At 41.9% G+C, this 144,179-nt stretch overlaps 1 protein-coding gene and 1 pseudogene across 2 annotated transcripts; both read left to right on the top strand.

Moving 5' to 3' along the window:
- The first annotated feature begins 7,219 nt into the window (after window positions 1–7,219).
- On the top strand, window positions 7,220–9,529 carry LOC149991747 (transcription factor SPT20 homolog pseudogene; annotated as a pseudogene).
- Window positions 9,530–83,715: 74,186 nt separating this feature from the next.
- PDK3 (pyruvate dehydrogenase kinase 3) lies at window positions 83,716–143,326 on the top strand. 2 transcript variants are annotated; one of them, XM_090265391.1, is made up of 12 exons: window positions 83,716–83,982; window positions 102,361–102,502; window positions 106,456–106,527; window positions 110,930–111,114; window positions 113,115–113,204; window positions 128,581–128,658; window positions 134,086–134,162; window positions 135,724–135,825; window positions 136,211–136,321; window positions 138,859–138,972; window positions 140,549–140,680; window positions 142,666–143,326. In XM_090265391.1, the coding sequence occupies exons 1-12, from the start codon at window positions 83,877–83,879 to the stop codon at window positions 142,681–142,683; spliced, it is 1,227 nt and encodes a 408-aa protein (XP_090121517.1). In that variant the 5' UTR covers window positions 83,716–83,876; the 3' UTR covers window positions 142,684–143,326. The 2 variants fall into 2 exon arrangements, with proteins under 2 accessions (XP_090121517.1, XP_090121516.1); XM_090265390.1 differs by having other exon boundaries at window positions 140,549–140,688.
- Window positions 143,327–144,179: the final 853 nt, after the last annotated feature.

Genomic DNA, 144,179 nt, shown 5'->3' with positions numbered 1-144,179 from the left:
ACTAACGGATTGGGTGTAGGGAGGAAAAGAGAAAGAGAAGAGTCAAGGATGATTCCAGGGTGTTTGACCTGAGCAACTAACTAGGATGGAATTGTCATTAACTGAGATGGGGAGGGCTGCTCTGGTGGCTTTATGCTGTGTCAACTTAGCTAGACTGGGCTGTGTTTCCTAGAATTCCCTTCCTTCCCTGTGTGGTTCTGAGTTAGGGCTAACCAAAAGAGAAATTTTCATGAGATTTGCAAGGAAGAAGTGAAGCAGCAGCCATTATACTCTGAAGGTCAGTGCGGCTCACATAATTGTCACTGATCTTCCGGCTCACATAAATTGTCACCGATCTTGCAGATGTGGGCAATGTAGGCAGAAGCTGGGCCCGCAGCTACTCCATCTCCCACTGGGTCTTTTCTTTCTGTTTCTCTTGAGTCCCGGATCAAATGCATGTGCAGTTCCATGGCAGAAGGTACCAGGTCACCCACATCATCAAAGTTAGAGGCAGTGAAAGACAGACATGGGTTCCAGTCGGTCCTTCTCCCTCTTGCTTCATACCCAGGTTTTTTCTTCCTGATGGGCTGCTCTAATGATCTCCAGTGCTCTCATGCGTATTCCCAGAGATGCAGAAGCAGCAGCCCTCCATAGATGTCTTTACCCGATATTTAATGAGTTTTCTCTGGTCCTCCAACAGTCCTCTTCTATACCTTTACTTCCCTAGCTTATCAAACAATTGTGTGAGATCTGATCCCTATAAATAAATGCATTATTCCATATCATTATAGTGGTTCCAATTCCCTGATTGAACTCCACACTGATACACTGCCAGAGGAACAAATTCAGGTAGAAGATCAGGAGCTGGGTCTAGACATGTTAAATTTAAAATTCCCATTAGGCATCCAGGTGGAAATTTTGAATCGGAAGTTTGACATTATGAGTCTCTAGTTCAAGGAAGAGGTCCGGGCTGGAGACATAAATTTGGAAACCATCAGTGTATTGATAGTACTTAAAGACATGAGACAAGCTGAAGTCATCTAAGGACTGGCTGTAAATAGAAAAAAGTGGTGGAAGGACCAAATCTACAGATGGTCTAAGATTAAGAAAACAAAGTAAAGTACAGAGAGCATACACTGAATAAGCAAATATTGAGTGAAGAACAAAGAAAAATTATTAAAATGACCAAAGTTTCTCAATTGTTGAATAAACCTAGAAAATTGAGAAGTGGTTAGTGACTGTTTTTAAAGCTGATGAATTAAAAAAAAAAAATCTCTGCCCTGGCTGCTGTGGCTCAGTGGATAGAGTGTCGGCCTGCGAACCGAGTGTTGCTGGTTCGATTCCCAGTCAGGGCACATGACTAGGTTGCATGTCAGGTCCCCAGTTGGGGGCGCATCAGAGGCAACCACACAGTGATGTTTCTCTCCCTCTCTTTCTCCTTTCCCCTCTCTCTGAAAACAAACAAACAAACAAACAAATAAATTTAAAAAAAATCTCTGCTAGTTTATTTTTTAAAATCTACCTTCTAAAGATTTTAGGATGTTTTTGTTTAGATTTCTCCCATTGGTCAGAAACTCAATCAAGTTCAATGGGAAATTCAGAGTATTAGCAACATAATTCAGGGCAAATCATAACAGTAATTGTGGCAAAAACAAAAATAAAGTAAAAAAAACACATCTAGCTCTGGCTAGTGTGTCTCAGTGGATTGAGTACTGGCCTTCAAACTGAAAGGTCATTGGTTCACTTCCCACTCAGAGCACATGCCTGAGTTGTGGGCCAGGTCCCCAGCTTGGGGGCATGTGAGAGACACCCTCTCGATGTATCTCTCTGACATCGATGTTTCTCTCAGTCTCTCTCCCCCTCCCTTCCCCTCTCTCTAAAAGTAAATAAATAAAATCTTTAAAAAGAAAATTGCATCTATCATTTAAATTGTCCTAGAAATTAAGGTTAAAGTGTTTCATGGTTTGGGAATGGCTGCTTCATTTCTGCAGATCCAGTTTTGTGATACCATGGGGTGCTGGTTCTTACCTAGGGCCAGTTTTGCCCCTGAGGGGACATAGAGCCATGTCTGGAGACATTTTTTGTTATCTTAACTGGGAGAGGGCTGCTATTGGCATCTAGTGGGTAGAAGCCAGGAATGCTACAAAAAATCTCACAATGCACAGGGCAGCCCCCCTCCTCCCACAATGTAAACAGTGCAGAGGTTGAGAAACCCTGGCTTAGCATATGGCTATTTATCTCAGGGAGCAGAACAAAAATCTTCACAGAGAAATAAAACCAGAACAAAATCCAATTTTATTTATGTGGTAGAAGGATACACAAGTGGAAGAACGGAAAGGGGGTAGAGTTTTGGGAAAGGAAAAGGGGGGATGAGGAGAAAAGGAAAATAAGTGCTGTGCAACCATTACAGGCCAAGGGAAGTTCTTAGATCCAATGAACAACTAGCAGATGCGGAAGCACTGAATGACGTAACAGGCTGTGGGAGTGATCTTCACTCATAGAATCTCACAGAGCTACAGCATTCCCTGGGGTTTGCTGTACTGTGTCTGCAGCCTGATCACAGGAGAAAGACATTAAGTCTCAGGGCCAGTGATGGAGGGTTAACCCGAGATAAGACCACCAAGCAATGAATGTATTGTCACCTTCCCCAGCTCCTGTAGTTCCAAGTTTTCTGGCTTGTCCCTCTGATTAGCTGCAGCAGGACAGGTGGCAAGACCCAGACTTCGATATATGGAACAAACCACTTTGCTAATTGTTAATTGGGTCAATTATCTTACAGTTAATTCAATTCTCTTTTTCCTCTAGTGTATTTTGGTCTGGCCATGAGTTTTCTCTGCATGTGCATCTATGTCAAGCTGCCGTAGGGAAAGGCAGGAGCTGGAATCCTTATAATCAACCAGCAGGCTCCTTAACGGGCTTGGAAGGCTCCAAGGATGGTGTGCACAGACATTTTTTAAAGCCCTCGTCCTGTGGCATTAGGGAGCTCAAGTGAGGGAATGGCTGAGCCGTGAAGAGCTCTGCCAGGCCACTGTGCACAGCCACGCTCAGAGCCTCACCCAGGCACCTGTAGCCCAGGTGACCTTGGACTCCTCCCAGTGGCAAGTAAGGAACAGGTCCCAGCCTCCATTGTGGGCCATGTTGGCTTTAATAGCTGACAAAGAAAATCACACCAAGTTGCCCATTTCACTTGGAGGAAGGACAGTTTCACTTCCGCACCTGCCCCGATAGGTTGCATGGCACATGTCTCAACATGGTTAAGAATGCATGGCCGACGTCCCTGCAGTCACAGGCGTAGCAGGTGCTGCGGGTGCCCTGCCCATCTCCCATGTACGTGCTGTTCTACACACACATGGAGAGTCTGAGTGCAGGCACTTGTGACTCTGTAGGGGGGCTTTCTCAGGCCACATCAGCATGGGGGGCTCTCGTATATGGCAACATAGAATGATAGGGAATGATGCCCCCAGGACTGTTCTCAGCCAATGAGAAAGGAGAGAATGAGCAAACACCTGACCTTCACCGCCTCTGGGCTGAACAACCTGAGGCTTGTTCTGCACTGTCTCCCAGAGGCCCCCAGCAGGGACCCGTGACCCACAGCAGCCTCCTGCGCACAAACAGGCCTTTTACTGTCCTCTTTCCCACCCCTGACTCAGCTCCCCTTTCCCTCAGCAGGGCTGCTCCAGAGGGCTCCCCACGACTCACACTCACATCTTCTTGCCCGGGTCGACCTCTGGGGAAGCCCAACCTCCTACACAGGCGACGCCATGACGGAAGGTCCAGTCCATCGCGGGGTACAGTGGGCAGATGCACCTCTCTACTAAGTGACATGTGCCCTGCGACAGCTGCTAAGAGCTGCATCTGGGACACACTCATGGTCTGCAGGGCAGGGTAGTTGAGTGGTTCTCAGCCCGGGCACAGTTGGCAATGTCAGGAGCCATTTTGCTGATCACGACTGGGGATGAGTGCTGCTGGCATTTGGGGGTAAGGCCAGGATCCTGCTAAACATCCTACAGGGCACAGGACAGCCTCCCCGCCCCCAGCAAATGTCAGCAGTGCCCTGGTTCAGAAAGCCCGGCACAGTTTAGCACCTGAGTCAGAAGACCAGACTCTGGGTACTCTTCTCATCTCCAAAAAGAGGATGAAATATTTCCTATGCAAGGCTTTTACGAGTCTCGAGTTGAGGTAAATAAAATGTGGAGTCAATTATTCCTTCATTCTGTAGTGCCAACCCTGTGCCACGTAATAAGCAAGCAGGTGACCAGACACACGTGGGAAAGGCATAGTCTCTGCCCTCAGAGGACCCAGAGGCTGGGCATGCAGAAACGGTGCAAAAACATGGTGCCTTTCCAACAGGAAGCCTGGCTGTGTAAGGTGTGCGGTAGGTGTGCTTTGGCAGAGGAGCAGAGGAGGCATGCCTCTTGGAAGTCAGGAAGGGGCATTTGAGGCGACAGGAGAGGATCGGCGGGTGACTAAGCAGAGAGGGGTCTCTCAGCAGAGGAAAAGGCCTTTTGCAAGAGCAGAGCCCTGGAAGAGTTGGCCTGTCTGCAGCATGGTGACCATATTCAGAGCTTGGACACACGAAAAAGTGAAGAGAGAGAGAGAGAGATGAGGCTGGGAAGGAGGCAGGGACCAGGTGGCGAGGGCCCCCTTGCAGGGCTGGGACAAGGAGCGGCAGGTGAGGCATCCTAGCCACTAGCCCTGATGGGACCTGCACAACCCGGAGAGTGGGCGTCTCCTTCATACTGGTGCCCTAGGTCCCCACGGGCCTCAGCCCAGGCCCGGCCTTCCTCCTATGCCATGCTGGGAAGCCAGAAAGTCTAGTCTGCATGTCGGTGGAAGTTGTGGACTTCTTTCACTTCTAGGAGCATAACTGGATGCAAACACAGGTCCACTGTCCCACTTCTTACTCAACAAAATGTCTAGTTCTGATCAATAGGAAACCAGAGCTTTGCTTTTCTAATTAGCTTCTCCACCTCATGGACTACTGTTACAGACGGACCCTTTTTCAGACCCAACACTCAGCAAACTCATGGGGACAGAAGGTGAACGGGATGGTGATGGGGAGAAGCCTGCAGGAGTCTGGTCGGCAGCTGAGGTCCCGTGTTCACGTTGGAAGAATAAGGCAGTGCTTCGAATGAGGGTCAGAGCTCATGTTGACCTCGTTAATTCAGGCTTTATTGAGGTCAGCTATTTAGATTATTGCATAGCAATGCTTCACGTACATTGGGGCATGTGGAGGGGAAGAGAGAGAGACAGGGAAGAAGGTTGAAAAGAGTTCAGAAAATAAACTGATTTCAAGTCCCCTTGGGGTACTCCACAAGCATACATTTGCTCAAAGACAATTTATAAGCCAGGAGAAAACTACGTTTGTCTATTCCTGAATGAGGGTCATCTTTTTTTTTTTTTGAAAAAACTATTTATTTATTTATTTGTTTTTAAAGAGGGGAAGGAAGGGAGAAAGAGAGGGAGAGAAACATTAATGTGTGGTTGCCTCTCACACACCCCCAACTGGGAACCTGGCCCACAACCCAGGCATGTGCCCTGACTGGGAATCTAACCGGCACCACTTTGGTTTGCGGGTCAACGCTCAATCCACTGAGCCACACCAGCCAGGGCATTAAGTAACTCTTAGGGAAACTTTAAACCTATTTCAATAAACTGTATCTACTATGTATATAAGTATCATGATTGCCTTTGGTTAAAACAGCACATTTATACTAGTCTGCAATTCAGGAGTTTCACCAAATTGTCTTGGATTCTCCTCATTTGTGAGACTTCACTACAAATATCGTTTTATCATTATGTGTGCATCTAAACATCAAGAGATTCTCTTGAAAACCTGTCCAGAAAGCCTGGCAGATTTCAAAGCAAGAGAGGTAGTGGAAAACAACGTCCCATTAGGTATCTAGACTCCATCCCGCTGCAAATCCATTATTCGGACTGTAGTTATGGACTACAGTAATAGCACTCAATTAAATTTGCTACCATCACCTGGAACTATAGTTCTCAACCCTATCAGATGCCAGTCACCTTCTAATTAAATAGTTTAATCCTGAACTGTAGTTCATAGACAATAAAACTTACCTAACACATACTGTTTAATAAATTAAAAAATGCCCTTATAAAAACCCTGGCTGGTGTGGCTCAGTGGATTGAGTGCTGGCCTGCGAACCAAGTGTCGCTGGTTCGATTCCCAGTCAGGGCACATCACTAGGTTGCACGTCAGGTCCCCAGTTGGGGGCGTGAGTGAGAGGCAACCACACAGTGATGTTTCTCTCCCTCTCTTTCTCCTTTCCCCTCTCTCTAAATAAATAAACAAATGAACAAACAAATAAAAAAAATGCCCTTATATAATACGTGGGGAGACAAACGGTCAGTACTTATGTACAAGAAGGCCATGCTACCTGCACACCTACGAGTATATGAAAACCAAGAGGCAGGGAATTGCTGGAAGAGTCAATGAGGAATTTAAAAAAAAAAAAAAAAGAATTCCGATGCCTTCCCCAAAGCCTCCACATACGCAAAAGCCACAAATGTGGATACTTCGGGGTGTGTTAAAATGGTGGACACTAGGAGCAGCCCCGCCACTGATGCCAAGAGATTCCGAGAACAGTGAACCGTCTGTGAGGAAGGGCTCCCTGAGAAAAGATATGAGCACCTTCTATGACTGTCCCAGCAATCGCATTCCCGCAGAAATTGGGCGCAGGAAAACCGTACGAAAAGTGTATGCATGATTTTGTTGGTTGCTTCTGCTTTGGTGTGCGTGCTGCACGGGTAAAAGCAAAGAAATAACCCTGCCCGGTCTGGCTTTCCTGCGAAAGCGTGGGAACCGGAATAGGAAGTACGGGGTTTGGGCCTCGCGCCCCCTAGACGTGACAACAGGCAACAGTGGGGTAAAGCTTGAAGCCAGCCGACCTGTTTTGTGCGCGCATGCGCCTCGGTGAGCGGGAGAATCCGGCGTAGTCGGCAAACCACGAGTCACTGTGAGGCGGCGACTTGTACAGGGCTCCTGCATGTATGGACTGTCCCCCAAACCGTAAGTATTTTATGTTCCGCTTTCTGGGTGGCGGGTTTCTTGGTGTGCGTTTTGCAGTAAGGCACGGTAGCTCCACTGTGGAGACGTGGCTTTTGCAAAATGATACACCGACTTCAAAGACAGAGTACTCACCTCGTGCCTCAGTGCACTTACATTTTCTCTCTTTTTCATTTTTTTTGTTTTTTAGGGCCCCCATCTGACACCACAATGCGAAAAGCTTTAGAACAAGCTTTGGATCGTGCGGAGCGTGTCATTGAAAGCGCGCGGCACAGACCTCCTAGAAGTCAGTACTCATCGAGTGGGGGAAAGTCTCTCCATGCAAAACTGTATGACCTATACGTTGAAGAATGTGGAAAGGAGCCCGAGGTTCCGGGGGAATTAGTAAGGAACGTGAACTTGTTAGAAAAGCTTGCGAAGAGGGAGTCCTTGCCCCGTTTGGTGGTCAGCCTGCACCCAGGAAATGAGGGCTATTCGCTGATGCTCAAGGGACCAAATGAAACACGTTCAGAGACCATTCAGCTGCCTTATGATGAAAGGAGACTTCTTGAATACCTGGATACACAAGAGCTGCCTCCTGCATTGGTGGAGGTCCTGGACCGGATGGAGCTTAACATTTTCCACCGTGGGTGTGTCGTTGCAGAAATACGGGACTACCGCCAGAGCAGTAACGCGGAGCCCCCCGGCTACCAGAGCAGGCATATTCTCTTACGCCCAACGATGCAGACCTTAGCCTGCGACGTGGAGAACATAGCCAACAGGAATCCGCAATGGACCCAGGATGACAAACTTGTACTTGAGAGCCAGCTGATCTTAGCTACAGCTGAACCTTTGTGTCTTGATCCTTCTGTATCAGTAGCCTGCACTGAAAACAGACTGCTCTATAACAAGCAAAAGATGAACACTCCCGCAATGAGAAGGGCCTTCAAGAGGTATTCCGCCACCTCCCAGAATCCTCAGCAGGAGGTGTCTTGTAGTCCGGCCCCACACAAAAAAAGTAAAAAACGTAAAGCAACTCAGCAATATGACCTCAAAATTTCCAAAGAAGGAAATAGTGCGGATATGTGGAAACAGAGACCCTGTGACTTGGCGGGCCCTTCTGGAGTGAATGTAGAGAACTATGCTAGAGAGGAGACATCTTTCGAATACGACGACTTACAACCAATGGACTGGCCAGGCCGTTATGCAAAAGATGATGATTCTCTATTTGGATATGAAGGTGGCAATCAGTCCCAGACAACAATGCTGTCCTTCATGCAGTCTCTTAATGATCCTCTTATCTCTGGAAGAGGAAATTCACCTAAGAGAGCCAGATGTGGGACACAGATGTCTCTTCCCCACTCCTCCAAAGATGACCATTCCTATAGTTTGATGCCTGAGTCAGACATTGACACTGGGGAAGCAGTCAGTCTGTTCGAGGAATTGGTGGAGGACAGCGCCGAATGTGCCTTTGAGGTGTCACCGGGCTCCAGTGGCTCAGCCAGCCTCAGCCTGCCTTCTGCAGGGAAAGAAGCAGAGCAACTTCCAGCCGTGTCTGTTGAGTATGCAGTACCCTGGCAGAGAGTCCAGTACACCCCTCCAGCCCTCAGGCTTCCCTCCAGCTCAGGAAACAGTTCCTCAGGTAATAACAGTTTGACTCCCCAGCAGGCAAGCAGCTTTCTTAAATCGCCATCTCCTGCCCCTGCTTGGAAGCCACCAAGTCTTCCACAGAAACCCTCTGTGGAAGTGAACCGCGTTAGCACACTTCCTGCAGCCACCCTGTGCACTGCCAGCTCGTCACACACCACCCCGGCCAGCCAGGTCAAGGCCAGGTCTGCCGACCCCACGGTCCTCCAAGTGGTAGGCCCTATTCATCTTGGCCTGACTGGGGTGGGAGGTTGCAGCCCCGTGCAGGGCTCTACTGCAAGGGCCAGGGCTCCTGAGGCAACCCAGCCTAGCCACCGGCGCTCAAGAGGTGGGCTACCAAATACGTGGCCCACTGTACCACAGGCTCTTTCTCAAGAAGGTATTCAGTATAATTTAGAAAACCTTTCAAACTTAAAGCCTGTAGGTCTACTCTGGGTTCCACAAGGTTTGGATATTGGGAAAATCCAGCAGCCACTGCCGGTGCTTTGCCAGGTGATTCCAGGGCCACACCTGCAGCTGCCCCTGACTTCTCAGCAGCCAGTGTGGCAGGGTTCAAGTGCACAAGGTTCAGCCATTCAAGATAACGCCTTCGCTGCTCAGCAAACTGCTGTCATTAACCACGATGGAGCAGGAAGTGTTCCGCAGCCCCAGATAGTGGCGGAGTCTCAGCCTGGCTCTGCCCAGGCAGGACCTGGGCAAAGCGGTCCCCAACAAAGGGTCCAGCTCCCCTCTGCCTTCCCGCAGCTCCAGCAGACAAGGTTCAGGATCTTGTCGCGCCCCGTGCGTGTGGCTACAGTAATAGCCCCAAGACCTCAGCCAAGTGGGGACCAGCAGAGAGCAAGCGAGGCCGAAGGCAAAGGGAATGGAGGCCCACCCGGCGCTCCCAAATCCTGAGTCGTGCACTGGGTCCTCTCTTTTGAACAACACAAGTGCATCGACCCAAAAGAATTCTGAGTTTTTACTTCATTCTGCATTATTTTAATGTGTCGGTGTTTTCTGTTGTTCGACTGCATACTTTATAAAGAAGCACAACCCTGTGATTTTTACATGGACACAGGAGCTGTTTAATAACCTGGGGTTGTTGGGCTTCCGTCATGGTTTTGGTTGCTGTTAATGACCTGGTGATTTCTATTTTAGTGTTTTAAAGTGGATCAGACGAGCACTGGGCTCAGTTCAGACTCCTGACGCCTATTGTTCCTCTGAAGCAATAAATTACAATATTGATAAAGTTAAAATTACATTCATTTAGCAAGAGGAATGGTCTTTTAAAATGTTGCTGCATTGAATAAGCACATCACACAAAATGTACCATCGCAACCACTTTCAAGTTGCATGGTGTGCAGCAGGTCTAGAGTTGTTTTCATCCTGCAGAAGTGAAGCTGGCCCCTCAGTGAGCACCAGCTGCCCGTTTCCCTCTTCCTGCCGAGCCTGGCAGGCAGCCAGCTACTTTCTGTTTCTCTGGGTCTCACTGCTGTAGACACTTGGTGTGAGTGCAGTGATATAGAGTGGCCATTTTGTGGCTGGCGTCTTTCACTTAGCATGAGGTCCTCAAGGTTCACCCATGTAGTAGCATGCGACCGGAGGGTCCCAGCCTTTTAAATGATTTCACAGTACATGATATATACTGGAGTGACCTCCAAGATATTAGAAACATCTTTCAGAAGAATGAACTTTGGTATTTGTTCATTTCGTTCAGTAGGTTTTTGTGCAGTGTATGAGTATCAATTTTTCCAAATTTGTTTGGAAAAACGTTAACACTACCAGAAATGATGCTTGTCATACCTATATTGAGGACACGGGAGACCTCCCAGCGTGTGGAATGGATCAGGGCAGACCTGCAAGCCAGGGCCTTGGTCCCACGTGGCAATCAAAGCCTGGAAAAGGCACTTCTGGGACATCTAGTTTTCTCTCGTTATAAAATCATTTCTTGTTTTAGAACTCTAGCTTGTTTCAGAAAAGTAAAGTTAAGCGTTTGAAAACAAGTTTCACTTGTTCTGCTTTTCAAGTGTTTGCAGCCCGGTTAGATTCTGGAGCGGAATCCACCCCCTTCTTCCTTTCCCTTCCCTGGCTTGGTGATCACCATGAGTCCCGCGGTCCTGCTCCCTCAGCTCTTTTCTCCTCCCGGGCTGTGCCAATGGGCCTCCAAAGCTCCCTGAACTTTTCTGTTTTCTTTCTACCCCTCCCGTTATTGAGGTGTCATTGACGTGAGAAACAACCCGTGTGAAGTGTACGATTCAGTGGCATTTACTAATTTCCGGTGCTGTGCCGCCACCGGCTCTATTTTGAAAACATTTCATCACCCCAAGGAAATCTCTGTAGCCCTTTAGCACCTGTTTCCATGCCCCCTCCCCTCGCCCAGTCCCAGGCACCACCCCTTTGCCTCCTGTCTGGTGGGCTTCCCTATTCCAGACACTTCCTGGGATTGGAATCATACAGCATGTGGCCTTTTGCGTCTGGCCTCTTTTCCTTGGCATAATGGTTTTGAGGTTTATCGACACTGCAAAATGTATCAAGCCTCCACTCCTGTTTATGTCTGATTACCAACCTGTTGTTTGATTATATCACGTTTGTTTATTAAGCCTCCATGGGTGTGCATTTCGGTTGCTTCCACCTATTAGCCATTGTGTAGAGTGTTGGTACGGACTTTTGTGTACAGATATTAGTTTTGTGTCTCTTATATTTTGCTGTATTACAACTTCAAATGGCAATCTGGCTACATAAGATTTGTTTTTCTGAGTACACATGTATATTTCTGTGCCTTTTGCCCTAACAACGACAAAAAGGAACTTTGGTCTGGCGGTTCAGAAAGAGACAAGTGAGGTTCAGAAAGAGACAAGTGAAGGGACAGGTGACCCGTGATTCGTACTCGATGAAGTCACCTGTACTAAGGCAAGATTTCTGATCGACTTCAAACAAACACCGCAAACACGCCATCTGAGGGACACTGCACGCGTTTGAGCCTCTGTACCCCATCCTGGACATGTTGGGGAATGTACCCATGCTTTTACCAAGGGGTGCAGTGCAGTGACCAGTTGCGAAGAAGCGTGTACGCTGGGCCTTGGGAACCAACCAGAGACCTGACCTCAGACTCTCGCCAGGTTTAATGTATGTACTTCCTGCTTTTTGCTGACCTTGTATTTGAATAATGCGACGCTTTCTTCCCCAGGAGGCAAATAAATTCAGCTTTGTTTCAGATAACCTTTTGTGGTATTTTTTTTTTTTTTTAGTATCTTTCTATTGATCCCCACCAAAGTTGGTACTTCATACAGAATCCCTTGTGAATCTAATGACTATGTTTTGTGAATAAACTTCTTATTCATTTTAGTATCATGAGAACCTGGAGGCCTTTCACTATCTCTGGTCAAATCCATATTCTTTGTCTTTAATTAGTTTTATGCAGCCTGCATCTTCATGACTTAGTGTTTCACCATTCATAGTGAGTTGGTTGTGGGAAAGTAGATGCCCCCAGAATGTTGCAACGGAGATCAGAAATGGTGTTCCAGGAAACGATCATCTGGGAAAATCCCAGTGGGCCCAGTACAGCAGGACATGTCTTGCAGTCTCTGCCACACGATAGGGCTTGGGGAACAGAATTATATTATTTCAGTACACGTGCAAGTGAAGGGAGGACCCTGATTTTCGTTAAGTGCTGTCTGATAGAAATATAATGTGAGCCCCATATGTTGTTTAAATTTTTCCTGTAGCCACGTTTTAATAAGTGAGAGAAGATAAATTACCTTCAATAATTTAGTTAAGCCAATATAGGCATACTTCAGAGATATTGCAGGTTTGGTTCTAGACCACTGAGAGAAAGCACATATTGTAACAAAGGAAGTCACACAAAAGTTTTTGGTTTCCCAATGTATATATAAGTTATATTTATACTATTCTGTAGCCTACTAAATGTGCAGCCCCTGGCTGGTTTGGCTCAGTGGATTGAGCTAAGTGTCGCTGGTTCGATCTTCCAGTCAGGGCACATCACAGAAGGAAAGCTCTGACTCCAGAAAACCTCCTCTGCCTTGCGGCATACCTCTTCAGGGGCAAGGCTAAGGGAGTAAACCCCGACAGAAAATCCGGAGCCGGAGTCCCTAAGGCGGTTTGACGTTGTAGTCAACACCGGCAACTCCTGCGGCGCACCTGAAGCCAAGCTGTATTGACTCCGTCTTTCCCTTGGATCCTTCAGCTGCGAAGAGAGGGGGGGTCTGCTGCATGGGCAACAGCAGACCCTCCATATCACCCTGCCCAGGCTCTGTAGCTTCATCGCAAGATGTCGATTCAACACGGGAGGAGACAGATACTGTGTCACTCCCGAGTCGGACTGCACAGCCATTCTCGGCGGTGCAGATAGACTCTTAAGAAGCTACACCATCGTCTCTCGAGACGGACGGCTGCCGACGGCCGACTAAGTGTGCAATAGAGTTGCGTCTGAAAAGGCAGTGTACATGTCTTTTAAAAAAGATGTTTTTTTTTTTTTACTTTTAGAGGGAGGGGGAGGGAGGGAGTAACAGAGGGAGAGAAACATTGATGTGTGGTACCTGTCACGTGCCCCCAGCTGGGGACCTGGCCTGCAACCCAGGCATGTGCTCTGACTGGGAATCAAACCAGTGACCCTTTGGTTTGCAGGCTGGCTGGCACTCAATCCATTGAGCCACACCAGCCAGGGCAGCAATATACATATCTTCATTAAAATTACTTTATTGCTAAAAAATGTTAATGATCACCTAAGCCTTCAGCAAGTCGTAATCTCTTTTCTGGTGCAGGGTCTTGCAATAAATCAAACCAGGTATGCCTATATATCCAAGATTACAATTTCCACTTGTAATTAAGATTTTAAATTTTAATGAGACATTTTACATTCTTTTATTTTTACTAAATCTTCAATATCCAGACGCCTACAGCCCACAGGTGCGAGATTTTCATCCGAAATACTCAGAGTTTAGATTTTTATAAAATCTACAGTTGAAAATGAAGATTCACATTACAAACATTCTTAGACATTGTCTAATAATTGAATCAACTCTCAGTTTGGAAATTTAAATTAGTTAAGTAAAAATTAGTTCTTCAGTCTCACTAGCCACGTTTCAGGTGCTCAGTAGCTGCATGTGGCTATGGTGTTGGACTGTGAATTTCTAGATGGATGAAGGAGCAAAGCAGATCTGAGAGAGCCTCTGGCATTAGCTGGGTGCCAGTTCTTGAGGTGAGGCAGGGGCTGATCCATCAGAGCACATTGTTGCAGTAGAAGTGATGACGTGTGATGAAGCGATTCCATGTGTTAAGCCGCATCTCCCAGAAATCCTCACGGCTTGTCACCTGGACCTGGACCTGCAGTGAGACGGCAAGTGGCACTAGCCATGGGGCCAGGACGGTGGTAGAGACTGGAAAACAAGGGCCTTCCCAATGCAAAACACCTAAGTAGAGGACACTCACCATTCTAGAAGTGAATTAAAATGCAGCCATCCCACCTGTACCCTAAGGAGTGTGAAACCTGAGGGAATACAGGACAGGAGATAAACCACCTGCCTCTTCATTCTTTGTTTTACTCCTCCCTGCCCATTTCCTGGGTCTCTAAATCCTCGGCCCAGAGAAACCAGACCAGCCATGAGCTGATAATGTGGGAGCTGGGTGATGAGTAACATGGAGGCTCATTATATTATTCTCTCTATTTTGGCATGTGTTTGTAGTTGGCTATACATCATCATCGTCATCATCGTCGTCATCGGCAGCCGTCCGTCTCGAGAGACGATGGTGTAGCTTCTTAAGAGTCTATCTGCACCGCCGAGAATGGCTGTGCAGTCCGACTCGGGAGTGACACGGTATCTGTCTCCTCCCGTGTTGAATCGACATCTTGTGATGACGCTGGAGTGTCCTCTCCAGTGAAGCTGAAGCTACAGAGCCTGGGCAGGGTGATATGGAGGGTCTGCTGTTGCCCATGCAGCAGACCCCCCCTCTCTTCGCAGCTGAAGGGTCCAAGGGAAAGACGGAGTCAATACAGCTTGGTTTCAGGTGCGCCGCAGGAGTTGCCGGTGTTGACTACAACGTCAAACCGCCTTAGGGACTCCGGCTCCGGATTTTCTGTCGGGGTTTACTCCCTTAGCCTTTCCCCTGAAGAGGTATGCCGCAAGGCAGTGGAGGTAGTTGGCTATACAAACATACACTTTATATAATCTACTTTGGCATCTATTTGTGTGTGTGTGTATACATATACATATATATACACACATATATATATATCTCCATTTGAACAGTCCAGTTCCTGATGTTCCTACAGCCCCATTAAACAGCTTGCTCCATCCCAACTTTCATCTTGTGCCTGAATGCCTGCCAGGTCCAGGCCCTAGGCTTGCCCTTCCTTCTTCCCTGCTTCACTCCCATCCAAACAGGCAGCAAAGGGTGTGCGAGTTAATTGTTAAATTCAGTTCAACAAGTTCCTCATTAGGGACAAATTACCTGAGTTTGAAATCTGCTAATTTTCCAATCAGAGTGAGTGTTTGCACTTGTGATTTGGAAATAATTACCATATGGTAAAAGCAAAACCTATGTGGGGATTAAAGTAAAGGTGAGGGAGGACAGGAGCTTATTTTGGCATCTTCCATGGAAACTCCTGTTAGCATATGCAGATTAGTTACAGTGTCTCTGGGGTTGGGGTGGGAAAGCTCACCTGTAGCACTATTTTGCAAAGGCTGTTTACTTCATGTACTGATGCCCCTGAAAGGTGACCTTGGCCTTCAGGGGAGACCAGTGTGGTCTTCATAGGCTTGAATTGGGTCTGGAAAGAGTCTTTTGAACTTACCTATTGTATCTAAAATACATCTATCCCCTTGCTGATATCTGTCCTTGGTCTAAAGCTTCCTTCTGCTTGAGTTACAAATAAAAAGATTTCCTTGGAGGCAGAAGTGATGATTCTAAATGTCCTCAGTGTGATCCCACAATGTGTTAGGGAAAGCTCATCTGAAAGAATTGGAAGAACTGAGGGGTAATAATTACTGCAGAATACCACTGTGATCCGAAGTATAGAAATCTATGTTATTCACCTTTAGTGATTTGTCCCAGTCCCAATTCCTGTATCACTAGTTCCAAAGGTTTGGCAATCCATGGTGAAAAGAGTCAAGGTTTTAGGTAAGTTATAAGCCAATGCAGAAAACTCCTGAGATCTTGCTTTAGAAATTTGGAGCCAAGAAAAACTGGTCTCCTCAGAGAAAGTGGTATCCATCCTCCTGATAGCTGGAGTTGTACAAGTTCTCAGGTTTCCCTTTGTGCCTCAGCTTCCAGGAAACTCAAAACCAAATTTGAAATTGTATTCACCAAGTTTGCATTTATGGGCAGCACTTCAGCATTTCTCGCTCCTTATTTTTAATTTTTAATTTAACTAGTTCTTTTTTATTTGTCTTTTGTCATAGACTATTTCACATTTTTTGTTAAAGAAAACTGGGAACAAATGCCTCCCTACATGTGTAAACATCTGCATAAATAAGTGGTAGCCTCTGTTCATTTATATACACTGCCTCTAATCTTTTAAAAATAATAGTTTTTTATTTTTATTTTTTAAAGGATTTTATTTATTTATTTCTAGAGAGAGGAGAAGGGAGGGAGAAAGAAAGGGAGAGAAACATCAATCGGTTGCTTCTCACATGCCCCCAACCAGGGACCTGGCCCGCAACCCAGGCACGTGCCTTGACTGGGAATTGAACCAAACTGGAAATGGGTCCCAGGCCAGCGCTCAATCCACTGGGCTCTAATCTTTTAATAACCTTGCCCATTAGATATTATCCTCTTACAAATGAAAAAATGAGGCTCAGATAGAAATTGCCTGAGGCAATAAAACTATTGAGTGGCACAGTTGATATTTTCTCTCTTGTTCCTAAGTCCATACCTGTGTCTGGGTACATGTAATATATGTGTTGACAGGTCTTAATTGAGTAGTGGGCTATATACACAAAACTCTTATTTTTTTCCAGTCACGGCTTTCAACCATGTGGTACCAAGCTCCTTTTCCCATTAACATTTTTTATTTATATTTATTTATTTTAAACCTCTCCTGAAGATATATTTATTGATTTGAGAGAGAGAGAAACACGGATGTTATAATCAGTAGCCTCCCGTACGTGCCAGACCAGGGATTGAACCCACAAACTTTTGGAGTATGGACGATGCTCCAAATAACAGCCACTCAGCAAGGGCTCCTTTTCCCATTTTTTTACAATACTTTGGCGGATATCATAACTTTTGGGACTCTTTTGATTGGTAAACTTGATCAGTTTCAATTAGAATTTCAATATTCTATCCTCCGGTCTTAGGGGCAGAGGCAGCAGGAAGACAAGAGAGATGCGGATATGGTTCTTTTCCGAGTATGATGCTGTGATCTGCGGAGGGGGCGGAGAGAGTTCGCACAGGGGGCCAATCTGTTTTTCACCTGGGCTCCTTCTCCGGCTTCTTGCTAGGAGAGCAACTCTGCCTACTGACTCCTACCCCCTTCTCCAGGTTGTCTCCCGTCTCCTGGAGGACCTCTTAGTCAGCTTGTGCTCCTACATTTGGAGCCCTGGGAATTGTTGAGGTCCTTTTTCCAACTCTGAAGGCTGTGGGGTCATGGATCAAGGTGAGAATGATATTCCCTATTTTCTTGCCAAGCATTTCAGTACTTTTGAGCCTGTCATACATTTCTCGACCACAAGGTGGCACCAGACTCCAGGTTCACACACCACAGAGAGTATCTGTTGCTCAGGCCAGAATTTCCTCGCCACCGACAGCTCCCAAGGCTGCAGGGTGGGTCTGCAGATCTGTGCAGCTCAGCGAGAGGCCGGGCAAGAAATTGAAAGCCCATCTTCCCTTCCTGCAGAGTTTCCCACCCTCCTCGAGCAGCTCTCGTAGGGTCCTCCCTTACACTTCTCTGGGCTTTGGGAAGCAGGAACACCAGCACTCCTCCTCTCCCCTCTTCTCCTCATTCTGCCCCAAAAGAAGCAACCCCTCACCAGGAACGCTCGGATCCCCTCCCACACCTCCCCGGTCCTCTCGTATTCACTTCGGGTGCTGGGTGATGGTTGGAGGGCACAGTCTGAGTCACAATAGGGCCAGCTGTGCCATTTCTTAGTACTCGCTCTGCGAGGACGTGTCTGCTAGCCGGTTGGAGTCTTCGTTCAGGATGTGCGAGCACCTGATGCTTTTTGTCCACAGCTGTGGACTTTCGTAACTCTGGGACAACAGGAAAAGTCCCGCTGTATGCGCGCGCGCGCACGCACGTGCGCCCGCGCGCGTGCACATACACAATGCTGTCCAGCCTTCTCCCATCCTTGTCAATTTTAAAGGCAGAGGCCCTACGGCTGGCAGAACAGTTTTTCAAAGGACTGTTTTGGGTGAGTTTTTAAAGAGTTTATTGTAAAACTTCAGTAAGAAATCAGTGGCGAGGGTGGGGGGCCAATTTCACCCCAATAATCCATGGGGGGCATTCTTTGATATGGAAAAGTGATGGTCTCTCAGAACTGTGTAATGTCATGCAAATATGTCTGGGGGGGGGGACCCTATCATGCCCCGCCCCACCCAGCAGGATTACTCTTGGGCTCTATGCAGCTCCCGTAACCAGCCGCTGGAGCATGTACCTGAAGAGGTGAGAACTGTGTAATGTCATGCAAATATGTCTGGGGGGGGGGACCCTATCATGCCCCGCCCCACCCAGCAGGATTACTCTTGGGCTCTATGCAGCTCCCGTAACCAGCCGCTGGAGCATGTACCTGAAGAGGTGAAGAGGGAAGGGGGTGATTTTAAGAAGTGTTATTTGGGGCTATGCATGTATTTCATACTCTTTGAGAAACCAGGGTTATTTTGAAATTATTTTTTTGGAATTGTTTGGAGAATGGGGCATTTGAAGTTAAGATTATGGGGGCCTCTGGTTATTGATGATGTAGTGTACCGTAAAACCAGAGTTGCTCCATGAGGTAGGTGATGAACACAATCATTGGAAGAGAGGAGGAGAACTCCAGGAGCTGAGGGGCCAGGCTATTGGAAAGATCATCCGTGTGGATACTGAATCATCAAGTCACCAACATTCTAATTCTTGCGGGATAGTGTTGGAGAGGATGATAATGAATCAGGCCTTAGAATCTTCGAGGTATGTAGGGGAGTTGACTTCCCACAGTAGGGAAGAAGAGTGGTTTGGTCTTTGGGGTCAACTAAATCAAGATGTCCCTTAATATTGGTTGTGGAGGACCTCTTCAAGGTCACCTTTTAAATATTGACAGTATGCTTACATGCAAGGCCTTTTGCTAGGTCCCTGAAGGAGGAGTAAGGCACATTCTGTGTCCTTGGTGGCATTCAAGTCTATTCAGAGGGAAAAAAATTGTGACTGTGTGAGGTAATGGATGTTAACTAGATTTATTGTGGTGATCATTTAGCAATACATACATATGTCAAATCACAGCTGTACTTGTAAAACCAATACCATGTTTAAAATCTTAATGTCTTAAGCTGGAAAAAATAAAGTCAACTCAGGGACAAGGGAAATACACAAGTGACTATAAATCAAGTAGACTGTGGCAAATACCATTAAAGATAGAGAAATCTTATTGGATGGAATTGGGGACGGCCTCACAAAGGAAGTGATCTTTGGCTGGATCTTGGCTTGGATTTCAGTAGGTTGAGTTGCGGATGGGAAGAGGGTGTTCTAGGCAGAGGAATGGTACTAGCAAAGGAATGATGGAGGATGCTGTATACAGAAAAGGACCTACCTATATAGCATGCTGTGCCTACAGAGGGGAAGTAAAGGATAAGGCTGAAATGACAGGTTGGCCCCATATCGCGGATCTTCTTGGTAATTTACATGAAGCAAAGACTCCACTCTTTTGATAAGGAATCCAACAGAGTCACAATGGGATTTATAACACTTTTGTGCCTAAAGGGAGAGAAAGAAATTCCAAAGCTCTTCTTCTACTTCACAAAGAAATCTGACAGAAATATTTGTTGCTTCACTGAAAACATAATTGACAGTTTAAATATTATTACCAGAGCAATACATTATTAAATAAGACGACCAATCAGAGTTGCAGACCTTTAGGTGTTATAGGTTCCATCTTAGAGAACATAGCACCAAATTCTAATATCCAGGTATCTGAAGAGATCTGTTTCTTTACAAATAACACTTCCAAGACAGTTTTATAGTGACAGAAAACAAAACGGGATCATGATCTTTCTCTCAAACCTCTGCACTGGCCAAGGGAGTGTGACAGATACTTGTGTAAATGTTCCCAATTCTAATTTATGACATGGAACTGGCTTTGTGCTCACAATAGTGTCTGTTTCCCTGTACCTTTAGGGGAAGAAGGAACATCTCTTTTTATCTTTCTGAGATTTTTCACCAGCAAGTTGGGCTGGCAGTTTTAAGCTTAAGTATTAAAATTCCAAGAATTTTAAATCTTATGAAAAAAAAAAAAAGATAGAGAAGTTTAACAAATTAAATGTGAGGTAGATAATATTATTAAGGTGAATCATATGAAATTGCTGATATTTGACCTTTATCACCCAATTAATATGGCAGTTCAGTATGGTTTAATTCAATATCTACAGTTTCAGTCTTGAATGCCAGGTGAGAAATATGAAGTTAATTCAATAAATATTGGGGAGCCCCTGTTAGGGGAAAATGCTGTGAATGAAGCTGTGGTTTAACACAACTTATCTGGTGGGAATGTGAAGGAGGGATTGGACAGGGACACCCGTGGATTAAATCTTACTTTCATACCCATCGTACTTGAAATACAACCCCTAGATCCACGTCCATAGTATACGTGGATTCAGAAGTTAAATTTGCATTAACCTTTAAAGTTAAAGATTGAGAGTTTAAATTTCTTCCCAATAATAGGATACCGGGTGGACTATGAAAATGGGCTTTTATGCTTCAGTAGATGCAAGTCTTGGTGGACCAGCCTACCAACTCAAACAAACAAACAAACAAGCCCACTCACTCATCTACCTGCCTACATCAAGGGGGAAAGGAGGCATTTTCAAACCCATGGCTTTCCTGCTTGCCTACCATGTACACAGATCCTGCACAGATTTATACCTACCAAGTAATACTGTGAGTGGCATTTACACTTTTTAATACTTTTTTGAGGATAAAGCAGACTGATGAAGGAATGAAATCCCATGAGAATAAAACCACAGGGCTTTTGGGGCAGGCTTCCAAGTCACAGAATAAGCTCAATAGCAGGGACTTCTCTGACCTCACTGTTTCTCACACTGTAGTGTACATCAGAATCACCAGGGTCCTCGATTAAACCCAGAAGGCTGAGGCCCACCCTCTGAGTTTCTGATTCAGTAGGTCTAGGGGGAAGGGTGCTGAGAATGTGCCGCTCTAACAAGTTCCCAGGTGAGGCAGATGCTTTAGGTATCTGGGACCACACTTTGAGAACCACTGCTCTACCCTATGGGGAAAGGTCTGAATAGGCCAACGGGAAGGGTGCTGTGCTTCTGAAGGAAGGAAGAAAGAAAAGTCTGAAAGGTTTTAAAAAATGAAACAAGATAGAATGTTCAGGTAACTGAAGTCATCCAGATTGGTCCCCATGGGTCAGCTCTGAGGACTGGCATTTCCAAAAACGTCTTAGTTGCTGATGCTGCTACTGCCGGCCTAGGGACCACCCATGCCAAGAACCACAGTCTGGGTGCCAATCACATGGTGGCCCTCCAGGGTGAGTGCCCTATTTCCAAATTTAAACCTGGCTCTTTTTAGAGGAACTCCATCAAGAACTTGGGTTCTCTGGGCAGAATGCCAGTTGTCTCCCAGACTCAATACCTTTTTTTAGTGAAATGGGTAGAGAAAACGGAGAAGGAGCCTGTGGGAGGGGGGAGTTGGGAGAGAAGAATGATTGCATCACCTAATAATCTCTTGCTAGAGACCCATTGGTTCCCAAGTCCCCAGATCTCCAACGCTAAATATATATCCACATGGGTATTTTAAGCAATACAGAAAATATCAAAGGTGATGGTCTAGACCAGTGGTTCTCAACCTTCCTAATACTGCAACCCTTTAATACAGTTCCTCATGTTGTGGTGACCCCCAACCATAACTACGGCATAGTGATTAATCACAAAAACAATATGTAATTATATATGTGTTTTCCGATGGTCTTAGGCCACACCTGTAAAAGGGTTGTTCGACCTCCAAAGGGGTCGCGACCCACAGGTTGAGAACCGCTGGTCTAGACACAGTGTTATTAGGCTTTGTTTTTAAGTCTGCTGTCTATGTTTGTTACAGTAAAACCTTTTGAAAGAGAAAAGCTGCAGTCATTACTCTTTGACCTGGACATTGTTGGAAACATGAGGGTCTGGGTTTTGTAAGAATCCACCTGCCTTCTGGAACATCATTTCTTTCATAAAAAGACCATGTGTGCTTTCTTTGCTGTTCCTGGGGAAGGAGTGCCAATTTCACAATCCCTTACTCTAGTTAAAAATGATGTTATCAAGCATCTACTTAATAAGTAACTGTAAAATACTGCTTTGTTACATCAAGGGTGAGTTTCGAGGCATCAAGAACCAGTTTCTTATCAAAGCCGAAGAGGAGATAGTTATGGTAGAGAGTGAATGGAGGTATAAAAGCACCTGTATTTGATCACATCTTGAAATTACAGGGTTGTTGGGAAAGTATTATCAAGTCCTCTTGAGAATTGGCAATATTGTAGTGGCTATACTTTTTTTGGTTTGTTTTTGAAGCAAAGTGTAAGTATAGTCATAAGGAAAGTATCTGGGTCTTATTTTTTTCAATTCCCACAATATGGCTTTAGTGTTGTAGTCACTCATTGAGGTGATTAAGGAATTAAGCAATTCTGGAGGGAAAGTTTGCTTTACAATCAATATCATGACCCACGGATTCCATTTCTCGCTGCTGCAGTCCTAGTAGCAAGGGCCATGCCCCAAGCCCAAAATTATCCTTGGCTAAATTAGGCTCTGTGGACAGCATCCCATTTCCCATTGCAGCCTGTCCATGGAGGATGGATTCCGTTGCATAGAAATAAGTATGACTACATGAATGATAGTACAAGTTTGTCTTTTTAGTCATCAGTTCTATTGATTTTCTCAGCCATCATTCCTCTGAAAGATTGTCTACAAAAAAGAACATCAGCCAGGTGTCCTTCCTGGCCAAGATAAGGTCAAATCTGCTTCCTGGGTAGAGACCCTTCCACTCAAACTTCCCATTGGAGGAGTCAAGGTCAATCAATGTTACTGAGAATCTATAACTAAGGTTGCCACATTTATCAAATAAAAATACGGGGCACCCAATTAAGTTGGAGTTTCCAGTAAATAATGAACAACTGTTAGTATAACTATGTCCCACATACGATTATTCAAATTTAAAGTGATTAAAATGAAATAAAATGTAAAATGCAGTTCCCTGGTTGCATTAGCCATATCATCAAGTGCTACCTGTGCCTAGTGGCTACTGTGTTGGACGGTGCAGATTAGTGCAGGCTATAGAACATTCCTGTCACCAGAGAAAGCCTGTCAGACAGTGCTGCTTAGAGCAAACCAGGAAGATGATTGCTTTATCATCTAGCTGACAACTTCACCTGCTACAGTGTTGGTTTTCACCATTTAACGGCTTTCAATTACGTTTATTCAACTGTTTAACATAATGGACTATTGCCTGAAGAGAGGAGGATTCAAGAATATTGATGTAGCGCTGGCTGGTGTGGTTCAATGGATTGAGCACTGGCCTGCAACCCCAAGGGTCACCAGTTCGATTCCCAGTCAGGGCACATGCCTGGGTTGCAGGCCGGGTCCCCAGTTGGGGATGTGCAAGAGGCAGCCACACATTGCTGTTTCTCTCCTTTTTCTCCCTTTCATCTCTTCTCTCTCTCTGAAAATAAATAAAATCTTAAAAAAAAAAAAAACAAAGCAAAACGAATACTGATTTAGTGACTAGAATGAGCTACTGAACTGTACACTTAAAAATGGGATGTTAAAGCAACAGGGGGAAAATTGGGATAACTGTCATTGAACAGAAAGAAAAGAAAAGAAAAAATGGGATGGTACAAAAAATAGAATGAGGTAATGAGAGCCACAGACACGATTATTCTGAATTTTGACCTCCGACCTGTAAGGTATATTCATATTATAATTTCTTGATATACCAGGATATTTCTAGCTCTTCAAAACAAAAGTTGAAAGGATAAAAGTTTTATCCAATTTGGCGTTTTCTTTATTGGGAATAAAATCATCCAAACCTACAGTGTGTTATTTCTGGAGAAGTACTTGCAAATAGCAGCCAGAAAATGCTCTGTCTCCTCTTTTAGAAACAAAACATGAAAATTATAATAATAAAGTAATTGATTTTTTTTTAAGTGAAAAATTTAAGAATTCCAAATACCAGGTCATGGAAGCAGTTTGGAGGCTTGTAACACATAGTTAAATTTCAATCTACATATTAATACCGCATTAGACCAAATGCGGTATTAATATGTCATCTTGAATTTGTAGATAAAACATATTCTTTCTTGCATACTTAATTTAAAATAAATTAAGCAGCATGCATCACTTGTTAAATGGGGAAGAGTCAAACTTTGTTTTTCTATATTATGAATATTATTAAAGAATATATTAAAATAGAAATTATAAGACAATCTTTAATGGTATATTGGCCTAAGTTCATTTTTTAAACTTAAGATTGCTTCCTCTTATATGCCATACTAATAAAAAAACACAATTATTTAGCATTTCCATGGGAGTTTGATGAGATTACAGCTTTCTGTGAATGCAGATTATAAAAGGATGGAGACTGTAAGAGTGTGGGGGTGGCTGCCCTGGAGAGGGTAGGGTAGGTCGGTGTGCGTCTGGGTGTGTGTTTTCTGTTAGTCAGGGCTTCTGTGCCACACCATTTCTAGTGCAAGTAATAGAAATCCAATTCAAGCCAGTTTAAGCAGAAGGAAGGAGTTATTGGCTCTGGAAATGAACATGTTCCAAGGTAGAGCTTGTTGCAGGGACCCTAAGATGTCAAATGACATCATAAGGACTCTCTGCCACTCTCTTGTCTTAGCTGTGACTTTCTCTCTGTTGGTCTCTTTATGTCCTAGGTATTCTTCCATGTAGTGGGGGGAGAGGGCAAAGCTCACATCATGCCAGTTTAGTTAACCCCAGAGAAAAGAGAACTTCTCTAACCACAGATAGATGGACAAACAGACTATAGGAAGGAAGCAAGAAGGGACAGAAGAGAGAGATAAAAGATCAGGGAAGAATCCCATTTAGCTCTTCTTGGCTCATGTTCCCACCTCCAGTGGCTGTGGAGATGGGGTATTATGACTGGCCAGACCTTGATGACAAGCCAACTTTGTCACCAGTTGGGAGAGAACCACACAAAGTGGGAGAAAGGCGGCTCTACATGATAAAAGAGCTGCTGTTGCCAGAAGAAGGAAGGTGGAGGTGCTGGACAAAGAAAAGCCGCACACAATGGCTCTGCTGTATCTTTGTGTGACCCAGATGTCCTCCAAGTCTCCAGATAATAGCTTGGGAAAATATGTTGAGCTCCTGAGCTGGAGATTCCCCATTTGTCCCTCCAGATCCCATACGGAGAGTGGCTGCTCCTGGCTGATTCCAGACAGTGGGGCACTGGCAGGAGATGGGAGACTGGAATAGGGTGGTTGGGGTATTTATCCCCCCAGCTTGCCCCCTGCCAGGCTGGGTTGCACAGCAGCTGTTTTACTCTAGCAAAGGCCACCGCGACCACCAGCTTCTGTGACTGGTCCCACCCGTTGCCTCTTCAGGCCTGGGTGTGAGGCAGCTTCCTCTGTTGCTTGCCCTGGGGTGCCTCAGCAGCCTCTGTTCATTTCCTCGAACTCTGCCCTCATGTTGCACATCTTCATCAAATCACCCCCAGTTTCACTTTAGAGTGTGCCATGTCTACTGCAGGGACCTGCCTGATATGCTGCCCATCCTCCACACCCTGGCAATCCCAGTCCTCCTGGATTCCCCTGCTACATGCAGGGTGAGCCAAAAGTAGGTTTACAATGGTGAGTCTGCGAAACACAGAATGTATTCTTGTGTTATTCTTTATTAATTGTTGTAGTATATATTTGTATTACAGCTGTAAGCCTACTTTTGCTTACGCTGTGTTACTGAAAGTCCCCTCTGCGGAAGGCGTACGTGCTGTGTGCACTCAGATGCATCCCGGCCAGGGCTGTCTCCTAAGCCAGCCTGTGCCTGCAGAGCTCCCTGGGCAGTGAGTTTTGCTCTACAGCTCTGCTCCCAGCAGGGGGCGCAAGCCTGTCCTTTAATTCCCCAAAGATGAACTCATAATATTTAACAAACATTTGCTGAAGGTGTAAGGATAACCCCAAGAAATGACAAGGTAGAGAGGGAAAACAACACTGAGGCTAAAAGCTCCGGGCCCAGGACTCTCCTTAGAAAGACGTGCAGTGTCCAGCACCGCCCCCCACCCCGTCCCCCACCCCAACAGAACCCTTTTAATAGGCCAGTTTGCACCTGTCAAGAGACTTGGTCCTAACTTCCTGGGGCTGTTTAAGAAGTCACTTTAGTAGGCGTGATCAGCATAAGCAAAGTTCTTTTGAGGTGTAGATAGAGGTCGTAGGTTGGCAGGAACTCACTACTCAAGTGTTAAAGAGTTTAACAGACTTTTAAGAGAACGGTCCACAAAACCGCTGCTGTTGAATCTGCTGCCTAAAGGCAGAAAGCACCCAGATGGTTAAAGAATGTCAGCTATGTTGGTCCTAATGAAACGCATTTAAAGTATGGGGGGAAAAGCCTGAATCCCTCCAGGGCCCTGAAGATGGACACAGGCAAGGTCCATGGCCCCAATTTTGTTTTTAACCAGCGATTTCAACATTGACGCGGGCCGGGGTGGGGGACACTGTAGTTTTGCATTAAGACCCTTCGCCACATTCCTGTGTCCTACCAGGATTAGGGACTCAGGGGAGATGTGCTTGAATGTGTTTGATGCATGAGAAAGTTTTCCTAGGTGAAGAAGCAGGGCTGCAGCCAAAAGAATTGCAGTTGCCACCGATGTTTTCTGGGACCCAGGGAGGTTGGGGAAGAGGTTATCTTCACCCCCATCCTCCAACCCACATCCCAGGCAGCATATTAGCATCCTTGGAAATTAAGGTGGACACATTATAGGAGTAATGTGTAGGAGCCTGTAGAAGCTAGCCAAGGAGAACTCACTTGATTTAGTCTTTAAGGCAAAAACCAGTTGTGCTAGCCTTGGGAGTAGCACTCACTGTCCCATAGGACTTCCTGCGATGATGGAAATGTCCTGTATCTGTGCTGTTCCATTCCAGTAGCCACGAGTCACATGTGGCTATTGAGCATTGGAAATGTGGCCAGTGGGACTGAGGAACTGAATTTTAATTTAATTTAATTTCAATTCATTTTAATTTAAATAGCCGCATGTAGCTAGAAGCTACCAGATTGGACAACACAGGCAAGTGTGCAAGGTATATCTTGATTTAGGGCACAGGACCATAGGCGTGGATTTTACTAATATTTGTGAAATTAGGCCAGTGTGCACACAACTTGATTGGATAGTATTTAAGATTTAGACAAGCTATTGGTCATGGCATGTGATGATGATGGTACCAGGAAGAAGAGGGAGAAAGCCTGGGCCTGTAGCCAGAGGAGGTGGGTGAAGAAAGACAAGCAAGGACTGGGCAGGAGGAAATGGATGAAGAACACAGTACATTAATATACGGGTACCCACAGGGTCTACTTGTCTGTAGCTTGAGGGCACAAGACAGGTCCTCAGTCCCTCAGCTGCAGGCTCTGATCCCTTCAGTCATTCTTCTCAGCCTGGCTGGATTTCTGGGACAGTCCCAGCTAAGGGACTATGTAAGGTCCAGCCAGGTCTTCCAGTTCCTGACATTCCAGAAGACTTGTGCTGCTGGTGCTCAGGAATTAATTTCCCAAGGTAAGAAGGAGGCAAAGGCTTCCGCCCACCCTTGCCTTGTACATTTCTGTTCACTCCACTGCCAGGTCTCGGAGCCATGCCTGGATCTCCGAAAATCCACCCCTGCCCCTAGGCAGAGCCCAAGTGGAGAATAGAGACACAGCCAGCAAGTCTCACATTCCTTCTTGAACTGCCTTCTCTCTCCATTTCCTTGTAGTTTCACCTCTGGCCTTGATCATTTGCCACTGTCTCTTGTGTTTACCTTCCGTACCTTACACTGCTGATGAAGCTATGAAGAGAACCAATACACTGGTCCTAATTTTCATCACTGAGGTGACAGGGGGAGTGATGGGAGACAGGAGAAAATGACAAGGACAGTTTGATCTAGCCAAGAAAGGGACCCTAGGCATGTCCCCAGAGTTTAAGAAAGAAGATTTTAAAAATTTACCAAAAAATCTGGGTATGAGCTCATGACCAGAGAGTCCAAAAGATAGAAATAAACAAGAGAAAATAGTTGCTGAAAATGTGTTCATGCCTTAGCCAGTGTGGCTCAGTTGGTTGGGTGTCGTCCCGCAAACCAAAATGCTGCCAGTTAGATTCCAGTCAGGGCACATGTCTGGGTTGCAGGATTGCTCCCCTGGGCTGCGTACAGAAGACAGCCAATTGATGTTTCTTACATTGGTGTTTCTCACCCTCTCTTTCTCCCTTCCTCTCTCTCTAAATTCAAAAATAAGATAAAATATATAAAAAAAATCTGTTCATGGTATATAACTGCAAAGGAAGCTGGAGAAGGGAGAAAATGGGGCACATCTAAGGAAACCATTGAGGATGCAGAAAGGGCTCTTCAGTAGCTTTGGTTTTAAAGGGTTATGTACAAAACCAGAAATCTGGCATCATTAAAAGATAAACATAAACCCTGTCATACATGTCTCAGAATTGAAATTAAAAGGCTAAACTAAGGTCAGATTTGAGAACAATACTAATGGTAGCAATAAAAAAAGCTTTTATGCTTATAGTTGAACCAGAAATGAAATAAGGAAAGGATACGTCTGCCCAGGGTGAGTGAAGTGATATTATAAATGGCAGGGAGAAAACCCACACAATTCTTCGTTCATTTTTTCCCTTTTCATTGTTGTTTACTAAGGGAAGTGCTCTTTTAACTGGAAAGGGTGGCTCTGACCAATGTGGCTCAGTGGGTTGGGCGTTGTCCTGCAAACCAAAAGGTCACCAGTTCGATTCCCAGTCAGTGCACATGCCTGAGTTGCAGATTCTGTCCCTGGTGGGGGGTGCGTGTGAGAGGCAGCTGATCGATGTTTCTCTTTCACATCAGTTTCTCTCCCTCTCTTTTTCCTTCTCTTCCCCTCTATCTAAAAATCTTTAAAAAATAAACTGGAAAGGGCAGAGACACTCGAAAAGGCCAGAGGTAGGTGCAGAAATAGAAAAGAAAGAGTCTCTGGATGTTTCGAGCAAGTTCAAGCCAGGCAATCTGTAGGTGGAAGGCGCCATCATGGCAGGTAGTGCATTCAGTTTTGTATGTCAAGTTTTCAAGGAGGAAGTGACTCAAAAAAGGGAGAGGGTACCTGAGAAGTGGAGGATCTGAAAGTTATGGCAAATGAAAGCTGTCGATGCTGGATGGGTCTAGTTGGGGCAAAAGCAACATTTGGGAGGCAGACATTCAAGCTAGCACTATATGTGTAAGCGACGCCACTTGGAAAAGGACTAGATTATCGTTTGCTGCCGTAGACAGTGGGAGTAAGCCCTGTGTGTTGACATTCTAGGGCAACACAGTCCAATTCAATATTGAAACTTCTGAGTGCTTAGAAGCAATTACCGATTGCCTCCAAGTAATGGTATCTCCACAGCAGTAAAGTCCAAACCAGAGAAACTGAATTTGTCAAGGTTGTTGTAGACAGAATTTTCTTAAAGGTTAGGGTGGGATCTCAAGCATTAGTTCTTAGCCTATTTTAGACCATGGGTTCTTTTGAGAATCTGATAAAAACTATTGATTTTCTCTATTAAAATCCCCAAATGTGCCAACATCTTTTTCTGTTCAGTTTCAAGGAGTTCACTTTCCCTAAAGCAGGATCATGGTCCCTAGGTTAGGAAGCCTACAGCTAAAGAGATTCTTTTATCCCTAAAATGTAGCAATTCTAATTAGGTCCTTTCCCCAGAAGTTGCATTTTTATGAGTCTGTCTTCAGTGGTCTTTTGTAAACATTTTCATGGCTGGATAAAAATAAAAAAGAATGAGATATGCTAATTAACGAAACCAGCTGCATGTTCAGGCTGACCCAAGACTTTCTGTTTCCTAATGTATGATTTCCACCTTGTAGTAGCACTTTCTCTCAACACCTGTGTGTTTGACATTTGCTACACACGATCCAATGCCAAATCCCAAAGGTTCAGCTTTCTAAATCCTGAAAGGACTAATGCCAAGTCGTTTTCCTCTTGTTTCCAGCTGTGTCTGTATCAGGTAGAAGCCATGTTGTAATACACAGAAGCACCACCAGATGACAGTCTTGGGAAAGTCTTGCTTTCCGCGTTGGCTTCCCAGCTCTGACGTGTGCTCTAAACATAGCCTGGTAAAACGCTTGTGGAAGAATGAAGAGAATCTATTATGGGGGAGGGAAAATACCAATGACAAGACAGCTCTGGCCCTTTCCTGGACTTTAGTGTACTACAGAGTCAAGCCTTGATTACATCTACTTCATAATTGTCAGCTTTTGGAGGCAGATGCATAGATTTATATTATATGTAAGCATTTCTTTCCTTCACATCCATATATACAAATATTTTCTGCCTTAGTTGATGCTCTGTGTGATTTAAAAGCTGCTCATGATTTGGGGGGAAGAGTCTATTCTTCTTTTGGATTGTAAGCTTGAACATTAATTCTTTTACTGCGTCTGTCCCCTATTTGATTTTCAGTAAGAATATTCGGCCTGCACAGAAACATGACAGAAGGCCTTTCTGAAAAGGGAAAAAGTTAGATCAGTCCTCTCTGCTGTCTGTAAACATCAGGCCAACTGGAAAGATGATCAAAGGGAAAGGAGAGGACAGACATGGGCTGAGATGGAAAGCAGAATTATATCTGAAATTGACATGTCTGTTCCAGCCTCTTGCTCCTTCCAAATTTTTCTTAAAAAATAGTTTCTTGCCCTGGCTGGTATGGCTCAGTGGACTGAGCACCAGCCTACAAACCAAAAGGTCACCAGTTCGATTCCCAGTCAGGGCACATGCGTGGGTTGTGGGCCAGGTCCCCAGTTGGGGGCATGCAAGAGGTGGCTGATAGATGTTTCTCTCACACATAGATGTTTCTCTCCCTCCATTCCCCTCTCTCTAGAAAATAAATAAAATTTTTAAAAAGTTTAAGAAAAGGGAAAAAAAAGTCATATGTTAAAAAACCTTATTAACCTTAAAAAAAATTAAAAGCAGTTTCTTAAAAATCCATGTCCATGGTACATTAAGCCTCATATTTCCATTTCTCACTTTACAGCTTGGGGAGACACTTGGCTAAGCTTCCTTAAGAGAGGAGCCTATGTTGATTGCAGTTATCTGTGTTGAGAAAGAACCTCCTCATTGCTTTGTGGTCTTTGGCAGGCAGGCAGCAGAAATACGCTCAGAACAGATGCCATGTTTCTTTGGGGCACAGCTTTGGCCAGCTCGCTTTTCATTTTTGTACCTGCAAGTGGAAAATCACCACTTTAATGAATAGCATACCACATGGTAAAAGTGAAATTACCCAACAGAGGAAAGTGTCCTTTCTAAAATTCGTAAAAAGATGTAGTGCAGAACCCCACCCAATTCAAAATGGGTAATTCTTTTCTCCTTACATTCATTTCAAAGGTAGTTCCGCTGGAAAACAGCATTCCGAGCAAAGACATGTGAAACAGAAATCCAAAATGGGGGGAACTAGGCATACTGTCATTGAGAGGACATTGTCCTAAACCTGGCTCTGTGCTGGGCGTCCTGTGGAATGAAGAGGTTAAAGAGACACTGTTCTGGCCCTGGCCAGGTAGCTCAGTTGGTTGGAGTGTTATCCTGATACATCAAGGTTGCAGGTTCGATCCATGGTCAGGGCACATACAGTAATCAACCAATGGATGCATAAATAAGTGGAACAACAGATCCATGTCTCTCTCCCTCCTTTTCTCTCTCCCTCTTTCTCTCCCCCTCTCTCTCCCTCTTTCCCTCTCCCCCCCTCCTTCTTTCCTTTTCCTCCCTCCCTCTAAAATGAATAAATAAAAAAAATAAAAAGACACTGTTCCTCTCCTCCAGAAGCTTCCAACCTGGTGGGAAAGACAAACATACAGGGACCCCATGTTATGCCTGGAATTAGAGTTGAGTGCCAAGAGCAAAATAAAATCAAAGTACAGCTCTGCTTGGTTGGGCAGGGCTGCAGCAACTGAAAATCTGCTAAAATGCAGGCTGTTAGCAAAGTCAAATTATCCTTTGTCCTCGAAACGTAAGTAACTGGCTGGATGTGGGCCATTTTTCTTCTTTTTTATACTTTTCTGTTCTTTGTAAAATTTCTAAAATAAGCATGTTTAGTTATTTTTTTCTTTTTTGCCCTCGTAAAAGCAAGTGGGAGTCTGAAGAGGCAAATGCATACTTTTTTTTTTTTTTTTTTGCAACATTCATACTAATGTTAACAAAAGCAAACATTTATTTAGTGGTTACTGTGGTGCCAGATACTATTCAAGTGCTTTCGTATATTAACTCATTTAATCTTCCCAGCCCTCCATGAGAGGTACTATTATTAAATCCATTTTTTAATGTTTTTATTTATTTATTTTTAGAGAGAGGGGAAGGGATGGAGAAAGAGAGGGAGAGAAACATCACTGTGTGATTGCCTCTTGTGCACCCCCAACCGGGGACCTGGCCTGCAACCTAGTCATGTGCCCCGACTGGGAATCAAACCAGCGACAGTTGGCTCGCAGGCCGGTGCTCAATCCACTGAGCCACACCAGCCAGGGCTAAATCCATTTTATGGAGAAAGCAATTGAAACACAGAGAAGTTAAGTAACTTGCCAGGGTTACACCAGGAGTTAAGTGGCTGAGCAGGCTAGCTCCAGAATTCATGCTGCTTAATTTAGTGAACATTATAAAGGAAGATTTTTTCCTTCTAAATTAATTTCCCAGTTAGTGGAAGCTTGTCATCCTGTCTCAGTATTGTGCTGGGGAATGACCCATTCCTGGAGCAGGATGGGGTAAGAAGGGAAATGCTGGGTTTGGGAGTCAGTCACAAATGGCTCTGTTATCTGGAGGACCCTCCAAGTGTAGACCAAAGAATTTCCAGCTGGTTCGACTAGCCTGGCCTAAAGGGTTCTGGGAAATAGCAAGTCCTTCTCTAGAAAAGCTGTTGACCCTGGAAGGGAACATGGGGAAAGAGTTGGGGCAGGTGAACAGCGTATCCTAGAGAAAAGGGATTGGGGCTTTGGATTAGGGTTACATGTTTGAGTTGAGGTTGGAAGATTGGGGTTAGAGTTGAGGGTAGAGTTTGGTGTTTGGATCAGGATTAAGGGCTGGAATAACCATTATTCAGGATTTTCATTAGTGTCAGAGGTTTGGATTAAGGTTAGCTGTTAGAAATTAAAGTGAGGTTTAGGGTTAGAGGTTATAGACTAGGGTTAGGAATTATAGTTTGAGTGGCTAAAAAAGCCCTTGTCACTTGCTGGTGTCTAGGAATCTTGGGGATGATTTTCAAGAGCAAAGTCAGACCCCAGACCAAGGAGGACCTCAGGATTATAGCTGCAATTAGGACTTCTAAATAGAAACAGAATAGGGTCAAAGAAGACTCACCATGACAGGAAGTGGGCTTGGGTGTGGGGAGTGAGCCATGACCGGGCAGGGCCTGGGTACCAGGAGAAGCCCAGGAAGCATCACCAGGATGCACTCACCATCACATGACCTGCTACAATGGCCACGTCCTTAGGATGGACCCTGGGAACTGAGGCCAGGGCTGAGGTGCAGGGGGAGGCCTAGCATCCGTGTCAGTTTATACAATTTAATTTTTAATAATGACTGTGCTTAAGAACTGGTTTGCCAAATTCCTGAAAACTTATCAGTCAGCTTTTGCAAGCTGGTTCAAGTCTTCTGGTCCCACCACTGGTCTGGCTCCATATCCAGTCCTTTTTTATACCCTCCATAGTTGTCTCTACATCATGGAAACTTCCAGATACTTACGGATATCCAGGAGGAAATTGGGTAATTGGGTTCTTAGATGTCCCCCATTGAGAAGGGAAACAACTAGAAGTTTCTCACTCTTAACATTCCAGTTATGGGCATTTGTAAAAACAGCTGTCCTACAGTTCAGTATTTGAAACACACTCATAAATACTGGGAACAGACTGATGGTTCCCAGAGGGGATTTGGGGTAGGGGACTGGGTGAAAAAGATGAAGGGACTAAGAAGTACAAATTGGTAGCCACAAAACAGTCACAGGGGTCCTAGAGGAAAACATAGGCAGGAAAACCTCAGATATCCCACGTAGCAATATTTTTGCCGATATATCTCCTAGAGCAAAAGAAATGAAAGAATCAGCAAATGGGACTACATCAAACTGAAGAGTTTCTGCTCAGCAAAAGAAAACATCAGCAACATGAAAAGGGAACCAGTAGTATGGGAAAACATATTTGCCAATGATACCTCAGACAAGGGTTTGATCTCCAAAATATATAAAGAACTTATAAGACTCAACACCAAGAAGACAGACAACCCAATTAAAAAATGGGCAAAGGACCTGAACAGACACTTCTCCAAAGAGGACATACAGAGGGCCCATAGGCATATGAAAGTATGTGCAACATGATTAGCCATCAGAGAGATGCAAATTAAAGCCACAGTGAGATATCACCTCACGCTGGTCAGAATGATCTCATCTGATACAGGAAACTCATGAACAACACACACAAATGAGTAAAATACAACCAGAGGCAAGTAAACAAGGAACAGACTGACAGTGACCAGGTGGGAGAGAGGAGGGTCTAGCCAAGGAACTAGTATAAATGACCCATGGACAACACAGTAACGGGGTGGGGATGGACTGTGGGAGAAGGGGTGGGTAGGGTGGGTGGAGGGCAATGGGGGAAAGAGTGGGATAATTGTAATAGAAAAAAAACAACAAAAAAATTGGAAAAAAAAAAAAAAAACCAAACTAGTCACAGGGATGTAGTCTGGCAACCACTAGCCTATTCTCTGTATCTACGAGTCTGTTTCACTTTTGTATGTTCGTTTATTTTGTTCTTTAGATTCTCTATATAAGTGAAGTCATATGGTATTTGTCTTTCTCAGACTGATTATTTCACTGAGGATAATACCCTCTAGGTCCATCCATACTGTTGCAAGTGGTGAGATTTCATTCTTTTTCATGGCCCAGTTAAGTATTCCATTGTATATATTGTACCACAGCTTTTTTATCCATTCATCTATTGAGGGGCTCTTGGGCTGCTTCCATATCTTGGCTGTGGTAAAAATAACACTGCAATGAACATGGGGGTGCATATATTCTTTCAAATTAGTGTTTTGTGCTTCTTTGGATATATACCCAGAAATGGAGTCACTGGGTCACAAGGCAGTTCCATTATTAATTTTTTCAGGAGCATCTGTACTGTTTTCCATAGTGGCTGCACCAGTCTGCATTCCCACCAACGGTCTGAGTTCTCTTTTTGACCAGGCCTTGACCTTAGACCCACTCTTCGGTTTGGTTATTCCAGTTTTAGCTAGAATCCTGCTGCATCAGTTTAATGAAAACCCCCATCCTTGATAGTGATCACCCTTGGTATCTGGTCAAAGTTCTCAGTTCCCACTGTCAATATTTTTTTTATCACCCTGCCCTGCCTTCAGGAAGAATCCTGTTGAATCTGTCAGCCTAGCAAGAATCCCACTAGCCTGATGTTTCCTCATAGTCATTTCCCTGTGCTGCTCCATGGCTATAAATCTCTTTGTCCTTTTTGGATTTAGAGTTGAGCCCAATCTCTGTCTCCTACTGCAAAACTGCCAGTATCGCGGTTCACTTATCGTGGCCTCACTATATCGCGGAATTTTAAAAAATCTTATATTTAATTATTTATCGCGGATTTTTTGCTATATCGCGGGATTTTGCGGTACTGTATATGTATGTTGTTAAAGTGACGTAGGTTTAAGAGTGTAGAATAAATATAAGGTTCCTACTTCGCAGGGGGGACTGGAACGTAATATCCGTGATAAGTGAGGGAATGCTGTAGTTCCCTTCCTCGACAGTCTTTGCTACCGTCTTTAATAAGTGTCTGAATAATTTTTCTTAACAGAGACGAGGGGAGAAAGCAAGAAATTCTAGGTGCTGCTGTGTCACGGTATAACAGGCACATACAAATTTGGTGGATCTGGGTCTGAAATTCATACCTTTTGCTAACTAGTCATGTGAGTTTGGGGAAGCTTCTCTGACTTTCAGTTCCTTCATTCGCAGAGTGGAGATAATTCTACATGTCTCACAGGATGGTGTGTAGTTTAGATGATAAAGGTTGTTAACATCTAAGATGATGCCTAGCACATAGAAGGCACTCGATAAATGTTTTTGGTTGGAAGGCAATGTTACCATAATATCACATGTCACAGTGTCCCAATATCATATCTTGTATACATCTTAAAGTTTAGATTGTAACTTCAAAACCTGTAGAGATGCATTAGACTATAAGCTATTTTTCTGGGACAATGCCTATTGTCTTCCAGGAAGGCCTGAGTTATCAGCCAGTGTCAAAATAGCATTGATCTGCATGGTGGAGAACTCAGAACTGGTTCCTCCGCATCTGGAGACCACCCAAGGGTCTCCCCATACCTAACCTGATTCTCAGCCTCTGCATCTTTCTTCACGCCCACAGCTGGGGGGTTATGTGACTCCATTCACAGTATACACATACCTTTCCCTCAGATGGCTACATCTTCTCCAAAATGAAGCGCATTCTCTACCAAGGCCCAGGCAAGGAATTCTTGGGTGGGAGGAGGTGATAGCCTTTAAGGCTTAGGGTAGCTCCTCTCTGCCAAGCCTGGAACAAAGCCACCTTCCACTGCTTTGAGGGATCATCATGCCTTATTAAAATACATTGACAGTTGCTCCAAAGCCAGGGAAGTTTGAAATAACCCTTGTCTCTCCAACCTCACTTGCAATTTGACTCCATAAACACTTATAGGAACTCTTCAAAGACAGACCTGGAGATTCAAAGAGAAACACAGGGGTGAGAATGATTGGACTACCGAATGAAGTAAGGTCATTGGGCTTTTCAGAGGTGGTAAACACAGTGGCTGGGGGAAAAAAATGTGGTGAAAAATATTCTGTGAATCTTCCCACCTTGGTATTTCTACGTGACCCTCCCTCTATCCTATCCCTTCCACTAGAAAAAGAGAGAAAGGTTGTTATTTGGTACCTAGAAAATTTTCTTTCTTTCTTTTTCAGCAAACTCATGATATACAGAATTTGAAGGTTGTTGGCAGACAGATGGGAAAATTAGCATAAGAAGGTCAAGGGCCTTCTGGGAGGGAAGTCACTGTCAACAACCAAGCTTTCTCCCTGAGATTCAGAGATGAAATCTGTCGAAGTGTACTTAGGTGACACAGAGCCAAGGCCAGAGGTGGGGAATGGCAGCAAGCGTCCTGCAATGCAGTTACTATGCAGGGCTGGGCGAGACTGGAGCGGTGGGCTGGCTGCAGCTTTGAATCAGAAAGGGTAGTCCTAAGTCTGAAGTGTGGGACATCGATGAACTTGTCCCAGTGCAGTTCTCTAGGGACTGGCTTAGCCTGGTAAAGTGACCATGTGGATGGGTCCAAAAAGTCCCGGCCACTGGATCTGTTCTTTCTCATATTGCATAATTTCCTGGTCTACACTCCTTTTTGGCAGCTGTGGTGGGGACAAGTAGTCTCATCAGCTGCAATGTTCTCCTGGTCTGGTGGCCAATTGGTGGTGATTGTAGTGTTCTCCAGGGTCAATAGGGCATGCTGAGTTCTGATTCCCATAAATACAGGCAGAAATTTTCAGGGCAAAACACTGAACATCCCATGGAATTCTTAGAAGGGTATGGCAAGAGAACGGGAATAGATGGGTTTCCATATGTCTGGGTAGGTAAGGGCATCTTTTCCTATGCTTCTTGGCTACTTGTATATCATCTTTGGAAAAATGTCTATTCAATTCTTTTGTCCATTTTTAAATCAGATCATTTGATTTTTTGTTGCTGTTGAGTTATAGGAGTTATTTACATATTCTGGATGTTAACCCCTTATCAGATATATGACTTGCAAATATGCGTATATTCTCCCATTCTGTAGGTTGCCTTTTTATTCTGTTGGTTGTGTCCTTTGGTGTACAAAATCTCTTAAGTTTGATGTAGTCCCATTTGTCTATTTTTTCTTTTGTTGCCTGTGCTTTTGGTGTCATGTCCAAGAAATCATTGCCAAATCCAGCATCAGGAAGCTTCTCCCCTATGTTTTCTTCTATGAGTTTTATGCTTTGGGGTTTACATTTAGAGCTTTAGTCAATTTTAAATTAATTTTTGTATATGGTGTAAGATAAGGGTCACACTTCATTCTTTTGCATGTGGACATCCAGTTTTCTCTACACCATTTGTTGAAGAGTCTGTCCTTTCTCAATAGAGTGGTCTTGGCACCCTTGTTGAAAATCATTTGACTACATATGAAAGAGTTCATTTCTGTGCTCTTCTATTCCATTGATCTATGTGTTTGTCTTTATGCTAGACCTTGCTGTTTTGATACCTTTAGTTTGTAATATGTTTTAAAATCAGGAAGTGTGACTTCTTCAAGCTTATCCTTTTGCAATAAATTGTTTTGCTTATTTGAGGTCCCTTGAGTTTCCATATGAATTTTAAGATTTTTTTCTATTCCTGCAAAAAGAAATGTCGTTGGAATTTTGGTAGGGATTACATTGAATCTGTAGATCACTTTAGGTAGTACTGACATCTTAATATTAAGTCTTGCAATCCATGAACACAGAATGTCTTTCTATTTATTTGTATCTTCTTTAATTTCTTTCCACAGTGGTTTGTAGTTTCAGTGTATGACTAAGTCTTTCACATCTTTGGTTAGGTTTATCCCTAAGTACTTTATTCCTTTCGGTACTGTTGTACATAGAATTGTTTTCTTACTTTCCTTTTCAAAATGTTAGTGTACAGAAATGCAACTGATTTTCATGTGTTAATTTTGTATCCTACAACTTTGATGATTTTTTAAATTAGTTCTAACAAGTTTTTTTTTGTAGAATATTTAGGGTTTTGAAGTACAGCTTTTAAAAGGGGAATCCTCAACATAGGAACAAAATATTAATGTATGACTGAAATTATGAGTCTTTAAATAGCTCTTGTGAAAGTAAGTTGAAACTTCACTAGAGAGGGAGTTTGTCCAAATTCCAGTAAACCTAAAATTTATGGCACCATTTATTTTCCTCCCGAGGTAAAAAAAAGAGTAGACTAATTATATAATAGTTACCATTGTCCATTACATAATGGAAAAAGTGGTCAGACTTGGTCAATTAGGTCTGTTATAATATTCATGCATGTGACATTTTTGTTTTCAATGACGTTTTTATTCCCTTATCCTTGTAGAGAGATTTCTGATAACCATAAATAGTTTTCATCATACCAGTGCAGAATATAAAACACTGTTAAGGCTTCTGAATATTTTGGATTACAGTGAGTATATTGTACATGGTATTTCAGCCTCACAATGAGAAAGTTCACAGTAAGAAAGGATGGTGGTACCAGTAAAAGAAAAGGTCTGACTTTGAGGTTCATCTGGTAGATTAGTGCCAGGCATCTTCTAATGAGGCTCCTAGACATACTGTGGAGGAAACAGCCAAGAAATATATGGCAAAGTCCCAGCACAGAGTAGGAATCTTTATTTCAATAGATTCCTTGCCTATGAACATTTTTTAGTGTAGAGATTGTTGGCATTCTCAGAGGTAAAGGCACACGTGGGAGAACCAAAAACATTCTTATTTTGCTCTTCTACTTAAAAATATTCTGAGACATTGATTGTGAACCTTTTGGGAATTCTGGGAAGAGTATTGGGTTAATTTTAAATACAGGGTAGGGCAAAAGTAGGTTTGCAGTTGTGAGTACGCAAAACAGAGTTTATTCTTGTGTTATAATCTATTAATTATTGCATTATTTTCCATACAAAAAAAAACTGTAAACTTACTTTTGCCCCACCCTGTATATTCTGAATCCATCAGAGTTCTTAGTTGCCAACATCAGAACCAACTCTTACCAGTTTAAGGAGTTTATTCAAAATATTAGACAACTTTCATAGTCTTGGGGAGGACCTGAGAGCCAGGCTACACAGCTAGAGAGGCAGACAGAGCTCCCCAGCTCCATGTGACTGCTCCAGAGGAACCTCCCAGACTCAGTACTTATGACCCTAGACACGCCATTCAGCTCTGGAACCATGAAACCCAGCTCAATTTATCATGCTTTAAGGAACAAATGAATCTGGATTGTAAAACCTTACAGACTATTAGGTTTCCTTACTGATTTGATCAGGCCTAACAAGATGATATGACCTGTGCAAGGTCTTTTGACTCTCAGGCCAGTATAGAGCATGATGGTAGGGAGGAGAGGAGTCTGCTCCAGTCTGTCAAGGATATTGAGTTAATAAGGCATTGTTGGTATGCTGGACTCCCTCTGCTGATTTGTCACTGGAAGGATGAGCTTAGATCCTCTCCCCTACCTTAACCTATCCTTAGCTAACTCTGAGACCTTGGGCAAATCATGCAACCCCTCTGCCTTCAGTATCTTTATCTCTGAAACCCTTGGCAAATTGATCTTGAGCCTAATAATTACCTACCATTTATTGAGGGCTCCACGAAGCGCTTCATGTGCACTCTCTCATTTAATCCTTACAATCCTAGCATGGAGCAGATAATTTCACTTTATTTTATGGATGAGGAAACTGGGCCTCAACAGGTTTGGAGCCTTACCCATGGGGGTAAAAGTCAGAGCTGCCATTTGAGTAGAGCGCTTGCTCTTAAACCCTGTGTCTCCATCTTGACAGAAAATTCCAGCTTTAATACTCTATTGTTCTTTGATTCAACCTTGATACCTCAGTGGCAATTGGGTACCCTGTTTGCTCCTGTAAGACCTATAATTGCCCATTGAACTGCAATCTTTCTGGTCTTGGCCCAGAGTGATACAATGACACTTGTCCCTGCTTAACAGGGCCGAGTGTGAGGATTAAGGAGGTGATGATTGATAAATGTTTTGAGCCTGTTTAATAAAAGCTTGGTTTCCTGTGCTTCCATATGGGAAAAATTATTTTTAGTAGGACTGAGAAACTGATGAGCACTCATTCGCAAGAAGTGTTTTGTTTTTAGACAGTGGCCTCTTAAACTAAGACCTATCATTTTGTTTAATGATTTCCAACCTGAATAAGCAGTATAATAAGTGAGCCTCAAAATCAGTTAGTCAACCAAAAGGCAAACATTTTGTAACCAGGAGATAGGGGAGCTTTACAGCCTTTAAACAATATAATCTGAGAGTACCCACTGCCATTTTACCAACTGGTGACATAAAATACATGGATTTTAATCATTACACTGTGATAGCTAGAACAGCCAACTGATACGAAGCTCAAATCTAGTTTATTCCCAGGGGAAAAAAATAAGCTTAGAACAATGTGGTCTATTTATTTTGTTTATATTTTTAAATCACCGGCAAGAGCTTAACAATTCAAACATTATAAATACCGCAGTCAAGTAACACCCTCTCCTAAAAATGATATGCTGAGCCCCCCTGGAAGATACAGTGCTCACAGAAGGGAAGTTAAGTCAGTGACCTGGCTTCCAGCTCTTTTCACGCTCAAAGGAGCCAACAACACATGCTTTGGTCTAGACTCTTGCTCTGCTAACCCCAGTGTGTTCCTCCATGGGTCATTCATTGCTTTAGGCATTTTGATATCCCAATGCCCCAATATCTATTAGGTCTGCCCTGCCTTCTTTCTCAAGGTAGCTTGAAGTTTCCCTTATAACCTTACCTGTAATTTTTCATCATTACTTGCTAACGGTTGCCTATTCCACTGTATCGTAAATCCCATGTAAGTCTAGCCAGTAGCCAGTGCAGAGTATGGCATGGAGTAAGTGCTTAATAAATATTTGTGGATTTGTGTTTTTTTTTGGGGGGGGGGGAGGAATGGGTGAGAATTGACAAAACTATTTGAATAAGATTTAAAATCTTTCTGATCTCTTCATAAAGACACATGCTACCCAGCTAGATTTCAATTTTAGAAATTTGTGCTGCAGAGTTTGTGTGGCTTCTAAAGATGATATGAGAAAGTTAGGAATCCGTTCCCAGTGATTCTTTTTATCACCACTGCACTCCTTGGCATGTGGGGAGCCTTCGCTGGAGTTGGGACATCGATGAAGTTTGTCTTCAGTCCTTTAATGCCACTTTGTTCATGTCTAAGACCATATGTATATAGTGCAGTGGCAAACAGAAAAGTGGGACTTAGAATCAGAAATGTCTCAGCTCAATTCCTGCTCCCACTATTTATTGGCCCCCCAATTTAGGCTATCATGGCAGCTATAAAAATGTTATTTAATGCTTCAGGAGCATGATTGACTGCGGGCCCAGCTCTTCCCCCTCTGGATCCCTGTTGCATTTGCACCCAGGCCTTGTTTCTCATGGGCTGCTCCCAGCCAGTAACATTCAGGAATCTTCCACCTTGGCTTGAGAACTCCCCATTGGCATGGCTGTGATTTTCCTAGGGGCTGCACCTCTCTATGACTTTTCCTAGAAGTCCTGCTCCCTTCTCTCTTTCCTCCACAGGGACCTGACTGGCATTGGCATCCAAAGGCACGCCCTGCATTCTCCCTCTCCTTCCCCTGAGCCTTTCGCAGGCATTTTCCCCATACATCTTTTTCTGCACATCTAATTTTATTGTGACATCTACTTCTCAGAGGACCCAAAGAATTAACACAGCTAATCACCTAACCTCTCTATGACTCAGTTTCCTCATCTGTTAAATGGAGATACCATAACTTCCCTTTGGGGTCACAGTGAAAATCAACATATATACTTGAGAAATCTGTCTGGTATCTGGCACACAAAAGCTATCATTAATCCCCAACTTTTTGCCTTTATATTGCCTATTTCCGCCCTTTCCCGTTGACTCTCTATTGAAGTATCTTGTAGCTCTTCCCTTCAGGTCTCAAGGTATCAAGCAGCTTGATGCTCCCCATCTCCATTCATCTGTGTTAATATACTAATGAACATGCGGCCTCTGTGGCATAATGGCTAAGTCATTCTAACAATAGAACAACTTAAAGAAATAATGAAATGGTGTATCGTTGGCACTCTCCTAATTCCCCTTTCTGCCTTTCTCTCTGTTCCTACCCCCACAGTGGTGGGAGGAATGGCTTTTAGCTTTCTTTCTCTTCTCTGCCCTCCACTAATGCCTGTTGTTGCAGAGGACACGCCAGTGAGGGCTGCTCTTGCCCACTTGGTATTTAGCTGCCTATTCCCCTTGCCCATAGGATGTGTCTGCCCTGGGCGCACCTGGGAGTAAGAGTGGTGAGGCTCCTAGTCTCATTGGCTCTGGATGCTGTCCACACTGCTCTGGATCTTCCTTTTAAGGACTCCATTCCTGAATGGCAGCCCCTCCCTTCTAGGCTGGGCCTGAAGTTCTACTTACACCAGAGTAGCTGACCAAATGGCGTAGGGCGTGCTTAACCCTCCAAACACACACGCTTCAGGCGCAGCACATAGAAGGTTCTGTTTGGTAGATGGGATGCCCTTGGTGTAGTCAGGTGATGGGCAAAATCCACCCTCACCTCTGGAGTTGGAGTTCCTCAAAATGTTTTCTTTGCTACCCAGACCTCTCTGGGCTGGCCCACAGTAACTCGTTTTTTAAAAATTTTAATTTATTGATTTTAGAGACAGATTGGGGGGAGAGAGAGAAATATCAATTTGTTGTTCCATTCATTTATGCCTTCATTGGTTCATCCTTGTATCGAACCTGCCACCTTGGTGTATTGGGATGATACTTAACCAAGTCAGGGCCCACAGCAACTCATAAATGGCCTGATCTTCTTGGGAAGACTTGGCATTAACTCAGCTTGACTTCTGAACTATGGCTGAGTGTTTTGGCTTCATTCCTAGCTGAATTGAACATTCTGAACCTTCTGCAACCTCCCTGAGAACTTCCAGCTCTAACCCTTACTTTCATTATTTTCTGATGTGGCGTGACCTATTAGAGTTCTAGGCAATGTTTTACAAGTACCATCTTCCTCTGTAGAACCCAACAGCCCAGGAGAGCCTTTAAAATGGGCTGGGAGTACCATGTGATGGCCTCTAGAGCACAGGAGAGGCTTCCTGTGCTGTGTCTCTGTCTTTGGTAGTACCCTATTTCCAAGGCCTTCAGAACCCCATGCATGGGCTCATTGCCCTGCCCAGAGTTTGACAAGGGAAACGTTTAAAAACAAGGAATACTGCGACAGAGAGTAAATGCTGCATGTTGTCAAAGCTCAAACCATAAAGAAGCCTAGGTAGCTGCCATTGTGTGCGCCCATTCATATTTTTTGGCCCTCGCAATTCCCATCCATGCCAGTAGCTTCCTCCTTCAAGCCCTCTGCCTATCAGTCTGAGGGCTTTCGTGGGCTTACCCAAGCACAGGGCAGGATGGGGAGTAAATGCCCCAGGACTGGTTCTCAATCAGTGATGGCAGCAGTTGGTCATAACTACTCGACCCTCCTTTCCCCTAGGGTGGGACAACTCTAAGGCAGGTTCTACACCAATTTCCAGTTGCCTCACTTTGCCTACTCAGTGGATAACCTGCTCCCTAATATACCCTATGCTGGTTTTCTTCCCTTCCTTTTCACATCCCTACTTCCCTACTAGTGCTTCTTGGATGCATCTCTCAATTCAACTACTCATATTCAAATCCTCATTTCCAGCTCTGCTTCTGGGGGAACCCAGCCTAGAGCACAGTTCATATACTAAACAATATCCCCTGGGGAAAAAAAAAAGCTCTTCACACTGCTTACAGCAAAGAACTCCAGATTTTTTGCTTGCGTACCTTATTAGTACACACCCCATTATATTCATATGTGTTTATTTATAAATAATATACTATCATTACCCAGGATTTTAAGTCAGAGGCTATACCCTGGGCAAGCTTTCTATCCATATTTCCAATAGGTACCTAGATGAATCAGTTCTTTGAACAGTCTCTTTTCAGATCTGAATAGAGGTTTATTGTTTTGACTTCAACTGTGGTGGACAAGGAGTTTCCAGAAGAACAAGAAATGCAACATTTGCTGCATTGTCAGAAGGAGAAAATAACATTTTCTGGTTTGTCTTTTGTGTTATTAATATTATTTCCAACCAGGGTTGTTTTGTGGGATCCTTTATAGTCACTTGTTATTTTGTGAGGGTTGGTTTCATTATATCTGGAGACTAGAATCTGTAAACACATTTTAACCTGGCAGAAAAAAACTTCGAGATGTTGTAAAATGCTGAAAGCAAATGACAAGGCTTATCATCCCTCCCACTGAGGAACTTACACTCTGTCTTCAGAATAATTTGCATATTGTTGTTGTCTGACTTACCCATAATGGGAAAGTGGTGGCATCAATCCATGTATGACCTACTAGTTGAATTTATTTTCTTATTTTTTGGGTCAGAATAAATCTAGTAGAAGTTATCAGTTTTTCTTTCCCCACCCCTTGCGGTGTACGCCCCTACTCTGGAGACCCCTGGTTTGGTTTCATCCAGTCCCCATTACTCTCTCTGTTCTTCAAAAGCCTCTCTGTCCTGCGCCCACCTTCCTGTACCTGCCCAGCCTCTCGGGGATACTCTGCTCTGTCAGCCCAGCCTCTGCCCTTCTCTAGCCCTTTGTTGCTGGTCCTGTCCCATGTGCACCCACATTTTGTTCATCTTTTTCCTTTCTTGTGGGTATCCTCCAAGCTATTCCAGTCCAGAATGATCTCACTCTGTTCCAAATCCCTGGAACATGTCTAGCCCTCACGGCACATTAAAAAAACCTCACCACGTACTTATTTGTCTCTGTAACTGAGCTCTAACAGGTGCCCACAGGCTAGAGCTGCGTGAGCACAGAGAAGACAGAGCTAATTGGAGGTGACATGGTTTTTATTAGGTGGCACCAGGTTTCACATCACCCAAACCGGCCCATGGGCCCAAGGATCCTCCTGGGCTCTTAGTACAGACTGTGTTCTTCAGCTCTCTCAGCATCTGTCTCCTGTGGTGACTGGCTGGGGAGTTTAAACATTAATTGGTCTGTGGCAGAGGCAGTAAGGAAGCATGAAAAAATTAGTTTGACTTCTAGCTGAGAGGACAGAACAGTGCCAGGCTCAGGGTGAGTTAGTTCACCCACATTTCTCATGGATTACATCTTTTGTTTTGCCTTCCCAGGCTGAGTCAAACACATTCATAATAAGACTTAAAAAATCCCTGAAGCCCACATTTAGTATTATGTTTTAAATTAAATCTTTCATGTATAGAATTAACCCATGTTTTTTCTTTATAGCTTTATTAAGGCATATTTCACATACCATGTAATTCACCCGTTTAGTGTGTACAGTGGTTTTTAATGTATTTGGAGTTGTGCAATCTAACCTTGTGATTGTCAGTTTTATGTGCAAACTTGGCTATGCTACAGTCCCCAATAATTCAACTAAACACTAATGTAGGTGCTGCTGTGAAGGTATTTTGTAGATGTAATTAAAGTCCATCCACAATCAGTTAACTTAAGTACGGGAGATTAGTTTAGATAATCTGGGTGACCCTGATTCAACCAGGTGAAAGACCTTAAGAGCAGAGCTAAAGTTTCCAAGTACAAGAAGAAATTTCTGCCCGCAGACTGCAGCTTTAGCTTGTGTCTGGTAGTTCCAGGGCGTTCTTTCTGGTGGCCTGCCCTATGGATTTTAGACTTGCCTAGCCAGCCCTCACTATTCCATAAGACAGTTCTTTGCAGTAAATCTCTTAATATATATCTCCTATTGGTTATATATCTCCTATTGGTTGAACTCTGACTGATATAAATTTATAAATTCACTTTTAAAATATAAAAACAAAGTCCTTTTCTTTCATAGGACCTCTTCCAATCTTTTCCTCTTTTGCCATATAATCTTAAGGGCATTTCCACTCCCCTTCTGCTTCCAGAAAATAAGCCCTGGATTTAATCGTGATTGTATACAGGTGCAATCAAAGAAATTTTAACTACCATGAGAACAGTTTGTTGGAACTCTATTTGCAATTTTTCCTATTGTCATTTCCACTAGAATGTACATTCCATGGGGGCAAGGATCTTAGTCTTTTCTGCTTATTGAGAAATCTCAAGAGCCCAGAACTGCTGAAGGAATGAATGTCCACAATGATGTTGTAAACTCCTTGAGAGGAGGAGAGGTTCTCCTTTTACACCCACTATGAGAGCCTAACAGTGCTAGGAATATAGAAGGCACTTGTGATAGATTGCAAAAGAAGCCACAATTTCTTCCCTTCTCATAAGAGTTGGAGTTTGTTTCTCCATCTCCTAAATCTTGGCCTGGCTCTGTGAATTGCTTTGGTCAGTAGGATGTGTGATACAAGATGAGACTTGAAAAATTCTTGGGTATTGGGGTTTGTACTTGGAACTCTAAGATGACCTTGAGCTAGCCTGCTAGTGGGTGAAAGGCTACATGGAGGAGAACCAAGGCATCCTACCTGACAGTCTACCAACCACCAGACATGTGAGTGAGACCATTCTAGATCATCTGACACCTGCCAATCTATGAGCTGAACACAGCACATGAGCCAGCCCAAATTAGAAGCACTGCCCAACTAACCCATTGTGAACAAAATAAAATGTTTGTGGTTTTAAACCATGAAAATGAAATTGTTACATAGCAATAGATAACTGATACAATGCTCAATAAATTCCCAAGTTCAGATAAAGAAAGGTATGTTTATTTCAGTTCCTAAATATTGTGTGCCTGCTATGCCAGACTTTGTGCTTGCCCCCATAAACATGAAGATTAGAAGGTGTGGTTCCTGAGAGACTCCTTAAATATGACACCAAAAGCACAAGTGACAAAAGAAAAAGTAGATAAATTGAATTTCGTCAAAATTAAAAACATTTGTGCTTCAAAAGACACAGTCATGAAAGTGAAAAGACAATTCACAGAATGGGAGAAAATATTGACAAATTCTTTTTCTGATATGGGACTTGTACCTAGGATATATAAGGAACTTTTACAACTTGATAATAAGTTAACCCTTTGAGTGCCATGTGTAATTCAAAATTTGGATCAACATGAGAAAAAGTTATATCAATATATAACCTGAGGTACAAAAAAAGAGAACAAAACCTAAAATACGAATTATTCCATTGTTATTTACATTTATAGCCATTGAAAAAAGAGTCGCTGGGAGCAATGCCGGCACTTTTGGGAAAATTTGTCAGCGTCGCTCACAGCAATGTTGGCACTCAAAGGGTTAAGTAACCCAATAAAAAAGTTAGCAAAGGATCTGAACAGACATATCTCCAAAGAAGATACACAAATGGATGATAAACATATGAAAAGATGCTTATCATCATTAGTTATTCAAAACCACAGTGAGATATTACTTTACACCTACCGGAATGGCTTATAATGAAGAAGACATGCAATAGCAAGTATTGACAAGAATACTGAGAAACTGTAACCCTCATACACTGCTGGAGGGAAGTATAAAATGGTAAAATGGTGCCGCTGTTGTGGAGACCAGTTTGGCAGTTCTCCAAAATATTAAATACAGAGTTACCATATGACCCAGTCGGGAGTGTATTCTGACGCCAACAACCAATTCTCCAATTCTCTGGACACCAAATAGATGTCCAAAAATTCAATATAATTCTGACAGTAACTACCTGGAATTAGCATCAGATTCCATATGCTTAATGGTTCAGTCCCACAAGACAGCCCCCATTTCAGACACCATTCACAAGTACCTGGCCACTAGTACTTCTGACTGGCTTTAAATCGGAGGTTCCTACGGCCTCCTCCTCAGGTTCAGTAGTTTGCTAGAATGGCTCACAGAACTCACGGAAATATTTACCAGTTTATCATAAAGCATACATCTCAGGAACAGCCAGATGGAACAGATGTACTGGACAAGGTCTAGAGAGGGGAGGGAGCATGGGGCTTTCATGCCTTCTCCAGGTGCGCCACCCTTCCAGTAAGCCCATGTGTTTACCAGCCTGAAAACTCTTTGAATTCCACTATTGAAGAGTTTTTACAGAGCCCCATCTCCAGCACCACCTCCCCTTCCCAGAGGTCTGTGGGTGGGGCTGAAAGTTCCAATCCTCAGATCACAGTCTTTATAGGGACCAGCCCTATCCTATGGCTTTCAAGGGGTCCCATCCTAAGTCACCTCATCAGCATAAACTTGGGTGTGATGGAAAGGAGCTTATTATGACTGACAACAACAAAAAGTCACCCAAATCACTTAGAAAACTCCAAGGGTTTTAGAGTTCTTGGCCAGGAACTATGGGCAAAGACCAACTGTATTTATGTATTATACCACACCCAGAAATTTCACTCCTAGATATATATACCCAAGGAAAATGAAAACATACATCCACACAAAAAATTCTATATGGATGGTCACAGCAGAATCATTCAGAATAGCCAAAAAGGAAAAATAACCCATTGTATACCAACTAATGAATGGGTTAGCAGAATATGATATATCCATACAATGGGCTATCATTTGGCAATGGAAAGGAATGGAGTTCTGGGGAGAAACAAGATGGCGGAGGAGTAAGTGGACGCTATACTAACTTCCTCCTAGAACTAGTCTGGATTTACAATGTAATTTTGGAGAAATCATCTGGAATAACCAACTGAACACCAGCAGGAGAGAAGTCTTATAACCACGGAGAGATAGAAAAGGCTGCTACATCACAACGTGACCGATAGGGAGTGCGGAGACCCGGAAGGGCTGGCTGGGCTCCCACGGGTGGCAGCTGAAGGGACTGAGAAACAGCTCAGCAGCCGGGGGTTCCCCCTGAGAAGGGCAGGGTCTAAACCCCCAGCTGGGCTTCCCAGCCTACAGCAACAGAGTGGAAAGTAAAATAGTATCCAGCTGTGAAAAGCGAAAAGCCACAGGGTTTCTTGCTAGCCGGAGAGAAACAGCTGGAGAAAAAGAGCTCTTAAGCGGATCACATATGAAAATATTCTGCCCCCACTTACCCTGGGCACAAGCAGAGGGAAGACAGAGAGGACTGGAGATGCTTGGGGAGAGTTTGGTGTGGTGGCTTTGAGGGGAGAGCTGGGGAAGGGGCCGGCCGGGTCCCAGTGCTGACTCATCCCCACACTGCAGGCAGACCATTCCAGGCCAAGTGGCTTCAGCCTGAGGGGAAGCAAAGGCCCTGCCTACAGGAATTAAGCTGCCACACCCACGGTCCTTAAGCCTGACGGCTAATCACAGATTGAATAGATTAACAACTAAAGAAGCCAGACAAAGGCAGTAGATCCCTGGAAGTCTCCCACAGGCTGCCTAGGCCCAGACTGGTACAGGATCTGACGCCACCAGGGGCAGACCCAGGAAGTGCAGATCATTCTAAGAAGCACCAACAAACAATAGGAGTCACAAAAATGGGGAGACAGAGAAACAACCCCCCATCGAAAGGAAAGGCAGAGTCCCCAGAAAGAGTGCTAAATGAAATAGAGGGGAGCCAACTATCAGATATGGAATTGAAAGCATGGGTTATGGAGAAGCTCAATGAGCTCAGCGGAAACTACAAAGAACTCCAGAAAAACTACAGTGAACTCCAGAAGAACTATAAGGAACTTACTGAGAATTATACCAGCATCAAAAAGGACATGGAAGCTATCAATAAGAGCCAGGAGGAAATGAAGAATACGATCTCTGAATTGAAGAACACAGTAGAAGGAATTAAAAACAGGCTAGAGGAAGCAGAAAATCAGATCAGCGAGCTGGAGGACAATGTAGACAAAAACTCACAGACAGTGCAACGAAACGAAAAAAGACTGAACAAGACTGAAGAGGCTCTAAGACAGCTGCAGGACAACATGAAACGTAATAATATCCGTATCATAGGAATTCCAGAAGGAGAAGAAGAAGAGCAAGGGATAGAAAACCTCTTTGAAAAACTAATGACAGAAAACTTCCCTAACATGAGGAGAGAAAGAATCATGCAAGTCCAGGAAGCACAGAGGATCCCAATGAAGATGAACCCAAACAGGCCCACCTCAAGACACATCATAATTAAAATGCCAACAAAAAAAAAAAAAAAGAAAAGAAAAGAAAGGAATGGAGTTCTGATACATGCTACAACATGGATGACCCTTGAAAACATTATGCTAAGGGAAAGAAGCCAGATGCACACACAAAAACACATATCCTATGATTCTACTTGTTTTTTTTTTTTACTAAAGCGCAATGTACAGGTGGACATATTTACACAAACTGAACATGTCTACGTAACCAGTACCAGAAAGAGAACATGACCAACAGCACTTCAGAATCCTCCTTCATGCCCCCTTTTTCAATGGAATATCACCTGGCAATACATCAAATTGGCAAGTCCACTCACCCCCTGGGGACAGGGCCAGTAATGATGTCACAGACTATTACTTCATGTGCACTCATGTCACTATTCTCTGTGCTCTCCCGCTTTCAATGCTTTGGTATCTGGTAATGTTAACCCTCACCTGAGCATCAGCTCTTCCATGAGTTTCCACTTTTTGGGTAGCTTCAGTAGCTGAGTGGACAGCTGGCAAGTTGGGCTGGCATAGGTGAGTGGCATGACCAAACATGTGATACTGTCTTGCCCACCTCACACACCTGACAGAGGCCAATAACAAGACCTAAGCAGTTGTGAGAAAGGGCCAGATGTTCTAAACTAGTCAATCTCAAACTTGGCTGCTTACTGGACTCCCCCGGGGAGCTTTCAAATGAAATGATACCAGGGACCTACCCCTCGGAAATTCTGATTTGATTGGCCGGGGTGTGAAGATTTTTAAAAATACATAAGTGAAAAAATAAACCATAAATTGATAACAATAAAAATGCCTAAGTGATTACACTGTGTAGCCAAGGCTGAGAACCTGTTCTCTAACCTCAGGTTCTCTTTGGCTTGTGTGGATGTGCTGCTCAGGGGCAACAATGGTTGAGGATTGAATGCCATGTCTCATTGACTCTAATATTTTTGTAATTCACATCGATGTTTTTTGGCTTTCCTTAGATGGTTTGTATAACACTATTTTGACAGCCTTCCGCTCTCTCCATCAGTTGATCTGACCACCTTTAAGTTGATTTCGGATATGCCAGGTCATTCATTTAGCCTGAATGGGATTTAAGGTGTCTTAAAACAATGAGTTACGAAAGTCACTCCTTAAGCATATTTGACATGCATTCCCATCTCCCCTGCAGATGATGTGCCTTGATAAAACAGCATGCTTACTGGAAGAAATGATGGTTTGAGATGTATAAATTCCACAGGGACATTTGCAAACCGTGCCTGATCCATTTGAATTGTTCCTCGACTGTTTCCTGTAGAGGACACAAGCCTTGAGAAGGGCACTCTGTAGGCCGGGGTTGGGGAGGGGGGGCTTTCCCAAACAGGAGCCTAGACAGTGTACTTGAAAGATGTTTAAAGAAGTTTTATTAGATAAGTTACCTTCAAGAGGGAAAAGGAAATGTCTGTTTTATGAGCCAAAACAAATTGGCTGAACAGAAATCAAACGCTTCAAGTAGAAAAGGAAGAGAATGGCAGTTGAGCAAAGCAAGAAGAGAGATGAGTCTGGGGTGAGTTGGCACTTCCAGGGGGTGAAAGGTGTGTGGCTGAGCCCAATAGAAAGGATGACCAGCTAGCTCACCTCCTAGGTACTGAGGCACAGGAAACACAGGTGAGTGTTGTATGTGATAGACAGGGGAAAGAAACAGTGAAGGGAAATGTCAAGCCCTCTCCAATATCAGTGTCCTAAATGTTTGCATGAGAACGCTGGCGTGTGGGCTGGAGTTCCCAGGAATCTCATTGTATCCTGAGGAGTGTTTGGTGGATCCTGGCCAGAAGGTCTGTTCCAGCAGAGCTCAATGCTGGTGATACACTTTCTCTCTTGATTTCAAAGCAGTGGTGGGCTCTGTCTTGTATTTATACAACCAACAGGAACAATCTATTACAGAGAAAACAGGCAAAGAAGGGAGCTGAGGGTAGCAATTTCATAGCCTGCCCTGTAATTTAGTCTGGTATTCTCTGCTGAAGAAGAAAATAGTCCCTGTGTTAACAGACAGTGGAAGATGAGAGGAGGAAGGTTCAAGCAATTTGGATCCTGGTCCTGGAATTTTCAATGTGTTGGGAAGAGAGGAAACTTTGACCTTTTCCCCCCATTTTAACATCATAGAGAGGCACTGGTTATTTGCAGAGGAGACAGACACACAGATTAACATATAGATGGATAGATAGGTAGACAGATGGATGGATAGATAGCTATAGCAGGTGGGCAGTAATAATAGAGAGGATGAGAGGAAATGAGAGTATTGGTCAAGAGCAAGGGCTCTGAAGGCAGACTGTAGCCTGGGATTGATTTGCAGCTGCCACTGAGTAATAACTGACCTTGGGCAGGTTGTGCAACTTCTCTGTGCCCCAGTGTCCTTACCTGTAAGATGAGATAATGAGAGTACACACCTCATGGAGCCTGGCATAAAGTAAGCCAATAAAAGTTCACTTTTATTTTATCATGATCATTAGTATAACTTCCCAGGATACTAGGCCGAACAGATGAGGATGATCGATCCTAGCCTGAAATAGAGAGAATCACCTCCTAGGCCAGGGAAGGTGGTAGCCTAGGCTGAGTCTGAAATGATGGATAGGAATTGGCAAGAGAGTAGGGAGATTGTATTCCCATTCTAGGCAGAGGAGTAGGGTCTGTGGGTGAGAAACAGGGTGTTTGTAAGGAGGATTTCCAGTGATTTGTACTTTTTGAGTCAAAATTCCCTGCATGTTTGCAAAATAGGCGAACACATATATGAAAGCCACAATGTTTTATTTCCAGTCCACAGAACATGACAGGAATGCAAGGAGGTCAGGAACACTTTGTGATGTCTTAGTCTCCCCAGGATCTGTAGTCTACAGCTTATTTATTTATTTTGTTTTTTATTCTCACCCAAGGACATGCTTAGAGAGGCGAAGGGAGGGAGAAAGAGGAGAGAAACATCAATGCGAGAGAGAAACATCGATCGGTGGTCTCTCTCATTCCCTGAACTGGGGACCTGGACCACAACCCAGGCATGTACCCTGACCAGAAACTGAACCCATGACCTTTCGGTCCACTGGATGATGCTCAGCCAGCTGAGAGCCACACCGGCCGGGGCTATAGTCTACAGTTTAGAATCATTGCTGGAATCCCTGCTTTCCTTCCACAGCACTACCCAGATGGAGAGCCAGGGAAGGTTTTCAAATGGAGGAACTGTGATGGAAATGATTATTCGGCATCTATATCAACCTCCTTTCAGTGTGCCTTTATGTATAGCAGCGTCTACAAATTTTTTTAAAAAACTACATTTCCCAGACTCCTTGGCAGCTGTGTAATTTCATTTACATGAATCAGTTGCAGTCCTGTGAGACTAAGTCAGCCCTCCTTTAAATGAGGAAAGAGGTGTGGTGGGAAGCTTCTTTGCATGTGCAGCTTTATGATAGGTCTGGTATGCCTCTGAAGCCAATGCGCTGGCCATGGCTTCCTCAATCCCTAGACTACATCCAAGGTCTGCAACTCTAAAGCCAGCTGCTGAGAGGGCAACCTGCCAGTTTGCTCACACAGCCTCTTCCTGAGGGTGGTGGTTTGCTGCCAGGAGAACCAAGTTAGCACATGTCTAGCGTCTGCTGTCTCCCAGACCCAGATTCTGCCTTCTTTCCACTTCTAGCTGCTTCAGAGTCAACCCCACTCTCCCGGTCTCCTTTCCCCCAGCTTGTGGCCCTACATTAATGTCATTGGTTGTCCACTGCGGGTTTGGGGAAGGGAATCTGCATTGAGGTCTTGATTACTTTCCTTCCTGGGCACCTGGATTTCTTATGCAGACTTCCCTATACAGATGTGAATGTGACCTTTCCCCTGCCTGTAAGCTTTTTGTTTGCTTGTTTCCCATGTAATTTGCCTGCTCAGACATCTTGCCACAAAGCAATGCCATTTTGCAGAGGAAGAGGGACGTAGCCTGGGGGTGGTGGGGAAGATGCTGACGCAGCAGGCCAAATGACCTAGGTCAGGTAACTGAGACAGAGAGGCAGGGATTTCCAGGTAATTTATAAAGAAAGCAAGTGGAAGCTGTCCTCTGATGGGGAAGAAATGATCTTTCAGGCTCTTGAACCAAACACTTAATGTGAGATAAAGAGCAAACTGTAAGCACTGGCTTGGGGCAGGGTGGCCTATGCCAGGCCCGGGGGAGTTTCTGCCTACCTGAGACAGGGTCCCTGTGTGCACTGTGTGGACACTTGGCCAAGGACATGGAACAGGAGCACAGATCTAGCCCATGCACCACTTGCCAAACTGTGCTTTGGGAGAAAGAAATGGGCTCCTTTTAAGGTCCGAATAAAGGTGCAAATAGGTACAGCCCTAGTTCCAGATGATGAGATAGAGAGGGGAGGCCCAGACGCCTGCTGTGTCAAAGTCTTCTGACACCTGGAAGAATGCCCCCCCCCCGCCACCACCACCACAGACGTGTGCAGAGCTATTGGCCCAAGCCTCTCACAGCTCTGTATGAAACAGCAGTTTGCCCTTGTATTACATAACCACACAGAAGGGCAAGGTGGCATTGACTTTGTTATTGTTTCCTCTGCCAAGTGTCCTCATGCCATAAGCTGCGCATTATGAGCTCTTGCAGTCACTTGTTTTGGACTTTGAAAATGGCTTAGGGAAGAATTCTTCATCTCTCATTTTCAGGAACGGTGTGAGGAGGGGAGGAGGAAAAGAGGAGGAGACAAAGTCATCTTGGAACCAAACTGCAGGTTTTTCCTCTGGAGTGACAACCGCGTTTGGGCTTTTGCTCCTTTCTCAGGGAACGTGTTCAACAAGTATAAAACTGGATCGGGTTGTTTGTAGAAGTGCTTTGAAGGTGCCAGGCCTCCTGCTGTAACAGCAGCGCAGGCCGTATTTTCAGACCCACAACCACCAAAAACAGACAACAGGTCAGACCAGAATGAGCTTCTAGGGCAATGAGGCCCTCAACCCACTGCTGTTAACCTGGTACAGCCTCCAGGAAGGGGGGCGGAGCGAGCAGAGAAGAAGGATGTGTCCTCACTGGTATGGACACAGTCCCTACGCCCATTGGGGCAAGAAAAAGGAAAGTGTGCACAAGAGACTATGGTAGATAGAAAAGCAGCTTTAAGGAGTTTCAACCATAAATGTAAATCACTAAAACCTCTTTTTGAAAGGCACCAAAGCTTTAGTATTACTAACGGGCACAAATACACATTGAGAGGGTTCCCTTTATTGGACCTCATGCTATCTAAATTACTCAGTAAGTTGTTAATCCATTAATCAATCATTGTGATTAAAATTACCAACCGATTTTTCAGCAGTAGTTGAAAATGCAGCAAAGTGAGCAAAAATGCTGTGCACAAGCCTTTTTATTCCATCCATAGCAGGTGCTTTGCTGTGCCAATTCCAGTCCTCAGCATTTACTGTGTCATGCACACTGGCCCAACTTCAACAGCCAGCAATGGCTGCTCAGCCCTGAGACCCAAACAGTGCCTCGCTTCTCAGGTGGTGTGACTCAGATACATGTATTCTCTCTGGCCACCCTGACCACCTAGTTCCCCAGCAGGATTCTGCTCCCGTGGCCCACAATGGCAACTTGCTTGACAACACACCTTTAAGCGGCTTCCTTCCCTTCTCTTCCTTGTCTGGCTTTCCCACTACCTGACCCGATGGTTCTAGAAATCTCCTCCTGAATCAACTACTTGCACTGGAATCCTTATAGCAATGCCTACTTCTGGGGGAACCCAAATTGTGACATCCTCCTGACTTTATTGACTTTATTCAAATTTGCTCTGTTTCCTTGTTGAATGGCTTTAACTGTCCTCTAAACTGTTCATTCTCAAACTCAATGCCAGGTTGGAGTGGCTCCTCCATTAAACAATGTGCTTGATGCAAGGTATATCCAAGGTTTAACAATCCTTTCGTGATTCTAAGGAACTTTCCCAATTCTTTGGTAGACTGGAATTTATTATATTAAATATTTGTTCTGGTATCTGAATCATAGACAGGCTTTCACTTGGTAAATGTATTCTCTGATAGGTTGTATGAGTATGGTCATGTTTTTAAATATATTAGAGGAATTTAGAACTCAAACTAATTCTGTTGTAAATCCTTTCATAAAGCAAGCCCAAATTTTTAAACTTCCTTAAAGTGAACTACACTCACCTTGATCTAAGTGGGATTTCACCTATAGTCTCCCTGTTTCTTATGCTATTTGTACTACTGCCTTTTAGCCTATTACCAAGGACCTAATTCAGAACTATCTGAAATATGATATTGATGGTACAGAGCCTACAGGAAATTAGTTTTGCTCCCCAACAGCACCTTAGGACTACTATAATATTTCTTTTTCTGTCATTAATTTGTTAAAGGAAGCTGGATAAATCACCAACTCTGCATTCTTCAGTTTTCTAGCATATTGATCCATAAATTCATATTTGAAGTTATGTGAACTCATGAAAGAATGGGACTATATTTCTTTCTTAGAAATAAAATATTAGGGCTTATTTTAGTATTAAAGCAATGTATACACAGAGAAAACTAGAATAATTTAGAAAAGTAGAAGAAAGAGAAGAAAAGCATCTGTATTTCTACTGCATAAAGAAACTCAGCATGGGCACTGACCAGGTAGCTCAGTTGGTTAGAGTGTTGTCCCAATACGTCAAGATTGGGGGTTCAATCTCTGGTCAGGGCACATACAAGAATCAACCAATGAATGCCTAAATAAGTAGAACAACAAATCAATCTCTCTCTCTATCTCTCTCTGAAATCAATCAATAAAAAAAGAAATTCAGCATGACATTTTAGTTTATTTTATTTCAATATTTCTGTGTACAAGTTTTGTATTTTCATTATCATCATGGCATAAGCACATTCTTTGTTATTATCTCTTGCTGGATATCAGGCATCATCCTAATAGCAACGTGAAATTCCAATGGATACACCTTAGTTTACTTGCCCAGTTCCCTATATTCAGATACTTTCCCTCTATTTTTGCTATTATAAATAACACACAGCAGGATTTTGTGTTAGAGTGTATGTTTCCCCATCCCCCCCCCAAATTGTTAATTCTCGTTTGTGATGGGTAGAGCCCATGCTTCATAGATAATGGGTTTCTATACCTTTCTTCTACATATATTGGGTACCTTCTCTGTGCTTGGCATCTGGAAGGGGAACAGAGGCCTATAATCCACAAATAACAGCAACCCAATAATAGAGTTCTACACTGGGTATAAGAGTTCTACACAGGGCATTTTGAAACCACAGAGAAACAAGTCTCTAACTCTAGCTAGGGAAGGGTTTTAGAAGCATGAGTAAGACTTTTCCAGACATATCACAGATAAGGATAAGAAAATAAACCACGATAATTTGATAGCAATGGGAGGAAGGCAGCAACAGTAGACAGGGTGGATAGCAGAGGTTTCTCTGAAGAGGTGACATTTGAACTGAGATGTGAATGACAAGAAGTTTCTACCCATTCAAGGATCTGGTGCAAGAGTGTTTAAGGCAAAGGAACAGCAAGCACCAAGGAGACTTGTGTGATCTTGGCTTGTTTGAGGAAGAGCATGATGGGAATGACGTGTGAAAGGGAGAGTACTGGAGTTGACATCAGGGAATGGGAGAGGAAACTAAAGTGGGTCAAATGAGAGAACTGCAGGGCAAGTTTGAGAGTTCAGCTGATACTATAGAACACAAATCAGGACTGGTTCCAGTGCTTAAGATTGGCATGACTTTTTCATGCCAATAGTAGCAATAGAAGTAGAGAAGGCAGATGGTTAGAATGATTCATGGTTGGAGATTGCAGAACAAGTGTAGTGAGAAGACAGTGGGGTAAAGGAGTGGAATATCCTGGGGGTGGAGAGTTTGTAGTGCTGAACTCTAAAAGCTAACCTGGATAACAAAAGGTTGGGAAGAGTCGGGTGTGACAAACAGGAAGAAAGCAGAGGGCTGAGAGGTTGGAAGCCCTACAAGGTTAACAGAGTATATGTGATAGAAACAGGCAGAGAGAAAGCTAGAAGGACAAAGGGTTTCGCTCTGCCAGCCTATACTGGGAGTGTAAGACAGCATTGCTCAAACAGCTTTGGGTGATGTCAAGGTCCCTTGCTGAGTTAAATGGAGGTGATGGTTGAGGAGGTGACGAGGGAAGTGTGGTGTAAAATAGGGTATTAGGACTTAATCAAATTTAAAACTTTTAAGCTTTGAAGGACACCATCAAGAATGTGAAAAGACAACCCACAGAATGGAAGAAAATATCTGCAAGTTATTTATGTGATAAAGAAGTTGTGTCTAAAATATTATATATAAAGAACTCTTCCAATTCAATGATAAAAAGATAACTAACCCAACTTTAAAAAAAAAAAACAGGAAAAGATCTGGGTAGATATTTTTCTAAGACAATATACAAATGATCAACAAGCACATGAAAAAATGCTCAACATTATCAGCCATCAAGGAAACGCAAACCAAAACCTCAATGAGATACCATTTCACACCCACTAGAATGGTTATAATCAAAGAATCAGATAATAAACAAATGTTGGCAAGGATATGGAGAAATTGCAACTCTCATGCACTGCTGGTGGAAATGTAAAATGCTACAGCTGTTTTTAGAAAATACTTTGGCAGTTCCTTAAAAATGTTAAAACTAGAGCTGCCATATGACCCAGCAATTTCTCTCCTAGGTATATACCCAAGAGAAATGAAAGCATATATTAACACAAAAATTTATACACAAATGTTCATAGCAGCATTATTTAATAGCTAGAAGTGGAGACAACCCCAAATGTCCATCAACTGACAAATGGATAAGCCAAATGTGGTACTGTATATTCATATAATATTACAATATGGATGATCCTTGAAAACTTTATGCTAAGTGAATGGGGACAGTCACAATAGACTACATATTATATGATATATGATCCTGTTTATACAAAATGTCTGGAATAGGCAAATCTATGGAGACATAAGTAGAGTAGTGATTTCTGAAAGTAGATTAGGGGTTGGGGGTAATGGGGAGTAGCCAGCATTCTCTTAATGAAACTGAGCAGAAGAGAACAATAGAATAAAACCAAATATTTAGAATAGAATATATTTTTACATCTCAGCTCAGATGCCATTCCCTCAGGAAGTCATCCCTAACCAGGTCTAACTTTCCTCTCTCAGAACCTGTCCTTTGTAGTACTAAGCACAGTTGAAAGTTTGCATTTATTTGTATGATGATTAGATGGATGTTGGGACACCAGGGTGTGGATATAAATCCATTGCATCTTCAGCACCTAGTGCAGTGCCTGGAACATAGCAGGTGATTTGTAAACATCTGTTAGGAAGGAAAGAAGGGAGAGACGGAGGGAGGGAAGGAGGGAGAGGGAAGAAGGAACTGGAAAAATTGTGGGCCAAAGTTCTAGATGAAACGAATATAGTAACATGGAGGGAAAGCAATAAAATAGGGGGATGTAAGTGAGATCTCTAAAATACAGGTCTCTAAGACAGTGTTTTCAAATTGGGGGGTCACGACACGTTAGTGAGTTTGTGAAAATGATATACTGAGTTGAGGCCAGCATTTTTTAATGAAATGAAATGAATAGAAAATATCAGAATGTACTGTATTGTACATACCAAGAGTAAAACTTTTCATGAGACTTTTGTTTTAATTATAGACATAGATGTAGATGTGTATTATGTCAAAATTTTAATGTTTCAATTTAAAAGTTTGAGACATCTTGTACCACACCCTCTGGTCCAAAGATTTGTGACTGTAGTTGTTTTCTGATGCATTGATCGTTCCGTTGCATTGATAATCACAGACGGCGAATATAAGACCTCTGATGTTTGTACTAGTAATAGCATAGCCTTTTAAAAACTCAATTGTTAAGTATAAATTCAACATGAATTTCTCAAGTATAAATTGAACATTAATGGAATTTCTTAAGTACAAATCAGCATTAATTCGATCTCTTAAGAACAAATTATGAACAAAATAAGCAAACAGAATAGAAACAGACTAATAGATACAGAGAACAGACTGACAGCTGCCAGAGCGGAGTGGGGCTTAGGGGGCTGGGTGAAAAGGTGAAAGAATTAAGCAAAATAAAGCAAAACAAAACTCATAGACACAGACAACAGTGTGGTGATCACCAGAGGGGGAAGGGAGGGTAGGGGAGGTAGAAGAGGGTTTAAAGGGGGGATAAATGGTGATGGAAGGAGACTTGGTTTTGGTGGTGAACACACAGTACACTATACAGATGATATATTATAGAAATGTATACCTGAAACCTGTATAATTTTATTAACCAATGTCACCCCAATAAATTCAATAAATTTTTTTTAAAAAGAACAAATTAAACAATGATTGCAATCTGTATTAACATGTCTTTCCATCTCTAAGCTATATCTACCATTATGATTATTTCTAATCATTTATGACTAAGAAACCCAGGAAGCCAATACTTAGTTATGTGGCAAAATGCATGCCCTTAATTTTAACTTCTTTTACAACTTATTTCAAAACAGTTTAATCCTCAGATTTCTTTCTGCATGTGCAACACAGCAAATGTACTTTACAACTTTTCATTTGGGAAGTGCGTGTGGTGGGCCTCTGGAGCCAGTCAGGTCTGCAAGGAATCCTGGCTTTGTCACTTACCAGCTGTTTGACATTTGACAAATTGCTATATTGGGGTCTTGACTTCCTTGTTTGTACAACACAGAAAAAAATATTAGGTGGAACCTTATGACATTGCCATTTGTAGAGGTCAAAAATGGTCAAATAGCAACAATTTCATATGGTTGAAACTAATGATTCCCTTACAGAGTGGTTGCGAGGATCAAACCAGATAATATTTAATACCTGGTACAATGCTTATTAAATATTAGTATTCCCTTTGATAAATGTGAAAAATATTAGCATCAATGTTTAATTATCTCTTTTAAATTGGCATCATATACATTGGTCCATTGCACATTATATACTTATTTAATTTGTGTCTTGCCTACTTCTGGAAAGAATTTAAGTAGAATGTTTTGCACATGGTTAGTACTAAGTAACTATTTGGATATAGTGAATTAACATTTCTGTTTAGTTTTGGCTCCTTGGTCATTTATGAGTCATCATTTAGTACCTTATTAGACTTTGATGAAACACTAGGGAGTCCAGTTTGGACTGATCTTTTCCGAGAGAGTTTGTGACAAAGTCTTCTTTTGTACTTCTGTGACAGGTGGTTCTTTCCTAGGAGCCAGCCCTATGCAGTGGTATCTGGTGACTGTCTAACAATGGGCTCTCTGGAAGTGAGGGTGTGTGGTGGTTGCCCGACATGTAGCATTTGCCAATTTCCATGGTGTGAATAATTCCATCGCTGCTGATTTCAGGCTCCCAAGTTGATGTCACCGAATGCAGAGTTGGGAAGACATGAGTGCAGGGAGCTCTTCTGCACTAGAAGCAGCTGGCTCCACACCACTGGCCCGAAGACAGATGAAACCCTACCTGAGGGCAGTGCTCTATACACTCGAACTGATAGCATTGGTAGGATATTTGATTTATATTTGTGCTGCTAGTAAAGTATTTTCACAATTACTGAACATTTTTGAAAAACACGACTAAACAGAATAACTGCGAAAATGGAACAAAAACAATCACCACAATATTTATAACTATCCTAGATCTGTATGACACCTTCTCATTAAATTGCTTTCTTGATGAGACAACCTGCAAGGTTTTGCTCTTCTTTTCCCCCTTTTGTCAACCTCTTATTTTAATGACTAAAATACTAAGTAAGTATTCCCAAGGAAAAACTACTATGTAATTTTATTTATTGACTCTCTTCATGAGCTTACTGACTCAGATCTTGGGAAACTCCTTTTTGATGGGATTGTAAAATCAAAGATAAAAAGGTGGTTTTTTTTTTTTTTTAATGTGAAAGAATGTGAATCACAAAGAGGGGAATTGCTGAGGATATGGATCCTTTAATCAATGACATGTATTTTTTTAAATCTTCACCTGAGTTCATTTTTTTTTTATATTGCTTTTAGAGTGAGAGGAAGGGAGAGAGAGAAGAGAGAGAAGCATTGATTGGTTGCCTCCTGGGATGGAACCCGCATCCTAGGTATGTGCCCTGACCAGGAATTGATCCCACAACCTTTTGGTTATGGGATGACACTCCAACTGAGCCACACTGGCCAAGGTAATGATATGTTTTAAGAGTTTCAAAATACTTCTGCAAAAAATTTTTTTAGTCTACATCAGGGGTACTAAATGGGAGATAGTAGTGGGGGGGGGCAATTTCAGAAATCAATGGTGTTATTTTTTGTTGTTGTCACAATGATTGGGATGCATTATTGACATTTAAAGGGTGTGTGAAACCCAACGATGCTAGAATTGGAAATTATACCATGTTCCAGGTGACCTTCAAATGTTCTGCTGGACCTTCATGCAAGTGAAAATGAGTACCTAATTTTCCAGGAATGCAAGCACAGTGTAAATGGAAGGATGCTTGCACTTAATTACACTTAGGACTTTCCAGGAGTTGTTCCCCACGTTGGGAAGTCATTACAAACCAGCAGTACATATGTTGTAATTTGTTGCCACTGAAACACATCTGTGTTGGTCTGTGTCTCGAGCTGTCGTCCACAGTGATGCTATGATTAGTATAAGCACCTGCCTACTTCATTTTGTCTGCTAGCCTTGCCATGCCTGAGGGTTTACATTTTGAGGGGCATGTTATTTTTATTATTAATTACTTTCCTTTTATTTTTTCCTTTCAACTAGGTCATTACATTGATTTTTTATAATGATGCATAGGGCTATGTGGTATCACCTACAAATTTCTTTTCAGGTTATTACAAGAGGACTACTAAATATATATATTATAAAAGGGATTGTTAGGTCTGAGACCATTGATCTAAATAACTATCCTTAGCATAATATGACAATACCATTTCTGTTTCCAAGGCCCACAGCATATCTGCCTGCCATGTGACATCAAAGAGTGACATATCATATTCCCTCGGCTTCAAAAAGAGAGTTCAGTTCTGCTCCAGTCACTACCATTTGTGGTCTAGAATAGCAATTTTATCCATCTTCTTGATCAGCGCTTCCAGTTTTGTCATTTGTTCCTTGGAACATTCGGTGCCTTCTTGGAAAAAGTACGTAATCAAAAAGTCCAGTGGATCAAATATTTAAGGCAGTTGTAAAATGAAGTGAATCTAACTTTCCTTGAGTTTAGCATTTTCCCCTGAGAAACTTGGAGGCAACCATTAATAAGCACATCCATTCTGTCCCATGCCGTGCATATTGGCAATAAACACTCTGGTTAGAAAATAAGCAGTTAGTGCTCTGTACATAGTAACAAAAAATAAATATATACTTTGAGCTGGAATCAAATATGGACCTACAGATCATGTTGTCAACACAGTGAAGGAGAAAAAAAAAAGCATCGTCAGCGAATAAACCTGTAATGAATATGTAGGCTTAACCTTTGGCAAGATCTCAACGCAGCTGGCTTTGTTTCCAGCACGTCCATCTTCTTCCCTCAGTGCCTCCCACAACCGCAAGCCTAAGGCTCTCAGGCAGCGTGGAATCAGCAAGCGTTTCTGAGTTACTTCTCCTGTAACTCCAGGCAATGTGGTAGGCACGATGAAATCTTTTTCTGTTTTGAAGAATTCTCCCTGTCAGGAGGAAAGGGGTCTGATCAACCTTCCCCCCCCAACTCTAAGACTCTTTTAAAAGCAGATGGACTCTTTCAAGGTCAGGATAGTGGTTATCTTGGACAGGGAAAGTGACTGGAAAGAAGGGGCACTAGACTTCTGGGGAGCTGGTAATGTATTTTTTTTATTGTTGTTAATATATATATATATATATAAAATATACCACCTTAACTGTTTCTAAGTGCGCAGTTCAGTAGTGTTAAGTATATTCACACTGTTAAACGTCTCTGGAACTTTGTCATCTTGCAAAACTGAAACTGTACCTATTAAGCACCAACTCCCCATTCTCTCTCCTCCCAGCCCATAGCAACCACCATTCTACTTCCTATTTCTATGGACTTGACTATTTTAGATACCTCATGTGAGTGAAATCATTCAGTATTTGTCCTTTTGTGACCGGCTTGTTTCACTTAGCAGAATGTCCTCAAGATGCATCCATGTGGTAGCATGTGACAGGATTGCCTTCCCAATGTCATATTTTTTCCCCTGAGTGCTGGTTACATGGGTATATTCACTTTGGAAAAATTCATCCAGCTTGCACTTATTAATTGGACACACTTCTATATGCATTTGGAACTTCCAAAGAACAGTTTACTTTAAAAAAGTACATGAAGATAAAAATTTAAAATCATCGGGGATTGACCGTGGGAGCAGGGGTGGAGGTGGGGGTGGGATGGGGTGGGTGGGGCAGGGGAGAGCAACAGGGGAAAAATTGGGACAACCGTAATAGAACAACAATAAAAAAAGAAATTAAAATCATTGTTACTGCCATTTCTACTAAGGTGTTAGGAACTCGTTATATTAATAATTCCCAGGGGTGTGTTAGAAATCCCAGTTAGCGAAGGCAGTGCTTAACTCAAAGGAGTACATGCAGAGGGCAGAACCTCCAGAGAGATGACTTCAGACAGGCCCTCTTCAAATCTCACCAGGTAGCACAGCTCTGAGCCCTTTTAAAGGAGAAGCCTGGTGCTGACCATCACAGTCCCAAATCACTCAAACATAATAGCTCCAAGTGAAAGCAGAAGATGAAGAAAAAGCTGTCCTTACAGAGGTGAATGAAACTGGGAAGAGATCCCATTGAAATAAAATTTTAGAAAGAGCAAAACAAAGTTGGAAGAACAGAATCATGCAGGGTTGCCAGATTTAGCAAAAACAAAACAAAACAAAACAGGATACCCAGTAAAATTTGAATTTCAGATAATCAACAAGTAAGTTTTAAAGTGTGAATATGTTCCTGGTAGTGCATGGGACATACTTGTACTAAAAATATATTCATCGTTTATCTGAAATTCAAATTGCACTGGATGTCCTGTATTTTCCCTGGCAATCTGAGATACAGAGGAAGCGGGAAGGAGATATACAGGCACTGACACCCCCTCCCCAGTTGAAAATCTGTGTATAACTTTTGATTCCCTCTAAAAACTTAACTGCTAAGAGCCCACTGTCGACCTGAAGCCTTACCAATAACAAAGTCAATTAACACATATTTTGTATATTTATGTATTATATGCTGTATTCTTAACAATAAAGTAAGCTAAAGAAAATGTTATTAAAATCACAAGGAAGAGAAAATACGTTTATTGTATTTACTGAAAAGCACCCGTGTTTAAGTGGACCCGCACACTTCAAACCCATGCTGTTCAAGGGTCAACTGTAATCATAGGGAACATGAAAAATGTCTTTTCAATACAAGAAACTACCCCAAAGCCAGAGTCTCTGACGAGTACTTGGCATTGGACAAGATAACAGTCCCTTCCCTAAATGAGGGAAAGAACTGCCCACACTAGCAATCAGCTTTTGCAATTAGCAAAGAATTAGGGGACTTTTCTTGAATGTCTTGCTAGGGGTTTGGAGTTTAAACCAAATGCTGTCCCATTCGCTGTTTTGCAGAGAGCTGGGTGAGAAACACTGCCTCGGATAGTGGCGTGTGGGCTGCAGACAGGTGGGCTGCGGACAGGAAGACAAAAGACTTCTGAAAGGCCTAGTGCCCAGTAGTTACCTTGTCTTATCAGTTATCATCTTATCAGTTTTCATCTGAAGAAGACCTTAATATGTATCACTAGTGATTGCCATTAGAAGTAGTACATTAGCACTGGTGGGGAAAACAAATTCCCAAACACTCTGTCCTCCTTATTCATCAAAGCAAAAGCATCCGAGATTTACTTAAGGTGAACAAGGGCGATTATTCTGGGAGAGTTGGTCTTGCCACACAATTTCTGATTCTCTTTGAAGCCCTGTGGTTAAACCCTTTTAATTCTGAGTCAGCAGAAGGGATCATCAGGTCGGATCAGTGAAAGTCCTGAAGCTCATTGTTTAAAAGAAATAATTTTTAAAGTTGTAAGTCTATAATGAGGATTAAATAATTAATAAAATTACTCTAGACTGTGGTTCTGCAAGGTCTATTTTATTTTAGTTTTTTAATTCTATTTATTTATTTTTAGAGCAAGGGAAAAGGAGGGAGAAAGCGGGAGAGAAACATTGATGTGAGAAACATCCATTGCCTCTCATACGTGCCTGGGCTGGGGACCAAACCTGCCATCCAGGCATGTGCCCTGACTGGGAATTGAACTGACGACCTTTTGTCTTGCTGAATGATGCCCAGCCACTGAGTCACACAAGTTGGGGCTGCAAGGCCTATTTTAATGATTTAAAAATCAGAAGTATAGTTGCATATAGTTAAAGGCAAATGTCCTTTAAATAGTTTTCTCCTGGGAATAGGTAAACTACATGCATGTTCTATGATCTTTTTACACCATTAATTACTTAGTAAGCTTTCTTTCATAAAGTAAACTTTGATCTAGTTCAGGTTCCATTATTACAAAACCTCAGGACAATGAAGACTGAATTTATTATAGGGAAGCTGAACCTGTGACTGTTATCAACTGGATATGTAGAATCTTGGTTGATACTTTTTATGGCCTTATGAAACTGTCAACAGCTCTGACCTGTATGTCCTTGGATGATTTCCTTAGGTGTTCATACCTCAGCTACTCATCTACCAAACGAGGGGGTGAACCAGCTGATCTCTACCCTCTAAACTCTAACCTTTCATGACTAGATTATAATAAAGGTGTGTCCATCTCAGAGACAGATGACTTAGAACAACTTACCTAGAGCTTTTCTTGGTAGTGATGTTTTTATTTTAATAAATCAAGGTAAGAAGAGTGTAGAAAAAAGTGTTTTTCACTTCCTTCTTGTCCCCTTAGAAATCTTTGGCCTTGGCCAGGTAGCTCAGTTAATTAGGGCAACATCCTGATACGCCAAAGTTGTGGATTTGATTCCTGGCCAGGGCACATATAAGAATCAATCAGTGGGTGCATAAATAAGTGGAGCAACAAATCAGTCTCTCTCTCTCTCTCTCTCTCTCTCTCTCAAATCAATACATTTTTTTAAAAAATTAGAAATCTTTTGTGAGTGAAATCATCAAGACTTGGAAAAAACAAGAATGTCCATAAAGCAGTAACCTCTAGATGGGACCACGGATTAAAGAACTGAAAGCTGGTTACCACAAGGGGAGAAGATGCCGTGAGAGAAAACACGCCTGTCTTTTCTTCCACAAAAATCCAGATCATGCCTGTTGAGAACAAGAGAATACTCCCACTTGGTACATTTAGTGCTGCCAGAAGCAGCATCTTCTGTTTGATTTCCATAATGATCAGAAAAAGTATGTAAGGGCAGCTGCACCACAGGATGAGACCATGCCTGGGGCCAAGTATTTCTACCTATGCCAACTCTGAGGTGACCAGTTTGGAGGTAGCACTTGAGACCTTCTCAGTCTTAAAAATATTCATACCAATTAAGTCAAGTGTTTAAGATGCAAATTATTTGTATCGTGAAACCCTTTTTGTTTCCACACTCATTGCTAAATGAGTGCACTTTATAAAAAAGATTTATTTATTTATTTACTTACTTGAGACAGCAGAAGGGAGGGAGAAAGAGAGAGAGAGAAGCATTGATTGGTTGCCTCTCACACACCCTCAACTGGGGACCTGGCCCACAACCCAGACATGTGCCCTGACCAGGAATCAAACCAGTGACCTTTCCATTCACAGGCCAGCACTCAATCCACCGAGCCACACTAGCCTAGGGCTAAGAGCACTTTTTGAACGTTGTTTTACAAATTATAAATGTTTCTAAAAATGTTCAACCACAGCTTCTTGCTAAAACTCTTCCACCTGAAACACCTTGCGGCTACCCCTTCAGCCAGTTGGTGGAGAAAGTGAGAGTTTGGAAGGGAGCCTTGGAGTTGGGAGGGTAGGCTTGCATCAAACAAGGCAAGGTCACTTCAGCTGCTTCACCGGACCTCATTCCCATTCCGTTCCATGGTTCTGCCTTCCTCACCAAGGGGACAGGGATCTGGGACAGGGATCTGGATGTGTGTATGTGGACACTACAGAGTATATGTGCACACTCAAGGACGGACTCATTGAAACTAACTTACAAGATGGTCTCAGAGAAAGAGAGTTATCATGCAGTCAGTATCATGATGTGTAGCAGAGTCCAGCATTTGTTCCAGAGATCTTTGCAAACATGTTACCTTCCAGGGCATGGGAGGTGTGGTAGGCTGAGTAATATCCCCTCCTGAAAGATGTTCCCATCCTAATCCCTGGAACCTGTGAATATGTTACCTTACATGGATAAAAGGACTTTGCTAATATGATTAAGGGTCACATGGGGGTTAAGGATTAAGAAGGGGAGATGATCCTGGATTATCCAGATGGGCCCAATATAATCAGAAAGGTTGTATAGGAGTGAGGCAGGAGAGTCAGAGAAGAAGATGGGATGACAGAAGCAGAGATTGGAGTAATGCACAGTCATGAGCCAAGGAACTCAGGCAGCCTCCAGAAGTAGAAAGGGAAAGGAAATGGATTCTCCTGTAGAGCTTCCAGAAGGAATGCACCACTGCCGACTCCTTGATTATAGGACTTTTGACCTTCAGAACTATAAAAGAATAAACTTCTGTTGTTTTATGCCCCTAAGTTTATGGCTATTTGTTAGAGCAGCAATAGAAAATTAATATAGGAGGTCTCAACAGGGCGCTTTCAATTTGACAAGCATGGTTTGGTGAGTGAGAATGTTGGAGTAACGACTGGTGGGAATTTGCAGAGAGTCACTTACTATACAGATTTTTCTTGAGAGCCTGCTATCAGCTTGGAAGTGAGATCTCAGTGGTTGAGTCATGGGCTCTGCCAATATGGAACTTACAGCCACAAGAGGAAAACAGGCATTAAACCAAAAATTGCTATTAATTAACTTCAAGTGTGGAATGTGCTGTAAAAGGAGTAATGTGTGGTGCTATGAGGATGATTAAAAAGGAAACCCAGTCCATCTGGATGGTCATGGAAGGTTTTCCTGAGGATGTGTTGTTTAAGGCACACCCTAAGGATGAGCAGGAGTTAGGTGTCTCAGGTCGGTGGGGTGGGAGGTCCTTTCAGACAGAAGGAAGAGTATTTCCAAAAGCTCTAGGCAGGCAAAACATTGCATTTTAAGGAGTTAAAATAAATGCAGTATTGTTGGAGCAGACCGAATAAGAGCTAGAGCTGTATAAGAGGAAATGGAGGGGATGAGTAGGAGCTAGACTGGACAGGCCCTTCTAGGCCATTAAAGGAGAGTGTCAGGGCCATATTTACCTTTTGAAAGATCACTTAGACTACAGTAGATGAAAGAGTGGAGTGAGGGGCAGGAGAAGGTGATGGGAGACCACTTCTAAGGGCACTGCAATAGCCCAAGTGAGAAGTAGTGGTAGCCCTGGCCAGGATGGTGGCAACAGTTAGGATGGAAAGAAGTAGAAGGACTCAAGAGACATGGAGAACAGAGAATCAAAGGACTTGATGATTGATGCAGTGTGAGAGGTGACAGAGATGGGGGTGTCAAGGATGACATCTAGGTTCTTAGTTTAAGCAACCCACTCAGCAGAACTACCATTTTCTAAGGAAGAGAACACTATTGGAAGAGAAGAATTTTGGTGGAAAGATCATGAGTATAATTTTGACATGTACAGCTTAAAGGGGTCACAGAGACATTCCAGTGGATGTGGCAAGCAGGAATTTGCATATATAGCGGAAAGAGATTCAAATTTGGGAGTCAGAAATTTAATGGTAAGTGAAGCCATGGGGATAGTGGAGATTGCCCAGGAAGAGAGAAGCAAGTAACAGGAAGGCCCAGGAAAGAGCTCTAAGGAACCCTAAGACGAAGCAGACGAGCAGATGTCGGAAAGAGACCTGGAAATGGCTAGAAAGCAGGGAGAAAAACAAGGAGGGTGTGGCACCACTGAATTCAAAGGAACAGAGAGGTTCTCAACAAGGAGGAAGTGACCATGAGGTCAAGAAAAAATAAGGACTAAAAAGAATCCCTTGTACATGAAAATCATTGGTCACCGCATGAATTTTAATGTGGTGGGGAAATGGGAACAGAACCTAGGAATTGTCATCTCTTCTGAGTGTTTCTGGCAGTATTTAGTAAGAACAGGGTCTTCAGGAAAAGCTACATGGTGGTGAGCAGCCCACCACGTAACAGCACACACACTTGTACTTTGCCCCCCTGGAAAGACAAATGTAGGTGGTGGATAAGACCCCAGATCATTGCCACACTTACTTGTTTACTTGTCTCCTTTGGCTAGAATTACTCCATCACTTGCTCTGCCTCTTAGCTCCCTAGTCCTCGCTTGCTGCCATCTTGGACTCCGGTCTTGTTTATTGTGAGACTTGAACAATGAACTCACCCCCTTCTTCTCTTCCTTTCATTCTCCTAGTGTTATTGGAGATATTTTGTGTTTCCACGTAGTTTGAGTTAACCAACATTTTATTGCAGCTGTTTCTTGTCCAGTGTGTATGCAGTGGTTCTTCATCAGGAACACTGCCAGTCCTGTGAGCAAAGGACAGTAGGATTTTATGTAGGTGAGTTCAGGGAGAAGTTTAAGGGGAGGGTATATACAATAAGTCTTTTACCTCATGGGAAGCCAGAATGGCTATTGGAAAAGCCAAAAGAGTTGCTACAGGTTGAAGGTTTAAATAATGGGAAGAGAAAATGTTCCTCTACTTGTTTTGCCTACTGAAGTTCAGCTTACACCTAATTCAGATGGAATTCCTTGACCATGACTGTGAGATATATATAGGAATTCAACTTCCTCTGCCCCATGAGGCAACAGAGCCTAAGAATGAGAATAGGAACAGGTGTTCCTCAGGTCATGCTGCCAAATAAAATTTATCCAAGACAAAAGTGAGTTTCTCACTAAAACCAGAGTGACAACAGGAATGCTGAGAAGAAAAATGCAGTGAAAGAATGAAGCCATTTTAAGGGAAAGGAATTAAAAGAAGAAAAGGGTTATACAGGGAGTTATACAGGGAGAAACAGAATATAGCTCTGGCTTATGAAAGAAGCTTGAGTACTGAAAAAAATAATTGGGGTAATTAGAGAATAATATCAGAGTTCTGAACTCAGTTTGAACACAAATTCACTTTTTCTTTTTTTCTTCTCTTTTCTTTTCTTTCTTTCTTTCTTTCTTTCTTTTTTTTTTTTTTTTTTTTTTTTTGTGAATTTGGGGATGGTTATTCCCCCCTTCACTATTTCCTTTGCCCTTCAGATTTGGAAATTATTCTCTCAACTCAAACAAATTATTTTCTCTCATTTTCTGGGAAAGTGCTTGTCCTAACTCTCCCCTCGGGATCTGTTGAATAAGTTAGTACCTGAGGAATGATAGCTGTGGGTGACTACACTGACAGCAATAAATAATTGAGTATTGTAGTCAGAGTTCTTCTCATAGACTCATGATCTCCTTTTTAGATATCAGCTGAAGCCCAGCCCTCTCACTTTACATATGAGGAGCTAGGTAGGCATGGGAAGGTGAATCGATGTTCCCAAAACCACAGAGCTAGTTTTGTGGCAGATGTAGGCTTGGAACTCCGAGGTCAGGTGTCAACTAGGCTATGCTGTCATGCTCAAATGTATCAAAACAGCAGCAGCCCCTATAACTGAAAGCTTCCTGAGGCCAGGAGGGTACCATTTCCAGTTCCCACAACAAACCTTTAAAGGAGGCTTTAGGACTCCCATTTTCTAATTAAAAAACCAAAGCTCTGAGAGGTTAGATAACTCACCTAAGACTACATAGACAGTAAATAATATGGAACAATCTGATCTTGAGAGATGACCAACTAGGAATTATCAGTATCTGGGGCTGATCCTACACCTCAGCAGGGACAGGTGATGGCCTGGCCTGGTATAAAGAGGAATGCCTAAAGGCCTCCAACAACCAAAATGATCAACCCAACTCTTGGCCTTGGTGCCTAAAAGTTGCACTTGGAGTGGCTGCTAGGAAAGAACAAAGTGTTAAGGGAATGGGACACGGAAGAGTTCTGTTTTGTTGGGAAGGGAAACTCTGAGAAGCAAGGAGAACTTTTTAGGCCCAGTAGGATGATAGTGGTCCTGTGGAGGCAGCATGAAGAGAAGGTGTCTCTGAAGAAAGAATTGATACTGCCCAACTCAGAATAATATCTAGAATGAGGCTGGATCTTTGAACCCCTGAATGAGCTGAGCTGCTTATGGAACTTGATAGCACACATTTATAGAACTCGATCAGTATGCTGTGACTATTATTTTTGAAAGGGGTCCGTAATTATATACAACTGAATTAATAATAATCGTGGACTCAAGATACACAGGTCCATGCATGGCTCTCTTTTAAAATAAATACATAAATAACCTGACTGCTGTGGCTCAGTGGATTGTCGGCCTGCGATCCAAGTGTCGCTGGTTCGATTCCCAGTCAGGACACATGACTAGGTTGCACATCAGTGTAATGGGTTATTTTTTACTCTGCCATTTTTTGCGTTTTACCCCAGTGGCAGGTTATTTTTTGCTCACGTATCCTAGCAACCTTGAGCCCCTCTTTGCTAGCTGACGCTGGCTGTTATCTGGCTACACCAAGGACATAAGAATAGTTTCGCGCCAAGTGTTTATCAGCTGAAGCTCCTTCTAAATTAGAAAGTGTGTATATGTAGTTTCTCACGCCTGTATAGTTTTTTTCTCTTTTGTTGTTATCTGGCTACCCCAAGGACATGAGTATAGTTCTTCTGCCTTTAAAAACCTTTTAGTCTGTAAGGCGGGGCGGCTCTCCCATCTTCTGCTTCTGATGGTGGGAAGAACCGTCCCTGGCCAGGTAAATAAACGCCATAAATTTGTTTCTAAATTGCCTCGTGTCCTCTTTGCTCGTAAATGCTCCATAACAGTCAGGTCCCCAGTTGGGGGTGCGTGAGAGGCAACCACACAGTGATGTTTCTCTCCCTCTCTTTCTCCTTTCCCCTCTCTCTAAAAATAAGTAAATAAACAAATTAAATAAATAAATAAAATTGAAAATAAAATAAAATAAATACATAAATAATATGAACACCTATGAACCAAACACCCAAACCAAAAATTAGAGCATTTGATAGAGCTGTCTGACAATCACAAACTTTGAAGAGGAAGATATGGATTAACAACATCTCTTATTCATCCATGGGAGTAGAAATTGGATTAATCAATTCACATTATCTTGGTGTGTTAAACATTCTTACAGAATCTATAAGCCTGTCCAAAAATAACATTCACATCAGCACTGGTTACTATTTGTATTAACTAGCTAATAACTAAAAAGAAGGAAGGAAGGAAGGAAGGAAGGAGGAAGGAAGGAAGGAAGAAAGAAATGAGAAACTAGAGACAGCTTAAATTACCCCTATGGCTACACATGTAATATAAAATAAATCTTTGCAATGTAATATAATACTGAGTGCAAAAAACTAGTTGCGTAAGTCTTTTTACAGCACAGTACTCTTATTATGAAGTTCCAAACAATAAAAATGAAATAATATAAGCATACATATGTGTATGATAAAGCAACTTTTTATAAAAGCCAGAGAAGGATACAATTCTGCGTGGTACACACAGTGGGCCAAAAGTGCTAGGAAAATGCCTCGCCCTCCCCAGGAGCAACTCTCAGCCCCCCACCCCCACAGGAATGGGTGGACAGACACTCCAGCTCCTTTGCCTCTCTGGCTAGGAGAACACAGACGTGTGTCTGGAGTTTCCAAGAGTTCCCCAGTGGGGCGGAGCTGCAGCGACCTGCAGGCCGACTTGCCCAATTGCAAGCCCTCTGAGGGCTGGCTTCCTGGCACCCTGGCGTTGTTTGGCATCATCTCACAGATAAGCGACTTGCACCCACTCTGTTTTTGGGAAAAAACCCAAACCAACCTCACATCTAAGATCTTAATGGTGACACTTTTAGCTGGAACCCAGAACTCTGGAAATATTAATGGAAGAGGCACTTAAGCATTGAAACTCAGAGCTCACCTACTTGCTTTCATCAACGATCCAGGACTATGTCATCCAGATGTGAGCTAGGGGTCCCCATACCACCAGGGACTGAGGTTAAGTGTCCTGTCCTGCTCTCATTCTCTTTTTTTGTGTGTCCCCACTCCACCCTCAGATTCCACAGTCCATCACAGTCCCCAGCAGTCCCCAGGGTTTCAGCTGGAACTATGTTCTCCTAGACACCTCTGTCACTTGGCTCTTCCTCCTGCACAGCTGCTGCTGAACTGGACAACTCCTTCACCAGAATCCTCCAAGGAAAAATCGCCCCAAACAAGCATTTGCAAATGAAGTTCCAGTTATGAAATTGGTGGGGCCCTGGTCTAGTGGCTCAGTTGTTTGGAGTGTCCTCCCTGTGCACAATCCACTACCCACCGGGCACCATACACAGTTATTACAGTATTATTGACTCTATTCCCTATGATGCATTTTACGCTCAGCCTTTCTTAAAGTCCCACCACCCCATCCCACCTCCTCAGATTTCCTCTTCAATCTACTTCTCCCTCTCCCTTCCAAGCTCAAGGCGGGGGTGGGGGGTGGGGGCAGGGTATATACATCTCTTTATAGCTCCAACACCAAACCCATCAAGATGCTCTTAAACAAAAAGGGCTAATTAGCACATTTTCCTTCTTACTACATCTAAAACTATAGGCAAATACTTAACGGGAATCTTTCTGTTTTGAATGGGAAAGTCTAGCTCTTCAACAGCACCCCATGCAAAACCTCTTTCCAGGTTATGTTTAGACGAAAAAGGAGGTGATACTACATCACTTCTCACCAGTCATGTGTTTGTCAGCTTGGCATCAAGGATGAGGGAGGTGTAGTTTTATTTTTATTTTTATTTTTAAATGAGGCTTGTCTGTTTCAATTTTAGAGGGCATGTCTTCTCCCATTTTTTTGGCATCACTTCCTCTTGCTTGTTTGGATTTTCAAGTCATGGCAGAGAGAAAAACCGTGGCAACTGCATAACACCCTGAACAATTATTCAGTGTTGAATTTACTGGCACTACCATACTTCAGTGACTGGCCTTGGGCAAGTTGCATAATTTCTTTTAGCCTCAGTTTTCTCATCTGTAAATGGGTATACTTATGTGTGCTTTGCAGGATTACTGCACCTGACACAGCTTTGGCACAGAGAAGCCCAGCAGCAAATGTAAGGTGCCTTTTCTATATAAATAGTATAAGGGGCACCCTGCAATCTATCAAGCACAGCACTGTCCAATAGAAATCTAATGTGAGCCCCAACTGTGGGCCACAGATGTAATTTGACATTTTCTAGAAGCCACACAAAAAAGGGTAAAAGAATCAGATGAATTTAATTTTAATACTATATGGGGCAAAAGTAGGTTTATAGTGATTATGAAGGTTATGATTGCTACAATAGCTTCATCAACTCAACAAGAATAAACTCGGTGTTTTGTGTACTCATAACTAACTGTAAACCTACTTTTGCCCACCACTATATTGACTTAACCAGCTTAATCAATATATCAAATGTTATCATTTCAACATGTAATCAATATAAAAATTAGTTATGAGACAATTTGTATTCTTTTTTTTTTTTAACACCAAGACTTTGAAATCCAGCATGAATTTTATACTTATAACACATCTCAGTTTGGACCAGCACATTTCAAGGGCTCCTAAGTCGCATGTGGCCAATGCAGCCTTAGGACTTCTGATGGGATTGCATCTCTTTAAATTTTGAGTCGATTTTTAGTGCACATTTCAAGTTGTGGAAGTGGTCGGCCCAGTCCTGTTTCTTTAATAGCACTTATAGTTGCCTCATACATCGGAGAAACCATGGAACCAATGATCCCAAAGCAGGAATCCCCAATCCTTTTGTGAGGAATGGCTGTTTTTCTTTCCCTCAGAACTGTCAAACCTCCAAAAATTTAGGATAAGTGGACAGAGGAGGGAGGTGACAACAAAATTCCAGTGGCCTTCCTGGTAGCTACACACTCCTCACTGATGGAAGTCTAAGCAACTTGGGAACTGACTTAAATTTGCTGTCACATTTGCTGTTGGTGGTCATGATGGTCGGGGCGATGGGGAGGCTGCAGCTTTACAAACAGCTTGAATGGATGAAGGCTGTACTAGACTTGCTGATGGAAGAAAGACTAAGTTTTCAAGATAATAGGTGGCATCTTAGACGTCAGAGCCCACTGCAAATAATGGTTCATGCTCAGTTAATTATGGGCACTAAGTGACTATTAATAGAAACTGGTAAGATTGTGTTTTGGATAGAAACAAAAGCAGTGAAGTCTGACAAGTCTCTGTATAACTAACCTTCATCTTTTGGGCAAAGGAGAACTGAATAAGGCCATCATGTTTTGTATCTTTGGTTCACATTTTTGCAACTTGCTTCCACCCAGGGACTGCAAGGATTTCCTAAATGTCAATTTAGCCATGGTATCACTCAAAAGCACTCTTTAGTGGGTCTTGGGTTGTGGACACTTTTTGGCTGTTCCCTCCCAGAGTTTTTTCTATGAAGTTTTTGTGATCTCTTCATAGCTGAGCTCAAATTTAATATATACTTTTGTATCTCACTTTTACCAACTTACAATATTTGCATTTTCCAAGTTTTCATACAGACTTCATATACTATATGTTTAATGATGGTAGAATGGTCCATTGAGTGTACGTGCCATGGCTTATGTAAACATTCTCCATTATTGTCTCCCTTGTGGATATTATAGGATATAATTCTGTTCCACAACATTTGGGCACCAGGAACATTACCATTCTTTTTTCTATAAAATCAAATTAAATCTGAATTTGAATTCCCATATTCATAGCTGACAAAACACCCAATAGCAGCCATCCCTGGGGTCTTCTTCCTGTGTGTATGTTTTGGGTACCTGGAGAATGCTTGGTGTGAAAGGCTACATTTTGCTCTAAGTAATACCTATCTACCCAAGCCGGCCTACACAGTGAAAGGGACGCACGGGCCTCTAACTGGAAGTTCAGAGGAGGTTTCAGGTTTGGTCTGACAACATCATCAAGGACCCAGGTTCTTCCCATTTCTGCTCTACTTTCTGCACAGTTAGCTTCACCTTGGTACAAGGTGGTTGTCAACTGATGTCACATGCTTCCTCTAGTTCACTCATCTTCACACTTTAAAATCCCACTTTTAAAATAAAAAAAGTGGGCTGGGGAATCTTGGACGCAACTGAAATTTCCTTTAGTACGTGAACGAATAAATAAACTATGGTATATCCAGACAATGGAATATTATTCAGACCTAAAAATCAATGAGCTATTGAGACACAAAAAGATGTGGAATAATCTTTAATGCACACTGCAAAGTGCAAAAAGCCAAACTGAAAATGCTACATATTGTATGATTTCAACTATAGGATTTCTGGAAAAGACAAAACTATGCATGCAGGCAGTAAAAAGATCAGTGATTGCCAGGGGTTGGTGGGGGAGATGTAGAGGCAGAGCACAGAGGACTTTCAGGCCAATGAAACGATCCTGCATGAATGCAAAGTATGGATTTGGGCTGATAATGTTGTGTCAGTGCAGGTCCACTGATTGTAATAAATGTATCATTCTGATGTGCAATGTTGATGGTGGGGCATGCAGGAATTCCCTGTACTTTAAAAAGAAAAGATTTTATTTTATTTTATTTTATTTTTAGAGAGAGGGAAAGGGAGGGAGAAAGAGAGGGAGAAAAACATCAAAGTGCGAGAGATACATTGATCTATTGCCTCTCCCATGCCCACAGCTGGGGAGAGAACCCACAACCAAGGCATGTGCCCTGACTGGGAATCGAACCAGCAATCCTCCAGTTCGCAGGCCGGTGCTCAACCCACTGAGCCACACCAGCCAGGGCTATACTTTCAACTCAGTTTCACTGTGTACCTGAAGTTATTTTAAATAATGAAGCATATTTTTAAAAAATACAGGCCGGTATTATGAAAGAACAGAGAATTAAAAGTCAGGAGACGTGGATACAAACCCAGGCTGTCATTTACACGCTGTGTAATCTTAAATTATTTTAACCTTTCGGTATTTAAATTCACTCAGCTGTAAAATCGTCGTCGGCAGCCGTCCGTCTCGAGAGACGGTCGTGTAGCTTCTTAAGAGTCTATCTGCACTGCCGAGAATGGCTGTGCAGTCCGACTCGGGAGTGACACGGTATCTGTCTCCTCCCGTGTTGAATCGACACCTTGCGATGACGCTGGAGTGTCCTCTCCAGTGAAGCTGAAGCTACAGAGCCTGGGCAGGGTGATATGGAGGGTCTGCTGTTGCCCATGCAGCAGACACCCCCTCTCTTCGCAGCTGAAGGGTCCAAGGGAAAGACGGAGTCAATACAGTTTAGTTTCAGGTGCGTCGCAGGAGTTGCCGGTGTTGACTACAACATCAAACCACCTTAGGGACTCCGGCTCCGGATTTTCTGTCGGGGTTTACTCCCTTAGCCTTTCCCCTGAAGAGGTATGCCGCAAGGCAGCGGAGGTTTTTTGGAGTCAGAGTTTTCCTTCTCTGATGTGCCCTGACTGGAAGATCGAACCAGCGACACTTAGCTCGCAGGCCGACGCTCAATCCACTGAGCCAAACCAGCCAGGATGGCTGTAAAATAAGGATACTATTAATCCATAACATTATTTACTGGGAAGAGACAACCATAGGTACTTTCACAGTGCACATAGTAGGTGCTCAAAAATGTTGATTGAGAGTGAAGACAGAAGGAGGAAAAGACAGGGAGACCAGGATTTCAGAAAGTCAAAGGATGAAGGCATTTTATAACAAGATCCACCAATTAATGATGACGAGATAATCAGCAGTTATTTTTCCCCCCTGTATGCTCCACTCCACTTTGGGTTTCGGCTTTTGGCTTTATTAGATTATGAATTAATAAAGTTTCAATTATTGCTTGAATTCTGCAGAACCCTACCCTTGCCTCTGTTCTCTATTGAGAGCTCATGGGAAGGAACGCAGTTTGGGGTAGGCTTTGCTGTTACTTATTCTGGACACTGCGGGTGAAGCAGTGAATAAGCCAGACTTAGGCCCAGTGGTCACAGAGCTTACACCTAGTGCCGAAGATAGGCATTAATTGACTTATACCAGAGTGTTTTGTGTGTTACAGTGGGAAGCACAAGACAATCAGGAAACCATATAGATAGCAAGGGGCACAAATCACCTTTATGGTCGGGGAAGGCCTCCCTTGATGTGTAAATGCTGAGTATGCGTTAGCTAAAAGGAATAGGGAACTGGATTAGAGTGTATAGGGCAGGTCAGCGGTCCTCACCTTTGAGTATGCATCGGAATGAGTTAACTATTATTGCATAACAAATCAGCCGAAAACTTAGCAGCTGGAAACAGCAAACATTCATTACAACAAACTGTGAGAGGTTTTGTGGGTCAGGAGTCCGGAAGCTGCTTAGCTGAGTGCTTGTGACTCAGGGTCTCTCACAAGGTTACAGTGAAGGCACAGGGCAAGAGAGGGATCTGCTTCTAAACCAACCTGCTTCCAAACGTACTCTGTGGGCTTCTCCACACGGCTGCTTTGCAGCATGGCAGGTGGCTTCTCACACAGAGAGAAAGAGAGAATATGAACCTCAAGATGGGAGCCACAGTGTTTTTTAAATGCTCACTTTATTATTATTAGTTTTGCAGTACTTGTCCTCTAAATGTTCCATAGTTATTCTATGGTTATAAAATATTATTACTGATATCCTATTTTTTCATTTATATCACTTGAATATATCTTATTTTACATTTTGTAATCAAAAGGTACTTATATTTCCCAATTTTTTGAGATATAATTGACATATAACATTATATAAAAGTTTAGGGTATACAACATAGTGATTTGATATATGTATAAACTGCAAACTAATTACCACAATAAATTTCGTTAACATCCATCAATTCACAGTTATAAATATTTTTCCCTTGTGATGAGGACTTTTAAGATCTGCTCTCTTAGCAACTTTCAAATCTGGGAATGTAACATGGAACATGATGACTCTAGTCAACAGTACTGTATTGTATAATTGACTATATTTTATAATAGTTTCAGATTTATGGCAACATTGAGAAGATAGTACACAACTCTCCCTACTTGCATTATCTTGGTACATTTGCTATAATTCATGAACAGATGTTGATATGTTATTATTAAACATATTTGGTTCAAGGTCCATCCTTTGTTCAGCATTCCTTAGTTTTTACTTAATGTCCTCATATCTGTTCCAGGATTCCACCCAAAATAGCAACTATGTTTAGTTATCATGTCTCCTTAGGCTTCTCTTGGCTGTGACAATGTCTCAGATTTTCCTTGTTTTTTATAACCTTTATAATTTTGAGGAATTACTGATCAAGTACATTGAAGGACTGGAGTTGTTTTATAACCTAATTTTGAAGTGAGATCTCAGCACTCTGGCCATCCTCTATTTGTTAGAAACTAGCACTATTAAATCTCTTGAGGGGAGAAATATTAAAGAATTTGGGGCTACGTATATTTTTAAAACCCCAATAGCTTGCCAGCCCTCACCCCCAGAGTTTCTGTTTCAGTAGGTCTGGGGTAGGGTCAAAGAGCTTGCTTTCTAACAAATTCCCAGGTGACTCTATGCTGCTGGTCCAGTGATCTTGCTTTGAAAGCCACTGGAAGTGGGGCCTCTGGGAAAGACCTTGGCGTGTACAGGAGTAGAAAAAGTTCATCAAGATCTATTTATTTCTCTCAAGATCTGTCTCCTACAACTACAACCTGCACTGAAATCAACCCATTGGTTTAGCTTCTGAATTTTGCCAATAAACACAAAACTACCAGCTAAAAATATATGTTGCTGAATAAAACAGGCACAATGTCTTGTGTTTTTATTAGATATTATTTATTTCATTTGATTGTCATGAACACCAGAGAGAGAAATCAGGTATCCTCCTCTAAGAAGTAGCTAGGGCACAGAAAGTCTAGGTGACTTGTCTAAGGTCACAGCTAGTTAATGACAGAACCAAGCTTAGGACTGGGTCATTTGAGCCCTGGACCAGCACAATTTCTATTATACTAGGCTCTTTCATATTCCCACCTTCTAAGATTTGCCACCTTTTGGACAATCATCAATAAAACGATGCACATGACAGTTTAGGTAATCAAATCAACAGAATACATAGATTCAAAGTAGCATTTTGTTTAGTAGAAAAGGAAGGAGTGAAACAAGTGATTTTCAAGCTCAGAAAGATCAGCATTTGCAGCTTAAGTTGGGAAAACCTCTTCACCAATATTGAAATTCTCCTTGCTCACTGATGCCCACAATAGCCACCAAGTACACTCCGCCTTCAGGCAGCATTTGAGAAAGTCACTGGAGGAACTACAGGCCACAGGGCTTCTTGTCTGTCCACGTGGGCACACCAACAGGATTGCTTAGCTCCGCTAGCAGAGCTCCTGGTTAAAGAGGTTGTTAGTATGTCTCTTTCAGGCTTTGGTTCGAATGGAAGAGACCTAGTAGTCTATACACCATACCACCACCAAGATGACTTGAAAATCTAGAAGAGGGGACGACCATTGCTGTCTTTGAGTGTATGTATTACTGTTCTTTAAGTTCAGAGTAGAGATGCAATTGAATTGAACGCATACTCAGTGAAGGCACAAAAGCTTAGTAGCTACACACCAACAATCTTACTCATTGAGAAAATCGGTCCAATCAGACCAAAGGAGTGGTTTCTAGCTATAGTTTTACCTTTCCTTAGAGAACATCCTGCCTTTCATTTTAGTTGTTTACACGTTGCCAAAAATGAAATAAAGTTTGGTGGAAATGGTTAAAGCAAGCAGTACTTCATACATTCACATTAGGAAATGATTTCATATACTGAACGCTGAGTTCAAATTCCCTCTTATGTAGACAAAGAATACCAATACACAGTGTAACCATAGACTTTTGTCCCAAAGTAGTGGTGCTGGTGGTGGGGAAGCAAGAAACAGTCAGGGAGCTGTCCTGTGGTGGTGGCAGTGATAAGGGGATGTGAAAGATAGTGCCGATGACCTTAAATTTGATCCTTTCCAATGGTAGTGGGGGTGGGGGCATGAAACAGTCAGTGGCCTTACAATTAATCCTGCCCAATGGTGTTAGGGGGAGTGCACAGGGAGTTGTAGGGAGAGGCACAACACAAAGTGCCAGTGACTTTAAATTTGATCCTGTCCAGTGGTGGTGGTGGTGAAACAGAGTCAGTGACTTAACAACTAATCTTGTCTAAAGGTGTTGGCTCAGGTGGGAGGGGGGGTGGTTGGGGAACTGGGGCGGCGGACCACGAAACAGAATCAATGACCTACCAATCCCGTCCAAAGGTGTTTGCCAGAGTCAGAGTAGGAGGGTGGAGAGGGGCGGGGCTCGGGGGGGGGGCCACGACGCAATGAGTCAGTGACGTTACTATGAGCTCTGACCAATAGTGAGGGACAGGCACGAAACAGAACGAGCGAGTTTCATTTGATTCTGCCCAAAGGTGGTGGCGGTGGCGGCGGAGACGGAGGGCATGAAACAGCCACTATAGTTAAGTGGCAAAAAGAACATGAAAATCTAAGTTTAGCCTCCAGGGAAGGCTTCCCGGAAGAGGTGCCTTCGGTTGAGAGAGGCCTGGAGGGGCGTGTAAGATCAGATTCCTTATGTGGCTCCAGCCCTTCTACAAGTCCCCCCGAACCTCCGCCACCTTTCGGCCGCCCGGGACCTCGTTAGGGGCGGGACCCGTGCTAGTGACACTCGCCTGCCCCGCCGAGACCCGAAGCCAGAGAGGAAGGAACCCGCGCCCCGCCACAAAATAACGCGAAGGCGTCGGCGGCCAATCAGCGGCCGGCGCGTGCGGCCTCGCGCCCCTCACACCCTTCGCGCTCCCGCCCCCCACTCTCTACAGGCGCCGCGTACGTGCGGCGACCGGCTCCGCCCCCGTGGGCGGGGCCTGGGGAAGCCGCGGGCCTCCAGCCGGGGCCAAGGAGGTGCTGTTGCTGCTGTTGCCACTGCTGCTGCTGCGGCGGCTGCACGCGCGGCGCCGAGGCCGAGGCAGAGGCCGGGGTGCGCGCTTGGCAAACGTGCCGGATCCGCGCCTCTCGGCTGCACCGGCCCCTGCGGCCGTCTGTGCGTCTCGGCTGGTGTGTGCACTGCCCCTGCGAGGATGCGGCTGTTCCAGTTGCTGCTCAAGCAGGCGGTGCCCAAGCAGATTGAGCGCTACTCGCGCTTCTCGCCATCGCCGCTCTCCATCAAGCAGTTCCTGGACTTCGGTGAGTGCGGGGCCCCGGGCCCCCACGGTCTCCACGTCCCCGGGGCGCGGGACCGCTGTCTTCCGGGCCCCTCTGCCGCCGCAGGTCTCCACAACCTTTGGGTAAAGGCGTGGGAACTGCGGGCGGGGCTCCGGGAGGTCCGGGGTGGGGGCTCTCCTGGGGGCTCTGATTTCGGGGCGCGCAGGGACAGGGCCTTATACCCGTACCGATCGGGGGCCTATCCGTAGACACAGAACCTCATCCCGGGCAGGACTCCCCAAAACTGCATGTTTAGCTTCAGATCTACTTGATACAGACCTCCCAGCCCATAAAACTTCCCAGCGGAATGTGGGTGGCTTTTTCACGTTTTTATTTTTAGATTCTTTCTTTGGTTGGTTAAGAGCTGTTTAGAAACACCTTGAGGTCGTATAAATTATGCAATGGCATTTTGTTCCTTTTCTGCTTTAAGGTGCTCGCTTGTGGCCAGAGCGGCAAGACTCGAAGCGCGTTATCTTACTGTTATATTAAAATAGTTAAGAGAGGCCTGCGCTGCTTAAGCCGTAGATGCTGGGAAAGAGGGGACGAGTGGGCTCCTAGAGTAAGAGCAGGATTCGATACAACCCCGGCCTCGGTGCTAGGACCTTTGCTTGTGCCTCAACTTTTGTGTCCCACCCACTTTCTCCCCAGTTGAGTGGGCTGGCCTGGTGGGCAGCTCCCACGGATTGAGGTGGGAGTACAGCGGACCCGGTCCCCAGGCTGCCTGAGGCCTAGCTGAGATGGGACTAGATTCCACCACCTTATGTTAATTGGATCGTGTTTCCCCAGAGTGGTGCCTCTTCAAGGGCTGAGCAAATACTCCTAATTACTGAATGCATGGGAGCTGGTTGTGAAACAGCAGAAAGTAAACCAAAAGTGCTCACGCAGGTATCAGAATGGAACGCGGCATCCTTGCAGGAAAATAAAATGGAGCGGCAGAGGTGTTCTAAGCTCCCAAGGGAAAGATAGCCTATTATTCATGACTTGTTCATATCGTGAATTTTATGTAAACGTCAAGGGGTGGTGTCAGGTAGACATAAAAACTAAAGTGTGGAGAAGGTAGAACATTTGAGGAAGACCCAATATGCAGAATGTTGGAACAAGGAGAGAGGAATAGGGTAACGGTGAAACCAGATTAAATTTTCAGAAACCAGTTTGCCAGGGAATGATGAAAATTGAAGTTGCATTTTAAACTTCACTCCCCAAAGCTTTCCAGTAGTTTTACTCTACCATCTCTGACCACTTGTGAGAATTTCAGAGGTTTGATGCAGCTACTGACTTCAAAGTTTAGAAAGAAAATGTCACTGTTGCTATAAATAGCATGTTTGCCATCTCTAATTTATGGTTTAGAGAAGATTCTTAAGGTAACAACTGAGCCAGGCTAATTCATTATAAAGAACAAAAGGAACCCAGAAACTCCCAAGTCCTCTCTTCCACCCTCAAAGTTGAAGTAATAGCTCTAATCGCTTGGTGAAATTTTGCTTGATTTATTTCTATAGCAGCTAGTATCTACCCATGTTAATAGGTGTCTTGGCAAAGATAGTACAGTATTTGAATAGGAAAACCACAGTGGAGGATACTATTACCGTGGAAAACCCATGGGACTAGTATCTGGAAACAAATGTTCTCATTCTTGCTCTGCCACTAACTCAAGAGTGTGGCCTTGGCTAAGTGACTGAACCTCACTGGGGTTCACTTTCCTCATTAATAAAATGTGAGGATTATATCAGGTAATCTCTAAAGCACAGCTCCAAAACCCTCTGATTGTAATTTCAAAGGAAAAGGGAAGAGCTTTTTAAATGAAAATTGCCTAGTCTTTTCATAGACATTTCCCGTAAAAAGCCTCTGACCTGTTTTGGGAGGGGTGGAGGGGTACACTAATCCAGGATAATGGAAGAAGCATAATAATTAAAGTCTTTTCTTTGTAAGGAATCTCACAGAAGAGCCATATAGAATTGTAGTGCAATTTCTTAGAAACTACAAGCCTGCCTGTAATACCCAGAGATGAATTGGGTGGCAGGAAGCCTACCTTTGATGAGAACAATCAGAAGAAGACAGTTACTGTCGCACAAAGTCCATCTCAACTAATGCTTTTCTCTTAGTTCTTCTACCTCCTGATAGAAGTTCCATTTTGGCAAGTGATGTGGGAGTTTTATAATTTAGAAGGAGTGTGGGGGTATTTTTAAGGTGAGGAAGAAGAGTAAAGAGGCTTTCTGCCAGTGTATGATTAGAGAAAACCACAGAGGAGGACCATCTCAAGTCCTTCAAGGACTAGGAGGAAGCAGGCAGCAGATGAGTCAGCAGGGTGGGGAGTGTGGCAAACTCCCGGCTATATGCTGGCTCCAGAAGGGGCGGCTGAATTGGCACCAGTTCAATATATTTTAAAAGACCTGTGACTCAAATGAAATAGGTGCATGAGCCATGTTGACCCACAGGCTGCCACTTTGTGAACTTCATGACCTTCTTCCTGGCTACTTTACAAACGGGACATAAATTTTTGCCTAGAGTAACTGCACAGGGACCAGAGAAAGGATATACAGATAATTTTATGCTTCAGTGTTTGTTAGAACCATGTCAACAAATACATCATCATTTCCACGGCCACTGGAACAGCTTTATGATACCAGTGTATTCCTTGTTTAAGAGTGAAGACTAAAACTGGTTTTTCCTTCAGAAGCCGTGCTTTTACTTATTTTTAATTAAATTTACCGGGGTGACAGTGGTTGAAACTTACACAATCTTCTTAAGCAGTGCTTATATTTTAAAGGACTATTTCTCAATCTCAGCGCTCTTGACATTTTGGAACAAGTCACTGTCCTGGGGGTGCTGTCCTGTGCATTTACTGAAGTAGCATCCCCGGCCTCTCCCCACTAGATAGATACCAGTAGTTAACACTCCTCCCCGCAAAGCTGTAACAATCAAACAGGTCTCTTAACAGTGCCGTGTCCTTTGGGGGAGCAAAATCACCCTCTGTTTGAGGTCCACTGCTGTAAAGTATTTAGGTGAGTGGTTTGCATGCCTGGGCCCCATCACCGCAATTTCTAATATAAATGGTTTGGGGGTGGGGTGCTGGGTATTGGTATTTTTAGAAGATCCCCAGGCTCTAAAGCATAGCCAGGGTTGAAAACCACTAATTTGATCATCTGGACCTGGAGGACTGTCTCGCTGTCATCCGTGTGCCTTTTTTCTCTAGGCCCTTCAAAACGATAACAGTTTCTTGAACTCAACCCTGACTTGAAATGCGGCCTTCCACACAGCCAAGGGTAGCAAGGATAACAAGGGGTCTAAATGGATCATGCGTTTATAATGGCAATAGTGCCTTCTAAAGGATGAGATTCTGAAAAGTGAAATGTTCTTTTTCATCTGAGATAATAGTCCCATGGTTCCAAATTCAAAGGTGCAAAAGGACATAGAAAAGTCAGTTTCCCACTTTTGTTTACTAGCCTCCTTGTTTTTGTGTGAACAGCAGCTTATACTTTTGTCTGTACCTTCCTTTTTAAACTTAATACCTTAGAGAGCTTTCCATGGCTGTATCAGCAAACGTTTTTCTTTTTTATGGCTTCTGAGAATTTATTTATATGAGTGTTGCTATATAATTCATTAGCCAACTCCCTGTTGATGTCTAGTAGGTTGTTTTGAATTGTTGCTATGACAACCAGTGCTACAGTGAATTACTGTGTGCATTTCATGCATGTATGATTATATATATGATAAATTCCTAAACATAGGATTACTGTGTTTGAAATTTTTTTAAAAGATTTTATTTATTTTCAGAGAGAGAGGAAGGGAGGGAGAAAGAGGGGGAGAGAAACTTCACATACCCCCAAACTAGGAGTCTGGCCTGCAACACAGGCATGTGCCCTGATGGGGAATTGAACCAGTGACCTTTTGGTTTGCAGGCTGGCACTAAATCCACTGAGCCAGACCAGCCTTGGCTGAAATTTTAATAAACATAGTCAACCTGCTTTCCATAGAGGTTTTCTGTTTATCCTCATCCTCACTAGAAGTTTGAGTGGGCCTATTTTCTTACACATTCACCACATTTTTGTCAAACTTTGGGTAAGTGAAAAATGGTATCTAGATAGCATTTTTTTCTCCTTGAGTAGACATTTGTTTAGTTTAGTTTTTTATTATGGAAAGTTTTAAGCATACACAAAAGTAGAGCACATAGGTTGATGAATTCCTGGCTTCGTTATATTGCTATCCATGTGCAATTTGTCCGTAATGTTATGTGTATGAGCAGTCTTTTAGATTTTCTTACCAAGGTCGTGCTTGTCTTAGAACAATTTTTTTTTCTATATTAAGACCAATTTATCCTTCAGCTTTTCTGTTCTTTAAAGATTTCTTAGAATACCCCATGAAACCTTTTAAACCTAATGTGTTTTGGATGCTATCATTCTCTGACAACTTTTGGTATTGATCTGTATAGATTATCTGTTTCTTTTAGAGTCCATTTTGATATATTTCTCTAGAAAATTATCCTAGTCATTGAGATTTAATGTGAATTTGCATGACTGAGATAGTAATCTCTTATCAGTCTTAATTTTCCTTGTGGCTCTTTCCTCTTTGTTTCTTTTATATTTGTTCTCTCCCCTTTCTTGATTAGGTTAGATAGTGGTTTACAGCAGTGATTTTTAACCAGTGTGCCCCAAGAATTTTTCAAACATGCAGTACCTGACTATTTAGTCAGGGGCACTGACCTTTTTTCCCTTCGATTGTCAAATAAAATGACAACAGCCAACACAATAATAGCTGTCTGGTGTGAATGAATCAAAATTATACCTATTTTTTTGTGTCAGATTGGCAAAAATATATTTTTTTGGTGTGATGCAGAATTTTAGTAATTAGTTTGTATGTGCCATGAGATGAAAAAGTTGAAAATAGGTGGTTTATATGATTGAATTGTTTATAAGTTTGATGACTGTTGTTGCTGATTCGTTTGACTTTGTTTTCGGCTTTGTTGTTTTTCAGTACGTAGGGCTACAGCTTATGGCCTTAATTTTCTTTATGTTTAGTTCTGCTGCAGTGTGATAAGAGGATGTTATCTGAATCATTATTTAATGTATTGACATTTACTTCGTAGCACAATATTTGGTCATTTCTTATGAATGTTCTTTGGGCAGCAAAAAGAAGGTTATGCTCTCTTCTCAGGTTACAGAGTTGGATATTTCAAATCTACCATATTAATTGCTATTTAAATTTTCTCTCCTTTTACTTTTAAAAATCTACTTGCTCTGTCATGGCCCAAAAGAAGGTCATATGTTGCCTGTGGTTTTTGCTTTATGCCTGTTGATGTTATGTTTGCTGCTTAGATATTGTTACCTGTCATGTCCTCATTGTGAGATGTACCATTTAGCGATAGAGTGCTGTCCTTCTGCTGGTTTAATGCTTTTTGGCCTGGATTCAACCTTATTTGACATTGAGATCTAGAACTTGTTTCCTCTTGTTTATACTTTCTGATAGAGCAGTGCCATCTTTTTATTTGCGGAATTACTTTGCTCTCAGTCTTACCTTGAAATATAGTATAAAGTTAAATTTTGCTTTGTGAATCAAACTTTTTCTTTTCTGTGATTAAGTTTAACCAACTGACATTTATTGATATGACAGATTTGTCATCTGTTATGATAAACATCTATTCTTTTGCTTTCTGTTTTAATACCTCAGTTTTCTATATTGCATAGATTATTTGCTTTATTATATTTCTTTTAATAACTAGGTATGAATTTTTTGTTCCAGTCATTGTCTTTATAATTATTTCTTTATTTCTGTAGCCTTCTTTGTCCACTATAGTCGACGCTAGCTGCTTGAGCCTTTTGAACTCCTGAAATGTGGGTGGTGTGGCTGAGAAGCTGAATTGATTTAATTGTCATTTAAATTTAAAACGGATACTTAATTCAGTTAATTGGGAAACTTTTAAGTGTGTTTGAGACAATTTGGATATGTAAATCTACTTTATTGATGAAATCTAATTATATCAATAGGTCAATTATTTCTGGTAGAAATTTAGCTTTGAATTGAGAATGTAAGTATAAAATATACACTGGATTTCATAGATGTTTTATATTAAAAATAGTAAAATGTCTATATTTTTGTATTAATTCCACATTGAAATAATTACCTTTTGAATATTGGGAATAAATAAAATGTCAAAAATTGTACCTGTTCCTTTTTATGTTAATGTGGTTCCTAGGAAGTTTAAAATTACACATGTGGCTCACATTATATTTCTATTGGACAGTGAGGCTTCAGATAGTATATATATATTTATTAGGAGTAATAGGAACATGATATCTTCATGGTCAGTATAAACATTTATTGATTTTATTTCTCAATATAAAAGTTTTCTCCCTGCACCCCCCGCTGCCCCCCACTCCACTCCTGAAACTTGTTACTCTCAGGATTTTGGAACCAATTTATTGTCTTTGGGAGTTCCTGTTATGGTAGTTCTTTGTTATATTTGCAAAAGTTTGAGGTCTTTCTATTAAGTAATTGTTATGAATTAAAAGTACTTTTAGTGTTATAAGAAAAGGAGAACTTGGACTGTTATGACAAATTAAAATAGAACCCTCTGAATCTTGAGTGAGTTCGTAGGAAATGATTCACATTTGTATTCAGACGTACTTATCATCATTCAGTTTTGCCCTGTCCGCTTCTGATTTCTTCATTACTCACTTTTATGCATCTCTGCAGGTTTCCATTTTGTTTTATTTTCCAATTCCTTTGCACTTGCTTGTCTTACAGGAATTTTACCTGGCTTCTGTTATTCTGTTCTAAACCGTTTGTTTGCAAAGGGTGGGCCCTTACTTCCCTGTGACCTGCCACAGCCTCCTCAGATGTTTTGCTCTCTGCATAGTGGGCGCTCCATAAACGGCCATCACCGACTGCGTGTAAAGGTTATTAAACATTCTGTCACTTTGAGTCAATTCTTATATAAGTTTAAAACTTCAGTAATGTCCCCGCATTTAAATATAGCATCTCCCAGATGAAACCGCCAGGAAGCAGGTTGTCTGATAACTCTGTCCTCTTTCCGCAGAAAAGATTCCTACCAGAATCACACTGGTTCTGTGAGCCTCTGAGCCTTTCTTTAGCTGTTAGAAGGCAGCAGCCAGCTTCCCGGTTTTTACTATTTTAGGTTTAAGGGCCCAGCCACCTCTGTTTTTCTTTAGAAAGTATTTTAAGATTCTGATACCCACTGAGAGGTTGACTTTGATTCTAAATGACTGCTCTTCGAAATGTCTTGGGTTTTTAAGTCATTATGTACCTTGAAGCCAGGAGATAACAGTGATTTTGTTTCCGAAGAAGATAAAAAAGTATTTTTGTTTTAACTGTGTTAGGAAAAGGGAAAAACAATCACACTATTTCTGGGTGTGTTTCTTTTATACCTTTACGTATATGCACAAGACATACCTTTTCTGTAAGCAAATAGGGTTTTTCTACTGTGAGGAGTTGCCAAGAATTAGACTAACCTGTTGAGAGACAGAAGCCAACTATTCACAATTAAAGGGGAAGAGAACAATTTCATTTAGAATAAAGGTACCTAATGGGACTAACTACATCTTGTCCAGTATTTCAATACAAAGAAAGAATTGGCCTTTTGGGCCTTAATGATGTGGTAGGGCTGGATTTCAACATAACCTGATTTTATCAGGCTCTAGGCACTAAAGGTGTGTAGCTCTGGCTTGTTCCATGTGTTTGTTTTGTGTACTTTTGAAGGGTAGACATAAACACACTGACCTAGTGATGACTGAGTGGTTTCCTCCCATTAAGCATTAGGAAATTGATCAGACTGTTGGCAGGAGTTGGGAAACCTTGGTTTTGTTACTGGATGGAATCAGAAAATATCACCACTTTTACTTTTAAAAAATTGTATGTGCTTTCTGTTGTTTTACTTCCACAATAATCTGATTTCAGAGTTGAGTAAATCCTCTTGTTTTAGGAATAACGCAGTCCAAGATAGGTTGTCGAGCAGTTTTAGTCTCATGGCAACATTTGGCAGAAAGTACAGGGAGTTCCCACATAACTCTCCTCCCCAAGATATAGCCTCCTCCATTATCAGCATCCTTCACCAGTGTGGGACATTTGTTAGAGTTGATGAGCCCACATTGATCCATCATCTATGGGTTTTCAAAACACCTGATTTTGTAACTAAAGTTTTATTGAAACACAGTCATGCCCATTTGTTCCATATTGTCTGTGGCTTCTTTCCCTCCACAACAGTAGTTGAGTAGTTGCTGCAGAAATGGTTTGGTCCACAAAGCCAAAAATGTTTACCATCTGGCCCTTTACAGAAAGTTTGCCACCTCTGGTCTAAATGAATTCCATTCCCAGTTAAAGACGCTTGAAGTGATTGCTCTTAATTTGCATTTAAATGATAAAGCTCTGTTTTTCCCCTTGGTTAGTAACAGTAAACCTTGGCTATGCGGAGTGTGACTTTTGGGATACCTAAGACTTTTCCAGGTAATTGGCACTTCACCTGTAGGGTGTTTGCCCGAGTGGAATTACCATGTGAAAGGCTTGAGGAATTTTATAGCTTTAATCTACATGGCTGTCCCCAAAGTTTTAAGTGGATCAGTTTCTCCACAGCCCCGCCAAAATGAGGTTTCAGGACTTTAATTGTGTAATAGGTAACATAGAAGCTAAAAGTAGTGTCCCCCCCCCACCGCCCCCATGCAGGTTTATTTTCTGCATTTTGTTGTGTGTAAAGGACCCTTGACCATTTAGTAGGTGGAACCTGGAGTTTTAATCATGTGTGTGAATTACTTGTCTATTTGGCATAGCGAGCTATTGTGCTATGTAAATATTGTTTCCCACTGGGTTCCATTCTTTGGTAAAGTAATTATCAAAGTGTACAATTAAAGGCATTTGCAAAGAAAATCACCTATAATTCTTCCATCCATTTTTTTTTTGCAATAGCCTTCCAGCTTTTGCCCATATATTTACCTAGTTTAACACCAAAAGTTGGTTTCCTTTTTACTTAGCACACAGCCCAAGTTTTTATATACTCAGTCATTTATAGTGCTTTTTAGCATGGTCAGGCTTATCACCTAAAATCTCTCTGGAATTCATCACTATTTTTTTTTTTAAAGCCAGTCAAATTTAGTAGTGGGGGGTTGTTTACCAACTTTAGTGACACTAACTTTAGTTTAGTTTTTCTGATAACCCACTTCCATCGGACCAGCCTATCACTATTTCTGATGAGACTTTTTGCCCAAGCCCAAGAGCTATCAACAAAGAACTATATGTCCAATTTTATGAATCTTATGAGTTTGTGTATGCTTTCCTGCTGTCTCTCTACCTGTTTGTGTAACAGGGGTGGTTTCTGGGAACATGTGAGGTGCTAACCAAATTGTCCTTTATCCAAAGTGTCCCTGGAGGCTTTCTGGATTGGGGACACAAATAGAAGAACAAATGTAAATGTGTGTGTTACTCTTTTTCTTGATTTTTAGATTATTTTCTTGGCTGCTTACTCCTATAGGGGCTCTCCAGAGTTGTTCCAGGGTGTATATTATTAGGCAAAGTTGGTATAGGAGAAACCAAAATCTTCTTCTCCTCTTAGATTCATTCAGTGGGAGCTTGAGTTTAGCAATCATCTGCCCAAACTCCCCAGTTTCACACATGCAAAGTAGAAACCCTGAGTAATGGAGAGACTGCCCAAACCATCAGCTAGTTGTTGACATAACATCTTGGCTACCTCTTCTAAAATGAACCAGAAATTATTCTTTTTAGGAGGCGAAGGCACCTTACGTTTTGTGTACCACTCTCTGGCAGACACACTCCCACTAGGGAAGATGTAGCTGTAATTTTTACAACATCCAGGTGAAGTAGATGTTTCCATTTCTTGGATGAAGATGCTAAAGCTTAGATCATTTAACTATCTTGACTAAGCAAAGTTAGGGGCAAAACCACAGTTAACATTCAGGTAGGTTGAGCTTTTAAACCTATGCATTTTTCATTCAACATAATATACCGTTTATTTCAACATAATATACCATTGCCCCAATGCTGTTCTTTCTAGCAAACAGTTTTAGTAATGCTGAGGTTTTATCTAAACTTGTTCTGTTAGACAATCAGGAAATTGCATAATCTAATAGTCATCTAGTGTTATCACTCTTCTGAACTATTAGATTAATACCTACTTATTTACTTACACCAAAACAGTTCTTACTCTAAGGATCACTGCCACTTGTTGTCTGCCTCTTGTCTCTGGGAGTATTAGAAGCAGTCTGTGTAGACTGTACTCAAGTCTTGATTTCTAGTGCCTACCACTAGTGGAAGCGTGGGCTAATCACTCAATCCCACTACACTCCAGTGACCTTATCTGCAAAATGGAAATGATAGCTTCTAATCATAGGCTTGTTGCACTGATGAAACTGAGAACGTGCAGCACAATGCATGGCACATGGCAGGTGCTCCATCGATGTTGGCTATGTTTTGATTATGGGAAATTAGTGACACATCATTTCCTGGGTGGAATCAGCTTCCTGCTAAGAATAAAAACTGCATAGGGTGCTCTAAATCACCATTGTTAATTATCTCAAAGGTTGTTGGCAGAAGTTTGAAGCTGTATGAACTGGTCATTTCCCAAGAAACATAGCACTTTCAGCTCATGTGTGCTTTGAGCATGACTGGCTTTGGATCCTTTTCATTCATGTAATGGTTGACTTAACATTCTGCCTCAGTTAACCTTGAAGATGAGTACACTGTGATCTTCCATGACAAGACATTCTGTAACTCACCCATCCACCCTTAAGATTGTATCCCTACCCTCTCTGGAATTAGGTTGATGTGGACCTATCTGTGTGGTGGCTTTTGTTATGATTGTTACTTATATGTTCTTGCTGGTCAAAGCTCTATTTGTCATATTGGTTCTGAACACCCCCTGGCTGGACACACCATATTAACAGTTACTGCCACCATATTATCACCTTCCTACCTACCTTTCCACTCTTCCCCTAACTCTAAGGATTTCAGTACCCCTAACCAAATATATAGAATGCCTACCATTACCAGCTTGAACCACTGAATTTTATTTGCTCTAGTAAGTTTATACTGAAACATACTAGGTATTTTAATTTTCAGTTCTAATCAGTAAATATTAAAATATCTGCCCTGTGCCAGGTAGTGTGCTAATGAACTCTTCCATTTTCTGAGGGATCCTGGAACCAAAAGGATATAGAACTCAGTGTTAGGGGCAATGGCAGAGGGGTTACCCACGCAGTGGGCACAGATTGTGGGCCCACAGTGAAATCCATGTACAACTTGCTTTGACCTTCTCTGGCATTCAGAGGGGCAGGTTTCTCACTAGTCTGTTTATGGGTGTATATATTTCAAAAGAGGAAACAAATGGGCTTTCTAAAGAGAGGATCAAGTCACTAGCTGACATCACTCACTTTCCCTTGGCACAGAAACAGATGTCCTTCAGGGAAATATCCACAACTCTCTCCTGCCTTAATTTTAGGGACTCTACCACAATCACTCCATAACCTCTATGCCTATAATGACAATGAAAATCATGACAGGAAGGTGTACTGTGGGCGTCAGACACCTTCAAGAAAGTTTGCATATTGCAGCGTGTTCTGTATGAGACTTCTGTATTTATTTAAAGAATATAATGGCCCTAGTAGGTTTTTTTTTATTTTAATTTTTAAATTCTTTCTAGAGGACATGCAATTAATTTTAGAGCAAGGGGAAGGGAGGGGAAGAGAGAGAGAGGGAGAGAAACATCGATTGGTTGCCCCTTGCATGCACCCTGGACTGGGGGGATCGAACCCACAATCTAGGCATGTGCCCTGACTATTAATGAACCCACAACCTTTTAGTTTGTGGGACGATACTCCAACCAACTGAGCCACACTGGCCAGGGCTCTAGTTGTTTTTTATTTTTTTGTTTGTTTTTTGTTTCTTTTTTTTAATAATAGATTGGCTCTAGTTACAGGGAAACCTTTTTTAGAAGACTGTTTTTCTTTAAAAACTTTTTAATGACTCTATGTTTCCCCATGTAAATATACAATATTATAATTTATTTTACTGTTCCCTTATTGTTGGATATTTAGGTTGTTCACAATGTCCCTTCTGAATCTTTTATTGCAGAGCATTTCTGACCTCAGGAAAAGGTGTAGACGCAATACAGTTAACACTCCTATCTAGCGCTTAGATTCACCAGTTCACTTTGCCATCCTGCAGGTCCCTGAATAATGTTTCATTATGATGCTGATGAGATGCCATAGGAACACAACTCTTGTCTATATCAGTTCGCTTATTGTAGAATTGGTTTTGTTATTGGTCATTTCACTAAAAGTTGCAGAACCTATGACAGCATTAAGTGAGGGCTTACTATATTTGCTTTTCATCTCCCCCCTCAACCCCACTCATTCTCCAGTGTGATAACTGCATCACACTGGAGAATGAACTGGAAGTCTGCAAACAGAAGGGTCACCCTCTTCCCTTAACTGACCACCAGAACATTATTAGGCGGGCAGTTACCCCTAGGCAAAGTAAAAGGCAAAAGGGAGGTTCTTTTCTAACAACCCTGAGTAAACTATTTAAGGAAAGACTAGGAAAGATTAGGAAAGCTGGAGTAGTGTTAGGACCTCCACCAGAGAGTCCTCTAAATCAGGTGTTTTGGGTGCTCACTTAGTCTTTAGGCTGCCTCATTCTCAAACATGACTAAATAACCAAGGATCACCAGACAGCTGAGGGAAGTCCACAGCGAGAAAGATGCTAAGATAAATAAATGGCCATAAATAAATAAATAAATAAATAAATAACCCCAGATGAAACAAATCCAGGCAATAGAAGAATGCTTCAAAGTATAATTTGAAAAATAAATCATCTTCTGTACCCTCTCATGAACATCTTAGGGCAGGTGTCGTTTCCCCAGGATGGCCTCGATGGCGCTTTTCTACAGCATGCCTTTGCCAGCCCTCCATCACGAGGGGCGGTCTGATCCCCTTCCCCTGGAGTCTGGGCAGGCTGTGGCTGCTTTGACCAGTTGAGTATGGCAGAAGGGGGCTAGCTGTGTGACACCTGAGGCTGGGTCTAAAAGCCATATAACTTCCACCTTGTTTACCGAACCCATACGCGGATCCATCTAACCCAAAGCTGTCATGCTGTGTGGCAGTCCAGAGAGGCCACACAGCGGTGCTGGTGCTCTGGTAGGCAATGCTTGTAAGTAGGAAGCCTTCAGATACTTCCAGCAGCCCCCTTCCCAACATGGTCTAGTCAGTCCCCCAGCATTGAGTTTTCCCAGCTGAGCTTCCAGACAAGCCATCCCTTCGTGTGCTGTCTGAAGCCCTGACCCACAGCATCTGGGAGCATAGTAAAGCAGACGTTGGGCCAAAAGAAGTAGTGTAATGTCTGGGTATTTGGGAGCATTGAATGTAATAGGGGATGAGATGTGTGAGAACCCCCCAGTCTTTGGCTCTGAAGTTTCTGGCTCACTGTTAGCAATAATGTTAGTAATGACACTGTTAGTAATAATAACAAAGTCCTGGTCTGGAGTGAGGGCAGCTTCAAATAGGTAGACCCCAAATCTGCTACCTATTTTGATCTCTTGAAATTCAGGAAGGAGTTTTACCAACCAAAGGAAAACTGTGAAACTTCTCAGAAAGTGAAATAGTACTTCTGGAAATGGAGTAAAACAAACATTTTAAAAGTATAAGTGAAACTAAAAATATAAGGGATTCTTTTGAAGGATGTTCACAGTCATTTGATAGCTCTCCATTCACACTTCAGTTTGCTTCTTTGAAGGACTATTCAGTTAATCATTGTTTAGCCCTAGTAAGTCCAAGACTTAATTACTTGTGGTTCCAAAATTCAGTGTTTTCGAAAGACTGAAATCTTATCACTGGAGAGAAAAATAAAAAAAGTGCCCTTGAAATACTGTTTTCCTGGTTATATTTTTATCCATTTTAACGTGATTAATGGCAAAACTACATTGGAAACTCAAACATTTAATTGGCAATATTTAGAGAAAGCAACATTATCTGAATGAGCTGATCATTCTGTTGGATTTTGGTGCCTTGCTTGTAATTTTTCCATTTGTTGCCCTCATTTTCCACTCCCTGATTTCATTACTACTCCTCCCAGACCATCCCCTACCAAGTGTTAAAGCTGAAAGACGTGGACAGAGATAGCCTTCAAGTAATCCAGACAGGCGACTCTACATTTGGCTCTGAAGTTTCTCATCCCTCTGCTTTAATTATAAGATATATCATCAGGTCAGTTCATTAACTGAAGAAATAATTTTTTTCCTGCCTCCTGTAAAGTAGTTGAAAAGAGGCTTAAAGATTCACGAGAAACACAGACCACTGTGGAAACCAGATATAAAGAATAATAAGTCTGAACTATTATTCTTGCTTTCAGAGGGCTAGTCAAATGCTCCTTTCTTATGGTGACCACCACTGGGAGGGCTCCCTGCATTAAATTGAAAGTTGTTTGTGTTTCTATGTCTAATTCATTCTACATCTTGGTGAATGGAAAACTATTTGGAACCTTTCGAGGCAAAGCAAATCATACCTTTTGCAAATGTAAGAATTGTCTGCAACTTTTCGATGAAAGGGCAAAGTATGAAAAACAAACAGAAAGCCAAAGAGAATGAAAGGGCCATTAAATGAGGAGGAAGCAGTGAAGAAATACACAGGAGTCTTATCAAAGCCAATGACTAATTTGTGTTCACTAAAGTCAGAATTTTCCATGCCCCTCACCCATTCCTTTGTCATCCTCTGAGCTGATACCAGGGAATAATTTAATTGGTAAATTTGAATAAGGTAAAGTATTTAGAGAAATACAGGATAAAAATAGAAAAATCAAACCTAAGAAATGTAGAAAAGCCACATAAGTGGGGAAAAAATGAAGTCAAATAACTGGGAAGAATAAATGGAAAATAGTATGTCAGAAGACTTGTAAAAACAGAATCCTTTTGAGAGGACATTCAGTTAAAACCAAAAGGTTCTTTTTTTGTAAGTTTACTTTAAATAAGTTTATTGGAACTAAACCTTTATTGAAATTGAGTATCCAGCCTTAACACACAGGATAAAATACTTGCAGTTTATATGAGGAAAGCCACTTGAGAGGTTTTTTAAAAATCAGGTATTTTGTATTTATTTTTAGGTTCACTAATTAACTAATGATAAAAGACTTATCCCCTGTTTAAGCTGATGTGTAATTAAGGTATCTGAGTACAAAGAAGTTTTCTCGAAAGCTAAATTAGAATGTAGGAGGCAAAACCTGAGATTTTTTTCAGGTACTCTTTTTTAAAACTACAAACTTCTGAAAGTATTATCTGTTCTCCAATAAATCATTGAGAGACAAATAAAATGAAGTCTTGTCCTACACTAGTTTATAAAAGACCGATAATCCAAGAAGGCTAGCATAAGTGCTTCCTAAAATTTGGTCATCTTAGACCATGCCAAATGAGTGGTCGAGTTTTCTAGTTAGTACAGAGTTGACCAATGTAAGCGTCAAGGCCTTTTATTTGAAAATAAATCAAACTGGATGCTGGGGACACAGAACATATTTTAATCCTTTTTTAATTACGTACAATCATCAAACGAGCACAGACGACGCACTGAACTGCACTGAACCAGAATGCAGTCAGGCGCTCAGGGCTCAGAAAGTTCTAGACCTATTGGATCTGGCACATACGGCCTCAGGCTGTTTCATTTGATCATTATTGGCATTGTTAGTGGTTGCTATTTAATGGACCCCCTCTTCTACATTTTAATAACTTGTTAATGTTAAATGTTAGGTACTTTTTCACCCTCACCACAACCTCTACAAAATAGGTACTGTTTTTATTTTATAGATGGTGATATTAAGGCTTAGAAGTGTAATTGACACTTAATCCGCATTCATGAAGCTAGTGGGTACTTGAGTCAGGATTCAAAAACCCAAGTCTACCTCCAGCATTTAATCTTGGTTTTACTTTTCTGCAGGACCACAGTCTCATATCTGAATCCTGAGGTCTAACAAGCTCTAAAAACTGAAGTTCTTTTGTAATACCTTTGGTGGCAAAACTCATTGCGTGGCCAAACCTTACCCAACCTGACCTGAGGTCATGGTCTTTATCCTGTTCCGTATAAATGTGTCTAGATTTCACTGCAGCTATGTTGTTGTGTCTGTATAATAGATCACATTACACAATGGATGTACATAATCCTTTTTACCTTCCTAAAATCTGAAAACCTTTATATTCCAAAACATCTAGCCCTGTGGGTTTGCAGAACAGATGTGGACCTGACCTCCCCTTGCTACTTGGTGCCTGCCAGCCCACTCTCACTTCTCATTGCCCTCCCTCTTCACCCTACATGCTTCTAATTTAATGCTCTAAATATGCTGTGGGTGTGGAAATTTAAGCAGGTAAACTTTCCCTACCCAGAAACTCAACTAATTTTTTTCTGAGTTCATACTGATACTCCCAATTCTGATTGAGCACCACAAGGTTCTTTCTCTTCTTCACCATTCCCTAACTTACCCCTCCTATGGGGACAATGTCAACATTTTTTTGAGCTTTATAAAAAAGTCATTTTGGGTATCCAAGATGGTGGCAGAGTAGGTGGAAGCAGTTACATTCACCTCTTCCCAGGACCAAACTGAAATTACAACTAAATTATAGAACAATCAACCTGAATACCAACCAAAGACTAGCTGAACAGAAGTCTTACAACCAAGGACTTACAGAAGTAGCCACGTAGAGAGCAGTCAGAAATGTGGAGACGTGAAAAGGGTTGGCCTTGCTCCCATGGGCAGTGGCTAAAGTTATGAGGGACATCTCAGCTGCAAAGGTTTCCCCTGAGAAGCATGGGGTCTCAATCCCAAGCTGGGCTCCACAGCCTAGAGCACCAGAGCTGGGAAGAAGCACCCACATAACATCTGGTTGTGAAAAAGCAGTGGGGATTCTCTCTGCCAGGGAGAGACAGACATCTGCTAGCGACACAAGTACCCTCTTGAAGGGACAACACACAGAATCTTGTTCTCAGCTGCTCACCCTGGGCTCCTACAGAGGTAGGGCAGAACAGACTAGAGTCTTGTGGGGAGAGAGCTCAGGGACAGCCGCTAGGATCCCTGTGCTGAGTCCCTGTCCCACACCTCAGATATCATCTTTCTTGGGTGGAGCACTCCTGTTCACATGGCATCGGCCTGGGGGAATGCAGTAGTCCCACCCTGCCGACTCCCTGTGGCACCACCTTTATCACATTTGGAAGAATGAGGAGAGTTTGGAGGAGTGGATTGTTAGGTGAGCTGCCCTGTCTCTGTGCCTGGACCCAAGGTGGCCCATTTCCGAGCAGCCTCCAGAGAATATGGAGGGGCATGACAGCCTATCCAATGTGACGGACTTGGGAGGAAACTATAAGTATCACAGAGGACCGAAGAAGGACTGATGCTTATTGAATACTTGTTCCTTGTCAGGCTCCACATGTATCATCACAGTCTTGACAAAAACTGAAGTTTCATCCCCATTTTATATATCAAGGCAGTTGAGACCTAGAGAGATTAAGAAGCTTACCAAAGGTACCTGAACCCCAAAATGGAGGAGTTGGGGCTGGAGCACATTTCTGTCCCCAAAGCTCATGTCCTTTCTACCAGGTTTACAGCGGGCTGGGGGGATTTGGGAGAGGTTCAATCATGAACCCACTGAGGTCACATGGCAGGCAGGGAAGGGCTCAGGTTTCCACTTTCAGGTGGCCGGGTACCTTTCTCTCACCGTGTCCTAGTTAGGTAAATTTGATGCACAACCAGCACAGGGCAATCAACAGAAGACTCCCTGACCTCTGTCTTTAGAGTCATACAGTGTCTGGCCCTTTCAGACATGCCATAGTAGGTCACTCAGCTTCTGAGAGCACCTGTGACGTGGTTTGTTTGGCACATTCCGAGTCCTGTGTCTCAGTCAGAGATGGGGCCTGTGGCTGCTTCCCTGAGGGCAGAGTGATCCCCAAAGAAACACATTGGAAAAAAATCTCAGTACATAGTAGTGGATATTTGTGGAATGAATGGATCTGTTGCCTTCTGGAAACTCCTCTGAAAAGGAGTGGATTTATATATTCTCCTATTTTTGTACTTTGCAGTTTTCCCACAGGGTTTATTTGAAAACAAATTCAGATTATATCCCAGGTCACTTTTAGATTGCCACTGGTGATGCTAGGAAAAAGAAACTGCTTTCAAGGTGGCCTCTTGGAATGAATGTTCTTTTGCTATTATAATTAAATTATTTTCTTAAACTTGCTATTTCAGAGGATAAAAATTTAACTAGAGGTTGCCAGATGACTTAATTTTCTCTTCCCGACCAGTAACTGCTACCATGGGAGCATTCATCATTCTCTCTGTTAGATTGTAAATCCTGATACATTTTTCATCTCTGAATAGGGAGAGATAATGCATGCGAGAAAACATCATACATGTTTCTACGGAAGGAGCTTCCTGTGCGCCTGGCTAACACAATGAGAGAAGTTAATCTTCTGCCGGATAATTTGCTTAACCGCCCTTCGGTGGGATTGGTCCAGACTTGGTAAGTAAATAATGTGGTGTCAAAGGGGCCTTCCATGATGCTCTGAACATTTGCGTTGGGACCCTTCTCCCTAAAAGTGCATGCCCCGTATGTGTGGGAATAAGTCATGCAGGATAGTCCGGATTTCCAGGTAATTAAGATTGTTTTTGTTTTTATTTTAATTTTATTTTTTTTAAGATTTTTTTTTTTTTCATTTCTAGTGAGATGGGAAGGGAGGGATAACGGGAGAGAAGCATCCAGGCATGAAAGAAACATCAACCACTGCCCCCTGCATACCCCCAGCTGGGGACCCAGCCTGCACCCTAGGCATGTGCCGTGACCAGGAACTGAACCGGCAACCCTTTGGTTCACAGGCTGGTGCTCAGCTCAATGAGCCACACCAGCCAGGGCGAAGATTGTTTTTAACTAACAATTTAAAGTTGGCCTTGTGAAAATACTTCTAAAGTGCACGAGCCACCTTCTTGACTATGCAAATTTTATTTTTCTTCTTATAAATGTGATGGCTCATTTTTTAAAAAGGGAAAGTACGGAAAAGTAGAGAGGAATAGCAGTGCAGTGACCCATGTAGTCAGGTCTGCAATCCTTCAGGTGCATTTCGCTTTGATCAAATCTCAACCGTGCTCCTTTCGTTTTCCTTTTAAAGACATTCCTTGAAGTCAGTACTTCTTTCAGAACAAATTAAGCCATTTAAAGGGACCTCAGATTAGAAAAATATCAGTACCTGCTATGCTGCATTTGCCCTGTGAAAGTTATGAAAAATCTTAAGTATAACTTAAAGTTCAATCAGGTATAGATAGCTCTGATGCTTAAAGCATGTATTATTTAATTGAGGAAGTTGAGTTTGTGAATAAAGTACCAACTAGGCAAGTAGGGTGAGGTTGGCGAGTGGTAAGATGGAAGAGAGTTGGAGGATTATCCGAAAGAGATTTGCATATATTGAAGAAACATTTGCAGTCCTCCTCTGTGTTATAAAAGGAAGGTGGAAGGCACTGGAGAAGGCTGGAGGAGTTTGGGAGGCCAGATGCAAAAAGTGCTCTCAAGCCAGGACGGAGGCCACGCTGTGGGAGCCTGGCGGTGCAGAATAGTGCCAGCTGCGGTTGTGCACTGCCCCTTGATGGGTGGCTGGAAATGGCAGGGACAGGGAGAGCGTTTTAGGGGAAGGGAATGATGTGGACAGCTAGAAGGAGGATGGAACTATGAATTAACTTGCATTTAGAGGGTCAGTGGAGACCAGGCTACTGAAAGAGAATGGCCATTCAGTAGTCATTCCTCAGTAATACAGAGATGGCCAAAAGTAGGTTTATAGTTGTTGGCATGAAAAATAATACAATAATTAATAAACAATAATACAAGAGTAAACTGTTCTGCATAATCACAACTGTAAACCTACTTTTGCCCAACCCTGTATGTTTTATAATACATTCTTAGGGCTCAGAACGAATTGCTTGACGCTATCTCTGTTGGGTGGCCTTAGAGGCACAGTATACAGTCCCTGTCCTAGACAGACAGCAGCTCCTCACTGTGGGAGGCAAAGGGGTCCTCAGAGACCCAGGAGAGATGGTGATCATGACTTTGATCTCATAGTCAGTTGCTTTCTACCCTAAGCTCATAACTTATTTCAGAAGGAGCAGCAAGTACTTGTTTACATGAGACTTTATTGCTTCAAGGCCACAATTAGAGATTTCCCAAAGAAAGTATATCAGTGCTGTTGCAGGCGTCTGTGGTAGGGGCTCTAGGCAGCCTAGATGAATTTCAAGTCCCCCAGTCCTGGTGGCAGTGACAGTCAAACATTTACTATCACTTATGTAAAAGTTACTCCAGGGGCTTCAAAGGGAATTGCTGGCAAAATATAGACTCAAATGACTGTCAACTTTTATTGTGTGTCCTCACCATTCCTCTTCCTTGGCCATTCCAAGCACACACATGTCATTTCTTCCTTTTCTTTTCTTGAGCATTCAATTTTGAAATAATTTCCTGCTTAACAGAAGGGTTTGTAGGACTAGTGGCAAGAATTCCCATTACGAGCCCTCACCCAGATTCATTGATCATTGACAGTTGGCAACATTTGTTCTATCATTTTCATTCATATTCTGTGTGTGTGTGTGTGTGTGTGTGTGTGTGGTTCACTATATTATACCACACACACACACATACATAGTACACACACACATGTTATTTATTCTCCGAACCACTGCATTAATGGTAGGCATAGTGACTCTTTACCCCTAAGTAACTTAGTAGAATAAGTTACTTAGAATAACTCTTAGAAAACCACAGTATGATCATCAAATTTGAGAACTGAACACTGATCCAGTAGTTTTCTAATATGTAGAACTTGTTCTCATTTAATTAATTATCCTAATATCTAATAGTATTCTTTTTTTGTTGTTGAGCCTCCCCACCCCCCAATTTAGGAACCTAGTGCAGGGTCATGCATTGTGTTTTGTCATCATTTCTTTTCCCTCTTAAAAGTGGTTTGACCTGATGATTGTAGCAATATCTAATCCATAGCCTTATCTGCCCAGAGACTTAAAAAATACAGCCGGAGATGAACATACTTTAGTATTATGCCTTGTCACAAAGTTTAAGTGAGGCTGATTAACAAAACGTCATTTCTGTCTATTTATGTGCTTAACAGTCATTTTTAATTGCTTAAGTACCTTCATCCTTTATCAGAGCTGGCTCACAGGATTAGTGTAGTTTTTTGTTAGAAATAATTAGAATAATAAGAGAATTCTTTCGGGACATGTTAAGACCCAAAGCAGAGATCACACACCTCTGAGTAATTGTAGTCTCTGAATCCCCACCGGATCCAGCAGGTCCTATTTAGATGTAGCGGCTACAGTGATGTGCCTCTCTGAATCCCATTTTTCTGTGTTCTCTAGGTCTTTATGTGGGACACATTATTTCTTATACTGGCCCTGATTGAGATATGGAGCTGTTCTTAATCCCGAAGCTGTTTCTGAGGGTTTAAGAGAGTATAACTCTGAGAAGCAGCCTTCTTTATTTCTAGTTTCTAAGGTCGTAGCACACACTTCAGTATCACACATGTGATTCTTACAATTTATATGTACTTTTTGGGGTAATATAACTGTAGACTTGGTGTGTCCGTTAAGATACGTTGTACCCTGGCTGCTGTGGCTCAGTGGATTGAGCATCGGTCTGCGAGCCAAGTGTCGCTGGTTTGATTCCCAGTCAGGGCACATGACTAGGTTGCACGTCAGGTCCCCAATTGGGGGCGCGAGTGAGAGGCAACCACACAGTGATGTTTCTCTCCCTCTCTTTCTCCTTTCCCCTCTCTCTAAAAATAAACAAACAAATAAACAAATAAATTATTTAAAAAAAAGATACGTTGTAAGTAGCAGAAAATACTACTAAACCTGGCTTAAACACTTGATTGCCTTGTGTAACTATAAGATCCAACAATAGGATGAGCTTTCAGTGATGATTTGATTCAGAGATTTGTGAGCTTATCAAGGTCCTGCTTTCCATGGTGTTGGCTTCATTTTCCGGCTGGATTTCCTCCTGGTGACAGAAGAGCTGCAGCAGTTCCAGGTTTCACATCCACACAGCAAGCTGTACACAAGCAGAGCAAGTTGATTTCTCCCCCAGAGACCTCGACCAACTCTTCTTTCTTATTGCACCGGTCTGAATTGAGACACTGTGCCCATTCCCGAGCCAATCCCTGTGTCCAGGAATATGCGACTCAGTCACAGGCTTAGACCCGGGTCGTCAGACCAATGAGGAATTAGTGACAGGAGAAGTAGGATTACCCAGAGAAAAGGCAGGACACCCAGGAGCTTGGGTGGCCTCGGCTTCTCCTGAAGCACTTGGGCTGCATGGAAGTAGGGGAGGCGATGTTACCTGAGTGAAAATTTGGGGTACTCTAAGGAAGAGGGAAAGGGGAAATGGGTGTTTGGTAGGTAGTTAACACAGTAACTCTTCTTTTTCAGGTATATGCAGAGCTTCCTTGAACTTCTGGAGTATGAAAACAAGAGCCCTGAGGATCCAAAGGTGTTGGATAAGTAAGTATGGTACTGGACTCACCTGAAAGTAAAAAGATCTAGGTAAAAAGTGGTTTGGTGAGTGGAGCTCATGTTAGTAAGAAACAAAACGTATGATTTGGACGAAAGCATTAGGTTTCTTCATGGGTAACGACTCAACATTGCACTTTTAAAAAAAATTGAGTTAAGGATTTAACAATGCAAAATAAATAATGACACTTAAATTATGGTTTGTGATCTAATTCTTTTAATTCAATTTATTGGGGTGACATCGTTTAATAAAATTATATGGGCTTCAAGTGTATACTTCTATAATGTAGCATCTGTATAGTCCATTGTGTGCTCACCACACAAAGCCACGTCTCCTTCCCTTACCATATACTGACCCCCTTGACCCATTACCACCTCCCCCACCCCTGTTCTCTCTGGTAACCATCCTACTGTCGTCTGTGTCTGTGAGTTTTTGTTTGTTTGTTTGTTTTTGTTTGTTCATTTGTTGATTTCAGTTTTATATCCCACATAGGAGTGGCATCATATGGTTCTTGACTTTTTCCATCTGCCTTATTTGCCTTAGCATGCTGTGATCTAGTAATTCTCAATACTTTTTTGCTCACGGGGAACTGGTGCGGGCCCTCACTCTAAATGTTGCAGTAGATGTTCCACCTAGTGGTCGTTTTAAGAATGCAGTGGTTTCTGTATATGCACGAATCTATACTCAGTCCTTCACAGTATTTTTTTAAACATTCACTTACTTAGACTTACAAATTCTTTACTTTTACAGCTTAAAACCATCCAGATACAAATTGCGTACAGCTAACTAACTAGGCTATTTGTGTGAGTGAAGACATTTTTTATCTTTTTATTGCATTATGACACCTCTTAAAATATTCATGTAGTCTGTTTAAAATTAGTGATCCTGACCACTGATGAAGTTCTTGCATTATGTATTGTTACCTTAAATCTGAGTTGGTGACATTTTGCAGAGACATTTACTTAAGGTATTAATTACATCAGTCATTGGGACCTACTTTACATCAAAAACAAATACTGCTTCTTGGTTATAGTAATTAACTACCACAGACAGTTCAAAATTTTACATGAGTTAGATTCACAAACTGTAGTCTGCTGTTACATATAGATTAAATGGTTTAATAATGTGTGATGCAGGAGACATGTTTGAAATTATTCACTAAAAGCTTTTAAAACTTTTTTAAGTGATCCTGGAATGTATATAAATGCTTTAATTACCTTTTGCAAAGGGTTTTCACATATGACAGTCTAACCTCTGTCATCTCACCCCTGGATCCACCAGTACTCTGGCAGCTGACTGTTCTTTACAAATCGTTCTTACAGTGAATCTGTTATTCTTGCTTGCTCTTCCTTGTTCATCTGTTGAGGAAGGACCAATGAAAAGCTGAAATCTTTTCCTCTAAGACCAGGACCCAGACAAGGATGTCCCCTCTTGCCCCTTCTCTTCAACATAAGGACTGGAAGTCCTTCATTTATTTCTCTATTGCCTTCTGATTGATTGGTGAGAGCTCTCCGAGTTCTTGATTTGCTCAGTACCCATTCCTTCCACTCTACCAATAAGCTATTAAATAACCTTTTCAGCCCCTTACGGTTAAAAACTTTTTAATGCGATATTACATTTGAACTCAGAAAAACAGTAATGGTTTTACTTCAGAGAAGGAGAAGAGAGTGTGTTTTTTCTATGACAATCTGAATTCTGTTGCTGCTATTATGCATGAAGACTGCTACATTCTCAAGCTGATGGCAAATATTTCTTTTTTTTCATTTTCATTGAACCAGAAAACATGAACCTTAGCTCTGAGTGGATGCTTTTTCCCCCAAGAGAAATTAACTATCCTTTTCACATTACTTTCTTCCTTCCTGGTTCATATACACATGCATATGGTGGGCCTATTGTGTTGAGGATTTTCTTTCTAAGTAGAAACCTGGTCCACACAACTACGAGACTGAACAGCTTAAATACAGGTGTTCCATAAAAAAGTAAACCTAGAGAAACACCACGTTATCTGAGACCTTAGATCAAGACATTTAACCCAAACCTTTCAATTCACAGACAAGGACCCTGAGGTCACAGGTGGAAGGTGACTTGCCCAAGATCATAACATCAGTTAGTAGCAGAGCTGGCTCTGGAAATCACAGTTCCATTGTGGTTCTTTACAATGTACCATACTGCCCGAACTGCTGGTTTGAGCCATGAGTAGGCAGGTCAAGTTCAGATATAAATTAGAATATAAAGGGGAAAATAATCTTGACCTGTTATATATTTCCCTAGGTAGTTTGTGTAATGAATCTGTGGAATGTGGAAGGGAGGCATTGGGTTAGGCCCACATGCAGCGTTTTCCTTACTATTAGCTCTTGCTGTTATTTTTGGTTTTGAAATGAAATGAATCAAATCCAGAAGCTTTGTTTTCTCAGAAGTCATTAGCAAGTAATGGTTTGTTTGGCTGGTATCCTAAAAATTAGGACTGAACTCTCTCCAGCTTCAAATTTTGGGATCTAGGTTTGTGGAAGTATGTGATACTGAATTTTTGCTGTGTGGGTTCCCAGAGTCCTGTCTGTTTCTGGACAGGTTGTCAGTGTGATGCAATTTATGGACATCAGCCTGCTTTATAAACTGCCAAGTGCTGCAGCCAGTGTGTGCAAGATTATGATGATAATAGCTCTCAGTGAGTTTCCGTAACTTGCCCAGGTTCATGCAGCTGGTTAGTTAGCATAGTTGGGATTTTACAAGCCCGGGGCTCGTGGCGAAGGAAGAAGTGAAGGTGAGTCATTTTTACTCATAGTAGTGGCCTTTTCATTCAGTGAGAGGTTAGATAGAAATCACAGGGAGGGAAATCATTTAAGTGACGTGAAAGTAGCTTAGAGGACAAGCACATTTATATAAGCCCCCGAAGATTGGGGAAGTAGCCAGAGAATTGAACTGTGGCGGCAAGTCTCCTTTCTTCAGATAAGTGAAGGCACTTCTCTACCAGAATGAATTATTTCACTTTAGTGCTATTTTATTTATATATATGTTGGAAAGAGCATTATATAAAGGACAAATTGCCCATTATAACATTTCTTGTGAATGATTATGACCTCCTAATTTCAGAGTTGATTTATTCACCTTTGCTGTCTTTGTATGCATCTGTTACAGACATAGTTCATCATTGGGAAAAATAAGACTACTCAGATAAGTAAAAAGAAAGTCACTCTACATTTCCACTGCCAGGGGGCAACCACTGTTAACATTTCCTTCCATCCCTCATCTTAACTAGGCATACATATTTCTATAAGTATAGAATACTTTTTACAAAAATAACCATGTCAGCATTACAGATCTACACCATCATTCATTGTTTCATAATGGTTCATCTACAGGTAAGCCATGGGATTTGAACTCTTTATCTTTGGGTTTTAGAATCGTTTGGATTTTTTTTTTTTTTTTTTTGTGACTATGAACAGTGCTGTGAAGAACAGCTCTTAAAAAAAACAGCTGTTGCACTGTTTTAATTTGCTTTTCTTTTATTATTTGTGAAGGTGACGTTTTTGGCATTTGCATTTCCTCTGGTAAATTTCCCTTTGACACCAGATTCCTTGCCTAGTTTTCCGTTAAGATGCTCATCCTTTTATTAAGGATAGTAACTCTTGCAAATAGACTTTTCCCAGTCCCCCCCCCCCTTTTTTTTGACAGAGTTGCTGAAATTCTACCTAGTCATATAATTTGTTTTTTCATGGTTTCTGCCTTTGGTAGTAAGCTTAGAACAGCCTTCCTTACTCTAAGGTTATATACTTACCTGATTTTCTTCTCTTTTTTCTGTGATTTTGCCCTTTTGCATTTAAATTTCTTAACCCACTTTTTGGCTTAACACTTGAAATTCGGGTGTGACTTAAATTGTTAGCCAGCTGCCCCAACTAATTTGATTATTTCCCTACTGACTTGCAGTGTCGCTTTATTGATATGCTCAATTTTTATACACACATGCTTACCCTTGGTCCTGCTTCTGAGCTTTTTATTTGGTTCCATTGATATGTCTTCCTCTTCTTAGTTACTTACCATCCTTAATATATTTTTCCTCTGCATTTTTACAGTAATATACTGTAATCCTTCAATAGGTGTGTTTTAATTGCCTTATTCTATGTACATTTCATTATTATATTTTACTGCTGTGAGAAATATATTTCAAAATTTTACTCTCCAGAAGTTTCACATTATTTATTCATGGAAGCTATTGCTTTCAGAACCGGTAATCATTGGAAAAAAATTTTGGATCGTCCTCATGTTGTCAGAAGAAATAATATGCTTTGCAATTATTTATTCAGCAAATATTTATAGAACCTGTATTATATCTAATCACTTATCCAGTAAGTCAGTGGATTCCTTAAAAAGGTATTTTGTTTCCCTCCCACACAGCTTTCTACAAGTTCTGGTTAAAGTCAGAAACAGACACAATGATGTGGTCCCTACAATGGCACAAGGAGTGATTGAATACAAGGAGAAGTTTGGGTTTGATCCGTTCATTAGCAGTAACATACAATATTTTCTGGATCGCTTCTATACCAACCGCATCTCCTTCCGCATGCTTATTAACCAGCACAGTAAGTTGGGGTTTTGGTCCAGTTTGGAGGTGGTAACCAGAGTGATTTCTTCGAAATGTTTTCCTGTTATGGATCTACATTTCTGTCTGCAGAAATTTCATTCCTAGTTCTTTTTTTTCTAAGTAAATCCTGTCTATTAAAAAGCTGGTCATTAGTATTCTTTGTTGAAAGAAATCTGTGTAAGTTTTTTTTGATTTTCCTCTTGGAGATCTGGCCACTGTCTGCCTTTAAGCCTCTGCTGTTACATTTCTGGTGGAGGTGAAGGTCCAGCTTTAATGGCAGCTGCATTCGCCTCAGAATACTTTCATGTGTCTCTGAGAGAATGTTCTAGTCTTTATCCAGGATGTTAGGTAGTTTCCTTACGGGAATATTGAATTGGCATATTGACAATACGAGCAATTGATCTTTTATGTCACAGTGATCAGTGAAATCAGATTAGGTGAATTGTCAAACCATAATCTTGTCTTGAGAATTTTAGTCCACGGTCCAGGCTGATAAGCAGATAAGAAAAAACAACAACAACTAAAATTCTCACCACAAAAAATTTTTTTGCTTTATTTTCAGCATTGTCTCTTTGTCCAATTTTATAATTCTTCTGAAAAAGCATCCACATGTGTAGAGTCTAAATCATTCTCTTTGCTGAATCAGAAAATGAACAATGCATCTTTATTTTACTGATTTTATTTATCTGGGTAAATGAATGTTATACAACTATTAAATGTGTGTTGGTCCTAAATATACATCTTTTAAAAATAGAAATGTATGCTGTACACCTAAAACTAATAAAATATCGATTGTCAACTGTAATTGAAAATAAATCCCGTTAGTTAAAAGCAAAATGTATAACTCTTCGAAACTGTAATCAAAGCATATCACGCCGATGATGTGGGAATAAAGATTATTTTTTAAAAAAAGAAATGTATGACAATTTACAGGAAATTTGAAGGAAAAAAAGAGAACCTAAATACTATTTAACTAAATTACTTAGATAACAGTTTCTTCCTCTCTAACTATGTGTGTCTGCATATATATGTACATGTTTTTAGAGTATTGATTAAGATGTCACTTCTGGTTTTCCTTCACTTAATCAGTTGGAATTTTATGTATTGGCCTAGTGCCCATATTCTTCATTCTTTATAATTTAAAATCTCCCCTATTTTATTTAAGTATTCTCCTTTTGTGAAATCAAAGTTATTTCCAATTTTGTTTGATTAAAACATAGTACACCCAAAAATACATACATATATATATATATATATATATATATATATATATATATATATATATATATATATGCACCTATAAACACTTGAATTCAGATTACTTTTTCCTTTGGGGCTCCTTTAGGCTTTTGTTCTCAAGTAACAGTTTGCTAATCTTTGGTATTTGGGAGCATTTGTACTCTATAAAATGCTTGAACAACTATCATTTGTGTATACTACACGGAACAATAATCTCCACGTTGGAGGCAGTTGAAATGTTCACAGAGAAGACATTTTGCAAGTCTGGCCTAATGGTACAGGCTGTATTTTCTAACTATTTAGTAAATGTTGGATTAGATGTCTGCAGTAGTACTGAAAAGGTGGGTAAACTTGGCCAAGGATGAAAGGAAGTTATTTCATCCATTTCACATTGGGGAGAAAGGGTTGGACACCTGGCATGTGTCACTGCTTTAGGACCTGCTAAGTGCAAGTGGCAGATCTTAAAGCACATCCTTTCTCCTTTGTTGTCCCATAATTGTATATCCAGGGTCGACTAAAGTAGTTTTACAGTTGATTGTGTGGAAAATAACACAATAATAAACATTAATACAAGAATAAACCGTGTTTCATGTACTCACAATTGTGAACCTACATTTGTCCCACTCTGTATTCTATTACTTTAAGTCACTGGATGCTAAAATGGTTCTTACAAATATGAGAATCCTGTATATTTCTCTGCTTGACCATTCCCAGCTTGCTTTGTTTATAATCTCTCCCTTCCATTTTGTGTTTGTTTAGCACTTCTTTTTGGTGGTGACACTAATCCTGCTCATCCTAAACACATCGGAAGTATTGATCCCACCTGCAATGTGGCTGATGTTGTGAAAGGTAAGGAGGCCATTATAATGTTAACGGTTGTAGTTCAAATAGGATTGTGGTCTAATCAGGGTAGCTAAGTTGTTTGCTGAGTCCTTAGGCAGCCCTGGGCTCAAGCTACTTAATCCAAATAGGAAATGTTCTTTCCAGGCAGTTCAGGGAAAAGATGCATAATTTGTAATGCGAGTTTCTACTTCATTGACTAGGGTTTTACTTGTAGTTCTGTCTTAAACCATAAACATTTGTCAGCTTAAGTACCATTCTAAGTTTTAATCGCCACCACTATCTGAACATTTTAGAGAATGCTTGTTATAAAATTTTGCTGAATTCACGTGTTTGTAAAATTTAAGCAGCTTTCTGATGTGCACCCTGGGCTTTAGAACCTACACGGCATGTGTGCTTCATGGGGTTACTGACATTGAGCTAGACACTGTCCCAGTGCCTTTGGGGTAGAACAGAGCCCTAGAGCCGTAAGTCTGTAGTACCTGGGCTCTTTGAACTGCAGTTTCCTCATTATTCATTTAGGATAGATGCTAGCTCCAGAAAACCTTTCTGGTTGTAAGTAGTCCACAAGGTTTCTGGACCTCTTCTTCTTGTTCACCTTTCTTCAATATTATGGTTACTCTGTGCAGCCTCAGATCCCTAAACTGCCCCTTCCCAAGTTTACTTGTATATCTCCTATCGTGGCCCTCCTCTTCCTCCTCTAAACACACACTTACCAGTTTTCATGACCACAGATCCTCGTCTTTGTTAAGGATCTTTATTGCTCTTAGTTTTTCCGAACTGTATAACTAAATCAGTAGGAGGCATAAGAGGGCCTTGTCTCATTGTAAAGCCCTCAAGCAGAGTGACCTTTGCTGCCAGAGTTGAAGGGCCATAGTTAAGGAAAATCTGTTGCTATTTGTTTACTCTGAACATTCATTTTTTAATTTTTTCTTTTAATCTTCACCTGAGGCTATTTTTTATTATTGATTTTAGAGAGAGAGGAAAGAAGGGAGAGAAGGAGATAGAGAAAGAGAGAAAGAGGGAGATTGATCACTTGCCTCCCATATGTACCTTGACCTGGGATTGAACCTAGGTATGTGTCCTGACCAGGGATCGAGCCCACAACCGCTTTTGGTTTATGAGATGATGCCCAAACCACGGAGCAACCCGGCCAGGGCTACTGTGGACATTTTTAAACCCAGGGAAGACAACCCAGGCCTAGGGACTTTCATTCAGCCTGGACTTGCCAAGCTGTCCTGGCCTCTGTTTAATTAGGAAACATTTTCTCAAATTATTTCAGTTATAAGGTGAATAGGCCCAGCCTCAGCTACCTGAGAATCCTATACGTTGCTCTGTTACGAGATAACCCTGTCGTTGATCATGACTTCTGTAGGCCCCCACTGAGGGAGGGAAGCAGGATTGGTTTTGTCATACCTACATGTTCATTAGACCCTAGCCCAATGGCTGTTATGAATCAGAAAGCTGGGCTCAGATCGTTGACTGCCCTTAGAAAAAAAGACAACATTCATAATGCAAAAGTACATTATTATATACTGCATGTGTGCCTTTTCTCCTGAACTGGGAGCAATTTGAGGTCAGGGTTTATGTCTTAAAGTTGTGTTATAATTACTGTAGGACTTAGTATATGCCTGTTAGATGGTCAGTAACTCTTCCTTGGTTTGATAAATTTGAAATCTTCTGATAATTTACTATACAATTCACCCATTTAAAGCGTACAAGTCAGTGCTTCCTAGAATATTCAGAGCTGTGCAGCCAGTGGCGCAATCCAATTTTAGAACATTTTCATCACCCCAAAAAGAAACCCCCATCCATACCCATTAGCCTCACTCCCCACTATCCCTCTTCCCAGCACTAGGAAACCAGTAATCTACTCTCTGTATCTGTAGATTTTCCTATTCTGGACATTCAATATGAATGGAATAATCCAATATGTGGTCTCTTATGTCTGGCTTCTTTCACTTAGCATATGTTTTCAAGGATCATCCATGTTTTTTCATGCATTAGTACTTCATTCTTTTTTATGCCTGAATGATATTCCATTGAATGGATAGACCACATTTTATTTATTCCTCGGCTGATGGACATTTGGGTTTGCTGGGCAACTTCGGACGTGTTACGTAACTTCTTTGGGCCTCAGTTTCTTCATTTATAAAACAGTACTATGTTATAGGGGGAAATGAATTATATATGTAGCTCTTCTAAAGTAGTTCTAGGACCCAGTCAGGGCCGTAGACAAGTTTACTAGCAGTAGCCCTTGGCCATCATACGAATTGTGTGGCTTCTCATTTATACCACTGATTATAAAATAGATTGGTGCCTTTACTTTTGTTTCTGGCATAAAATATACAATATTTTCAGAGTCATTTAGGACATATATAAGACAATTGGATATTTGACATTCAGGACATACTGTCCATTTTTTAGGTGTGATATTGGTTATTGTGGTTATGTTTTTTTTAAAAGAAGTCCTAGCTCTGAGAGAGGTATTTTGAAATACTACACATGATATAAAATGACATGTGAGATTGACTTTAAATTACACAGAGGCAGGAACAGTGTCAGTATTTGGCATGTGTTGAAAACTGTTGAAGCTGGTAATGGGTACATGAGAATTCATTATTCTGCGCGCTGTCCTTTTGCATATGTTTGCAACTCTTCATAATAAAGTTGTGAAAACCTACTCTTTTTATTGTCTCACGGTTTCTTGAGAAATAGTCTTTTGCTCATTTTTAGAGCAATTTTACCCATGAGTCAGCACAACTAGGTAGGTGACAGTGGGTTCTAAGCAACTGTTAACCCTCCCATAGAGCAGAGGGATGAGTAGTGCTAAAGTGAGTCAGAGGCATTGGAGAGGGCGAGGAGGAACCTGCTTCAGCTTGACTCTCAAGGAGAAAAGAATCTTGTTTTGCAGAACTTAATGTCTGTACCACTCTTATTGGACTTGGTACCTATTCCCTGGCCTTGGCATGAGCTGTACTTAAAAAAAAATTCTTTTCTTGATTCCAGAAAGAGGAGAAGGGGGGTGGGGGAGAAAGAGAGGAAGAGAAACATCAATGTGAGAGAAAGACATCGATTGGTTGCCTCTCACATGCTCCCAGCTGGGGACTGAGCCAGCAACTCAGGCATGTGCCCTGACTGGGAATTGCACCTGTGACCTTTCACTTTGCGGGACAGCGCCCAACCCACTAAGCCACACTGGTCAGGGCCATGTGCTGTACTTCTGTTGATCTCTCTAACCAGGGAGTAAAGTTCCAAAGGTTTGGAATTACTCTTACCCACGTTTACATCACTCATCTGAGGGACAACAATTTTGTACCAACAAGTAGCTGAGGATCATGTGCAAAACAGTTCGATGAATATTTCAAAGAAAGAAACTGAAAGTTTATGCCCACTGTCTGCCTCACAGCTTCCTGCTTTCTTTGTCCTTTGTAGTCATGACTTTGACCGAGAGCCAGATCCTCTCCTCCTCTTGCCTCTTCCGGTGCTCACTCACAGCCTTATCTTCACACTCTCTCCTGCCCGCTTTGCGTTTTAACCAGTGAGATCACTGTTATACAGTGACCAAAGTTTACTCCCTCCTCTCTTTTAATCATTCCTACCACTCGTTTGGCATAACTTAAAGCCTGGCTTCCCGGTGAGGCTCTGCCCCATAGAAGTCACCCCCAGGTCCCTCTGCCACCCAGAATGCCACTTCCCTCAACACACGCATGTGTATGCACACTCCTACCCTTACACTGATGGGGTAAGGAGGAAGGACTGGCATGTCCCCTGCTCCCCACTGCGTCCTTCAAACCATGCTTTTCATTTCTCAACAGCCTCTTCCCTTAAGGAATACAGCAGTGGGGGGTGGTTTCTGATTCTGAAAGTGCATAAACACGTAAAGCAGCATCCGCACAATCGTCTTCTCTGCCACCCCTCCTTCATGAACCACGCCTCCTGATTTTCGTAGCACACTGAGTACACTCAGCTCATCCTGCTTTCCAGAGTGCTGCTGTGCCCCATCTGGTGAGGTGTATGCTTCCTGAGATCACTTCTTTGTCCTCAAACCATTGGTTTAAGTTATACCACCTGTCACGACTACATAATTTAGTAAAATGTTGTGTGAACTGAAATATGAGTGTGAAAAAGGGCCTTACTTCCATTAAAATCAAGTTGAATGCTTTGGAAAGACTTGGTAAAGAAGAGTCTCTTAAAAATGCAATGAAATGACTGTGAACAAGATAACTATTAGGTTACAGGGCAACACTGAGTAAAAATCTTAGAAGGAATCTGCACTCAGATTGCTTTACAGTTATCTTTAAGTTCATTACACTTTAAAGAAATAGGAAGTGGAATATTTATAGATGTATGTGGTATTGTTTATCTAAGACAGATGACCTGGAACCCCAAACCCACCCATATTCAAAGAAGGGACTTTGACTTTATGTGAAAAGATTGGCAGAGGAATGAATGGTATATTTACATGTATACTTTAAGTTATATTTATGATAGTAGTCCATATTTTATGGTTTCCCACTTTATCCAGCATTTTTGTCAATCATCCAACTCCTGTTCCCAGTTGGGGCCGTTAAGGGGACCAATCCCATGTTACCAAAATAATAAAAAAGTGCTCATTGAATAAAATTTAGAAAAGGTGGGAAAAGAGAGAAGAGAATTAAAAATGACTCATTTTCATAAGCTAGAGAGAACATTTCTTTAGGCATTGAATTCATACGAAGTTTACAGATCATTGTAAAACTGTGAATGATGTAAGCAATCTTTGTACGAAATCCATAGTCTTTGTGTACTTCCCCATCTCCAGCACTAATGCCCATCACACACCACCTTCCTGGGTGAATTCAGTACCTATCAGTGGTAGCCTCTATTCTACCCTCTGTATCAGTATCGTTCAAGTCCTTCCTATGTCTGATCTGCTATACACACAATCTCTAAATTCATGTGATTTTTCCAGCCAGGTGTATATAATCTTTATTTTTCAGTGGGGCCTTAAATCAGTTACCTTTCCTACCATGGCAAAATGGACTGCGCCACCAAGCAGGAAACCTGAAGGTCTCTCTTCCCACCCTTAGACTAAAGCAAATTTTAGCAATTAGCTTTTTGTTTCATTCCCCATGGGTCCTACTCTTAGTTTTGTGTCAAAATACCCAAGCAGACGCTCTTTATGGCTCCAAGTAAGACTGTAAGAGGACAAACAAGGCAGAGAGCACCAATGCTGAGAAGGCCTGGAAGTTCTTCCATTTCTTCTAGCAAAAAGGTGCTGGAGTCTTCCCAACAAAGGCCCCAGGAGCGACACTCAGGGGGTCTCAGAGGGCCCTGGCATCTCTATCTCTAATATTTTTCCCCTTCTTTTTGTTTTAGGAGGCTAGCTGTAGAGGGAGTTGGGCTTCTAGATTTTAGTGACAGCTCTACTATTGATTTTCTCAGCTGTGCAGATCCTGCCTGGTTCAAGCTACTCAGATGTCCAGGCCAGACGACCCATGTGTGTAGTGCGCACGTGCGTGCTTGCCTATGTGTGTGCACACATGGGTTTTATAGCTTTAGGAAGCCTTAATGAACTAACAATGATTCCATACTTAGATCTCTTGAGACAGACTATAGAAAACTTTTATGTGGAAGGGTAGGGACAATATTTTTATTTTTGACTAGCCAGTTGTATAAATGTGTTAAAGTAGGGTGCAATGTGCATAACATTAATTGAATGTGCAGAACATCGAAGCATGCCTCCTTGCTGCTTATTTAGCACATTAATATCTACCTTTACACATCTGAAAATTATAGACTCGTGGTAGTGAACGCTAGAATTAGTGTTGTAAAGTAGTTTCTATTATCCTCTGGGAGGTGCCTTCCATTGTGACCCTTTCCCTCCTTTCTTTGTAAGGAACCAGGAAATAAAATGGAAAATCCTGTGGTAAGATAATTTGAAAGGTGCAAACTTAAATACTTGGTACAAAAGTCACCTCTTACAGCGATGTTGGCTTGCCTGTGTTGTTCCTGTATGCTGTTATTGCTTAGCATAATGGCATGCAAATGGTATCCTGAAAGTGTGTCATTATTTTGGCTCAGAAATAATGTCTTGTGCTCTCACCCAGGGTTCTTTGGGTTGCAAGTAACATAGACCCACTTACGCTAGCTCAAGAAGCAGATTTATTGAAAGAACCTAGTAGGTCCCATGGTAATCCAAGGGCAGAAAAATACTTCCCAGCTGCAGCTAAAGCAATTGGACCTGGCAGACAGAAAACAAGTTTTTAAATTTTTTCAGTGTATCTTTGCAACTGGGGTTGCCAAGTCCTGACCCCTCTGCCTTTGTCTCTCGTCTATAGGCTGGCAGACTTGTTTAAGGCACTGGTGGCTGCTCCTGGCCTTCTAGATGATGAGAACTCTCAGTGTTTCCTTTTGTCTTCTGCGCCCTGCCTGAGTATCCATCCTAAATTCTCAAAAGATGAATTTAATTGGCTCAGCCTATCTTTCTGTCCACAACAACAGGTTTTAGGATTTTGGTCAGCCTCTAGATTGGTTGGCTTTACGTTAGATGCTCTGCCCTCCATTTCTCCAGCAGGCTGTGGTTTTAATGACGAGAGATGGTCCAGTACTTAAAAAAAAATCTGGTGAGCCCCAGTCAGGTGGCTGAGTTGGTTGGAGTGTCATCCCATACCCAGAAGGTTTCAGGTTCAATTCCCTGTTGGGGTGCATTTGGGAGGTAACTCATTGATGTTTCTCTCTCATGTTGAAGTCTCTTTCTCTCTCTCTTCCTCTCTCCTTCTCTCTCTCTCTGCAATCTATAAACATCCTTGGGTAAGGATTTAAAAAACCTGGTGGTTCCCACTCAGAATGGGTTTTGGGTAGAAGGATGATGATAGACATACCTTATTAGAATTCCCCTGTAACCTAAAAGGGTTTCTAAAGAGCAGCACATCTGTGACTTTGCAATGCTTTGTGGTCATTTATGTTCCCTTGTTCTGGCAGTAGCTTCTTAAACTTGAGGTTTATAGTTTTCTTTCTCTTATTAGACCCAAGTTAGGGATCTAGGCACCATCACGTTTGTTTTTTCATCCCTCACTCAGATTCATCCTTGTCCAGCCTCTTACAAGGATTTGTAAACAAAGGATTATGTGTAGTCATTGTAGAGGCCAGTATTTGATGGCAGAGTTCTATGGTGAATTTTGAATACAAAAAAAATCTAATAAAAAGTAATAAAATAGCCTCCATGAAGTATTAAATTTCCTGTGTGCTTTTTCTTAAACTAATTCCTAGCTAGATTGGATCTCTTGAGCTAGTTGTTTGGTGAATCTTCACCCTACCCATAATGAATTGGACTTGACCTTTTAAGTAAATAATCAGGCCCTGGCTGATGAGGCTCAGTGGGTTGAGCACCGGTCTGTGAACTGAAAGGGTTGTGGGCCAATTCCCCCGTTGGGATCAATGTTTCTCTCACATTGATGTTTCTTTCCCTCTTTCTCCCTCCTTTCCTCTCTCCTTAAAAAAAAAATAAATAAATAAATCTTTTAAAAATAATTATTCTTGTGTGTTTACAGGTTGAGTATTGTAGCCTGGGGAAGTATATATGTGCCACACCTACAGTTTTTTTTAGTGACTTTATGATCAATGTCTTATTGTCCTTGAAAACTGATCCTTAAAAACAATGAATAGCATTTGTGTTCAGTGGCAGTCATCATCATTTCCTAATAGTGCCTTTCAAAGGTTCATGGTAAGTAAGCACTTGCTCAGATATATTGCAGATAAAAGTAATTTGGTAAGTCATCATATTTTAAAATTTTGGTTCCTAATTAAAAATAGAAAAGTCTTCTTGGAAAGCTGGTTATAAGTAGAACTTGCATTTTACTCTAGAGTAAAAGAAATGAAATTATAAGCCAGTGGTTGAGTTTTGGTTATGTTGGTCCTGTTTTGAAGCTTTTTCATTTTTATGCTAGTTCACCTGAGGAGGAGGGAAATAGAAGTTTGAGTATGTGCCGTTATACGCCACACTACCCCGTGATCGTTCATGTCCTGGGAGTGACGGTCACAGAATTAGTATGGCCTAGCCTTGACTCGCCTGGCAAGTGGTCCCCAAATCTAGCTTCTCTTCAGAATTACTTGCTAAGTTTTTTTTTAAATATAGTTTCCCAGGCCTCAACACAGACCTACCGCATCAGACTTTCCAGGGGTTCATTTTATAATCTGTACTTTTGAAAAGCTTGGTAATGAATTCCACATACAGCCAGATTTGGGAACCACACAAGACCTCTAGTTCCCAGTCAGACAAAAAAGAACTTTTTTTCATGGGCAAGAGGGTTGTTCCATTTATCAAATGCTTGCTGGCTTTCTATTGTGTATCATGTGCTATGGGAATCATCAAGATGTATATGAATATAGATTTTACCATTACTGCCCCCCAAATGCTTCATTGGTGGCTGGTGTCGTCGTCGTCGGCAGCCGTCCGTCTCGAGAGACGATGGCGTAGCTTCCTGAGAGTCTATCTGCACCGCCGAGAATGGCTGTGCAGTCCGATTCGGGAGTGACAATCCCTGCCGCACTTGGTACAGGTGAAGGCAGATGGCTGTTGTTGCTGCTGCTGACGCTGCTTCCGCCTCGATCTTTTCTGGACCGCCTCCTCGTTGCGCGCAGCCTCCGCGCGTGACGTACCTTGCCTGACCGCGAGCCTCCAGGCTAGGCGGTCGTCTGCTTGAACTTCCCATGTGTTGAGATTGATGGAGCATTGTGTCATGTCCTTTTTGCAGATGTCTTTGAACCGCAGTTTTGGGCGCCCTGTCATCCTCTTGCCTTCTGCTAGCTCGCCGTAGAGGAGGTCTTTGGGGATACGGCCTGCATCCATTCTTTTGACATGGCCGAGCCACCTGAGGCGTCTCTCGCTAAGAACTGCATGCAAACTGCTCATATTGGCTCGCTTCAGCACCTCGGTGTTGGGGACCTTATCCTGCCAGGCGACATGCAGGACGCGTCGCAGGCACCTCATGTGGAAGCTGTTGAGTTTCCTTTCGTGCCTTGCGTAGGTGGTCCACGTCTCGCTGCCATAGAGGAGAGTGCTGAGTACGCAGGCTTGGTAGATGCGCAGTCTGGTTTTCTCAGTGAGGCTGGAATTGTTCCACGCTCGCCGGTTCAGTCTGGCCATAACTGTGGCTGCCCTGGCGATTCTCCGGTTGACCTCCAAGTCAACTGACAGAGAGCTCGAGATGGTGGACCCGAGGTAAGTGAAGTCGTTGACAACCTCCAGGGTGTATCCGTCGATGGTGATGCATGGGGGAGTCCCCGTGCCTTGAGCCATAACATTCGTCTTCGTCAGGCTGATGGCTAGTCCGAACTCCTTGCATGCGTGGGAAAGGCAAGTGACTAGCTGCTGGAGTCCCTCTTCGGAGTGTGATGTCAAAGCTGCGTCGTCGGCGAAGAGCATCTCACGGATGAGCACCTCTTTGACTTTGGTCTTGGCTCGTAGACGGGCCAGGTTGTAGAGCTTGCCATCGGATCTGGTGTGAATGAAGACACCCTCGCTGCAGTCCTTAAAGGCGTATTGGAGGAGCATGGAGAAGAAGATTCCGAACAGCGTAGGCGCGAGGACGCAGCCCTGCTTTACTCCGCTGCTGACTGGGAAGGCCTCAGAGGTTGCGCCGTTGTAGGACACCGTGCTGTGCATGTTGTCGTGAAAGGACATGACCACAGCAAGCAGATGTGGTGGACAGCCAATCTTCCATAGCAAGCTGAAGAGTCCGCTTCGACTGACCAGATCAAACGCCTTCGTGAGGTCGATAAAGGCGAGGTAGAGTGGTTTATGCTGCTCGTGACACTTCTCCTGCAGCTGGCGTAGGGAGAAGATCATGTCCACTGTTGATCGGCCAGCTCTGAAGCCACACTGGGACTCTGGGTAGACGCGGGAAGCAAGGGTCTGCAGGCGGGCAAGAGCGACCCGGGCGAATACTTTGCCGACGACGCTGAGGAGAGAGATGCCCCGGTAGTTGTTGCAGTCGCTGCGGTCTCCTTTGTTCTTGTACATGGTGATAATGTTGGCGTCTCTCATATCCTGGGGGATGTAACCCTCCTTCCAGCAGAGACAGAGTAGATGGTGGAGCGGCTGTAGCAGGACTGGTTTCCCGCTCTTTAGGATTTCTGGAGGGATTCCGTCGCTTCCTGGTGCTTTCCCGCAAGCGAGGCGGTCGATGGCTTTGCCGAGCTCTGCCGCAGTAGGTGGGGTGTCTAGCTCCTCCATGACTGGTAGGTCTGGGATGGCTTTAAGAGCAGTGTCTGTTACGGTGTTCTTCGTTGCGTACAGCTTGAGGTAGTGCTCGGTCCACCGCCGCATTTGCTGTTCCTGGTCAGTGATGACCTCACCTGTCTTGGACTTAAGGGGGGCGATCTTGGAGGGGATTGGGCCTGTTGCCTTCTTGATACCCTCATACATTCCTCGTGCGTTGCCTATATCGGCGGCTTCCTGGATGCTTCTGCACAGGTTTAGCCAATAGGTGTTGGCACAGTGGCGGGCGGTCTTCTGGACTTTGTTCCTGGCAGCCCGTAGAGCTTGAAGTGTACTGGGAGTGGGTGTGACCTTGTAAGCCAGTAGGGCCTTCCTCTTAGCCTCGATCACGGGTTCCATTTCTTCCCAGTGAGCCTCGTACCAGTCAGCGTTCTTCCGCTCTTTCTTCCCGTAAGCAATAATGGCGGAGTTGTATATGGCGTCGCGGAGACGTGGCCAATTGGATTCGATAATGTCATCTGCCGCCACTCCCTCGCCGAGTGCATCTTCCATCTTGTTGATGAATTGCTGGGTCTTAACTGGGTTGCTGGCACAACTGGTGTTGATGCGTGGGCGACCCTTCATCTTGGAGTGGTGCAACCTCTTCGGCATTATGCGCACCTTGCTTACCACGAGGGCATGGTCCGTGTCGCAGTCTGCACTGTGGTAGCTGCGGGTGAGGAGGGTGCTGCCAATATCCGTTCTTCTGGTGATGACGAGGTCAAGCTGGTGCCAGTGGCGGGAGCGGGGGTGCCTCCATGACACCTGGTGGATCTCTTTGCACTTGAAGAATGTGTTTGTCACGCACAGGCCGTGGTGACACAAAAGCTCAAGCAGTCGCTGACCATTCTCATTGATCTTTCCTCTCCCAAAGTTTCCGAGGCAGGTGGGCCAGGCCATGTGGTCGGCTCCTACTCTTGCATTGAAGTCTCCAAGGAGATAGAGAGCGTTACTTCTGGGAATCTTGGATAACGCTTCGTCCAGTGCATGGTAGAACTGTTCTTTCTCTTCGGTGGTGGCGCAGAGGGTTGGGGCATACGCGCTAAGAATGCTGACTGGGCCGAAAGTTGTTGACAATCGGAGGGTAAGTAATCTCTCTGTGCCTCCTGTGGGTGGCTCTATGGAGTTAACAAGCGTGCTCTTCACAGCGAACCCAACACCGTGCTGTCTTGGTTGGTCCGGAGACTTCCCTTGCCAGTAGAAGGTGTAGTTGGTTTCTCTGATAGTTCCGTTGTCGGCCAACCGGGTCTCCTGTAGAGCCGCAATGTCGATGTTTAGTCGTGCCAGTTCCCTATCGATGACAGCGGTTTTCCTGGCACCCTTGATCCACGGAAGGTCTGCAGTAAGTCCGGGGCACATGGTCCTGATGTTCCAGCTAGCGAGGCGAAGAGCCGGAGGCTTCTTTCTTGTTGTTTGCTTGGAATTAACTGGTGCGGGTGTTTTGTGGCCCACTTTTCGAGAGGCGCCTCTCTGATCCCCAGGCACCCAGTGGGGCAGGCGAGCCATGGCGAGACGGTAGCTGTCCAGTGAGGTGCGATGACCTCTCCCACCGTCAGAGGAGACCCCTGGCGCTCGTTTCCTTCGCCAATCGGATGAGCTTATAACCGGTATCTGTCTCCTCCCGTGTTGAGTCGACATCTTGCGATGACGCTGGAGTGTCCTCTCCAGTGAAGCTGAAGCTACAGAGCCTGGGCAGGGTGATATGGAGGGTCTGCTGTTGCCCATGCAGCAGACCCCCCCTCTCTTCGCAGCTGAAGGGTCCAAGGGAAAGACAAAGTCAATACAGCTTGGCTTCAGGTGCGCCGCAGGAGTTGCCGGTGTTGACTACAATGTCAAACCGCCTTAGGGACTCCGGCTCCGGATTTTCTGTCGGGGTTTACTCCCTTAGCCTTTCCCCTGAAGAGGTATGCCGCAAGGCAGCGGAGGTTTTTTGGAGTCAGAGTTTTCCTTCTCTGATTTTAGAAATGTCCTTCCTCTTTCCTCCTTTACAGTCTTGAGGGCAGCATTTACAGGCTAAAATGTAAGGTGGCTGGTGTATGTGAGTCTTATTGTGATGCTTTGAGTTTTTCAAGGGTCATAATGCAGTTTTTAATTGCAGTATTGCTACACCATAATTTGTCATGATGCTTTAAAAATTCTTACTCACACCTGGTTTTAGGAACCATGCTGTGTCTTTGAGTCCCAAGTTGGTTGCTTCTATCCAGACTCTACCATCTCTTCCTCATGTTACATTTGCATAACATTTTTTTCTTAATAATGTCATTATAATCCTATGCCACTGGGCAAGGAAATGCCATGAGAACCTAGGACATTTAGTGGGTTCTTTTCCTTTTACAGTGAATGGAAGAATGATGTCAGACCACCTTTAAAGGTGTAATATATACTTAGAGGAGTTGTTTTATGGAGATGTTTTGGCCTGGTGTGTGGATAATGAAGCATGACTTCTGGATTTCAGTATTTGTTGGTTTAAGTCAAGTAGCCGTGGAAGTTCTTGGCCGACTTTGTGTGATTGCGTCACTAGGTGGAGATGTAGCATTGTTTGGTGGTGTAGCCAGTGTGGAAACAGTGCATCTTGGTTTCTTTTGATGAAAGTACTTTACAGGTATTTGATGAGATTTATTATACCCTAGGAAAAAACCTGCAGATTTAATGTAATTCTAAATTGTAATTTTGTAGGGTTTAAATTAAGCCCTATGTTAATGACTATTTTCACACTGATCAACTTTTTTTCTTTCTCCTTTACTAACACTTCCTCATTATTTCATCTTGTCAGAGCTATTCTTATGCCTGTTTTTGTGCTTCTTTATAGTGGTTTAATTCTAAAAGTTTAATAAAATAGTTGGGATTTTAATTCCATGGTCAAATATTATATAAAACTTTAATTTGGCAGCAATATGAGATCAATGCACCAAAACTTACAGTCTGAATATACCCAAATCTTATCTTTATATTATTTTAGGTTGATACATCAAATTTTAACATATGTAAGTTCTGTAGGGCTTATTTCCCCCCTTTTCCCCTTTCCTTCCTTCCCTCTTTTTCTTACCTCTTGAATCTTAAACAAGTATCTGCACAGTATTGGTGGAGGTAATGTAAAGGAAGTATGAGCCTGTCTCCAAAAAGCTAATATCTAGTTGAGAACATTGCAAACACGCCATGAATTGTTTTAAAATTTTTTTTTATTGTTTTTCTATTACAGGTGTCCTGTTTTTCCCCCTTTGCTCTCCCCTGCTCCCCCCACCTCCCCCCACTCCCACAATCAATCCCCACCCTGTTGTCCCTGTCCGTGGGTCATTTATACATGTTCCTTGACAAGACCCTTCTCTTTCTTTCCCCCCTTTTCCCCCTCCCCCTTCTCTCTGGTCACTGTCAGTCTGTTCCCTGTTTACATGTCTCTGGTTCTATTTTGCTCACTTGTCTGTTTTGTTCATTAGTTTCCTGTATTAGGTGAGATCATATAATATTTATCTTTCACCGCCTGGCTTACTTTACTTGTCATAATACTTTCCAGTTCCATCCATGCTGTCGGAAAAGGTCATCCGTGCTATATATAGCAAAAGGTGAATTGTTTTGAAGTAGTAATGTGAATATCTGATCCTTAGAAATTGTAAAGGTGAAATAAAAAAAGAAAACAGCTCACTTTGGAAAATAGTCTAGCTGTCAAATGTTTAAGCATAGAGCTACCGTATGATCGATCAGTTTTCCTCTGCTAGTTGTATACCCAAGAGAAATGAAAACATATGCTCACAAAAAAACTTGGACGTGAATGTTCATAGTAGCATTATTCCTAATAGCTTAAAAGTGGAAACAATCCGAACGTCCATCAGTGGGTGAATGAATTGATGAGATGTGGTATATTTGTGCAGTGTAATATTATTCAGCAATAAAAAGGAATAAAGTTCTGACACATGTTATAGCATGGATGACCCTTGAAATATTATGGTGAGAGAAAGAAGCCACTCTCCAAAAATCACACCTTATGATTCCATTTATATGAAATATTCAGAATAATAAATCTAATGACGCAGAGTAGATCCATGGTTGCCCAGGGCTGGGGTTGGGGAATGACTGCTCATTGTTACGGAGTTTCTCTTTGGGGTGATGAAAATGTCAAGTTGATTGTGGTGATGGCTGTACAACTCTGCAAAATACACTAAAAACCCCATTGAGTGGTGTGTACACTTTAAATGGGTGACTTGTATAGTATTTCAATAAAGCTGGTGTTTAAAAAGTAAGTTATCAAAAGGGTTCAAATATATCAAACCAAGGGATAGTTATTGACCACCTAACAGGGATATACTAAGTTCCATGTACGTTACAAAACAAGTGTAAGACACAAAACCTGACCTCCAATTGCTCACAGTTCAGGAAGAAAGGCACACATGTAGTATAAAATAATGCACTTTTTCTTTCTAAAATTGTTCCCAATCTTTTAGGATGTAGCCTCCTGAATTCTCTCTTCCAGCTCTCTCTGTAACGGCCCTAATCTTCTTATCCTATGTCTTTGTCTCTGTCCTTTCAAAAGCGAACTATTGCTCCTCAGACTTTGATGAATATCAGCCCAGCCTGGTTACTTTTAATTAACTTAAAGGACATTTTTAAACTATGGTAGCATCTCTAATAACTTAGAGTGCGTGGTTCATGAAAAACCCATTCATTCAGCAAACAGCTATTCATGTTTCATTTACAAATAATTGACAAACCTTAAGACTGTTGGCATTATTATCTTTTAAATTACAGCAGATATCATTTTGCTATAATTTAGTCAGGTTGCATGGTGCTCAAAAGTATAGCCTTGAGTTTATGGATTTTCAAGAAAAATGCCTTTTAGGAATATTTAAAAGTTAAAACAAATTGTGGATAATATAGAGCAGGCCATATCATTGTAAATACAGTATTTTGATATTGTTGTGGTCATTAAAACTTGAAAGAAGGAGAAATTTTGGTTCAGTCATAGTATTTCTATTAAAGCCAAAACTGCTATTTTTTTAAAAAGTAGTAGTTGATTAATTTAAAATCCTTCAGGTTAAGAATTTTCCTTGTTTGCTTATCTATTCTGCCTGTCTGCTTGTCTGTATGTCTGTCTATCTGTCTCTGCCTTGGTTATTAGTGTGGCAGCTAAACATTCTTCTTTCTTTGCAGATGCATATGAAACCGCCAAGATGCTTTGTGAACAGTATTACATGGTAGCTCCGGAGTTGAAAGTTGAAGAATTTAATGGTAAAAGAATTATTTTAACCTTAAATATGAAGAAATTGACTAAAAAACTGATTATACCTGAGGTATATTTCAGTGAGGTTCTAAAATCGGGCTGATTTTAAAAATCTTTTATATATATATTTAAAACCTTTTCCTTATCTGTGGTCAATTAGGAATATTGTTGTAGGGAGTTTTGGGGCAGGGATATGTAATCTACTAGAACTCAAAGTTCTTAGAACACAAGTAATCCAGTAGAAAATGCACAAAGGTATAAATAGGCAGTTCTCACAATAGCAAATGCAAATAGTCAACCAAACTATAGAAAAGTGTTTCACTTTATTAATCAAAGAAGTACGAACAAAAACACAGATACCCTCCCTTTTTTTGTCTTTCAGAATAGCAATGATTAAAATATTTTATTGCTTTGAATTCGTGCCCAGAAAAATATTTTCTTACCAATACTTATATATTTCTGGTATAACTTTAAATTAGTATGGCTTTTCTCAAAAATGCTAGCAGTATTCTTTCTCTTTGACCCAGTTAATTAAATTAGTTATATTTTTAGTCCAGTAAGTTAAACTTAAGAAAGTTTATTATAAGAAAAGAGAGACATGCACAATTGTAGGTACAAAGGATGGTGATCACATTGATTTCCTTATAGAGAAAAATTAGAAAATCCAAGTTTTCTACAACAGAGGATATTTAAGTAAATTGTGGTACATTCATAAAGTATAATAGACTACTATGCAGTACTTTAAAATAATGCTTTAAAATAATCTTTTAAACATGGGCTATAAAATTTGTAATAGTGCAAGTTCATTGGAAAATGTTTTTAAGGATTTCTAGCATCTAGATAGAAACAACAGCTGTGTGGATAGTAAGGTTATAGCCAACTTTTTTATTAATTGTATGTGTCTTTATTTCTGTATTACTTGTTTTTATTTGTAAGTTACCAAAAAAGACATACTCATTGTAAAACTGCAAACAATACAGAAATGTAGAGTAAAAGTGAGTCTCCACTATGCTCTCAGTCCCATACAAAGCTTCGTGTTTTACATAAATGGGGTTGAAACTATACATGTTGTATAATGTATTTTTCACTTCTTCTCATTGAAGATCTTTGCATGTATTGTCATTTAGTGATTTTCCATAATGTAGATTGCCATAATTTATTTAATCCTTTCTCAGTGAAGAGGTGTGTGTGTGTGTGTGTGTGTGTGTGTGTGTGTGTGTGTGTGTAGGGTTGGAAAATTTGTGAATGTGTGGAAGTATTGCTGTACATTAGATTCCTAGAAGTGGAATGACTGAGTCTTGGGGTATGGACATTTACAATGAAAGATAAACCAAATTCCCTCTCAGAATATATCAAAACTGTATTTCTCTTATAATGAGATCAAAATGTGAAAAGTCTTCAGGCTGCTGTTGTAAGACATTTGCCCCTACATTCCACAAGAAGGTATTTCCGGAATCAACGCTGCTTTCAAAGTCTGTTGGGTTCTCTAAGAGTTGTGCTCCTGTTTTGAATCAATACACTGTGAGAACCGAGTGAACTTGGCTCTGAATATTCCTGAGTGGAAGCATCTTAATAATCTCTCATTCTTCCTCTGGCTAGCTGGGGCCTGACCTCACTGCCCAGCTTTCTGTTTGTCAAACATGGAACTTAAATTCACAGCTAGTAGCCAATTGCTCCGTTGTATGATGGCAGCCTTGCTCACTGTGAAGGCCAGAGCAGCGGGCCCGTTCTCGCTGGCTCTCAGGTGCCAGCTGTGTTAGCGTGCCCCTTCCCGGTGAGGCTGTCACGCAGGGCAGTGCGCCCTACCAGGAGAAGAACTTTATGACTATGTTTGGCACTGTCTCGTGCATGATTTTTGAAGCCCTTTTCCCCCTCACTAAGGTAAATGAATTGGCGGTTATAGGCAGCCTCTAGTTTCCTGTTGCTTTGGGTAATGTATTTATGATTTCTTGAATGTCAGAGCTCTTTGTGAGTACTGTTAAAGACTGCTTTATCTCTAATAACCTGTGTATTAGAGATGCAGGTCGGAGGTTGGTCCTGAACACCTTAAGTGGACTCTTGCTTCATAACAAGAGAGAGTGCGTGTGTATCTCCCACAACACGATGCCTGACTTTTTCAGGGAGGTGTCAGGTCAGATCCAGAGACTTAAGGATTTATTTAGAGAGCCTGTGTGAACTAGCCTTTCAGGGTGCTCCCATGACCCAATGGGCACTCCTACCAATAGTCAGTGACAGTGCTTGGTCCCCTCTGCTCTGCACTTCAGAACAGTAAGGCTGCCATTAAACCCAGAACAATTTGTTGCTGCCTGAGAATTTAAGTTCTGTTAGTTTGATATATTACTTTTTTCCCTTCTTTTTCTTTTTCCAATGTTGACTCCTGAGAAAGTGGTAAATAGGACCATGCAGAACATACTGTGTAAACACCACAGTTATTTACCAGTCCTCACTAGAATTCTGAATATTGGGGACCAGGTGTAGTAAACTTTCTTTATTATCCTTTCTGTATGAGTCTTAAAGTAACAGTTTTATTTACCTCATATTAGGTATCAAATATTTCTGATCGGTCACCTGTGGCAACCCATGTGGGTTCTTCCAAAGACAAGTAGCCATTTTGTCACACTTGTTTGTATTTCTCTTGAGACACCAGTTGCCAAAATATTAAGCAAATAAACATTTTTACATTGACCTTTGCTGCATCCATATGGTACAGCAGCATGGCTTAGGGGGACGATGTGAACTTTGTAGCTAGCCAGGCAGTAGAAATCTGTATCCTAACACTTAGGCATGGGCCTTAGGCAAGTCGTTCCATGTCTGACAGTTGGCTTCCTCATCCATAAGCTCATGCTGTGGGGCAATAGAAGAATGTTTCTAGGGCCTCAAGTATAACACTGGGCACATACTGGATATTTTTTAAAAGGCAGCCACTAGAAGTCAGGGTTGACTTGGGAAAAATAAGACTTGTATGGTTACTACTTGCATTTTCTATCATTTCTAGATTAGTCTTTTCTGTCAAGAGGTTCGTTTATAGCTTTAGGTTTGGTGGGAAGCAAAAATGTCAATTTATATAACCTTATAAAAGGTTTCATAGAAAAGGTACATATCTATCTTGCACTTGTTGACGTCTAGTTTCTCAATATTGGGTATTTTTGTAGATATTTTCAGGCAAGCGTTTTGATACAGCAATCGAAAAGCTATTACTGGTAACTCCATTAATACTGTAGACGTTAATTTTTTAGTGGTGAAACATATAGGCAATGTTTATGGACTGCTTACAATGTGCAGATTTTGTGTAAACTAGTTTAAAAACTTTGATCTCATTTAATCCTTGTAGTAACCCAGGGAGATTTCAGAAATGGAATTCCAAGGCCTAGATGGGTTAAGTACCTATTAATATATGTATTAAATGCATAAGTGAGGATTTGATCCCAGTGTGAGTTTGAACTACAAATATATATTGTCTCCAATGGCCTTATACATTGACTTTGGGAATAGATTAATCATCTCTAACTGCCCAGCTATCTTTTCTCTCCTTTTTTCTTTTTGAATCTTATAGTACAACTGTTTTATTCTGATAGAAATTTATTTTTTAAATTTTTTATTTGTTGATGAAAGAGAGAGAGAGAGAGAGAGAGAGAGAGAGAGAGAGAGAGAGAGAGAAAACATCAGAACATCGATTTGTTGTTCCACTTATTTATGCCTTCATTGGTTGATTCTTATATGTGCTCTGATCAGGGATCGAACCCACAACCTTGGTATATCGGGATAATGCTCTAATCAACTGAGCCACCCAGCTATGGCTATTTTTATTTTTTATTTTAAATCTTATTTAAATTACAGTTTACATTCAATATTATTTTATATTAGTTTAGATGTATAGCATAGTGGTTAGACAGTCGCATACTTTACAAAGTTTTCTGTTCAATATTTCCAGTAACCACTTCGTAGCATACGTAACTATTATAATATTACTGATTATATTCCTATGGTATACTTTACATCCCATGACTGTTCTGTAACTACCAATTTGTACTTCTTACTTGCTCACCTTTTCACCCAGTCCCTAGCTCACATACTTAGGTTGCAAGTTCAGGCCCTGGTCTGGGCACGTATGAGAGGCAACTGATTGATATTTCTCTCTCATATTGATTTTTTTCCCTCTCTCTCCCTTCCCCTCTCTCTAAAATCAATAAGCATATTCTCAGGTGCATATTCAAAAGAAAAAGAAAAAGAGCCTATAGGCCAAGTACAGAAGAGTTAATTAGAGTCACAAAATAGAATGTAAATATTATCAACCAAAAGACTAAAGCAAAAATAATAACGAGTAGCTGCCTCTGCGTACAGTCTGGGGGGTAAAATGGGACAGGGTGGAAAGACTTGTTCTTTTCTTCATTTTTAACAAATTTCAGAATCATTTGTGTGTATTGATAATTTTTAAAAAGGTGATCATCAGAGAGTTCAGGATTTAGAATCAAAAGCTCTTTGTTCAAGTGCCTAATTTCAGCGCCTCCTCTGTTATGGTGAGCAAGTCAGGTAGTCTCTGCAAAGCCTGTGTCCTCACCCATAATAATATCACCCACCCTGTGATCTACACAGCATTGTCACGAGGATTCAATTGCATAATGTATGTTCAAGCTCTTTGTAAACTGCTAAAAACCAGACAGATGTTCTCTCTATTTTATACTGTTTGTTATGTATTTTATTAGAGGAAGTAGTGAGGTTGAAATTATAACATGGGTGAGTTTATGTTCTACTTGAGAAAGGTCACATGGTCTTAAGTGATTTTATGTCATGAGGACTAAATTTTTAGCATCTACTAGTCCACACTGCTCTTAGTGCTTGACATGGGATTTGTTATTTCTCAGGTTTTTACCAGAGAACCCCTGATGCAAGGAGAAAGGACTGTAGGTTTCTGGGGGGTTGTCTGCTAGCTGCTAGTAGAAAAAAGTTATGTGAACCTTACATTCTACTCTCTAATATGCCTTGTGTGTCACAATTTAACATTGCTGTTAAGTCCAGTTCACCAAAAAGATGTGCCCCATTACCTGTGTGGCTTCACATTACCCCTGCTGATGATTGGGGTCACTGGTAGGGGTGGATGTCTTCCAATCTGAAAAACACTGAGTAATATTTGAATGACCTTACATAATGCTCAGAACACTGTGACGTAGGTGATCATATTCCAGTTTGGCTCAACTAAATTCCAAAGCAGTTGAGTAATTTGCCCAGGGTCACATAGCTGGTAACTAAAGGAACTGGATTTCACCCCATATTTGTTGGGCTTGCAAAGATTTTCTCAGCCCTGCCTTTAGAGGTGGAAACCTAAATTAGCCTTTTATAAAGTTCTTTTTCACGTACCTAGAAAATAGAATGCAAACATTCCTCACTTTCTTCTAGTTTTGACCCTTACTCATTGACCGTTTTGTCTCTGTTTTCAGCCAAAGCTCCAAACAAACCTATTCAGGTAGTTTATGTGCCCTCACATCTGTTTCATATGCTATTTGAGTTGTTCAAGGTAAGTGGAATTTAACAACATGGGAAGAAGTCTTCATTTTAAATTACTTTGATTCAGGGCATAATGGATTCATTAAATTAGCATAAGAAAAAGGTTTTGCGTAACCATTTTAAAAATTCTATTTCTGATATCCTGTGGGTTTTATAATTTGTACACTGTGAGATGAAAAATTGCTGTGTACAGTATAGTTTTCGTGAGTGTTAGTACATATTGATTTTAAAGCTTAATTGTACTTTAGTGATTTTATGTAAAATCCATAGTGTTTCTTCTTCATTTATGACATTGGAGATGCTTTTTAGTTTCCAAACCTGGCAAAGTCTTTATTGATGGTGGCCCGATTAAAATAAAAACATGTTTATGCCTATTTATGCCTCTGAACATTAACTGTATTGGTACATTAGTAGTTGTTCTAGTACTGAGAGCTGCTGTAACCCTTTAATATATTTGAGTTGATTCAGAAGATCTGACAGAGGCAGAGGAGAAAGATGTAGAAGGGCTAGACCAAAGAGAACACTACTCCCCCCCGCCCTGAGAAAAAAGTCGTTAGACCCTCCACAGCTTAAGCTGTTGCTTTTGTTAACCAGGAGCTAATGGCATTTACAGTAGCAGTATCACAGGCACAAGACATTTGCCCTAAAATTTTATTTCTTCCAATATGTGTGAAAGCCTAAATTGAACCCCTACAAATCAGTTATGCTGATTTGCATCCCAGAATTGTACTGTTACTGATGTAATACTCAAAGTTGGAGATGGGCGTTCAATTGTGAACTTTCTCCTGAACAACTGTGGCTTTTTCAGAACGTCTTTTTTTTTTTTTTAATAAAAACATCTGCTTCTTTATTTTTTTAATTATTTATTTATTTGTTTATTTATTTATTTATCTTTAGAGAGAGGGGAAAGGAGAAAGAGAGGGAGAAAAACATACTGTGTGGTTGCCTCTCACTCACGCCCCCAACTGGGGACCTGACGTGCAACCGAGTCATGTGCCTTGACTGGGGATCGAACCAGCAACACTTGGCTTGCAGGCCGACGCTCAATCCACTGAGCCACAGCAGCCAGGGCCTAGAACGTCTTTTGAACTGACATTTCTACCACTTTTTTCTTCTTGGCCAAAGGATTAATTTTTGTGCGAAGCAGGTTTTCAGCCCTCTTTAGAGGCAAGGTATTCTGTCACCACAGACCGTTAAGCAGGATTAAAAGTGCATCAGTGAACCTGTGCAGCCTCATTACATGGGATCAAAACACTCCTCCTGGTTGAAAGTTGAATAATTTGTATACCCTAAAGCAAAACAAGCAGAAAAAAAGGAAGGCAAGAAAACTAGATGTAAAGTATGGTAGATGGGACTCGAACTAGGTGAAAAACAAAGCGTCAAGAAGTGTTTCCTTGATCTGAAGACACATTTAGCTATGTTCTTTAGAAGGAAAAAAAAAAAGCCATATAAATACTACTACCGGTTTCCCCACAAAGGCATTATGTATAAGTAATCTTGTGTGAGTTTCTTTTCTTACGTTGTGGTTTGTGAGTCAGTGGTGTATTTAATAAATGGTCTTATTATTTCAGAACTCAATGAGAGCAACAGTCGAACTCTATGAAGATAAAAAAGAAGCCTACCCTTCTGTGAAAACCCTCGTTACTCTGGGTAAAGAAGACTTGTCCATTAAGGTAACTGCTTAATTTGCACATACTTTAATTACCAGTTTATTTAATAGTGTCTAGACATTGAGGAATCAGAGGGAAGGGAAGTAAACTGACAGTTACTGACTGTCGTATTTTTAAGTCCTGTATTAGCTCTTTGGCTGAAGTTACTTCATTTAAATACCATTAGTACCTCCTTTTCCAGGAAACTGGACAGGGTCTCAAACCCAGGCCCATGGGATCCCACAGCACTTCCCTGCCTCCTTTGTTTCGCGGGGGAAACATATTTCATTGGGGGTTCAAAGCCTGTGTATGTTTTAGAGTAATCTCATATGGACTTTATTTAATAAACTTCCTGTCTCCTACTAAGTATAGACTGTCGCTTCCCCCTCCTCCTCCTCCTCCATTACAGATCAGTGACCTAGGTGGTGGAGTTCCCCTTCGAAAAATAGATCGTCTTTTTAACTACATGTATTCAACTGCTCCTAGACCAAGCCTGGAGCCTACAAGAGCTGCCCCTCTGGTAAGCATTTTAAACTGCTGCTTAAGGAAAGACCATTGACATGAACAGGGACTCTGACCGGGCTGGGCATGAGCCTCGTTGAATTGGAGCGTTTCCTGCGTGGTTTGGAGGAGAGAGAATTTTACGCCACTGCTACTTTCTTTGTGAATCCTTTGCACCTATGTCTCTTCTGTAATTTGCGTCTGCGACACACTCAGAGCTCAGTGCCTTACTCGCAAGTACAGAGAAAAGCCATTTCTCTTTGGTTGAGAGTGCTTCAGGAGCGCCATTTACTGCCTGGTGCTACCCTTGGAGGGGGTGGAAGTTGAAATGCGGGTGAGCAAAGGAACAGCGCAGCGTGTATGGCCGCAGCATGTCCTGGCATTTTGGCGCTGCGTACCAAACCACCGCAGGCCTTGGAACTTCCCCACCAAATTTGTTTATATAATTAAGGTGTTAAATTATGAACACATGAAATTTTTTCATGTGAAATAACATAAGCAGAAAACATATAGGCGGTGTAAGCATTTTCTGAGCCCTTTCTGTCTCAGCCTGGAAATAACCTTCAGCCCTATTAAGGCAGTGAGAAAAGTCTGGTTACCATGGCAGCGTTAAATCCTGGTAGGGCCACACTTTCTTCCCCTGCTGAGTGTTTCTAATTGACAAACAACAATTGAACCTTTTGTCATTAAACACAGCAACATCTATCAGTCTGCACAAATGGTTCAGGGTATAAATTAAGCTTCATTTTCAAGCCCTACCTGACTGGTAAGCACATAAGATTATATTTTATTTGTATGAATAAAATCCAACACTTTGCATTGTTTATTCAAGACAGAGCTTATTAAGTCAGCATGTTGAAAACAGAGAGGAAGTCACTTATATCAGATTCAAGAAAATTCATGAAAGATCCAGTTTGAAAGGCATTGCCTTGACCAGGCTCTGGTACTTAGTTAAGTAAATGTCAAAAGAAGAAGAAAAAAAATTACTACGAGCAAAACTAGAGCCTTCCTCATTTATTTAAAAGGAATAGTCTATTCCAGGTCTCAGAATAGCATTTGACTCAAAAGTGGGCCTGTGGATGTGTGCTACCAGAAAACGTAATTTCCTCACCAGGCGCCTTACTGGATTCCAGCTCTGTGCCTTGACACATGCGTTTCTTTTTCAGAGATGTCCTCCTAGCCAACTCCTATCGATCTTTTGACACCCTGGGAAAACTCTCCCGAACCTCTCCCAATCTGAGTTAGAGGCCTTTCCCCTGTGTTCTGCAGGACTCTAGGATTACCTGCCTCCTCACACTGGGGGCTGCATGGGCCCCAGGTGTGCTGGGCTGTTCCCTGGTAAACCTGAGAGCAGGGGCCTGGGCCTTGCTGGAGTGGGGGCTGGTCTCCTTGGCCTCTTTCTGGAGTATGCTGGTTTCTCTACTGTGCTGATCACAGTCACCATTATGGATATGTTGTCCTCAGCACTGGTCATATCCTGCCAGTCTTAATGCCCTTAAATGACAGAATGCACTCCCTTGTCACACCCAGCCCTTGAGTTAGTCCCTACCCCGTGGAAGAAATCTAGGAAAGGCGGTAGAAATCCATGTAACTTGGTGGAATTGCTGTTCTGTAGTAGCCATAATAGCAATTACCATCTATTTAGTTTTACTGTGTTTGATGAGGTAATTTTTTAAAATTACATTTTCTAATGAGAAAACAGTCTCAGAGAGGCTGAGTAAATTGCTCAGTTTCACAAAAAGTGTGTTTCAGCTTAGGTTCATCTGAGCCTAAAGCCCATGCAACTGCCACTCCATGGTGCATTAACCTACCACCTTCTTTGTTAACCTTGGCAGTGGATTTAATCCAAGAGACTGAAGTGGGCGCTACAGCATCTTCCTCTCTACCCAGAATTACTGAAGCCAGTCTCAAACGGTCTTACTGTTTTTGTCTATATCTGAGATGCTTTTCTCCCCAACAACCTGTTACTGACAGTCAGGGTTCTATGATGTAGGGATATAGGTGAGTACTAGAATTCTTTTCTTGTCTCTAAAACTATATGGATTAGCATATATCAAAATCTTGTAGCATTCCCAGAACCTTAGAGAGAAGCCACTTAGGAAATTGTTTTCTTTTCGATGCGTTAGCCTTGGTACTGGTAGATTTGCACTCCTGTGCTATTCAGTTTAATTTTTGCTTCAAAGAGCAAGGGAATCTGATAATGAAACTTTGGAATGATGTGGTTTAGTTTTGTTGCCAGTTCAAATTCCACTTAATTTGGGATTTGCTTTAAAAATACTAAAAAAAAAAAAAAAATTGTGCTTTCAAGTGCTAAGAAAGTGTTAGTCAAAAATTACAGTATTTCTATTATTTTCCAAACCTATGAGAAGTGTTTTTGTAGAGTGAAAATAGATTGTTTGCCATAGATGAGCATATACATCATTATAAAGGTTGAATCAATCATTTATTTTCTTTAAATCTGAGTCAAGAATTTCTTTTAATCTTCTGAATGATCCTCATACCCAACGTGTTCGCATGCGTGCCTGTCTCACTCTATTCATTTTCTTTTCTCCATAGGCTGGATTTGGTTATGGCTTGCCAATTTCTCGTCTGTATGCTAGATATTTTCAAGGAGATTTAAAACTGTATTCTATGGAAGGAGTGGGTACAGATGCTGTAATTTATTTAAAGGTACTGCATTTTCTTTCTGTTAGTGTGAAGGCATCTACGCTTTAAAGCTATAAGTTCTGATAACTGATAGATAATAGACCATAGCATCTACCATCTCTCATATTCAGCTCAGATTTCCTTCAGTTTTAGGTGAAAACCATGTTATTTCCCACCCTTGAATTTACACTTAGCTATAATAGAGTATGAAATAAAATATGGAGATATAAAAAGTAAAATAATGATGTTTAAAATCATAATTCAAAGTTGTAATTTTCAAAACAATTGCATATCCATTGAAAGGATTAACCCAAGAAACAGATTTTCATAAACTGGAACCTTTTAGTCTTTTGCTTTAAAAACTTGCTGGGCTAAGTGTCGCTGGTTCGATTCCCAGTCAGGGCACATGACTAGGTTGCACATCAGGTCCCCAGTTGGGGGCGCAAGTGAGAGGCAACCACACAGTAAAAAAAAAAAAAAAAAAACTTGCTGGCTTTCCCAGAGTTATAAGAATTCAATAATCATAATATAGCTATATAAAAGTCTGATCTAATAACAAAGATCTCTGTGACACAGGTGTTCTCATTCATTGGTGGTGTTAGACTTCTATTTATTTATAAACTCTGGAATATTTCAAGTATTTTTTTGAATGGGCAATATAGACACATACTACAAAATTTTAATACTATGAAAGGGAAGGCTGTTTCCCTCCACTGGCCCTAAGGCACCCTGTTCTGTTTCCCAGAGGTACCAGTTTCTTATGCATTCTCCTAGAAAAATTAATCTTTTTTGCACAAGTGATTATTTCAGCACTTTGCTTTTTTTAAACTTTCTTGTATATCTTGGGTATCTTTCCATATTGGTTCACATAGAACTGGCTCCTTTTGAACACTGCATAGTGTGTTAAATGTCGTAACATATAACATACACGTAATATGTTATATCATACCTTAACCAGTTATTTGGAGTGTTTATCTTAGATGCCAATGCATTTAAATGATGTGATATTTGAAAATATTTTATGGGTTTATGTTCATAAATCTTGTATATATGAAATGTTACTTCTTTCTGGGCCTTTTGGAAGGGCAGTTGCCCATTGAACAATAGTGCTTGGTCCAAGACCATACAGTCAAAAGCATCTTGGTTGCCCTGAACGGTGTAGCTCAGTTGGTTGGGCGTCATCCTGCAAAGCAAAAGGTTGCCAGTTCAATTCCTGGTCAGGGCACATGCCTGGGGTGTGGGTTTGGTTCCCAGTCTGGGTGCATACGAGAGGCAACTGATTGATGTTCCCCCCCCCTTCCTCTCTCTAAATACAATGAAAAAATTGTCCTTGGGTGAGGATTTTTTAAAAAGTATCTCAAACTAGATTCAAATGGTTTTTGTTCTGATCATGTATATGTCAGTACTAGCTTTGAATGAGTGAATGTTTTTATTCCTTTAGAAAAGCTTTTTATTTCATCCAGCTGGTCTAAGTAATTACTAAAATAGTATAATTTTAATATATATTAAAGTTTTTGATGTTTTAAATAGTAAAATTTGGGTCAGTATTTCATGTGAGACAAATAACACTGTGGTTCTTTGGTGTATATTTTTCCATTAGGCTCTTTCAAGTGAATCATTCGAGAGGCTTCCAGTATTCAATAAGTCAGCATGGCGCCATTACAAGACCATGCCTGAAGCCGATGATTGGAGCAATCCCAGCAGTGAGCCCAGAGATGCTTCAAAATACAAGGCAAAACAGTAATATATTACTTTGCTTTCTGTTCTAGAGTATCTTATTTTGCCCCAGAATGTCCCAGCCAGACAATTGATACTTCCAGCCAAATCTTCTTTGTGGTTTTATCACTGGAAAAGCAAAGTGATCCCCTAACCAAATATTGGAGCAGCTTTCTCACCCCAGACAGGAAAGAGAGAAAGAATTAGGTAGCCAGAATAACCATTCAAATAGAGGTCCTGCTGTTCTAGGAGTCTGTGTGCTATGGCGGTCTTAACAGCAGTGAGCAGAGTTTATCCTGCCATGGCTTATATTTAAAAAGTAATTCAGTTTACAGTTTATCATCATCCATAGAGTTTGACAGAAAAAAGAAATTCTGTGGTTGAAACTGAAAAAGAAAAGCATTTAAAATTACCAATTAAGATAAACAAATGTGGTGTATCCACACAATGGAATATTATTCACCCTTTAAAAGGAATGAAGTTCTGACACGTGCTACAGTATGGATGAACCTGAAGTCATTATGCTAAGTGAATAAGACAGACCCCAAAGGACAAATACTATTTGATTCCACTTACAGGAGGCAGCTAGTGTAGGCAAATTCATAGAGGTGAAAATTAGAATGGTCGTTGCCAGGGGGTGGGGGAATGGGAAGTTGTTGTTCACTGGAGAGAGAGCTTCAGTTGGGGAAGATGAGAAAGTTCTAGAGGTTAGTTTCACAACAATGTGAATGCACTTAACACTACTGAACTATAGACATAAAAACACCAATCGTGTTGATATTTTTATTCAAATTTTAGCATTGCAATGTTTCTCCCTAACGTATTTTAATTGTATATATTTCTTCTTAACCTGAAAACCTTGTTTTAACATAATGCCACAGAAAGGTCTGCAAATACAGTTTATATAGCTTTGTAATGTCATACCTTTGTTGTAGCGCTGGTCTTTCTGATGAATGACATAAAGGATATCTATACTGTGGAAGTGTTGCGATGGATCTTGAGCCATATTGCAGGACTAGTCACTTATCTCAATGTGTGCTTGCCCATTGAGTGCAAGCGTACACGTGGGTATGCATGTGTACGCGCACACACGTGCAAACTCTCACACCCCCCATCCCTGGCCAAGACTAAGCTAAATCACCTTGAAACACTTGGATCAATTTCCCTTGACTCCATTTTCAGTCTGTATGTAAGTCAGTTAGCATGTTGGGCATCAGTGTGACCAGTTAATTCAAACTATTGCTCTGATGGGGGAGTTGTTTGGGTAGTGCAGAAGCAGTCTTTATAAATAATAAGGTCCATTAGAATTGTAAAAAGGATGGCTTTAGTTGAATATTGTTTTAAAGGCAAATTTAAAACTCTAAAATAGTTTAACAGGTTGTATACTAATTAAGTGTGAATCTTAATTTCTAGTATATTATTAGAGAAACAAATTTTAGCAGAAGGCATTTTTAAAAAATTTTAAATGGTTGACCTGATAATTAAAGTTGTGAAATTATAGAAGGATAATTAGTGATGATCTTGGGAAAGTATTTAGTAGATATGGTAAATTCACTAGGTGAATGAGAAATTCTTAAAAAAATTTATTCTCTGCTCAGATTTTTAACAAGCGTTTTATTGAGATACAGTTTACGTACAAAAAAATTCACCCTTTTAAAGCACACAATTCAATGGTATTTAGTATATTCACAGAGTTGTGTGACCCTCACCACTATCTAATTTTAAACATTTTCATCACCCCCAAAAGAAACCCTGTATCCATTATCAGTCATTCGTCATTTCTAATCAGGTTTTTAACTGAGAGTAAAGAACTGTTTTAAAGTATGTATAAGTAATTAAGTGGTGATTCGTTTTCTGTAGTAACCATAAACAATAATTCTGAGATAAGGCAATGGTTTTTGAATTATCACTGTAACTAAATGCTTTGAGTAAGTCTTAGTTAAAATCGAGAAGGTTATACTCATAAACTCACTATGGATATTCCCATTATTTTCTTTGTAGAGACAAGATCAAGACTAATAGAACTTTCTAGAGAACTGAATGCTTTGGCCCTCTCTGTGAAGAAAGATCATCTTCTGCAAGTCAACTTCAGAGCTCCTTTCCTCTACTCTGAGCATGACACCATAGTTATTCCAGTACTGGAACTTTGCCAGAGAAACTTTCCTGTAGTTACTTCAGCTCTTCCACTAAAGTAGTCAATTGAGTAATTTTCATGGTATGTTGTGATTTGGTTGGTGCCATCATAACAGAGCACAGTCTCATGAGTGCTCTCATGTCCACATACCTCTTTCCTCATTATCCTAAGAGTCACATGTCTACAGTGTCCCCAGGGTTCTAAGCTCCCTCCGCATTCCAGATACAGCAGATCTCTACTGTTGCACTTTGTGACCAAATACCACGTTTGTCCCAAACCACCGACTGAGGCCTTGGGGAACATGGAATTGAAGATACCAGCTGAGCATGTCTTGATAATTCAGTCCCAGGGCCCCTCATATACATTCATCCTCACTCTGATGGAGAGTTTTGCTTTCTGCCATCTGATTGTATTCTCGTTGTGAGGTGTGTGTACTTTCATGCGAGATATTATTCTTTGTTGCTTTGGTTTTATTTTAAAATTCATTTGTATATTTCTGTTCTGTCCATTAAAACATTCCAAAAATTGTCTTGGAATTTTTCACTTAACTGCTTGGTTTCAAGGATCTTAAGTGAAAAACTGCCTTCTGATCACTTACCAAGTTTGTGACGAGTGGGAAGTGGAGCTTTCACACTTATGTATGCTTTTACTAAGCTAATACTGTATGTTTGTCATGTTACCTTCCTTTGTAGTTTTCTAAGGAATTGCTAGCCCTCGTGTGATGTACTTCACTAGTTGTTAAATAGACTATTGAAGAAAAAAGTTCTTTTGAGTTTATTTTGAAAAATGCCCTAGGTCTTCATAATTTTCAGTTTCATGAATTTTAGCCAGTTTTAGAATTGCTGATCTGATTTTCACAATCCTTTGCTTTTTGCTGAAAGTTGAAATTGGCAGAGGACTTGGAGTGAGAAAATAGGATTCATTATTATTTACCCATAGAAATGGGAGCTACCTGAGAGCCCCGATTATAACCCGCCACTTACATAGCTCCACAGGAAGTGTTCCTTTCATTTCATCATGTGGTAGTTACCCTTCATCTTTAGAAAGACCTCATCTCTTCCATCGTTGGAAGGATCTCATCAGAAAACTCACAGTCAGGTAAAAGAAAGGCAATGTACTTCCAAGACAGGTGAAGAGATGGTCCTTATGGAGGCTGAGTCAGTGTCTTGGGGACAGGGCTGTTTCATAAGATTATTTCCTTGTGTAAAAAATGTAAAAATAGTGGTTCTTTACATTTAAAAACTCTGGCTTCCTTATAAACGTTAGCTAGTACATGAAAATCTTGCTAGGCCTCCATTTCCAATCATACTCCTTTACACTTTCAATTATGGTGTGCTGTAGCAGGGGGTGGGGGTGGGGGTGGGGAGAGGAGGCAACAGAT

Source organism: Furipterus horrens, unplaced genomic scaffold, assembly GCF_987537825.1.
Source record: "Furipterus horrens unplaced genomic scaffold, mFurHor1.1.pri manual_scaffold_17, whole genome shotgun sequence".
NCBI classification, from domain to species: domain Eukaryota; kingdom Metazoa; phylum Chordata; class Mammalia; order Chiroptera; family Furipteridae; genus Furipterus; species Furipterus horrens.
The sequence above is the reverse complement of the archived record's forward strand: the minus strand, read 5'-3'. Positions and strand labels throughout refer to the sequence as shown.

What these genes read in the sequence shown, in the direction of transcription:
- PDK3 (XM_090265390.1), top strand. Translation starts at nt 83,877, where the DNA reads ATGCGGCTGTTCCAGTTGCTGCTCAAGCAGGCGGTGCCCAAGCAGATT. An exon ending in CATGCTTATTAACCAGCACA is followed by an intron (nt 111,115 to 113,114) that starts GTAAGTTGGGGT and finishes GTGTTTGTTTAG; the next exon opens with CACTTCTTTTTGGTGGTGAC. An exon ending in TGCTATTTGAGTTGTTCAAG is followed by an intron (nt 134,163 to 135,723) that starts GTAAGTGGAATT and finishes TTATTATTTCAG; the next exon opens with AACTCAATGAGAGCAACAGT.